This window comes from Rhipicephalus sanguineus, chromosome 2 (assembly GCF_013339695.2).
Source record: "Rhipicephalus sanguineus isolate Rsan-2018 chromosome 2, BIME_Rsan_1.4, whole genome shotgun sequence".
NCBI classification, from domain to species: Eukaryota; Metazoa; Arthropoda; class Arachnida; order Ixodida; family Ixodidae; genus Rhipicephalus; species Rhipicephalus sanguineus.
In genome coordinates, this window is record NC_051177.1 from 69,256,066 (window position 1) to 69,400,244 (window position 144,179).

The 144,179-nt window shown below is 44.1% G+C and overlaps 6 protein-coding genes across 9 annotated transcripts in view; 2 read left to right on the plus strand and 4 right to left on the minus strand.

Moving 5' to 3' along the window:
• Positions 1 to 22,255: 22,255 nt before the first annotated feature.
• Positions 22,256 to 28,098, minus strand: LOC119383136 (uncharacterized). Its single transcript, XM_037651142.2, has 2 exons — positions 27,969 to 28,098; positions 22,256 to 27,207 (listed from the first exon to the last, which is right to left on the minus strand). Exon 2 carries the CDS (start codon positions 27,182 to 27,184, stop codon positions 22,529 to 22,531), a length of 4,656 nt encoding a protein of 1,551 aa, XP_037507070.1. The 5' UTR covers positions 27,185 to 27,207; positions 27,969 to 28,098; the 3' UTR covers positions 22,256 to 22,528.
• A 3,824-nt stretch (positions 28,099 to 31,922) lies between these two features.
• On the minus strand, positions 31,923 to 50,494 carry LOC119383137 (sialin-like). Its single transcript, XM_037651145.2, has 10 exons — positions 50,212 to 50,494; positions 49,872 to 50,074; positions 48,423 to 48,656; positions 46,647 to 46,830; positions 46,123 to 46,256; positions 45,092 to 45,235; positions 44,293 to 44,425; positions 43,317 to 43,472; positions 41,538 to 41,623; positions 31,923 to 38,042 (listed from the first exon to the last, which is right to left on the minus strand). The coding sequence occupies exons 1-10, from the start codon at positions 50,261 to 50,263 to the stop codon at positions 37,821 to 37,823; spliced, it is 1,548 nt and encodes a 515-aa protein (XP_037507073.1). The 5' UTR covers positions 50,264 to 50,494; the 3' UTR covers positions 31,923 to 37,820.
• A 1,249-nt stretch (positions 50,495 to 51,743) lies between these two features.
• Positions 51,744 to 74,659, minus strand: LOC119383138 (sialin). Of its 2 annotated transcripts, none has more exons than XM_049412427.1 (10): positions 74,537 to 74,659; positions 72,651 to 72,859; positions 70,662 to 70,895; positions 67,505 to 67,688; positions 61,401 to 61,534; positions 59,582 to 59,725; positions 58,563 to 58,695; positions 56,944 to 57,099; positions 56,361 to 56,446; positions 51,744 to 55,377 (listed from the first exon to the last, which is right to left on the minus strand). In XM_049412427.1, exons 2-10 carry the CDS (start codon positions 72,831 to 72,833, stop codon positions 55,165 to 55,167), a joined length of 1,467 nt encoding a protein of 488 aa, XP_049268384.1. In that variant the 5' UTR covers positions 72,834 to 72,859; positions 74,537 to 74,659; the 3' UTR covers positions 51,744 to 55,164. The 2 variants fall into 2 exon arrangements, with proteins under 2 accessions (XP_049268384.1, XP_037507074.1); XM_037651146.2 differs by lacking the exon at positions 74,537 to 74,659 and adding an exon at positions 73,227 to 73,618.
• Positions 73,718 to 102,883, plus strand: LOC119383139 (acetylcholinesterase). 3 transcript variants are annotated; one of them, XM_037651147.2, is made up of 12 exons: positions 73,718 to 74,414; positions 77,100 to 77,246; positions 78,658 to 78,808; positions 79,953 to 80,144; positions 82,163 to 82,362; positions 83,658 to 83,838; positions 84,652 to 84,842; positions 85,988 to 86,138; positions 87,513 to 87,675; positions 89,758 to 90,093; positions 97,174 to 97,242; positions 99,003 to 102,883. In XM_037651147.2, the coding sequence occupies exons 1-12, from the start codon at positions 74,019 to 74,021 to the stop codon at positions 99,085 to 99,087; spliced, it is 2,262 nt and encodes a 753-aa protein (XP_037507075.1). In that variant the 5' UTR covers positions 73,718 to 74,018; the 3' UTR covers positions 99,088 to 102,883. The 3 variants fall into 3 exon arrangements, with proteins under 3 accessions (XP_037507075.1, XP_037507077.1, XP_037507076.1); XM_037651148.2 differs by having other exon boundaries at positions 73,719 to 74,414; positions 99,266 to 102,883; XM_037651149.2 differs by lacking the exon at positions 97,174 to 97,242 and having other exon boundaries at positions 99,266 to 102,883.
• A 3,154-nt stretch (positions 102,884 to 106,037) lies between these two features.
• LOC119383141 (proteasome inhibitor PI31 subunit) lies at positions 106,038 to 119,772 on the minus strand. Its single transcript, XM_037651150.2, has 7 exons — positions 119,485 to 119,772; positions 118,019 to 118,171; positions 116,864 to 116,943; positions 115,832 to 116,002; positions 114,344 to 114,493; positions 108,576 to 108,665; positions 106,038 to 106,110 (listed from the first exon to the last, which is right to left on the minus strand). Exons 1-7 carry the CDS (start codon positions 119,704 to 119,706, stop codon positions 106,056 to 106,058), a joined length of 921 nt encoding a protein of 306 aa, XP_037507078.1. The 5' UTR covers positions 119,707 to 119,772; the 3' UTR covers positions 106,038 to 106,055.
• Positions 119,773 to 124,554: 4,782 nt separating this feature from the next.
• Positions 124,555 to 144,179, plus strand: part of LOC119383142 (myelin regulatory factor-like protein) — a 118,756-nt gene continuing 99,131 nt past the window's right edge. Inside the window, exon 1 of the mRNA XM_037651155.2 lies at positions 124,555 to 124,819. Coding sequence (XP_037507083.1) covers positions 124,777 to 124,819 — 43 coding nt within the window. The 5' untranslated portion in view covers positions 124,555 to 124,776. The remainder of the gene's footprint in view (positions 124,820 to 144,179) is intronic.

Sequence of the window (144,179 nt, forward strand, 5' to 3'; positions counted from 1 at the left end):
CGGCGCGTTGACGCGTGTTCCTGTGCTCATGGCAGCAGCGTCTTTCTACCGTGTTAACACGTGCCTACCACGTCGATGCAAGCCATCTCCCCGCAATCAGACGTTTTATGAAACAAGACTGAAACTTGGGGGGCGAGTCCGTCATGAAGTCCCATTAAAGGTGGACGAAGACCCCCGAGAGACGAAGCGGACGATCTCGGCGAAGGAGCTTGGCCTCTATCTATCGTCTGCAAAGCGCTTCTTAAGTCACTTTCGCCGCAGTACTCTGGCGTCATGCAGAAAAGCGTAGTAAGATTAGGAAGGGGCTACTAGTGGACACGGGGCACAACACATCTAGTTCATTAATTACGCACGCGCGCATGCACCGTATATTTACGAGTAAAAGTATGATCGTTGACGTCTAAAAACTTTACTGGCAATCATTCAGAGCTGCTCATGACGTCGCTGCGGCCCGGAGAAACACTAAATCAAAACGCATGCCAACTTTCTTTTATCGCATACTAATTTTCCATGTTTTCTAGTGATATGAATTTCGGATGATACGAATATTTTTGGCAACCCCGCGAGATTCGTATCACCGAGGTTTTACTGTAGAAGCATATATGCGTGAAGACTACTTCGTTAAAAAAAAAGTTGTACATTATATCATGCGGTTTTACGTGCGTGCCAAAAGCACATGATTTAGAGGCACGCTGTGGTTGGTAGGCGTCCAGATTAATTTTGACCATCTAGGGGTTGTTGGACATGCGCATGACTGTAAGTATACACAGATGTTATTGCGTTTGGCCCCATAGAAATGCGGTCGCCATAGCCGGGGATGGAACCGGCGTCCTCTAAGTTCGCGGTGCAACACCTTCCGATGAGCTTACCACGGCGGTTCTTGTTCGTTTTCAAATACAAAATGCGCAGCGATGAAGGCTAAAACAACATTCTCGTTGGACCCAAAAAAAAGTAGATAAAATGAAGATGACGAAGAAGTGGTCGCATTAATTCTACGCTCCCTATACAAATCCATAATTGTTGCTGCGGGCTTTGCGCTGTGACACGCGGTGGCCGCTTGCGTGAACTATGGATGGTGCCGTTAGTCGTGCACTCCGCAGTAGCAGATAAAGCACATCCTGCTTAACAGGAAGCCGTCGTAGAGAGCTTCCTGCTTTTCATTCGACCAGAAACAAAACCTGATTTCGATGTCTACCGTCAACATAACATTGCCTGCGCTCAGGGCTCCGTTCATTGGAGTGGGGGCCCTCACAAGGCGCAAACATATATATATTGTGAGGACGAAGAGCGACATCGGTCCTGTGGCGCGTGGGCAGCTAGATAGAGGCAGTGGAAGAAGAGGACGAGCGAGAATAGAACAGCTGGCCCAGGAACGGGTGCTGTCTCTCTCTCGTTCGTGTATGTGTACATACGTAATTAACGTAATTATGAAGGGTCCGTCTTCGGTTGCCGTAAAATAAATACGAAAAGGGTATACGCCTCTAAAAGCTGTTTATTTGTCGACCTTTCGATCAGAGACCGATCTTCGACTAATAATAATAATATCTGGGGTTTAACGTCCCAAAACCACCATATGATTATGAGAGACGCCGTAGTGGAGGGCTCCGGAAATTTCGACCACCTGGGGTTCTTTAACGTGCACCTAAATCTAAGTACACGGGCCTCGAACATTTTCGCCTCCATCGAAAATGCAGCCGCCGCGGCCGAATCTTCGACAAATAAACAGTTTGTCAAAGGTGTATACCTTATTCCTATATATATATATATATATATATATATATACATATATATATATATATATATATATATATATATATATATATATATATATATATATATATATAACGATTTTTCAGAAATAACTTGGGATGTAAAGGTTTAAAGATATGTGAGCTCAAAGTAAATAACTTTAGTTGACCTACTGGATTGAGAACCTCAGGCACGACAATGCCATATTTTATTTTCACTACTACTTGCCTAAAAAAGTAGGCAAAATACATGCGTCTTTGACATTACAGCAGACTTGTAATGTACAACTAAAAGAAAATGTATTGGTAAACTAAAGAGGCCAACGTGAACCATTACTGATTCACGAGCAGGTAGCTTCATGCTCAGGTGCCTTGTGAAACAGTATGCTGTGCCAAGAACCGTTGTCGAACAGGGTGGTGACACGTGGTTTCTGGGGGCGTTGCCCGTGGTGTTCAGTGTCTCGGTGAATTGCATTCAGCAGTACAACGATACCTGTTTCCTTCTGTTTTGTTGATGCCCCATCAACCAAGTAATCGCGATGAAATCATTATTCGGAAAGTCGCAGAGTATAATTTCCCCGCGCAAAACACTATACTGCCAAAAAAAAAATAATAAACTCCAGCACTTGTCAAATAAGTGCCGCAGTGCTGCAGTTGGACTACCGAGGTGGGGCCGAGCCCCTCCTTAAAAAATGGAGGGGGGCCGGGCCCCCCCGGGCCCCCCCCTTGACTTTAAGCCCTGCCTGCGTCGCGTCAAGAGCAGCTGGGTATACATATCGGAAGTGACTGATGATGGTAAACATGTGCCGAGTTCTGCATATAGAAACTAAAGTTTACACATCGAAGTTGTGTATGGCTAGGCGAAACTAAAGTTCGTCCGTCCTATTTACGCAAAAACTCCTAGCGCGTATGTGCCCACAGAAATTGGGCAAGCCCCACCATACTCACCACACTGGTCCACTGAAAGTGAAGAATTCGTCCGCGGGCAAAAATGCATGTGCCACAGAAGTTAGGCAAATCCCACAACTGACCACTGGTCCACTAAAAATGAGAAAGGGAACGCTCCGGCGGCAAACACCAATTAACATCTTTGGACAGACGTAACCGATAGTTGAGGAAGATTTTAATTAACCGTCGGTATTAACCCAGTGATCAACACCGGGGCCACAGGTTTCAGCTTCGTTGGTTAACCGTCTGTATACGGAGAGCTTGATCGGTGAAGTTTTTTTTTTCTTTTTCAGACTTTATTTAAGGGCTATCCGGCCCTGCAGTCGTTTATGCCATGGACCATTAGAAGTAGTTAACGCAGATGTACAATTCCCAAGCCCTTTTTGTCCTATTTATTTTGAGCAAAATATTGTGTATGTAACGAAAAGTTACATTTTTTTTTCTTTAACACTGTCGAAGACAGGCAAAATCTACATACAGGGAAATGTGTGGGGCATTCTCAAATGTTGCGGCGCTGTCACGTGTGTGAATGTGTTCGATTTAACTCCAGCTTTGACAGGTGTGACTTCAGACCATTTTTTCCTCTGAGGAAAGGTGGATGCACAAGCTTGGCAAACCAGGCATAGCTGAACCAGCCGCTGCATCAACTAAGACAGCAAACCCAACAGCCTTACAAAGCCTGAACACTATTACGTATGATGGGCAATCACAACAACTTCATCACCTTTATTTCTGGCCATTCGTACAAAAAACCATAAAGTGTTATCCCGTTCATGACCGAAAACTGTAGACATCACCCCCTTCCAATGAATTTCGCCACAACACAGTAGCGTAAATCAACGAGTAGCGTTTACAAGAACATTATTTTTGTAAAATATTAGCTGCGTTTCGACAAGGTTATCTATATGCAACGTTGAGAGAGCGCTTTCTTTTAGTAATATCAGCATTTACGGCATTTAGTTGCACCTGCTGCGGTACCCTCGTGGATGGGGCATGACTGCTGACCCGAATGTTGCGGGATCGAATCCCGGCCGGCGCGGCCGCATTTCGATGTAGGCAAAATGCGGCCCGTGTGCTTAGATTCAGGCGCATGTTGAAGTACACCAGGTGGTCGAAACTTCCGGAGCCCTCCTACGGCGTTTCTCATAATCATGTCGTGGTTTGGGACGTAAAACCTCAACAATTACATTAGATTTAGTCGCATCCAGGGTTGCCACTGACTTTCGAGTAAATGTCGCCAAACGACGAGCAAAAAGTTGCCAAAAGTCGCCATTTTATTTACAAATTCCGCCAAAAAAAGTCGCCATTCTAGATATGTGCGGTCTACCTAGTAATAAAAATTTCCACTCACGTATAGCCCCGTAGAATACAGCGGCATCCAAGACACTGAAATTATATTGACGTTTCTCAATGCCAGTCGTATCGCCCGCTTCACCATGGGAGTGCATGGTGCTGCTTCTCCGACTAGCCGCAAGATGTGCGTGGTGGCGTGGCGCAAGGGTGAATGAAACGCTCATGATATCCTTCCATCACTGTCCGCTCGTTTCAAAGGTAAAAGTGTGGTTAACCTTGGGCGAAAACCGCGAAAGCGTTGTTTGTAGACAGCTTTACGTACCCTTATATGAATTAAAAGGATTAAAAGGTTTATTGAAGGTAACACGACATAATTCTTGCAGGAACCGATCATTAGTGAGTCTTACACCTTTGAAGTGTGAACTAATATGATAAAGGACGCCACCGACCCTTTCTTATAGTCACCTATATCTACACGCGTCAATCCGATGCGTTATTAATGATCAGGTAGACAATGTAAAATGTTATATAGCAATTGTTTTGATTGCACACGCTCACCGAGAACAGTGGAAAATGACTCAATAATTAATTTTTATTGCACCAATAGCCGCGTATCCGCCTCTCTTCGCTATTCCAAAACAGTCTTTACGAGCTGAATTGGGGGAACTGAAACAGTGAATAAGTCGCCAAGCTATTCAGAACAGTTGGAGCTTTGGCGGAACAAATAATCGGAACACGCGGCCAACCCGTCGCCTAGCCCTTTCAGAAGCGAAACTTCAGAGAAGCTTCAAGCACCTAAAGCCATCTTATAGTCAAACACTGCCCCCTCGCGGTTCGCAAGGCAGTCCGCTGACTTACATTTTGCTAGAATGTCGCTGGGGGACGTTCCAGTACCTCCCGCATCTAGATGAATTGAGGAGATGCACCCGAGTTACAGGACGGACATACCGAATGACGCGTAATGTGCACATTCAACTCGTGGGTCTAAAACGAAGAAAAATACAGCGAATGTTGCCGCTCATTCGTTGGGAAGACACTGAGCTTAGGATGCATAACTCAGTGGAGGCCTAAGCCGAAAATCGCCAAAAATTCGCCATGTCGCAATTCATAATATCAGGTTGCCACGGGCCTCTCAAATTCGCCAATTTGGCGAAAAGTAGCCACTATTGGCAACCCTGGTCGCATCTTCCCTGCTGCGTTGAAACGGTGTTTTCGCTGTGAGCAAAACCTGACCTATATGACTAGCTCGGGGTTTAGTCATGCATGAACTCTTGAACTCTTGAGAAAACGTCCTTTCATCACACTGAGCAATGTTCGCGGACCGCTGTCATGCTCTCATAAGCAGAGGCGAACATCAGAGCCATTCTCGATATCTTAGTGGACACTCCATAATCTCACGGAGTGCCTATAAGTGATATTGCCCGATTTATGCACTCTGTGTCCTTATTTCTGGCGCCCTGACGCCGCGGCGGTGTTGTCCTTACCATGCTCAAGTTTTCGAAAAGGTACGGATACCCCTAATATACTGATAAAAAGTTAGAAAAGACGTCACTAAATATCAACAGAAAAAACATGCCTGATCCCTCCGTCATAGGAATCGGTATAACACGAAAGTGAAACGTATCTTCACAGTGGTAGTTGAGCGTTTGTCGCTCACCGATATATGAGAGCTTGTACAATGTCTATTGGTGTTTGGCTGCTATAGCACCGTCACACACAAAGAAGGACGCACGAAACGAACGCTCAAGTTTACTCAGGACAAGCGCGGTGAACGCACAAGACGTACAAACCACCCCCATCACGAGATAAGCGCACGCGCACGGGCGACCACGCCCTGTAGAGCAATGTACTGGTGCTATAGGTAAGAGGCGCACACGCATCGCAACGAGCGGGACGACGACCTTTAAAGCGCTCCCCTCGCGCTTTTCGCGCCATCTCGGTGGTGTTAACGAGAACACGCTAAAATGCCACGGAGCTCCGAGTACAGCCAGCGTCGTTAGTGTGCTGAAGAACGCACGCTTTGTGGCCGAGTCGTTTAGCGCCGTGCGCTGTGGAGCGAGGGGTCGTGGGTTCGATTCCAAGCAACGGAACTTTTTCTTCTAGTTTTTTTTTCTTTACGTCATTGTTTGGGTACATTTCGCAACGTCATATCCGTGACGGAAATGCGTCAGTGAAGTCTTGGTGGACCATGGCATAAAACGATTTCGTGTTAGAACAGCTAAACCGTAGAACTGCCTGATGTTGATTGCGAAAACACTATCTGCATGACACATATCAAACGATCTCATATGTATTTATCGTTATTCTTACAACTGTTACTCATGTCAACAAATAGAAATAGAGAGAGGAAGAAGCAGGCCAGCACGAGTCTCCTAAAAGCGACACCACACCCACTTCCTATATATAACGAAACGTATGTACCTATATCTCATAAAATGAAATCACGTGAATGTACACACGTATCTACATATTACATAGAAACACAAATGTTTTTATATGTGACTGCATACCTATACATTCATGTATGTACATACATGGGAGTATGGAGGATTTCAGATGAACCCCCGTGTGTATACATGTGGTAATGATTCCGCTGCTGTTCCTCTCTGCAGGCCACCGGCTCGTCTGGTCCTGTACTTCGACTCACTCACCTACGAGCACATTCGGTCAGTTCCGAAGTACGACGTGAGTGCATACCCCACGTTCTCCGTTCTCGCAAATGCGCCGCCTGGTTACTTTTACATGCCGCCTCACGGCATGCGAGCAACGTCTTGTGGCACAGTCGAAGCGGAAGACCAAATCCGCGACTGAATAGCTCAGGCACGTGGCCGCATGTTCTAATATGGGAAACTCTACATGACAACGCAAGGGATGGGGTTTTAAAGCGAAAGCCTGACATGCCTCATCAAATGCGAAAAAGTGACCGTCAGCGTTAGCGACAACACGAGTGTGCAAAAAATTCTCATGCGATTACGTCATCGTGTGACGTCATCATGGCGTTATACCAAAAGTCGTGACGTCATCATCAGGTCACTAGGACAACAACACATGGCATCGTCGCTTGGTCACAGGTGGGCCGATCCCGAAGGCACGTGAGCCTTGCAATATGCATCCGATCCCCAAGGCAGTGCAAAATCACGCTATAGGTGCAGAAAGCTTTCGGAGCAGAGGGGTCAGGGCAAATGACTGAGAATAAAAAGAAAAATTTGCAGTGGCTTAGCTCGACTGTGCCAGGATATACGTAGCGTTAGCAAAGGTTCAGCTGATTATTCTGAGCTTTCCAGATTGTCTAGGATTAGCTTGATTGTCATGCTTACTGCTGCTCTAATGACACACGCGGTATACGTATTATGTGGCACATGCATACTTATTTTTGCTCAACGTCAGGTTGCTTCTTCATTCTTCGTACGCTGAACCGCTAATTGCCAGGCAACTGCTTCGGGATCCGATGACATAAGCTTCTCGGCTCTTCTGCGCCGTTGAGCAGCATTTGCGCTCTCCTTCTCCATGGCGTTACCCACCTGCAAACGCCAGTCAGAGGCGCTATCAAGCGGCACCAGCGCATTTTCAGACGGCGACTGCATAGCGAAGGGGAATAGCTGCGCGCCGACATGGCTACGACGTCACCCCTCTCGAATGCGCAAAGCAGCAGCGGCGAGCCGCGCGCGCCAGCGCCAGTCTGTCTGCGCGGCTACGACGCCACTCCTCCCGCTCTCCGCCACCAGCAGCGGCGAGCCGCGCGCGGCGGTGGCGGAGAGCGCGTGAGATGCCGGCTCCGCACTGATCCTCGCGCATGCGCAGCATGGCTCATGAGGAACCACGCGAAATCGGCTGCGGCTAGGCAAGTGTAGCGAACGCTACAAAAAAATGTGGCTTTCGCCTTCGAGTCATCTTAGGCGAATGCATAACGGAGCCTGTGAGTTTTGCAATTTGAAGCTCGAGCTAGATGCCTAAGGACAAAAAATAACGCACAGGAGCAAATATTAGCTAGAGATGAGGCACGTGTGCGCTGCAACAAAAGTACGAAAACCTAACCAACACATTCTAATATAGTGCCAAGGTATTTACGTAGTTGAACCTCGTTATAGCGAATATTGATATAACGAATGATCGGTTATAGCGAACTAAAATGCGAACTTTGGTTGGTCCCGCCTCATCTCAATGACACTTATTATTTTTTTAATGAAACCGAAAACGCGAGAGCCGCCGTGACAGCGGTTTTAACGAAAATATTTGTCTCGCGCGACGCTCAAAACTAAAAATGTAGAATATAAAGGAAAATAATTATTAAAAGACGTATTATCTGAAAAAATTTTTGCGGATATACTGGTCATCTCTAGCGCCACAAAAAAAAGTGCATTTGATTGATTGCATAACCGTATGAACCGAAGCTTGAAATGCATACACACATGCAAAACTGAATAATTTCGGGGGAAGGGGCGGGGTTGACCCCTCCCCCTGGCTATGGTGCTACATAAGGTTACCTTATACCCACCTATATGCTACTTGCGTGAGCTCAACTCTCTCTCTCTCTCTCTCTCTCTCTCTCTCTCTCTCTTCTTTTTTTTTTATGTCTCGATGACGCGATGCGATGCAGGCGTGGGCTTGAAGCAAAGCTCGTGGAAAAATGTTTTCAGGTGTATTACCTCCAACTATGTGCCGTTTAGATTAGACAGATGGGTATACGCATACTCTCCTGCGCTCGTTCTTCTGTTTTGTGTTTGTTGCTGTTTAAAAATTTTGCGTTATGCGACCCTGATTATAGCGCATACGAGCGAAGCGTTTCATGCCTGCTATAAGTTCGAACGCTGCGACGCGAGTTTGTGCGCACGACTTAGAACACACGGTGTTGTGCGTACTTTTATCGGTCATGAAAGTAACCCAGGTTGTGACCACTGTCATGTATCAGAGGCACTAGAGCACATATTTTGCGCCAGCCCAACACACGCAGCAGGGGCGTAGCCAGAAATTTTTTTCGGGGGGGGGGGGGGGGGGTTCAGTTATACTTCATGTATGTTCGTGGGTGTGTTTGTATGTGCGCGTGTATATATACGCAAGCAAAACTGAAAATTTTCGGCGGGGGGGGTTGAACACCCCCAACCCCCCCCCCCCCTGGCTACGCCCCTGACACGCAGGTAAGAGCAGCAGGCTTTTGGCGTTTCCTTTAACAGCCGCCGACGCACCTGCACATAATTCTCGAAGTACATTTTTGGGGCATTTATTGGTACCAATCGATATGTGCTACACGAACAGTACGGGACGAGTACAGCTTTCGCGCAAGATTTACGCGGGACGAAATTCAAGAATTTTTGTCTGCGTTAACGATCGGCACACATAACGGTACCACAATTCTTATCACTGCAATCCCCAATGACTGTTTTGCTCTTTTTCCTTATTCAGCATAGAGCAAGGGGTTAGATAGCGCAAATAGATTATCCACTGCCTGACATAAAAAAGTCCCCCGGTCCTCTATGCATTTGCTTAAGACGACTCGAAGGCGAAAGCCCTCTCCTTTTTCTTCTCAGTCAATTGCATTGATGACCCTTCCCCCCTCCGAAAGCTTTGTGCATCCAACGTAGTTTTACATTGCCTCCGGGACCTGAGGCATTGGGAGCTTTTTGCACCTGACATAGCTTTGCAGTGCCTCCGGGATCAGCCCACCTTTAACCGAGCGACGATGTCATGCAGTGATGTCGTTATATGACGTCACGCTATTTGACGCCATGGTGACGTCATGATGGCGTCATACGTTGGCGTCATCGTGTGATTATGTTTTGTATCACTAGTGTTAACGCCGTCGTTCACTTTTCCCGTTTGATGAAGCATCGAAGGCTTTCGCCTTATTAGAACCATCCTTCTTCTACATTCGCAGGAGACTCGGGTGCTCAGCAACCTGGGTGGTATCAGCGGCATGTACCTGGGCCTGTCCTTCTTCGTCCTCTTCCAAGTGCTCGACATTCTGGTCGTTGGGGCGCTGCGGCTCAGGAAAATACTGCACTGGGACGCACGATTGCGCCGCCTGGTCGTGCACGCAAAGCCCCCTTTACAAGGAGACGCCCGCGCCACCTCGTAGAACTAACCGACACTCAACGGCAAAAAGCGTGGCCTCCGCGATCAGCTCCGTTGCGCACTACCGGAGCCGATCGCGGGGGCCACGCAGAGGTGTTCTGAGAATCAATCAGCGCTTTAAAGGGAAACTAAAGAGAAAGGCGATTTTCTCGTAATAGTAAATTACGATTTCACAATTTCGAAAGCACCACTCTTACCGCAAGAAGACGCTTGGTAAGCGAGAAAACGCGCAACAAAGAAGCCACTTTGAAGTTCCCGTCCCAGCTCGCCGTGACGTCATAGATTCTGACGACGTCTGCTAGGTATCGGTAAAAGTTGTTTACATTGTGTTCTAAGGCACCCAAACTCTTAAAATACCGAGTTTCAGTAAATTTCAATGAACCAATATTGCCAAAATACACAAAAAGACAAATTCGTGACGTCACAGTGGCGTTCGCGCGATGAAGCGCTAGCGCGAAATTCAATCATGAATTAACCTAGGATGGCCAAAATAATGACAATATAATTATGAAAGAATAACTTATCTCTCTAAACTGATTTGATGTTTCACTTTAAGAGGCTGCACGCAAACCGCCGACACGATCAAAAAAAGAAAAAAAGAAAAAACTGTGACGATCGACTATACCTGTGGGGCTATTTGTGCGCGCCCTTGTGGCAGCAAATTCCATCTCAGAGAAAAAAGAAACAAGAGAGAAAAATTACAGTTACGTTTCGCTCTGCAAACTCGGGCAATAAGCGAATGGGTGCCATTCCCTTGTGCATTGCCCCTAGAATGTCTCTTTAGCACTGGCGTAGGAGTGGCACTGGCAGGGGGGTCTTAGCAGTTTTACACTGGCGAGGGAAGGGGGTCTCAACCCACCCCCAAAATTTTTCAATTTTGCATGTGCATATATGCACGCACACATATACAAACGACCGCACGGACATACATAAAGTCAGGGCTGGGCAGTATCGCGATACAGGAGTATCGCGATAGTATTTCAGAGATACTTTTGAGTATCTGTATTTCTGTATCGAGATACATTTAGAAAATGTATTTGTATCTCAGTAGTGAAATACATTTACGATTCATCGTTTGTATCACGATACTATGCAGGACACGGTTATCTCGTTACATTTTTTTTAGGGGCGAAGCTCCTTATAGCGGCACCCGTTCGTCCCTCGTAGCGTAGTATGTAACCAGTCTTACGCTTTGACCTGCAAGGTGGTGCCGGTGGGAGATTTTTCCTGTGCATTGTTGAACAATAAAAGATTCGCAGCGTTAGCTAAAAGCCGACTTCTTCTATCTCTCATTCCCATTAGCAGCCATTCTTTACCTCCAAGGTAGTGCCTGGTGAGATTTCTCCTGTGCGTGATTAAACAATAAAAATTTTGTTCAAAACGCCGTTGATTGATGAAATAAACCAACAAAAGACGCCAGATGTTTTGTAAAAGCAAAACGAAAGAACGCCAGATGTTTCTAAAGCAAAACGAAAAGACGCCAGCTGCTTAACGAAAGACGCCAGATGTTTTCTAAGCAATGGTTTTCTAAACAATGAAAATTCACAGCGTACATGTAAAATTAAAGTGCGCTGCAAGTCGTCATAACTCATCGAACCTTTAGTATAAACGCGCCCGATCTCACGTCGGTGATGATGTACTGGGCAGAATCCACGGAAGATTCACGGTTTACCGATGAACCTCCGCAGCTTCGCCCACTCATCATCATTCACTCCGTGGATATGCTGTGATTTTTTTTGGTCGGAAATGAGTTGAGGCGTTTTTGCAACGGGGGGAATGACGGTTTTTTTTTTTTTGTGCCAAGACAAGCAAAGGCGCACCGGCGGTCACCGACAGATAGGGCGGCGATGGTTTCCCCTCAAGCACAGAATGGCCCATGTGGTAAAGCGCGCGACGCCGCAGACGGCAGAATCGCGGAGGCAGTGTTGTCGGCCTCTGCTGAAGAAAGTCGCTGTCTCTCAAGGCCAGTGCAGCACGCCTAATTTTTTTCGGGTGGCAAGCCATTACTTCGCGACCCCCCGCGCGGATACCGCCTTGGAACAGAGGCTTTGCAATGCTTCCCGTCCGTTCAGTTCTCAAAGCGGCGGTACTTCCAAAAGCAGTTCCCGTAGTCACGGCGGAAGTGACTAGAAGATGGCTATCTTTGTTGCGCTTTCAGCCACCTCTCCAACGTCTCGGAGTGCGTTCCTAATTGATTGCAAGCGCGAAACGGTCTTTTGTAGTACCAGACTCCCTCCCCCCCCCCCCCCCCTCCGCAAGACGACGGCTTGCTGAAGTGGGTGCTCGTAGCGTCGGTGGTGGTGACAGCTTTATTGAAGAGTTACCCTTTCGGCCCAGGCGCCAAGTGCTTGCTGCAGTTTCTGATGGGGCGCTCCCTTATGCAGCTGTGCCTGTTTCCACGTCTGTTTAGAGAGATGGCAGGAGCGACTTGGGGGGGCTTAAACCTTCTCACCCCCAAAGAACGCGATTTTAGGAAGTCAAGGTTTGAATTGTGCAGTTTTGACATATCGGGCGCTATTGCGCGTAGGTAATCAGCCGTCTGTCCCGGCGCCGACCGGGTCAGGCGGCTGAGGATTCCGAAAATGGGGACCGACTTCGGCTTCTGGACGGTCAGAACCTACGTGATAGCGGAAGTGTTTCGGCATCTAGATGACATGAGAAGAAATGTCGCCACGATGCAGGGCAATTCGGCTATGAAGGCGGTATTTATTCACTATAACACGAATTTGCGCTCGCCTTCAGCGGTAGACAGACTTTTTTTCTTTCGGGAGTCTTGTGTTGAGGCTGAACCGACGCTGTCTATAAGACAGCCTATTGAGAAGGCTTCTAAGCAAAGCAGATCTTATGCGCAAAATAAATGTATGCTTTTTCTCAATTCACCTGTGTTCATTAGTGATTCTAGTGATTTGCTTAAACTGTGCTATTTCTAGCATAGCTCATTTTGTTGTCACCATGTATATCGATTTCGGTGTCCAATGCTTGTTACTGTTGCTGTGAAATAGTGTATTTTTATTGCAATTGATACTTGTAATTATGTCATTATTACTAATTATGCACTTTGTACGCACCCCGTATTAATAGCGCTGAGGGTACTGTAATAAATAAATAAATGAACTGAAAGTTTCGATGTGCTGCGACACTTAATTACAGCATTATGCTGCAGTAATGAATGTCTTTGCGTACTACGAGCATCCTTGAAATAAAAAAAAAGTATTGCAGTATCTGTATCGCTATAACTGTATTCCGGAATACTTTTTTCGTCTTATTGTGAAAGTATTTCCGAAATATCCCGTTACGTTAAAAGCAAATGTATCTCAGTATCTGTATTTTAGGCTTCCAACTTAAGTATTTCGATATCTGTATTCCGGAATACTTTTCTGAGTATCTCTGCCCAGCCCTGCATAAAGTATGGTTGAACCGAAAAAAATTTCTGGCTACGCTACTGCTCTTTAGATTAACCGCAGGCTGTCCCCATGTTTCGAGTGAGCGCACAGAGCATAGTATATCACTTTCCATGGGCACGTGCACCATCGGCCCCCGAGTGCCGTATTGGTCGCTACTATGGAAAAGCTGCCGAATTTGCCTCAACGGCCGGTATCCGTGGAGATATCGGCCGCCCCGCAACCGATTTCAAAAAGGATAGAAAGTTGGGCGATTTGGATTACGCACGGAGAAAGAAGTATTTGATGAGGAGAATCTAGGCCACGGCAGCGCGCGAGGGCGGCGCGATAGCGTCACGGAGGAAATGTGGTTTTCGCCGCTGCACGATAGGTGACGCTTCCGGCGTGTTGCCATTAGTTGCCATCGTTTACATGCTCTTCTATGGACGCGACGCATAAAAATCGTGATACCGCCTCGTACATTGTAAAATTTCTCAGATTTATGTCTGTAACATCAGTTGGTAGATGTGACAGATATTTTAGCTGCAGTTACTAATAGATACTGCCCGAATTACAGGCCGTACAATGCTTGAAACGAGCTGTTAGTTGTGGCCCCTGAGCAGACGACGTCTGCCGCATGCATGGGCCCCTCGCTCCTCGCTCGCATGTTGTGAGCACGCGTGCGTAGGTGACCTTGGGAGGGAAGTTCCCAATTCGCGCGAGCAAGCTGTCGCGCATTCCTTCGCGATTTGCAGGCTTTCTATCTCTTTAGCGCGCTCAGTGGCTTCCGCGTGCGCAGGCTCGATCGCGCAGACTTCTCGATCTTTGCGCGCGCTTTTCACGCCGCAACAAAGAAAAGCACTTTGCACATTTCCACCAGTGTTCCTTTTGGGATGGGGCGGAAATGTGTCGTGTCGATTCAACTACAACAGTGCGTACGCATCCTGAAAGGAGAAGGTAATTACCTTCAAAGTTCTAGTGACCCGGTGAGGTTGGAAGCGTGGGCTGGTGCCATACCAAGGAAAGATCGAGAGCTCGCGCCTTGCGACTACGTTTGCGAGAAGCACTCCTCGGAGAGCAAGTCCCATCATTCGTTGAGAAAACTCACAGGGTCATTTATGCATTTGGCTAAGACGACTCGAAGGCGAAAGCCTTCTTCTTCTCCTCCTTTTTCTTCAGTCCATGTGTCTGTCATGCCCCATCCCCCTGCAAAAGCACTGTCTGCAATTGCACTGCCTCCGTGATCGGCGCATCGGCCCACCGATCACGGAGGCAGTGCAAAGCGACGTCATGTGATGACGTCATCATATGACGTTGCGTCCTGTGACGCCATCATGACGTCATGTCACAAATTTTGGCGATCTGTGACGTCATGATAACGTCATGTGTGACGTCATCACGTGATGATTTTTTGCATCACTCATGTTGACGCCGCCGACGGTCATTTTTCGCATTTGATGAGGCATCTAAGGCTTTCGCTTTAAAAATTATACCTAAGCTATAGAGCTCACGCTATAAAAAATTATAGGTTGTATTCACGTGACGTCACGTTGGCGGAAGCGATAGCGGAAAGTGCGCCGGCTGTGCTGGCAACCGTGTGACCGCCATTTTGAAGGCCGTCCGTCCCGACCGGTGCATTCACCGTCCGCTGCCTACAAGCGGTATTTGCTTCACATTCCTCTTGTTTTAATTTATTTGGCTCAAAAAGTATTGCATTTACCGGTTGTGAAGCTGCTGCAGCCATGGGCGATGAGCACTCGCTTCGCTTCAGCGTGTACGCCGAGAAATTGGACGCCGATGCGAAACAGCGATACACGGACAAAGTGGCTCTCAGCGGTGGCGTTGACCCACTCATTCTGACCAGCTGTTCTGACGAGCAAGGAATTAAGCCTCATTCGAGATCGCACTGGTACCGAAGGTGGAACTTTCAGACATCAAGGAGTACTTGGTGCACGCTACCAGTTTTGTGACGCATGAACAACTGAAAGCCAAGAAATCTTTGGAAGAGTGAGTTTGCCCAGGAACCCTCGCTGAAAAGTTACGGCGACTGCGTCGTTGTGCGCGCAAAGGTAAGATAATCTTTAGCGTTGAACTTAAATTTCAGCTGTAAGCGGGAAGGGTGAGCGCAACAAACAATTTGATGGCAGTGCGATTCTCTACGAACCTGGTTGAAGCAGCGGTGTTAACAGCGCTTGCGAAGTAATGCATGTAAAAGCACCGCTACGCGGGGTACTTTCGATTGCAGTCGAGTGCGAACGAGACTTAAATTTCGACGTGATTGGCTCACCTGCAGCTTTAATCGATCGCGATGAAAATGTATCTCTAGGGCGTTAAATTATTTAACGAGACCAAGGTTGCAAGTCACCTGTGTTTTGATGCAAATGTACAAAACTCGCAGCCAGAAGTCCACTTCAGCGAGAAAAACAAAAGCGTGTGCGTCTCATTTTAGCTCGCAATGTACCGCGCATGTCAGTATGGACAGTCTAACGTTGAGTACTTTACTGTGTCATGCTTTTCGCAGATGTTTTTGCCAGTGCAGTGCGGCAGAATATGAATGCATTTACTGTGTCAACGCGATTTTTTTTTTCGTGTTTCGTTCGCGGCTTTCCTCCTTTTTTTATACACAGCTGTCAGAATATGAACTCAACTGAGTATCTATTCGCAGGTAAACCACTCTCAGGCGCTTACCACACAGCCTTTGGAGCGCGGCGAAGGCGGCTGAAACATTCGTCACGACGCTTCGCCGAGACCTCCAGAGCACGGCTGCATTGACCGCGAATAACGTTCGGCAACGAATAAAATTTAACCGTTCTTGCGTTCTCACGCGTGTCACTCTCCGATTTTGTGCGATTGCTGCACCTAAATACGGCGCAATTGGGTGGCGGGCGCAAAAAACGGCTTAACTCGCGTATCGCGCAGAGGCACACATGGGGGGCACGGCCTCAGATATGGCGGCACAGAACACCCGGAAGCAGTGCCTTCCCGGCATGCCGTGCGGGTATGCTGCGGGAGAACAGGGTTGCTCGGGGGTGAATACCACCTATAGATTTCGCGTTCTACAAGATATATCACTCGGGTAATTTTCCTCTATGTGACGCCATTTTTCCCGTTAATTTACCGAAAAATTGGTAGCCGGCGAGGACACAAGAAACACACTCACCAGGGTGTAAAGCGCGAATGGCGAATCGGCGCTGAATGGCCTTAAAGCGGCGAGCCTCGTCGGAGAGCGCGACGCGCGCGTTTTTCCTAGTTTTTCCTTCTTCGCTGGCGAACTCTCACGACAGGGGGCGCCTCAGTGCTGTGCCCGATTCCGTGACTTTATTAGGACGCCCGAGCGAGCGCAGTTTCGCCTCCTCAAGAATTCTCGCTCCGTGGGATTACGTTTACGGTTAACAGCACAAAAGGACAGATGAGGCGACCAGACGACACGAGCGCCGTCTTTCAAGTGTACGTTTATTAACCGCGGAGCTGTTTATGCCAGCCATTTTGTAATACGCAAACTATCATCATCATGAACAGGCACGCGTTATACCGTATGTTCGTCCTCTTCTGCTGCGCTCCCAGAACACGTGCGCCGATTTGTCCGGCGTGGGATGCAATAACTCTGATAGGTGAGAAAACGAGTACAGAGATGAGAAAGAGAAATTCTTGGCGAGGCGGGATTCGAACCCGCGTACCTATGATCCGAAGGCGAGCATTGCAACCACTCGGCTATCGAAGCACGCTAGCAGAGCCTAACATATAGCCTTGTATAGTACAGCATATACCAAGGGATGGAAAAGTGAGGGTGAGGAGGAGGGAAAGAAGGGGAGAAAGTAAATTATAGCATAGAAAGAAAGAGAAAGCGAGAACTAGAGTGAAAGAAATTGAAGAAAAACAGAAAGATAAGAGAGAATGAGATAAAAGAGGAAGAGAGAAATAGTGAAAGAAAGGGAAGAAAGATAGCAAGAGCGAGAAACAAAGAAACTTCTATAACGAAGGAAATAGGAATAAACAGAGACAAAGATGATATTGAAAAAATAGAGAGAAGAGAAAAGGAAAGCTGAAGAAAGAAAGAGAAAAATAAAAAGAAACAAAGGAGGCAGCCCAGTTCTGCACTTCCTTCAGGCTTGTCACCACTAGTGAAAGGCTGACTTAATTTTTTTGAAAAGCACATGAAAATAATTATTTCATGTGCTTTTCAATAAATGTGATTCACGGTAAACAATATCTGAAATTGTGTATTTCTGGATTTCTACAAACTGGGTATGCCATAAATCGTTATGTCCAATAATTTTTCCATACAAACAACTGCTCTTAAGAGCACAGGGTAAGCCCCATACGACCCATGCCTTTTTGGCCATTTTGAGGTACCGTTTTCTCAGTGACTATAAGGAATATTTACATAATGCACATATTTTCTTTCAAATTTCCCGCTCTTTCAACTGAAGCAGATTTATTTAAATTTCACTAATATTAGAATTTTGGTTAATTTTTTACCACTAGAACCTCTATTTTTAGTTAATTTGCATCTTTGAAAATTTGCAAAACAAAAAATGTAAAGTGCATAATTTCAATTCTGCTTCAGTAGTTGCATGCATTTATGCAGAATACAAGAAAAAACAATCAATTCATTATTTAGAAATACACAGGAAATAATGGTACCTAAGTAATAAAAAACAAAACATTTTGAGATAATCGAATTTAAGGTTAGAAAACAGCTGAAAACTTTGCCACAAACACCGTTCAACTACTTTATTTAGTGGCTACAAGCTTAGTGATCATTGCCAAAGTCAATTTTCATTTTGGAGCCTCTCGCCTACCTGCCTTGCTTCTTTTGTGAGCTGTTGTGCAGCTGTATCCACAATGTCTCGTCGATTGTGGTAAACTTTTACCTGCAAATTGACTGTATTTTGGCCAGGCTTCAATCCTAATTATTTCAGAATTTTGGCTCATGCGATACTACTATCATTAAACGAAATAACAACATCCAAAGTCGCAATCCTTAAGTCTCTGAAGCCTAAACAAAGACAGCAAAGACTCTGCGACGCAATTCCCATTAGCTAAACACTTGCACTGCACAGTTTGCATGTGTAATTCGGTCTAATTGCATCACAAATAATATTCATGTCCATTAGAGCGTACCCGTTGTCACCTCGCATGTGAAGGACGCTCAAGAGGCTGAGAAGTTCAATGATGAAGAGCTTGCTCATTCAGCGTTCAGCACCTCAGTACATCGCAGCTATTTATTCGCGTTTACAGGAGAACTGTATTGGTTGTCATGAAATTTACACTTGCTGAAGACCATCTTTACCCTCAGCATCTCAACTTATCGACAGGCACGACAGGCACAAGGTGTAATGAAGCTAGAAGCTGAAAGTGTTCGAACAGACGCGCTCCGAAGAACAAGTGCGAATAAAAAGGCGCGCAGCGTCTTCAGACTGCTTTAGATGTTATACCCAACAATTTCCTATACAGAGCTGACTCCAGATCATAGGGCGGCAAATAAATTGTAGCTCACTCAGACTCACTCACAGAATATATTTTCCTCTGATGGCTCCCTCAGACTCACACTAACTTAAATTCTCCTGAACCGGACTCACTCAGACTCAGAGTCACCTAAACTTTTTTTCATCTGAACTCACTCGGACTCACACTCACCAACATCCCAGCCGGACTCACTTTTGCAATTGTGGTGACAATGCCCTTTAGCGCCAATATTTCATATAATCGGCGCTCTACGATATGCCTTTTGATCTTGTACCTTTTCCAGTACGAATTATCAGTTGTTTCAATTCAGTAATGACATTTTTATGAAATACACAACTCACTCGAGATATTCTTATCAAGAACTTCCCGTAAAAGTGTTTGCTGGGGTAGGTCATGGCACCCACCCCACTAACTCACGCCTCAGTGCATTTAGATATGTGTGAATAGACTTGAGTATAAGCGTAAGCCAATATAAAGCTGATAGTAATGCTCATGATGAGTAGATAAGGACCACAGGTCGGCAATAAAAGGTGGAGCTCACTCAAACTCACCCAAGAAATAAATTTTGTGGTTATGGCTCACTCAGACTCAGACTCAACAATATTTTCCTTGACCGGACTCACTCAAACACAGACCCACTAAAAGTTTCGACAACCAGACTCACTTGGACTCAAAACTCCCCAAGATGCAACGAAGGAAAACAGCGCAAATTTTTGGATGAACACAAAAGGGAGACTGACGACGACAGGCGCTCTCTGAAACCTAGGTGCGGTGGTTGCAACAAACTCAAATATAAAGCAGGCATCCACAACCAACAAAGGCATCCACAACCAACTTGCCCAAGCCTTAACCCTACCTCCCCAAGATATTACTCAGCCAGACTCGCTCAGACTCAGGCTCACGGCCCAATCTGAGTCTGAGTGAGTCGACTCATGAATGAGTTTGCCGAGCTATGCTCCAGACAAGCACTTTAGCTTTCATACACGAAGTTTTTTTTTTTTAGAAAAATGGACCGTACGCACAGAGCGCATATGAGGGGCTCGTCCTCGGGCGCGTGTTCATCACTTGCTTTTGGCAAAACTGGTTTTCAGCCAAAACAAAAAACTTTTAAGAAAAGCGCGAATGTGGCAAATATGCACAGAGACATCCATCCCAAATTGCAAAGAAAAAAATTTTTTTTGTTTTAATTTCGCCTTACCCTGCACCCTTAAGTTAATCATTAAAAAGTTAACAAGGTTTTGTTAAGAACTTTAACTTTATAACCACAAAAGTATTTCAGCCTCGACGTAAAGCTCGTGCGCGAAGATGGCAGATGCCTGACTGTCATAACATTTTTATAAAAGATCTGTATTGTCTAAAAAATACACCCTATATGGCATATATGAAGTACGGTATGTATGCATTACGTGCAGTTTACGAAAAAAACACATCATTGACACTTTGTATTGCTTGTTACATGCAAGTTCTTGAAAGGATAATAATCATCCCACATCTATTTCTCACACGTTACCCATAAAACACCTATTCCATCAAATGCAGATTCATTTCTTCGTGGACACTGAGGTATCTATGTACAACCAAGAATCAAGCCTAATTATTTTCACCCACAATTAGCCAACTAACGGAGGCCCATCACAACTATGCCCATTGCATTTCTAGACTCTGCCACACGTGGTATACTTCTGTGGTATTAGGAAACATTGCATATAATCATTGCCTTCCAACACCCTCGAACACTTGCATGAGTAAATATCTACAAAAGCTACGATTAACCTACATAGCTTAAACTGAATTGCACATCAACCTCAAACACCTTTGTTCAATGTCTCTGAAACATTTTGGAACGAGTAATGTACTTTCCACAAACAAGGCACAGAAATTATTTTTTTTTAAAGACCAAGTGCATGCGAAGGCTTCACGAGTGCAGTGTTTACCTTTCCCATCCGTGTTTAACATCCTTCATAATGAGGAAGCACGGTGCAACCGGTCATTTCATGGCATTGCATTTCGTTCCTATTGACCGCATAGAGCCCCTAGTGTGCCCAGTTCTAAAATTTAAAAATGCACGTTAGTAACTACTGTGCCTTGTTAACTGCATCAATATGTACACAGTAACAGGATGAGGGAAAGCACTTTTACGAGTAATGTGCCTGCTTCCTGTCCACTAATCAGCCAATGACAGCTCTCTATGAGCACCTGCACATTTGCTATGGGTGGCTGGCCCACCACTATTGTTCAAGAGGGGAACAAGGGCATTTATAAACAAGTAAACTTGGCATTCTACCTGTGAAATCCACAAGGCGTGCACAACCACAAATGTGGTAGAAGTGCTCACTGCTACATCTTCTATCGACGGAATGTACTTTCTTGTCAGGCCAGAGGGGTGGTGCAAAGGCTCCGAACGATTTACTATTATGCACTAGCCACTGATGCTCAAGAATACAGATTGGAGCAAGTATGCGCACAGCATAACAGCATCATGTGGCAACTGCTCACCGCATTCACTTGCAATATTTTCTGTCATGGGAGCCTGCTTCATATTTGAGTTTGTTGCAACCACCGCACCTAGGTTTCAGAGAACATCACCCCCAAAGGCTTCAGTTAACTACAGTAAGAACAGCAAACTTAACTGCTTACAGACAAGACCTTCATATGCAAACCTCCAGGTATGAAGGCCCACATCGCATGCGTGTGGATGCTAACCAACAGGGCTTGTTGCTGAGCTAGTTGGTTCATAACGTGAGGAAAAAACTGCAATGACGCAAAGACGACAAGGACGAAGCAAAGACACGCGTGTCTGTTCATGTCTTCGCTTCGTCCCCGTCTTCTTTGCGTCATTGCAGTTTTTTCCTCATGCTAACTAGTTTAAAACAGTGTCACACAGTATCCTTGCTACGTAGATATTGCTACTTCACACAAGAGTGCTGTGGGAGGTGGTAGGTGCTGTTGAAAGTTCTTGGTTGGTAAAGCTTCTGTCGGGCTCAAGCAGTTAAATGCCTATAAGCTTTAGGAGAACTTTTTGTTGGGCAAGTTGGTGAACGTTCATAATGATTTTTAAGGCGCAAAGCAGGACAAACCATGGCGCTGGTTTGTGTCCTTTCTTCGTCCAGTCTTTTAGCGCCGTTTTCTACAGTTAATCATGAACCAACCAGCCCAAATGCGCACCTTATTGCAGTAATAAAAGATTACAACACCGAATTCATCCCTCCCACCTTAACCATCAGGCGGTGCCATTGCTCTGCTGCCCTTCTTCCCCCGTTGCACACATCTATGCACTATGCATGCCAGTGTCGTGGAACATTCAGGGCAGACTGCTACTATGACGTTTTCAAAAAGGCAGACAAGGGCTTGTCTTGGATCACAGCCTGACATACAGGTACATTTATTAAAAATGACAATGACTCAAACAATATACAAAACCACAATTAACAGATTTCTATTAAACAATTTCCGCACTTCATTTAGTGCTCAAGAAAGAATAAAAATATAAAAAATGGTAAACATGCACACTCGAAAATCCCCTCAATGGCACCAAAGCAGACTTGGAACAGGCACATCCTGATGAAGAGCATTAAATACATCTTGCACAACAGACACACGTATGTACACAGTGTGCACCATTCACTCCACCAAGAGTGAAGCAGACAGCACGGGTCCTGTAGAAATTGTTTGTGTGGCAGCATCCGGCAATGTTGCCCGCTGAGCAGCCTTACGCCACAGTGGTCGCAGCTTGACAACCAAGAGGAGCGTAGAATCTTCAATGTTGCCCAAAGCACGTGCTGCAACCTTTTTCCCAACGTGAAGCTCCGACCAGTCCCGACTAGTGGTGGCAGCAGGGTCTGCAATAAGGCTGACAGGAACACCTCGGACAGTGGATTCAAGTATTGCAACAGTGGGCGTGACGAGAGCGACAGTCGCAGGTATCGAGTACGCCACATCAGGCCTGTCGCACGTGGCATTGGCGAAAGGCAGGTCTTCATCAAAGCACCACTCCGAGTGAGAACATATATCCGTGTCACTATGTGACACAAGCACATTATCACCTGCTGCAAGGTGGTTACCTTCGGGCTTCACAGACTGCTTTGTCGGTGAGGTGCTTGGAGAGATTTCATAGTCAGTCTCCTGCTCAGACTCATCATCAGCAGACAGATCTGGATCAATATCACTTGAAGCTACTCGGCTGCTGCTACTGCTGCTTTCATCACTATAGGTCGTTTCCACTGCCTGTCTTTTGCGATAAAGCCTGCTACCACTTTGTTGGGCTCCATGCATACTGGAATCTGAGATTGAGCCAGTGCGAAGACGTGAGGCTTTCACCGAGGCAGTCGGCGATGCAGATGTGGCATGCGTCCCATTCTCTTCTGGAACCTTCTGGGTATTGAAATCTTTCACTCTTTTCTCGTCCACCTTTATGTCATCATTGGCAAGTTGGAGTTTAGACTGTTGCAGTTGCCCTTTTGAAGCTGCTGGAAGTGGTTCAATGTCCCAAATTCCAGTTCCAGCCCATGCAGTCAGGCTCTCTTTGGGTGCTTCATGACTGGTAGCAGCATTACTCTGAATGGCCGTAGGTTCAGAAATTGCTGGTGATGTCGCACATGGCACATGATTGTTCTTTTTAGGCAGGATTGCATCAAGCACACTCTGTGGTGCATGATGTGTCATTGATGAAATTCCAGTCAGCCCAAGCACACCTTGTGGACTCTGCTCTTCAGAGTTGGCACACTTGATTGTTTTCTCACACAGCTCAAACGCTTCTGTCATCGGGAAAGGGCGCAAGTCCATAATTCTCCGGTCATATGGCGTATCCCAGTCACAGTCATCGTAACCATCATCAACAATCGTAGTATCAGCACTGTCATCCAATGTGCCTTCCTGAGTAGGCGCATTTCCATTTTGAACTACTTCTTCAGTAGTCAAATTTTTGAAGTTTGGAGATTTCACTTTTTCTGTATCATGGTCAGTCAGTGGTGGAGCTGCCAACTTCACTGGTTCAGAGTCTGAGGCACTGGAGTAGAATATGCAGTCATCACCATTAGTGGACGCATTGTCATCACTTGCAGCATCAGATATGTCCAAGCGATGCTTCCCACCACTGCTAGGGTGAGCTCGTTTGCCCTGCTCACTACCTTCCTTCTCCTCTTCGCCACAAGGTGTACTGCCAGCACTTTTCAATTCTACAATGACCCACTCAGATTCATCATTGTCCTTGACAGCAATGAATTCCACTTCCTGACCAACTATCAGTTCATTGTAATTGGTTGACGTGGCACTAAGGGCATCTCTCTTGAATATAACTTCAGCATAATCATCAGAACTACCAAAGGTAGCTGCAAGCAGTCCACTCTCTCCATCTAAGCTAATAATCCAGCCCATGCCATTGACTGGTGTGCAATTTGTCTTCTCTGGTTTTATACCTGTCCTGGTGCCTCCAGAACCCATGTCCCCATGGTCACCAGAATCACGCTTCCCAGAGCTTTCTTTCTGCTCTTCAATGAGCAGCAAAAGATCGTCACAAATTTCAAACCTGTCCTTGCGCGTGAGCACGGCCTTCAGAACAGTGCTGCTGCTAAAATGATGATCAAACCCTTCGTCTTTTAAGTTTTCGAGGACAGAAAAAAGTGGTGCCTTGCTGTCGGTACACTTCAACAACTCTTTCTCCAACATCTGTGCAATTTCTTCTGTATCCTCGGGCACTGCCGACCTGGGAACAACAATAAAGTGCTCCTTATCTAGAACAAAGAATTCCTCTCTGCGGTGCAGGAACTCCAGCAATGCTTTGATGTCGGGAATGAGACACTGGAACAGTCTTTCAGTGTTACGCCGTAATGTGCCATGAAAGTTTGACACTTCAACAATATCTTCAGCCGCTAACTTCACACAAACTTCAGCCAATGCATCTTCCAGGGCAGAAAGCAGAGAGCTGGCATATTTGAGAGGCCATGACAAAATGGTATTGTCCTTAACTATCTTAAACATGTCAAAGCAATTGCTGACTAAAGAGCAAAGCTTTTCAGTTTTGCTCTTCCCTGGCTGTTTGTTAAGTTCTTGGCTGTACTGGTCTTTGACTATGTTTAGATGCCCAAGGATTGTCGAGAATGGCTTCGGGCTTTTCACCAGTAATGCAGCTGCAACTACACCGACTACCAACCTGAAAGAGCTGGGCATAGTGTCAAGAGGGCACACTTCATCATGAACGTCAGCAACTTCTCCTCCATCAATTTTTGTAAGCCATACAACATTAATTGGCTGCAGCACATAAAAAAAATCATTGTACTTCAAGAAAAAGTTGACAAACTTCTCTTGCGGGTACACATCTTCAAAGTAGTCCTTCACAAATGAAGAAGCCTTTTGAAGGTGCTCTTGCAACATACTTATGGGCACCGGATAGGTGTTCACACGGAGAGATTTGATAAGATCGACAAAATGCTCTAGTGCAGAAGCCTCATGTGTATTTTCTGAGGCACTTTCAAAGTCGTATTCATCCACATCACTGGAATCGCGCTTTGAACACCCACTGCCAGACGAAAGGTAGACATTCTTGTTCTTGGACATGGCAAACTTGGTTGGAGCCTTGAGAAAAAATGACTTGAAGTTATCCTTTGTGTAGACTTTGCACAAGTAGCCTTGCACTTTAGGTGGAGTCAGGGGAAGAAAACTCCAAAGAACTTCCGGAGAGATGGCTTTGACTTGATGGGCCTCCAGAAGCTGCATCAAAGCAACATAAAACTCAACAGCCAATACATTCGGTTGCTTTTTCGCTGTTGTGTCCGTGCTCAAGTCCTTTTCAACAGCAAGACAAATGTTGCCATTTTTGCTCACCCTGAAACGGCTCTGGTAGTGCTGAAAGAATTCCACCACATTCTTGCCATAGCTGTCCGACAGGTAGCCCGTAAGTCTGCGATTGAGACATGATGAAATCTCTAAGGCCGTTTCTGGCTTCACTACGCGCACACCATAGCTGTAGGCTAAGTGAAAGAGATCAGCAAAATATTTCTCAAGCAACTTTTCGACTTGAACGTTCCTTGCATGCAATGCGCCTGCGCTGTCCTCGCAGCCAGAGACCCTTCCTTCCGAGGTGCTACTGGAGGAACTTCCTGCATTGGATGCTCGTTCTTTGGCAGTCGAAGCAAGCTCAACTACCCCCGTTCTTTCAATGCTGAAGTGATCAGGGTGATCCAAGAAAAACTTGTCAAATTTACCGTAAGGGTACTCATCACTGAAGTAGGAAAAGACTATCAGAGGTGCATCAGCTAGGCGCTGCCGCAGCTGGTCAACATGCGTCAACTCATTCTCCTGCATTCGAGTCTTAATCACATCTTCGAAGTACTTGATCGCAGCTGCCTCGGCGTTAATGGGACCGCCGTTGCCATGCGAAGGCTCCCAGGCATCGTCCGAAGACTTCTCCAGATAATCATTTTCTTGGTTTGGCAATGGAGGAAACTCCTCCTCGTCAGACTCTTCATCATCATTTCCATCAAGCGTCTCCGGTGGACTGCTGCCGGTGGTCACTGAAAATGCAGACTTGTGCGCCCTGAAGAAGTCCAGAAAATTAACCTCAGTGTAGTTACTTTTGATGAAATGCTGAACATTGTCGGGAGCCTCACAAACTTGGGCGAACAGAGAGTCCACACTACAACTCTCAAGCTCAATTCCAGGACTGTTGAGAACCTGGCGAAAGAAGCGCACAGCGTCAGCTTCATCCTGCGATATCTCACCATCCAGGCAGCTGGTATCAGATGACCAGTAATTCTGGAAATTGCAGTCATCCAAAGGCCTCGGTGCTTCCCCTAGAAGGTACACGTTGCCAGAGTTTGAAACACCAAATATGTCGGGGTAGGCCTGCAGCAGGCGCCTCATGTCCTTTGCCGGATAGTTCTTGGCCATCAAGGCTTGAACACCAAGTGGTGCTTCCCCAAGACATTTCCGAAGGGCCATCAATGGCACAGGTGAGAAATGGTATGCATTCATGGCCTTCAGCTTGCTTTTAAGGAAATCGACAGCCATCTTCTCAAGCTCGTCGACGCCGTACTTTTTCATGATGTCGGAAGTCAGGTAGACATGTTTAGTTCCTTCAAGTTGAAAAATTTCTGGGAAGCGCTTGAAGAATTCAACCAAGTCACCACCGTAGACACTCTTGATATGCCTCCGTATATTCACCTGTGCGCTTAACAAATAGCTGCCCAGATCGGCAATGCTGACAGGTGACAGTTCAGTCTGCTTTTCCCCTTGGATGACATTGGTGAAGTAAATAAGGCACTGCTTTTCGTTGTTCGACATGGTGAGCGGTTCTTGATCACCACCTTGAAAAAAGAAGCAGGCAGAGGAGGGAGGTGTAAACTTGAGTCGGCAATTGACCAACAGACCGAGAAACACTTCAACTTGTTTCGCTAGGAAAATATTCGAAATGCAAAGCGTGTCATTAGCGTCAACGAAGTGGGAAATTGCACCCACTTCGTTGATGTGGCATAGTACATCTCCCTTTTTTTTTTTTTCTGTCAAGCAAGGCCTCACGCGAACAGCTGCAAAGTTCATTTGTGTTGAACAATGAACCCACTGGGAACAGTAATAACAAACGTTTCTCCTCCAAGAAAAGCTACAGTGTGCCTGCCGTGCGAGACGGTGCAGCGTCATTTCATTCTAGACGACGTGGCGTCATTACAACATTGCTCTAACAATGTTATCATGCGGGCTGTAAACCACGCAACGAATACCTAACATTCCTTAGGTTGTCAGAGTCAATGCTCCGCTGTCACTTCAGAATAGGGAGCCTCACAGTGGAACTTTCACAGGTCAGACCATGGTTTCGGTTCTTCGAACACGACAACGCCTATCACACGTAAACACAACTAGAACAAACACGTTAGTCTGAATGCGGCAGTTTTTTGCACAGGGCATAAAACATATTAGTAATCCATGCTCATCTGTGGTGTTGTTTATGTTGCAGCTGCCGAACGCAGTCGAACATATGAAACGTTCGAAAGCACTAGCGTTGCGTCGCAACATTCTGCTAACACATCTCTACGGCGAAATGCGCAAGATCGGACAGAGCTGAACAACTTACATCGTGGGCTTGGCGTAGCGTGAAATTCCAAAACTTTGAAGTCTCCGCACACGGCTCAGTTTGACGACGATGGCAAGACCGACCTTCGCGCAAACGCTGCGCGATTCACAACATGTTCGAATGTTTCAAAAAAGAATGACAAGCGCCGCTGTTTCTTTCGGTAACCGCCGCACAGTAAGGCGGAGCGCTGCGGGCAGAAGCGATACGGTATAAATGCGCATCTCGGCGACCACGGCCTGTTTTGTTACACATATTACAGTGTTCTATCACATATATATTTGAGCTGCTGAGCCTTGGGCAGCTTTAAGATGCTCGATGAAAAAAAATTTGCATTTTTAGAACGCGTAACCACGGACTTCTAGCCACACGGGGGCGTTTTCGATCGTTATCGAATCATAGAGTTAAAGGAGTACTGACACGAATTCTAAATATTTTTGGATTGTTGCTCTAAATAAACACACTGATGTAGAGAACCCTAAAAGGAGTATTGTGGCGCCTGAGAATGTACCGAATATTTTTAATACCACTATCTTAAAAAGTACTTTCGGTTCCGATATCGAGGGGGCGTGTTTTTGGTGACGTGTCATCGCAGTGTGATGTCAGGGAGAGGCAGCAACTCGAGACGTACTAGCGGCAGATCTGTCATCTGCTTGTGGTGCAAATAAACAACGATGAGTGGATTGTTGTCCAGTGACGCCGACAGTGATTTCAGCAGTTAAGGCTGCGTGTAGGCAAACTCAGTGGAACTGTGTAAACTCGTCGGGACACTGTATACCAAGGAAACGTAAAATGTCCTTTTTGCAATGTCTCAAAATCGTGACAATACTTCTTTATTATACGGACTGTTATAGTCAGTGTATGAGTCTGTTATACTAACTCTATGTCTCGAGCCCGATCTCTCAGGACCAAATCACGATCAAGGAATCTGATCGGGTTGGGCTCTATCTCTATGGAATGTGCCTCGTGGAAGAACGGGCAATTTCAATCGGATTTCACGATCCAAACTAATCCGGATGGAGTTTGATGCAGACATCACTCAAATCTCTATCGAGCCTGATCGCGATTGAAAGTGACCATGTTGCAGCATCGCAGCATCTGATATCCGGATCGAGCCAACAAGGAACGGCCCTAATAGCGATCAAAAGTGCCCATGTGACACCGGCAAGACTGATGCAACAGTACACTTGCACTTTCGATCGAGATTGAGCGGGAAGGGGGGGTATTGGAGATCACATTTCCTGGTCTCGATTAGCTTATCAGCACGAGCTACATGAAGGTGCCAGTAGCGGTTAAATTCCATCCGCATGGGCAACACTTCAATATAATATGGCATGCATGGTACAGCAAGAAACTTGTATTCTTTCACTCCTCCCTCACAAGTTTTTTTGTTTTTGTTCCGTCATTATGCCTCTTAAACCTTTACCACACACACAAAGTGTGCAGAAACAACCCACGTCATCCTACAAAACAAAGCTTGTCCTGGCGTCACCATTGCAAGAGAACAATTAAAAGTTAATATTGATTAAATACAGTTTCAAAACTCAATTCTTCATTCATTTTATAGAAAACTGCTGAGTATTACAATAAAAAACCAAACTGAAATTTTCTTTTACAGAACTTAGCACTAACAGCAATGTGGCATGAATTTTAAAACATTTACCTGCACTTATGTTGGGCTGTTACAGTAGTGCTGCACTTGGTAGGTCGTCTTTAGTTAGCTTTTTTTTTTTAGTACTGTGGTTCAAGAACCAAGCAGGTTGGTGTAGAGCCACATACATTACTTAGAATGACATAACCTTGTTCAACAGTAGGGTATGTCATTAAATATACCCAAACAGAAGCAGTCAAACTGCTTGAGGTAATAGGGTGCCACAGTGAGAAGTTGAATGCAGTGTTGGCAGCCATTTTCCATTTCTTTCTACTTTTTCTTTTTTGCTACATAAACCGCTCTAAGTAAATGTGCTGGTATTCTTATTACAGAAACAAGCCTCAATCACACCCTAGGTAGTGCTTTTTTGTGTCCTTTTAAAGCTTTAAATATAAGCAAGAGGCATGGAGACCTATACAAATGCTTGGAATATCCTGTTTAATATTGGTTAATGTCACAAAGTCCAACACACACATGTTGGTGATATTTTGCCAAGTCAAGCTTCAACCATCACAACCATCTTAGGTGGAGACATCGGCTGACCTTGGCAACGGGGTACCAGTTGCAAGAAGCAGTCTGTGACAAAATAAAAGCATCCCAGTAGTTCCTACTGTAGGGAAGAAGAAGATCATATGCGGCAGTGGGCACGATGACCATCGGAGGTTAAGCCGTGCCTTGCTGGGTGGTTTCGTCGGCCATTTCTGAGGGAGCGGGCAGTCTCCTGTTTCGGAGTTCCAGGTTGAGTACCCAGCACCTCCACCACTCTGGAACGAGGTTTATTGGCGACAAGTAGCACTTGAGAAGCAGACTCACGGACGCCGAAGGCGGGCGGCGAAAACCAACACAAGAATCACAGTCCAAACGCCAACAGCTCGCGCTCGGCTCTTTCAGCTAAGGTCGTGGCCCACTGCCGCATATGATCTTCTTCTTCCCTACACTGCAAACAAAACAGAATGTACAAAATATTCCAGTGTAACAAGACAATCAGCTGATCTCTCTCAAATCAAACAACATATAAAGACCTGTGCACACACACCAAGAGCTCCTCTTACAAATGCTACTCATAATACTCATCAGCCACAACCACCACAAACATGCATATTGTCATAACATATAACAGCAGTGAAACGTACATTTTTTTTTCGTAATAATACAAACAGTGACCTGTACACGAGTCCAGACATTTACACAAACCCTTTCTATTCTGCCAGATTCTGCATACTGTAGCCACAGGCATCATTTTTTTGTCCTGTAAGCAGTGGGAGTTTGTGGTAACCACCAAGCGAACTTTATTTCTACATTACTGTCGTGAAGCCGTTGACAGTGGAATCGTTAACAGGCAACTTCATTAAATTGAAATTTCAGATAAACCCGCTTCGTTATATTGAGGCTGAAAATATGTGGCGTTCGATGGATGTGAGGTAACAAAAACTGAAAAACTTTGTTATATCAAAGTTTGCTATAGTATCAAGGTTTAGCCGTGTAACGCCACCTCCTCACCACTGAGTGCGATTACGAAAGAAAACAGGGAACAATTTTTTACTTGGAAACAAAAAATTGCGTTTTTCTGGGAACATGATCTTTGCGATTTTATAATTATTGAACATGGAAAAAAAGATGCATGAAAAAACAGCACACACCATTTCACTTATCTAGTCCACCAATGTTCATTGACTCACCATCATGAAAAGCTTTTTCAAGTGAATACCTGAAACTGAGTGAACACCATGAAGAATCCACAAATTAATTCTAAGTTCAGAAAGAGTGGACACATGAAGCTTAACTTAGATATTGATACTATACAGTAAACTGCAGCAACTTCGTCAATGTGTGAGGGCTTTATGGACGTTAGAACACTAACACAAGACTGTTGACAAACAACATGTGGCATGTCAATTGCTATGTTACACAAACGCAGTGTTCTTTTCTCACAGATGCAATTTTCTACTCACTTCTGTTGTAAACGCTGTTGTACGAGAGTACAAGACACTGCTCGGACAACCAAAATTAGTCAACAATTTTTTTTTATTTGAACTGCAGTGAACTGTTTATGAGCTACTGCTCCTTCACCAATTTGTATCCTCTGATCTGGCTGCCTGCATTTGGCGAAGATGGTAAATGCAGCAGGGTGACTTATTCTAGGCTTTTATGTCCCACAATCTTCTGCTGCCAACTGCACATGCCAGGTGCCTAAACATTCATCCATCAGTGCAACAGTATTGAAAGTTGGGCTAGTTGGTACGGCAGCATGGTGGTGTAGAGCGCGAGGAACGACGAAGACCGAAAGAACTGAAGGGATGTTTTCTGCTTTTACGTACATGTGTTCTTTCAATAAATTTTTTCAGTTGCGAGTCAGCGCTCGTCCGTGTCCCTTCTGTTCTTTCGGTCTTCGTCGTTCCTCGCGCTGTACACCACCATGCATTCATCCATCATTGCAGTCCAAATTGGTTTCAATACCATACAAAAAAAAACAGTGCATACGTGAATGTGCAGACCGACATGAAAAGCCATTTCACTCCGTCAATCAATCACAGAGTGTTAATGAGCAAAAGCAAGTGAAAGCAAATAAAGATGCACTGCAGCAACAATGCTAACAAAAAAAAAGCAGCTCTTCAGATCTATTTACAGATCACTGCGACAAAGCTACATAAAACACAACTCCACAAAAATAAATGCTATCTTTCCAGATCTTCCTGTCACACTGGTCTCAAGTAATGTGAACATTTACAGAGTGTCCAGTAGTCTAAATATCAGTGCTATCTCACATCAACAGTAATTTATTCTCTCAAAGAAGCAAGAAGCTCTTGAGGAGTCATTGTAGAAGTCATTGGTGTGGCTGAGAATCTTCCCAAAAATTTCACACAACAATAATAAATGCTGGCAGCAGATAAAAACATGTTCTACAATGCCAATTTCCTGAAGCAAACTTGACCCTGCATTTCCAATGGGGGAGGGGGGAGGGGCGAATCCCCCCCCCCATTGAAAATTTAAATTTTGCATGTGTATATATGCTTGCACACATCCAAACACACACCAATATACATAAGTGAATAACCCCGGCCCCCCCCCAAATGTATTTCTGGCTACACCCCTGACCTGCATATAAGAAAGTACATTTTATCATTGTTATCAGATTTTGCACCTTCTGCCCACATTCGCCAAAGTCAGTGTTTATCCTTATGACACAGTGTAAAACTTGGCTGCAGCAACATGAAAAGATGCACAAGAAATAAGAAAGGCTCTAACTTGCAGCGCTGACACATGATGCGGCAGAAACATTAGCGAATGTCAAATATTTGCACAACTAAATATATTCAGAGCCACATGCACAAGCAGTGTTGCATACAAAAGGCCTGTCAACACCCCCGAAATGCAAGCTGACCACAAAGCAGGTTGAATGCATGCAAGTGAACTCGAAGCTTTCCTTCAGTGGTTGTTCAGAATTCAGACATTTCACTACAAGACCGCGACCCACAACATGCCACGACACGCTCAGAATAACTGGTACATTTTTTGTGTTCATTCGCACATATTTGAGAAAGAATGTAAGCATAGCGCAGAATAAGTGGTGCAAGAAAGACATCCCAAACCAACTTCTCTCCAACCTCTCTGATATCGTCAAAAACATTAAAAAAAATAGTAGCCAACCAAACAGGAAACATTGATTATCAGGATCACTAGGCAACATCACAACAAATTATTCATCTAAAACTCTCCCATTTGTTCAGTGAAAATGCACGGCATATAAAAAAAAATAAAATGTTACTAAATATGAAATAAAAAAGTGAACATCCTTCCCAAAATTAAACGCCAAATGCACCAATGGCATCACTGTGTGCATTTTTTCACTGCTTTGGCCATACTTTGGCCATGTTTTAACAGCACAGGAAAAGTGCATAGCTGGACACACAGCAAATTCCTTTACTATTAAATGACCTGTATAACAATTCAGCATTTTTATTTGGCTCAGTGTAAAATAACGCAAGTGAAAGAATACTCTGCTTACGAAATTAGACTAACAATAAAAAAATTCACGGTACATTGTCTTGGCGTACAATCGTTTAACCATACGATGGCTGCTATGCTAAAGTTTGAGTCCAATAGATCTTTCTCAACAAGCAATGGTTGAGCCCCCCAAGGTATCACTGTTACACCATCTTTTCACGTTAACACCATCTTTGGTGTACGATAGCTATGGTCTATATTTACTATTTCATAAATGTACTGTGCTAATCCAGCACAATATTACATTTCCTACATTATTGCTGTTAATACACTACTATACCTCTTGACAACAGAAAATGAAGTTGTTCAGCTTGTTAAACCTGCAGGAAATGTAAAACCCAACTGGAAAAAAAAAAGGATGCTTCCCATATGAATTCAGAGCTAACATTTGTTGGAATTTTGTTATGGTCATCCTATTTCACGTGAAGTGTACGATGAAGGCCATACCCCATAATATGGAGTTGCCATTCTTAGACTGATCCTCACATCGGATTCTCTCCTGTTTCCCTAACCATAGTTTCAACAGTGGAAATCTCATAAACTACTGCAATCTGTTCTATGCGTCACATAAGCTGCCGATTCTTTACCCCAATTTCAATAGATATTTCGGCTACCAGTATTTGCTCTATTATGCCCTCTGCCATTTTCGTATCTATAACTTCGTGCTTGTCAATTTCTGTTACATGACTCAATTTGACCGAACTTAACATAATGTCACAGTTATATTAATTGAATCAGTAATTAAAAGCTTGCTATCAGCTAGAATCACCTATATTTCACAAAGAAGCAAATTATTGTGGAAGGCAAACAAGAACATTAATAAAAAAAGGAAGAGCAGGCAGATGAGGTGACAAGCCAAACTTAGCAAGTGTCCCTACAATTACCTAAAAAAACATTAGGCAATGTGGAAAGGGGTAGGGAAGCATAATGCGATATCTTGTCAATGAGCTAAGAACTGCTCTCATCAGTACAGAGCTGCAGCTTCCGGCAAGTTAGGATGAAATACGTGAAAAGAAAATCATAAAAGGCACAAAAAAAATAAGGAAGGGAGCTTCAGGCTCTTTGTAACTATGCAAATACTGCAATTGACGGAAGATTTGTGAGATGTGCTGACATTCCATGTCCAACGTTTTAGAAATTCTTTCAAGGTTACTTTATGGACTCTTCAATGAAATAGGCTCAGTGGACAGAACATGTAACACAGAGCTTACACACAAAATTTTACTTCACCATCTGATGGAAGCGCCTCAAACAGAACAGAGAGCCATAAAGCAGAAACTTAACTTTACTGCTTTGCCGAGAGCAGTAAACGTCCTTCAATTTGGCTTCTGAGACAGCCTGTTCCTATCACCAGTTGCCACAATGCGACACTATGACTACTCAACGTAACAGCTCCGCTGACAGCAGTAGGCAGTCCCAACTTGCCCTTTACAACAACTTGTTCTTATTGCTTGTTGATTCGAGATGTCACAACGATATGTGTAACCTGGTCCATAGCTTGAAGGCAGGGAAGGTAGGTAACGGCTTCCACCATTCATGATAGTGCCAACGTTCTATTTTAGTGGCTTTTCGTTTTGTTTTGCTTGCTTTTTCTTTTTTTCTCTCCAGAAGGGGCTTCAAACAGCGCATGTAACAGCATATGCCTCACCACAGTAAAACCACATCACTTACAGGACGGTAACTTACACTCACTACTGCTAAACGAACTCTTGGGCCCGCCCTACTGCTCCAACCAAAATACCAGAGCTTACAATCCAAAACGTAAGACCCAGGTTTCAGTGATATTAATATAAGGTTCAAAAAGTTTCCTTATGTTAAAATATATTTATTGCTACTCTTAGGGCATTATGGGTTTTTTTTTTTAGTGAGCATTCAAGGAACGTTTAGACGACCTGTGTGCAGTTACTTAAAGCAATTAGGACGGTTGCATAAATGCTTGCGAAGCCACTTCAGGACAGGCACACATTGGTGTGAGAAGCTGAAAAAATCCATTATGGCCACCACGGTCAAAAGGCAGGCTGGTGCACTTTAAATTGTCTTTCTTTTGCAAAGGTTCTACTAACATGGCAGTGAAAATACACTAGGGTCTGCTAAGTACGGTTGAGTCATCTAACGATCACTTGTAAAGTGATTTTAATTAATAAGACCAACCGTCACAAGCAGACATTTTAAATTGAGGAAAGTATCCTTTATTTTGCTACTGGGATGTGGTGGATTCCACAGACGGACATACAAGATGTGTGAACGTATTCATGCAGATGCTTACATGGTTTGAATTATCTGATGCAGACAAGTAAGTCATAAGAAACTGAATGTGGCAAGTAAATCCTTTCAAGAAATGCTTTATAGTAAAATTTCCACGTTATCAAAGAATAAGCGCTGAAAATCCATGCTATCAGTGTTAAGGAAAGATTTTAGCAAGAATAAACATTGAAAGTTCGCTATGTTTCTGCAATGTCTCTCAAATGCTCCAGAGATTTCCTAGAGCGAACATCATTCAAAATTTGTTCTGGTGAGTCTGCTGCTATCCAGTGCGTAACACTACCCAAAGCGGGCCAGATATCTGCTAAGTCTAACGAAATGTACGCTAAAACAAAAACATTTCTGGTGACGTGCTTATGCTATGTGGTTTACAAAAGGATACTTTGCACAGGAAGGCTGAAAATGAAGCACACCTCAATTTGTAGGACCTACTGCGACAATTTTAAGCACATGCCAACACTGCCAGTGCTCTGTTTTTACAACACCCTCACTTGAACAAGTGCACCACAGATTATCAAAACAACAGCCTTTCTAGCAAGCAACCATGCTGGATAGTCTCCGTACATCATGTGGAAATAAAGGCTCGTAAAGCAGTAACAATGCAGCCATGATGCAGATATAATCATACGTACATAAAATAAATGCTACTTCTGTCAAGAGGAAAGGAAAAAAATTCATGGAGAGTCCCAGTGGTAAAACTGGCACGAAATTTTCTCGCACCATAGACAAGAGTGTGTTTTACCAGCCAACTCACTGTGAGAGTATGCAGTTCTAATGGTTCACCTGAAACAGTTTTATCGAGCAATCACCTCTCGAGCCTCTTGAAATTCTTGCTTTGAGGTTCTGCACAGTCATGTATGAGACTGTTGCTAAAATTCACAATAATGCTGGCCTGATCTGTTTATGGAACACATTACGGAACATCAAGGAACATGTTATACGTCAGGGAACACACACTCGCAACCATGTATCCTTTCATGTTACCACCATTTTGGTGCTTTTTGTTTAACACCGGAGACAAAACTGTCCAGGCTGTAGTCCGAACATTTTGCATGCGCTTCACAGTTTCAAAGTGAGTGATGTGTGGATGACACTATTGCAGACATAGTTTTCATAGCTGCTTCAATCTGTCACCCACTGATATGAGTCACGCGTTGTGTTTTACTAATTCAATGAAGACATGCCAGTTTATCACTGTAACTCATGCCTTTTTTACTGATACAGAGCATGGTAGACTACTGGTTGACCAGCAAAATTTGCCTTATACATCTAGAAATCATTTTTATATTAAAACAACAATAAAACTGTACATTAAACAAGATTTTAAAATGCAAATATAAACAACGTTTCCACGGTACAAAAAAATACAGCAGTGAAAGGCCACACCGGTGGCTGGCAAAGTTCACTGTATCAGTGCACACCATTGGGTCATGTATTCTGTAACTTAATGACTAGTCTGACAGGCATTTAAAATTCATTAAGTGCATAAACGAGCAAATCTAAGAAAATGCATTGGGTATAAAAATACAGGACGTAAAAGTGCTTGCATTACTGTGGTGGCAATAATGGCAAGCTAATAGTTTTTGAGTGAACCTCTGAGAAAAGTAGAAGACACGTGCGATAGCCAAGCTACCTACGAACACTTCAGCAGTAAAAGAGACTTAATAAATGCAGTGAACACATTACTTTGTGCTCTAAAAACCAAACTGGGCTCTTGTGCGCTTAACGAGCAAAGCTTTGAAAGCTCTCCTTAGGAGGAGTTCGAGGAACCAAGTGTCATGTGTGTAAAGAGTGTCCGTTAGTATCACAGTACATTGGCAAGAACACTACTTTCTCTCTTATAAGAGTTGGAGAGAGAGAGAAAAAAAAAGTCTCTGAGCACCAATGAAGCAGGTCGCTGCGCTCATCCACGCTGTGGAGTGCACTGATGAATACTGTCAGTGCCAATCAGATCGCGTAGCCTTCGGGCTCTCTAGTGGATCGTCGTCAAGGAGTTCATCTCCCGCAATGAGCACAGCCCCCTGGTCTCCGAGAGAAGCGACCGGTGCGTGGGCCCACGGTTGCACTTCCGCCGTGCCGAACGTCAGGAACGCCAGGGCTCCCAAGGTGCACATCGCGGCGGAAATGTAAAACACTGCATTCCATCGCTCAATGGTCTCCTGCGATTTGCATAGAAAGAAAGCACCACCATTGTACTGTATTGAACACAGTAAGACGTACGCAGTTCATGTAACGTGCACACAAAGCATGCCTGCCAATTTTTCTGTAGAGAACCACAGGAGAGATGGCAAAGAGTGTCACACAACCATAGGTCGGCAAAAAATGTGGAGCTCACTCAGACTCACTGATGAAATATATTTTGCCCTTAGAGCTCACTCAGACTCAGACTCACCAAAATTTTCCTCAGCTGGGCTCACTTGGACTCAGACTCACTGAAATTTTTCTCAGCCGGACTAACTCGGACTCAAACTCACCAAAATATTACTCGCTCGGACTCACTCAAACTCAGATTCACAAGTATATCCGAGTCTGAGTGAGTCGACTCATGAGTCCGTTAGAGTATAATTGGCTTTTTTTGTCCATGGTCTTAATGCTCCTTTAAGACCAATATCTCGCATATTTGGTGCTCTACTTGGCGCCTTTTAATCTCGAACCTTCAAATATGAGTTATCAGTGGTTGCAATTCAGTAAGGATAGTTTTATTAAAAGTTGTCACTCACACGAGATATTTTCATGAAGAACTTCTCGGAAAAGAGTTTGCGGGGGGGGGGGGGTCAACCTTCACCAACCCCCTCTTCTACGTAACTCACGCCTCTGATTATTAAATATTGAGCTGGCGTATGAACACTAGTGCGTTGAAGTATGTGTGAGTCAGCGGAGTATAAACGAGAGCCACCATAAGGCTGATAGTAATGCTGAAGTTGCGTAGCTAGAAGCATAGGGCGGCAAAGAAGTATAGAGCTCACTAAGACTCACTCAAGAAGCATATTTTGCGCTTAGGGCTCACTCGGACTCAGACTCACTAAAATTTTTCTGATCAGGACTTACTCGAGACTCAAGCTCACCAAAATATTACTCACCCGGACTCACTCAGACTCAGACTCTCGGCTCGATCTGAGTCTGAGTGAGTCGACTCATGAGTGAGTTTGCCGACCTATGCACACAACCCAAGAGCCCAAAACGAGCATGTGATACCCTTTTAACCTGCCATGTTTTCTGAGCTCTAGGTTTGTAACAAAGAAATACAGTTTCAACTAGACCAGCTGTCCATCCTAATGCCTGACAATGGTCCTCGAAACATGATGGGGCCAAGCATTACCCACCAATCTACTATGTTACCATGAAACATACTACTCTTGAATTTTAATTCATATTAGGTGAATAAGATACCCACTAGTACAATGCAGGAGATTTGCTAGCATGTCTAATACGGTGACAAAACCACCTTAATGATACAGCAACACATTTCACATCTTTAAAGGGACCGACAACTGCCCAGAACATGAAATTAAATGACTCTACTGATGTAAAGGTTGTCCATCGCATTGGCTCAAACCAACCCTGTTTTTTTCGTGAGAGGTGGATTTATATTTTTTTTCTTAACTGAAAGTCGCGAAAAATTACCTCTGGCAGCAAAAACATGAACGATCCGATGAACCCGGCCACGTGACCGTTGATTGCTGTACGCGGTCGACGATTTGTCTGTTAGTATTGAAATATTGTTCGTTTCTTTGTATAAAAGGTATTACTCCATAAAATGTACATATAGGCCAGCGTTTGCAGTATGCATTAAAGTGGTGCTGCCGTCGTGTGACGGAATGATCCCATGCTCGTCAGCACGTCTTGAGCAACTTTTCAACGTGCTCATGCAACCGTGCACACAGTTTCCAGGTCGCTAGAATTTTGGAGCGACAGTGTTGCTACATACACTTCGTCTCAGAAATGACGTGCGCTGCTACTCGGCGTGGCCGCGAATATCCGTAGTGACGCTTTTGATGACTTGGCTTGGCTCGTGCATCGAGAGAGTAACGACGCCGGGACAAGCCACCCATGACACAGGCACAGGCAACCTTGGACGTATGCGCACACAACGCGGTACAAATACTGGGAAAGTGTATAATGCCACATCATCTCATTGTAATAGCTTATTATTTGCAAAACTAGTTGAAAGCTATAAATAAAGGTGGTTAAGCATAGTTACAGGAACTCCTGCGAAAGCAGAACGATAGCTTTCACAAATCGCCAGAAGGGCTGGCGGCATCGCTATCAATTCTCAGCATTGCTGGAGGAAAGGTGCATCCGTGTTTAGAGCCTTTCAGATCGAAAAATACTGCTTGTAAAATAACTATGTGCTTTTGGCGTTAACTACTGCAGCTACAAACACTGTGAAGGGTGAGCTTTCTGTCGCGTCGTAAAAAAATGGGTCGAGAAAAATCAGTTGTCGGTCCCTTTAACATCTCTTATCTCTACTTCCAATATCTTACTACTGTAAAATGCCGAGCAAGCGGACCCCCCTGTGGTGAAGGATAATCCGACCAGATTTGGAGGGGGAGGGCGCTTGCTCGGTCCCGGACCGAAATTCAAGATGGTGGTGGGAGAGCCGCTAAAAATAAAAATTCCCCAACCATATTTCTAATGAAAAGCTTTATTTACTTATTGTTTTTATTCCCTCTCGTCACTGTAAAACCATTGAAGCAGCGACCGGTTTGACCATTATACGACCGGCCACATGACAACGGAATTTCGTAAACAACATACGCATTCAGTGTACTCATTCTTGTGGTTCTTTTTACACAAGTGATGCTCGTCTTAAAAAAAAAAGTGCCGCAGGGGAGGAAGGACAGGGGGTGTGTGTGTGTGTGGGGGGGGGGGGGGGCTTGCTCGGTCACTGGCGCTTATTTCAGATCTCCCGAAAAAGGCAAGGTGGCACTTGCTCGGGTGGGGGAGCTTGCTCGGCATTTTACGGTATACTTCTCTCACCACCCCACGCGAACTGTTCCTTTGAAAAAATTTTAGAAAAAGAATATCAGCCAGAAAAATACGAAGAACCACAGGGTTGTTAATGAGTGGTACAACATGGGTAAATTTGAATGCCTGTACGATTAAACAAGCTGTATAATGAAGGATTCCTTTTGTCCCCACTGCTCAACCTCTACAATGAAGTTACCTGTATAATAAAGTATATTGAACATTTCAAACACTTCGCTATAGATGTCTGACTGTATTGTGTCACCAGAGAATTGAATTAACAAAGTTGCTCGGAATAGACACATTTGTCACCAGAAAATAGAATTAACTAAGTTGCTCAGAATAGACACAATTTTTTTAATGATAAAGTGTGGGTTGCTCATGCAGCCAGTGCTTCAAGATTGAAGACGAGATAATGTTTTTCCAATTATAATATGTTGTTATGAAGTAAACAATGTACTATCTAGAGCCTGCTAGAGGGTGCATGACCATTCAGTCATGAGTCACAGTGTCACAATTCTAATAAAAACACCAAATATTTATAATACACACTTTCCAGCACTCATTCATGTCAACAAAAACAGGCACTGCTACATGCACACATGAAAAAAAAAAAAAAGGGACATAACGTGGTACAATGTGGCTGTAAGTGGCTGAAACGTTACTGGAGATGTGTGGCAACTCACATTGTTTTCTGTCAGGTAACCAACCACAAGTGGCGCAAAAATACCGGCAGTATTAGAAATGCAGTTTGTGAGCCCCATGACAGCACCTAATAAGGTAAAAAAGAAAAGACTATTAAAAATGGGCTATTTTTATTCACTCCGTATGCCTATTGCTATTCAAGGTTCCTTGACTCTGACAGCAACATAATAATGTGTTTACAGCCATGCAAGAAATGGGGCATATATGCATGTAAGACCTGTTTAATAAACATCAACCCACCATTATTTTTTAGCATCTATAACAACTATTGAATGACACTAAGAATTCATCAAAATCAGCACACAAGATGTGCAGCCGCAAAAGAAGTTTTTCTGAACAGTATACTATAGACTTGCTTAGTCACTAGACTATACTGCCATGACCACGTCTGTATAATACTGTTCCTGCAGTTGCAGTTGCTACTGCATCAAGCATGAAGTTTTAATTGAAAGACCACTTGCCTTGTCTTTCATCAACTTCCTGAACTGCACCCCCCCCCCACCTCTTTTCTTGCATATTCCAATGCACAATCAACCAGGCACGTAGCCAGGATTTTTTTTCGGGGGGGGGGGGCAAGGCCTAATTGTTCGAAAGAAAGCATTTCCATGGCAAAAATAAAACAAAAGTTGCCCGGGAATATAGAAGGGCGGACGAATTTCGGGGGGGGCCCGGGCCCCCCGGGCCCCCCCCTTGCCTACGTGCCAGCAATCAACGTTATAGACATTACTCAGATTTTCTCAGACGTCATTACTAAGCACTGCCTACGGTCAGAAGAAAGAGTGAAAAGAATGTCGTCAACGATGGTGCAGTTGCAGCATCTAGTGGGAGAGAATGGTACTAGCTGAGCTCGTACTGTGTCCAATCACGCAATGCAATGAAGAATCAGATCAATGCAACGCAGGAAGAATCAGATCCCGTAATGCAATGGAGATGATACGATACTGAGGTAACAGCAAAAGCAAGGAAATGCAAAACATGGTGTGATAATCTGATCATGGCCCGCAAGGCTTCGAGTGCAGTTTTAGTGAAGAAAAGAAATGGTACAGTCCTCGACAATGTAGAAGAAGGAACATTTGGTTGCTGATAATTCCTTTCAAACGAGGCACAGTATCAAAAAAAGTTATTGTTGTGGGAGATTCGATAGCCCCTTAATTGTGCCAACAATTCGACATCATTCACGCTGCAATGACATAGGCAGACGAGAATGCCAAGCAGCACAAACAAACATGTTTTATGAGTTTTCAAAAAACCAAATGTCTTCTTCAATTTTTCACTTGACTAAAAACACCTATGCTGCTTCATTGTCATCACCACTGACGCATACGCATGGTCATGCAGTTGTGACAATATAGTGTAGCAGGGCACGTTCCACAAAAAGAGCCAATGCCAGCTCATATATGTTAATTACATGGATTATGCTATTCCCATTGAAGGAACATCTGTATCAGAATGATAACACTATAGCAACCATACACACAGGATGAAATTACAGTAGACTCTCATTAAACGGTACCTGAAGGGACCAGCAAAATATTTTCCGTTTAACACAAGTTCCATTTACTGAGAGACGAACAGGGGTGCAGAATCCAGGCACGAAACCAATCATATTAGAGGCAGTTGTTTCACTTAAACAGCAGTTCTATTTAAGAGATTTCCATTTACTGAGAGTCTACTGTAGTTCCTTATACAAAAGCAAACTGAGAGATAATTCCACAGCACGATTAAATAATATTCACAGAAAAAAGCAATGTGTCACTTGCCAGCAAAATCCGGTGCAAGGTCGATGGGCAGGACGGCATCACCACCATAGAGAACACCGGCACACGTGTTGGAGAGCAGAAGCATCACATAGGCCACTACCCAATTGCACCGCGCAAACGTCAATCCAATGAGTCCGACACTAACTGCACAAAGGCCTGCAAAGAAGGGAGGATTCACAATTGAAAGAGAAACCGCTAGTTAGGCAGAAGGCTGTACACTCCCTTGATAATTGTGGGGGCAGGCACTGTATTTACAGTAAAACTAGAATTCCGTAACAGTTCTCTCAGTTTAATGCAAGCTAAAGAAAAGTTCACAGAAAGTGACAGAGTGTTAAAGCTAGAGGAAATATAGTACTTTAAACAAGGACTTGATCTTTGGCCGATGGATACGCATTGCTGTTTTATCTTTATGTCTACTGCACAAATATGTTCACACCTTGTCTCGTCGCTTACCAATTTACACCCTCTGCACACATTACGATGTCTACATAACAGCCCGAACATTAAACACATTTTTGGTAGGCACTCAAAACTTTCAATTCGGCTGGACTACAATGTGCCATTGCACTCTGCAATGATCTTCCCAAAGCCCCATCATGCCGATCACCAACCATAACCATTTCATGAACAAATAAACATACATTTTAATACTGTATTACGATTTCACTTCTCTTGCATTGCATACTGAATTAGGCCTGTACTATAATACTTCTATGACATTCCTGTAATTTGTTTTTAGTTCTCTCTACTTGTTGCTCTATCCCACTCCCTCAATGCCTCTTTGGAAGCCCATGATGTACTGTAAATAAATAAACAAACAGTAGCCCTGCCTGTGGCTGGTAGATCATAGCAAGCTTCTTATACGATAATGTAAAAATCATCTCCACCCAAGCTGGTTTACAACAGGAAAGACTTAAAATGCGACGTAGCAGCAATAATTGTGAAACCAAGTGCACAAAAACGGCTGTCAACATACCTGCACACTCAAAGGTCTTTCTTATGGCAGTTACACCGAGGACTTCCTTCTTGCGAAGCTTGTCAGCCAGATAACCACAGAGGATCCCGACAACTGCCTGGCCCAAGTATATGCTGGCATTCATAAAACCATTCTGGAATAAAAAGTTGTTGAACGTGACACACTTTAAAGGGACACTAGAAGTAGAGCTGGACAGATGTATTTATTCATCTAAAAGTCTATTATTCTTTACTGCGTGCCCGTGTACGACTTTGTAGCACAGAAAATTGCCATTGCAGGCCTGCTGCTCCTAAATTTGAACCACCCACACAAAAACGAGCAAGTCGACATAATCCATATGTGCCCTCCATGTCAATATCTTTCTGTGGATGAGCCCTGGCATCACGAGAGACACCACAACCCCAAAATAAATGGCACTGCAGCATTTTTCTGTTTTCAACATCTTCTAGCAGTTCACAATTATGCAAGCCTAATCAATTTATCTATTCAATTCAACACAACCAACGGCCGATTTTTGGGTGCCCTATTTTTACGACACGTCTGACAACGTGAATGCATTTGCAGCAGAGCCACATATAATCTGTAGATCCAACGTACAAGGAGGTCTAAAATTTTGGATGCTGAAACCCTTTGTGCCCCAGTTTTTCTGACTTTTCTGCTGTGATTTCAAGTCTGAAATGACGTTTACCAAGCGCAACCATCATGCTGGAGACACTTTCGATGACAGCATGCAGTGATAAATGTTATATTACTGGCTGGTGCATGTGAAAAACTGAAAGATACGGTTAGTGGCACATACCTTTTGAATGTCGAAGTGCAACACATTGGACAGGTAGCTTGGAAGCTCTGTGAGCAGGGTGTAAAAGCTCCAGCTTGCACAAAATTTGACGAACGCACAAAGCCACACGCCTCTCGATGTCAGTATGCTAAGCCAGGGCACGGGCTGTAATTAAAAGAAAAACATACTTCGTTAGTTGTAATGAGAAAAACTGCCAGCACTGGACCGCGCACACTCGACATAAAGTGCACTGGTGCACTTCGCGCCACAGATGTGCATGGCCACACAGTCACAGTTTACGTCCTTTGGACATGAGGCATAACTATCTTCCACTAGTAGAGTTCTGTGCTGTTCCAACGTAACAATGTTATGGATGTATTAGAAGAATCGTAGAACTATGCACAAGATTACACATCAATCATGCCTGAACCACAGGGAACAATTTTCCTACACATCTGCATCATGGACGCCGGCCAGGGTTTTAGCAGAGGTGTCAGGAGCATTGCAATACCATGTCAACCTAAGTTGACGCCACAGAGGTTGCCCACACTAATTACAAGAGCCAGCCCTCACACGGCAAGTGGCTCACAAAGTAAGCCAAACCCCCCGAAACGTTTCAATTTTGAATGTGTATATATACACCCACACATACAAACACACGCATGTACATACATAAAGGTTGGTGACCCCCCCCAAAAAGAATTTCTGGCTACGCCCATGAATGCTATGGAAATGATACACTCATTAGTAGTAATGACGCAGATACAGTATGTACTTGTCAATCTTGCAAGCAATGTTTTTGCACTTATATCTGGCTCCTGGCATTAAATTCTGCAAAAAAATCAAATTCAGGAATTTTATGTGCCGAAACCAAGATATAATTATGAGGAACAGCGTAGTGAGAGGTATTGGATGAATTAAATTGGAGCCCCATTCTTAGCAAGAATAATTTCAGTCATCACTGCTGCTTTTTCGGGAGAAGTGCGAAAGCTTATACGGGCTTCGTTGCATTACGTGGGTATGTGAGCGTCATAAGCAGTAACTTCACTCACCTTGTGCACAGAGAAGACGGCGTCCCGAGAAGAAATTATATGGTATTTTTCCTCTACCGAAATGAACTTGTGTTTTTCAGGACTGCCAGAGGCGAGAAGGATCCAAAATATGCACCATACAACACCTAAGAGCCCTGGATAGAAAAATAAAACCACGAAGGCAAGTGTGAGGAGTCAACTTCGAATGTGGTGACACCAAGACACATTTATTAGCCAGAAGCTGAGGGCACTTTCATTATTTGTAAAGTGACTTGTTTATCATCAACCAGAAAAATGAGAGCCAATGTAACATTTGCTCAAAACCCAACCAATGAATTACTTGCAAGTGATCGAAATGAAATGCATCATTGTACAAAAAAAAATGCAGAGTACATAGAGTTGATTAATGGAACTTGTGATATTTATAGTACATATCGTAATCTCCCAAAATCAGTCTTTGGGAAGCCTACACTGCCTTCCAGAGAGTCACAAGAAGAAAAAAAAATGTGATGCAAGCTGCATGTACTGCAAAGAGTTGTCTGTACCTGTGAGATAAAAGACAGATGGCCAGCCTCCCGCAAAACCATGCTTGCAGAGGACAGCCGCAAGAGGTAGTGTGACCACAGTACCCATAAGGCTTCCAATGTTGCTCACACCGGCCATCGTACTTCGCTCGTCGATGGGTGACCACCGAGCAAGTAACGCATACATGGACGGGTATGTCACTCCCTGCATGACATTCATACCACCAAAGAAACATAATACATGACATACTTGAAGCAGAAAATTCAAAACGAAAATTTGGAGTGAGAACAAGAATTAAAGCTTTACGAGTACAAAGACCACTTATACATTGAGCAAGCTTTTCACTGCACAGCCTCATTGCAAGTGAAAAGCCTCATACTATATTTGTACAGCCGCAAAAAAAAAAATTGTTTTTTCGTTAACAATATATATTTTACTGGGTAACACAGACGTTCAACAACATTTCAAACAATCATATCACAGACAGCTATGGTGAAACTGGTTTATGCAGTTAAGATGAAGACCTAGGACGAAACGTAATTTTAAAATCATAATCACCATCATCATCGACATCCACAGCATGTCAAAGGCTACGTCGAGTCACAACATACCGTGCCCCTTTTTTTTAGCACATTTTCAATCTACGTATCCTCAAATTACTTGTGGACTACCTGGAGTGGCATATTAGAGGAATGAATTCTACCAGCTGGAGTCACGTACCATGCACTAAACACATCAATACACATGCCTCCACTGTGACCTATTTACTCGCAGAAAAACAAAACCAAACTTTAGGCAGGAGAGAGTGCTAGCGAGCACTCAATCTGTCCTGTCCCAAATCTTTTCAGTTAAGTTTTCTGCACTAGTAAACGTGCCACAGCAATCATCAGTACCAATTAACCCTCTTTGTTAATTACACAAATTAAGCCTGCTAGGTTGAACTCGTTAAGCTAACCTTCGGTGGTGCGAGAAAAATGGAGGAAAGAAAAAAAGGTCACAGTGTGCAAGCAGTGCCCCACTCAGCCAGAGCGTCATATCAAGAATAACCTCTACAACTGCATACTGAGAACGCTCAACACTACCTTTCAGACCTTTTGGTTGCTGTAAATGTCACGGGATGCCTGTGCTTTTTACAGATGCACAATGGATTCAATACTTTTCACAAAGCCTGCACGCCTTCATTAAAGGAGTACTGACACGATTTTGAAGTGCAACAAAACGGACGTTTTTGGTTTCCTTGGCATGTAGTGTTAACGCTCTCCCCACACCGCATCCGGGAAACACGTATAAATATTTAAGTTTGATTTTTAAAGTTTTCATCTCCCAGCATCTGCAAGGCAGCTTCACCGCATGCAGAGCCCTATGACGTTTCAAGTCGGCTCACTTGGTTTGCGAAATTTGGGTCCTGCATGCAGCCTAAATCACAGAAATCGCTGTCAGAGGCACTGGACGACAGTTCACTCATCATGAACCACGTTCGACTGACAGCAAAGGACAGCAGGTGCATATTTCGTGGGTTGCTGTCTGCCCGTGACGTCACGGGCCGACTTGACACGTCACTACGAAGCCGCCCTCTCGAAACCGAACCGAAAGTGCTGGTTGAAAGAAGCGGTATTAAAAATATATGTAATGCATCCCCAGGCACCAAGACACTCTTTTTAGGGTTATCGACACCCGTGCTTTCATTTAGAGCAACAATCCGAAAAATTTTAAAATTCATGTCAGTACTCCTTTAAGCAACTTCCCCTGGCAGCAAGTGGTCACAAAACTGACACGACATGGCAGTTATTGGTTACCTCAGCGATTCCTTCCAGAACTCGAAGAACTAGGAATGCGGCAAAGCTGGCTCTTGCGACTAGGGCTGTGGCAAGCGTGAGGAGAGAAGTGACGCCGATTCCGCCGACAAAGATCCATCCCGGATCTATAACTTCGGAGAGCCAGCCTCCAGGGATTTGTGTCACAATGTACCCATAAAAGAAAGCATTGAGCACATAGCTTTGCGTTTCTTGGTCCCAGAGGAACTCCCCAATCTAAGGGAGAAAGAAGTGACATGAAAAAAAAGTTTATTTTTATTAGCAATGCTGGGGCCCAGTAAACTAAACCTAAAATAAACAAAAGTACAACCAGGAATTTTTATGGAGATGGGAATCAATTTCTCAGTGAATTTAATCTCACATTTTCATATTTATTTATATCTACTAAAGGGACCCAGGTTTGGATATTTTATTTGTGAATTAGCGCAGACACCTGACTGTACGTGAAAATTTTACATGCCGACACATTTCTGCGAGGTTGAAGTCTGGGTCAGTTGGCACATAATGCAGAAAGAATGAACCAGTCAAATGCACTGAAGGACAAAGAAGAGAAGTGGTCACACAGAACTGAATGGTCATTGTGTGCGTTACATGTGTGTTCCAGTCATTGTGATGCCACTTCTCTCCTCTATCCTTCGTCCTTTTGACCTGGTTCATTCTCTCAATATTTCTGAGAGGGTGTCCTCTGCAATACTTGGCCCAGTTTAAATTTGCTTTCACAGCGTTCCGGTGATGCCACTCTACACACAAAAATAGTGACAGGACAACATTCAGGGTATGAGATAATGTGGTAATTTCTAAGCACAGTAATCAAACATAGACAAGAAGCATGCTTCTGCACACAACTGCGAGAAAATGTTTGCAGCAGCATTTTAACTTCTGTCAATTTCCCTATTACCATTCACATTGTTGCTCTTGCTCTCATGAATGGCTCTCACTAACAATTCTGTAGTAAATGCAAATGGGAAATAATTACATGCTTATACCACCTCTCGTACGTATGTCTTCCGATTTTTGTGTAGATGAGGGCTACAGATTCGAAAACTTCCAAGATCTGATTTTACCTTATGATGCAACAAATAATCTTTCTAGGCTTTGTTGTAGTTATGAAATCTCCTGCGCAAAAACAGTCAACCAAACAGAAGCGGCGGACGCACAGGTTCTGATTCATTTAAACTAATTAACTTTGATGCGTACGCTTCGTTCGTACGTAGTTCAGTATTTCATCTAGCATTCAGCGATCGATCCTTCTATGGTAAAATGCGTGAGAGACAGGTTACTAACCACAGAAGCTTAGCTTCTGTTTGGTACTTATTTTGTAACCGAAACATGCACGCACAGACATGTAACACAAGTGCACGAGAACATCATGCTGGGAGAATGAGATTGACAGCGAGAGAGAGAGAGAAAAAAAAGGGGAGAGTTATTTACAGGAATGTCACTTTGATTGGAGAGCGAAGAGCCATTGGCAGGCGAAAGAGGGCATTCAGAAGTCAACACTTTGCTCTGATTCCCCTGCGTGGCTGTGGTGTTGATCATGGCAATGATGGTCACACTGAGATTCACCCGCATGGAGTAAACCAAGAAAATTCCCAAAGAGATCATGAACAGCATGAGATGGCGTACTTGAAGCCCTGCAACAACGAAGTTACGCAACGCATTCAAGCATCATCAGCTGACGAAAACGCAACACAAGGACAGGCAGAGAGCCCAGTAACGCAACCAGTACAGATGAATCAGTCATGCAGAGAAATGAATTTAAAGTGCTCACGTTTGCGTGGTGTGGAAACAGCCACGTTAGGAAAGTCTTCGTGCGATTCCATCGTGATTCGTAGTGTAGCGACGGCCCGAGAACGCAGAAACGATGCTGTTTTACCTTGGGGCTGTTCAACAGTGTTTCCCGGAACAACCGCGCATTTATGCGGCCTTGGACGGTTGTTAAGGTCTCTGCAACAACTCCTGGCGCTATCGCACGAATTCAAAACGCCACAATCCCATACAAACACATCTGCAGCAGACGTTCAGTGGGCGCTGCCGTTCACTGTAGCCGTGGTTTTTATCGCGACGCGTCGGTGGCGCTGGCAGCGCTAAATCGGCTAAATCAGCTGAAGGGATAGAGCGCCAATTTCAAACAGTGATGAACGCGTGTGGAGACGTGTAACTACGGTGGCTAAACAGCAGCTACATATTCGTCTATGGATCCCATAACTGTTAAAATAGTTTACACTTACTACCGAGGACCTATTATTCACCTTTGTAGAAACGAAGGATTAGCCATATGATAACATATTTTTCTGGGTCACATGAGTGTGACCCAGGAAAGTAGTACTGTAGTCGAAATTATCCAGCCTATTAACTTTTTTTAAATAGTTAACGCTCTCACTGTGGTAGCACACTTGAGGCACCGATGCTGAAGTATTATGACACATTATGGGCAACACTTTTAATCCTAGCTCACATACATAATAATTCACTGATGAGTCATACCTTCTTAGCAAATTTCTCGAGCTCAAGTGTTTCATGAAAGCCACACTAGAACTATAACCACTCTGTCATACTGTGACCAATGTTACCATGAACATTTGTTGAATAGCACTGGTGCTTTTTGAATTCAACCAAACTAATTGCAGATAAAGCTATACAACCAGACAGATTGCTTAGCAGAGAACATATGATAAAGTCTCGCATACTAAGATGTATATATAAGCATTCTGCATAAAACATTTCTAACTATAATGCATAGCATATGCAGACCAGGTCGTTAAACACATCGTTAATAGATTTTTCAGAAATACTGTAGTGTGCATTCTAGAGAAAGCACAATCCAAAAATGCCTGGTAAAGTAATTTTTGTTATATGAACACAGTTCTTTCTGTATACACTGCAGAAAATTTGGGGAAAGCCAAGATTATATTTTGTTGCAGATCAATATTTTGCTTTCACGGGTGTGTGAATTATTTAGCTGGTGAAGGCAGGCACAATTACTTTATTCTTTTGTCATTTCCCATATTTACTTAGAGCACTTGAGAGAACCTTCAGAACAGTGCTAGCTTTGTGAAACTATAGGTAACACACATTTCATTTCAAGTTATGCAATGTATGTGGAAATGTGTGTCCCACTTACAACCAAAAAATGATGTTGCCACTGTTGTGTGTAATACAAATACTTTTGCAAGAGTGACCTTACAGGATTCAAGAAGTTTATCTGGCAGATCAGTAGCTTTTCTTCTAAGAAACTTATATATCAGTGCAGTGTTCTGCTGTGCACAAACAAGAGACATGAACAACTTCGTGTGGGCATACACCTTTTATTTATCACAAAATAAGTGTATATGCATGACTGAGAAAGGATGCACGACTGCTGTGTTTCTAAGGTACAGTTCAGTGAAGAAGGAGCTGTAGATGGCAAGGATGGTTTAACAGACACATATAATCAACAATATTTTAATATAAGAAACAAACTTTCACCACAAATGACTTTACAGCAAGGATATAAATGTTCACAGCAAGGTAACGAGGTAGAAAAGAATTCATTTACTATACCAAAAACCAAATGACCATATGCTATGGCTCTGCTTAAGCTTTCCCGTCAATGCATCACTTGAAAGCACCAAACTGTTGTACAGTACCAGTAATTGTTTTTATAATATGCCTATACTGAAAGAAATGTCTGCTTGCCATACTTGTGTTAGCTTCATCGCAACAACTTGCACGTGAATAAAAGAGTCCCAAGCAATTAAATGGAAGCAAGCAAACATGCTCAGCAAAACCTTTTTGCAGCCGAGAATGTGAGCTTGAGATTGTCTGTGCAGTAGTAGCACCTTGAACAAGCCAGAACAGATAAAATTCGGGTTTAATCTCATGCACATTGAAACTTGAATACTACTACTGAAAGTATGGTAACATACTTTCGTTATTATTGCACAGCACAAGGAGATAAAAATATCACAATTTAATATACATAAAAACCTTCATTCAAAACATTGCACGCATGTGGCCGTGAACGTTACGTAAAGTTCTATATAAGTTCTTTACACGTGCAAAACGACCATAAGACTAGTGTTTTCTCATGTGTGAATTGTGCAATAAGCTTAGTTCAAGATGCAAGCTCTCTTTGAGTGCTCGTTTGCAGACTGCATGCTGATATGAGCTCTCCATTTTCAGCCATTATCATTATCTAAAGATGTGGTATCACAGATATATGTGGACACAAGCTATTTGCCTTGTGAGATACAGATCTCCTACTTGACTGATTGACAGTATACAGAGCCACAAGGCAAATCGACACTCTCTAAGATCATTAGTGTAGAAGATGCTCTGGTAAAGTGTGGTAGATGCTGACATGTTGTACAATTAGTGGTAACATTTAAACTATACTAACATCAGCAGTATTAAAAATTACTTCGTTGTAAGTACAGAGTAAGCTTATGATACAAAAGTGCCAATTGAGTATGGTATTAAAATCAAGCTACTTAGCAATGGTAAAGAGTGTGTGACTACACACAATAATATAAATCTTCTCGTGTGTTTTGATAAAAACCATGCTTCTGTCAAAGAATACAGAAGTAAAATGAAAGCATCATAGATACTGGTGTCACACGTTAACAGTTGTGGTTAGCCAACCAGTCATATGATAGTGCTATAGAGTGATTGATGAAACTGATAAAACAAAGCGATGAATGTGCTTTAGTCATGCATAACTCCACCAATTACATATTCAACAGTTGACTGTTCACACTATGTAGTAGTCATATATACAAAATATGAGGTGCAATAAACAATTTTCCTGCAGGAGTTTCATTTTTCATTATGTTCTGGCATGAATTCTAAAGTGAATCACGAACATTTGTCATGGCATGCTCATACTGAGGCCAAATCAGCTATATAGGAAACAGCATTGGCTTTACAAACTGTCTGTGGGACCAAATTTTTATTAATCATAGATGGAATGTGAAAATCACGAAAGTTGAATGGCATATGATGTCTGCTACAGTCTGGACTGGCAATATTGTGCCAGCCACCCCATGAGCTCATGCTAAGATGAACCTGCATTGCTTTCCACTTCGTACAATGACTAGCATACATTTTTGTTTATTTAATCATACGGGCAGGCTGATTGTAAGCCTGCCTGCCTTTAGGCATATGAATGTTTAGTGGCACACCAAAAGACTCATTTCGTGCAGGTAGTCCGATAATGAATGGTAATAAGGACCATGTAAATACTGCATTACTACCTTAAATGTGCGCTAAATTGCAACACACTACATTAAACTCTGTTAGTTTTTCTTTCTGTTTTTTTTTTTTTAAATTCTTACATAAACAGTGTTTGAGGGCTGAGAATTCAACCTAAAAGTATGAGAGCCAGTCAACAGCAAATGAAACAGTTATCAAAGGATTGCACCATACACTTTTGTTTGAAGTGCACTGCTTTGCTTCACTGCCATGGGACGTGTGTCAAACACCACAATGTGGCCAAGCTTTTTTTCTAACTGCAGGAAAATTACCAGGTTCATGACCTCAAGTTTACATTATTATCTGTCCTCACCACTCAAAGCACAGCTTTAATGATGCTGCGTAGCTAGCTATGCAGCATCGTTAAAGCTTTCCTGCAATTCTGCCAATTTGATCGGCTGATCAAATTGGCAAAATCAGAGGGAAGAGATCTGGAACAGCAGCGCTGAAGGATTCCACCATTTTTGTCCACTGCATTAACTAATCATAGATTCTATAGGCTGGTTTATGTAGGAGTGAACATCACAACTTATGATAAAATATAATGCCTTAAATATTTTGCACATGCAGCATGCTACAATAGCTTTCAAAATCCGAACGTTCTCAAACAGAAAAATGACGTCAAAGTTGAGCTAGCTTTAAATACTGAGCAAAACATTGCACACAGAAATCGTTCTACTGTGCCAGGGTACATAAGCTCGAAATTACGGCATACAAAGCTTATGACTCGTGCAATATGTGCATCTGTCAGGCAAAATTCATTTCCCACGTAGTAATCTTTCTCTATCTCATCCTGGATGTGGCCAATAATAGCCATAAAAAATACTTTATAGCACTTAATTCATTGGCCCAGTTACCTCACAGAGTTGTAACCTTAGTAGTATTCCATTCTTCAGTCCTGAAATACTTCCTGAAGAGGAGGTAAAAATATGTGCCTCAAGTACCACATGCATCAATTGAAAAGCCGTATCAGCTGTCATTCCTATTTCATCTTACACTGTCTTCCTCAGAACTCAGCGCTGCTCCATCTACCTCAATCAGTGTAATACTATGTTCACACCATCGTCATTCCTCAATGATCAACAAGTAGAATTCTTTTTGTTCACAATAGATGTCATGGCTGATATGCAGCTTTAAAGCTAGCTATGGCTGATTCTGTCACATCACAGACAATACCATACCATGCTTTTTTTTTTCACATATAAATAAAAATTAATACCATATAGTAATAACTGCTGGGGTTTTACATACCAAAACCACGATACGGATAGTATGAGGCACGCTGTAGTGGGGCACTATGGATCAAAGCTGACCATCTGGGGTACTTCAACGTGCACCTAAATCTAGGCACACGGATGTTCCCTGCATTTCGCCCCCATCAAAATGCGGCTGCCGTGGCTGAGAATCGAACCTGTGCCCTCGAGCTTAGCAGTGTGATACACCACATGCTAAGCTACCAGGGCGGGTGCAGACAATACCACACGTGGACACGTTATGTAGTCCCTGCAGTCTTTGAGACAGAGCTGCTGTCCTCTGCTTCCTCATCAGCGGCGACCAGAAGCGAGCACGAGTCATTGATGGAGCCACATGGCTGACGTGCCCAGGGTTCCACCTCGGCCTTGCCAAAGAGGAGGAATGCCACTGCCCCAAAGACAACCACCCCGGCAGATGTGAAGAAGACCTTGTTCCACTGTTCAATGCTTTCCTGCAGGTTTCATCACGTGATGAATAAGTAGCTTTATATCAAAGGTTGAATTACATGACACGTGTACACAAAGAAACTTCATTTGGAGCTAACAAAGTGTAGGTGTGCCACCTTCCATCCTCCCTACTGAAACATTCTGTATGCCACTCCAATCAATCCGTATGATTTACACATAATTTTAGAGCACATGCGGATTACGAAGAATTTCATTAAATTTACATAACCTTACAGACGTCACATGGAATTGATGGAAATAAGTGCTTATGGAATGTTTCAATTGGGGTATCAGTATGCGCACTCATACACTGGAAACCTCAGCGAATTAGTAGCTGTTCTCAGCGGCGTTTTCCGTAGTGCACAAATGGGTGCTTTTTGGAGAAGAAAAAGTACAGAGAAAACTGATGTCTGACTCAGGTAATTAAAACTACCAGTTATGAGCACAAATAAGCTTATGACGCTTTAATGTATACCTCTGGTGTTCAAATGTAGGGCTATTTTGACTTTGTTCCAGAGTAGCCACCTGAAACTTTGAACAAGCGGTCCTCTCATTCTCCGTTTTCATAAATTCAAGGGTGCCACGTAACACACAACATTACATGTATTATCAGTGCAAGGTGTCATACACAATCCAGTGGAAGTGACAAAACAACAGAACACAGTCTTTTGTAGTGTGAGCTGATTCAAAATGACTGAATAAAAATGTAAACAAAGCAGCGGAAAAAAAGTTTGTACATGTAAAAAAAACTGATCCAAATTAGCCAGTTGAAACAGCAAGTCAAAAGTTTGCTATTGTCTGCAGTTTTATTCACAAAGAAAGTAAGAGCACAGTTTCAAATGGTTGTTAGCAGCAATGAAAACCAAGCTCTAAGATAAAACTGTGTTATAATTAATCGCTGGTATTAGCCAAAGCACATCATTGATTTTCTTCCTTAGAATTTGTACAGAAAATTACTGGTATTGAATATAGATATGCATACACTTACACTGCTTTCCGTGAGGTAGCCAACAACAAGAGGAGTAAATATGCCAGCACTGTTTGAAATACAATTGGCAAAGCCCATAACCGCACCTGAACAATGATAACAGAAAATGCACCATTACACTCCTACATCATATGAGACACAGCCCAACAAATTTTAAGCAACACTGTTCGTCCTGCTCTGCAAATATTCAGATGCAATATTTTATTTGAGGCTTTACAACACTCTTTATTTCTCCCGGCTAATTAGCTAAACATGAAACTAATTCTTGCTTTCTTCTTATCAGATAGTTACATCTATTTACTAACGAACGTGTGCCTGCTAGCATGTTTCAGAAAAGGCACACGAAACAAACTTGAGGTTGCTGTGATATGACATCCAGAGATTCACCTGTCTATTTCACATGCTAGAAGCTGCTTCCTAAGGCAATGACCAGAGTATGTATGATATTTTAAAGCCCATAATGGTAAGAAATTAATAAATCTTCCACTAACTCAGTACAGATTTTTTTTACACACACCAGCCATAACAAAACTAGGACAAAGCAAGAGATCAAGAGATGGAAATGGTATCAGTGCAAGCTTACCAGCATATTGAGCAGCAATATCTACGGGCAGCACGCTTTCACTGCCATATAGTGCACCAGAAGACGAAGAAGCAACTAAGAGCATCGCAAAAGCCAACATCCAGTCGCAGCCCGCAAAAGTGGCACCAACCATGCCTACGGCCTGTCCAAGCAATCCTGAGTGCAAAATAAAAATGCAAACAAGGCTGTCAGAGGCTTGGAACACCAAATTACTACCAAAGCAAAGCTCTCCAGCAGTCAGTGCCTTAATGATTAAGCACTGTAATATATGCTCCAGGCATTAAGCATATTTGCATTCAGGAATCTGACAGCCTAAAATTATGGGTGTGCAAATTGTGAAATTTTTTAATCAAATAGAATACAAATATATAAAAAAAACATGCAGCTCTCTGAATATTGAATCAAATATAGAATATCTTCACTTTCTTGAAGTGATATCAAATACGAAGCTATGCTGCAGGAATGCACTGGCAAGGCTATCCCTCAGGATAATCATTTGGAGTCCGTGATTGCGTCCATAGTTCTGTCTCCTACAAGACATCAATTAGTGTTGTTATCCATTATATGAATGAAAAAAAAAATATTTGACAGCTCTGAACAGTGACTTCTCACATCAAATATGGAATTAGTAACATACATAGGCTATTATATTCATGTATTCAAAATTTAGGATATTTGCACACTTCTACCTAAAGTATATTCACAGGCTAACAACACTTGGAACAATTGTCATTGGCAGTTGCTGCAACATTCATTGACATTGACGGTTTGGCAGTTGTTTTCGGCAGTTGTTTATGGTAGCTGCACTGTCATTGGCAGTTGTTTTTTGCAACTGCCAATGACAGTTGTAAATAGTGTCAGGAACTTATGAGGTATATATATAGTACACAGTGATCAGGCAAACACACAAATGACGCATACACCTGTGTAGACATGCTCACACTCAAACTGGCCTGCATCTCTGAGAAACCTCAGAAGTGCTTTCATTGAACGCAATGCACTATAGCAGTGTTTCTCCATTGAAAAAATTAAGAATGTCAGGCAGTTGTAAGCAAAGATTTATCGAGAATAATTTCACTGACCTATCTCGTGCAACAAATGCCATTTTGCCAACACTTTTATGTGTACATGTGCACAGCTAATAAGATGCACTAAGAAAGAAAGAACTAGACCGATCCGATCACTCCACATACATATTGTTCATAATTGATATGCAAAAAAATGTACAACCTCAGGGCAAGAGGTATTGTGTCAAGGATGCCGATGAGACTAGTGAAGGTGGAAACATGGTACGACAGATAAGAAAAGGGAGGTGCACTATAGTCGAGGTAATTCACTTATACAAGCAGCTCTGCACTCTTAACCTGTCACTGACTACTATAATGTGCTGAGCTGTGCAGTTTTATGCATCAAGCAAAAGCTGTACAGTACATCTAAAATGGGCACACATGCACAGCAAAACTACTCAGTATGCTTCGCCTAAAGATGAGGTCCTTTTTATTTCACAAATGCACAAAGAGGGTGCTATTATGTAATTGCTGCAACACTGCAGCAGGGAACAAGGCAAGTTTGGTAAATACAAGTACTGGCTTAATGTAGCGAAACCTTGAAAAACTTACCGATACTTTGAAAGACTTTCCTCACATTTGTCACTCCGAGAATTTCCTTCTTTCGGAAATAATCAGCCAAGTAGCTGCTGCCAAGGCCCACAAGCAACTGACTCAAGTAGACGCTAGCATTCAGAGATCCATTCTGAAATTTAGAGGTGAAAAAAGGCATCACACGTGTCATCTTACAGTGTAATGCAGAATCCATTAATTACATTACTCGCACCTGTCTTCGTAAGTCTCTTCTTGTCCCTGTGTGTTTGCGCGAGTAAGTGAAGAATGAATTTGTTCCAACTAGGTTGAATTGCAGTTTTGCTGCATTACTGGTACTTGGGAAGGATGTATTAGTACATGAATGCATGAATTACACTAGGGACACTTATGATTGCTGTTTTCATTTCATACTGAGCAACATTGAAGAGGGTATCTCGAAGTTATTTTCAAGAACTTAGCTTCAGCTAGAAAAGGTTAACCATGCGTGAGCCAACTGTCGATTAACTTGCATAAAGATGAAATCAAATGCATTAACAGTTGTCTTCCACGTAGACCCCCACGCGCGCCGAATTGATAGGTTCGCCTATTGCATGGGCATGCGCAGATAAGTTTTCGTGCCTTCTTTCTTTTCGCCATTGTGCGTCTCTTCAGTTGTTAGTCGACGTTTGTGGTGTCCTGAGTTCTTTCTTTTGTCCGTTTTTGCACGCCCTGTCTTTTTTTAGAATGAAAGGTTAACCATGTTATGGGATCACTGTATGAGCACCCAGAAAAATTACTGCAGTTGAAAAATGTGCTTGGGAATTTTATGAGCATAATAACAGCTGATATGCCATGCAGGCAGTGTAAACCACATGGATCAGCTAACATCACAACTGCCACCTGTCTTGCAAGACTGTATGTTAAAGTAATTCAGCAGGTGCAGCAGAATTGTGGCGTACATACTTCAGGAGATATCTGTTCAGTCTGTTTCCATTGAAAACCTGTATATACATAAGTACATAGCAGGTTGTTAAGAAAAGCGGAATAATTGTACGTACACTTCGGATGTTAAAGTGTAGCACGTCAGCTAGGTAGCTGGGCAGTTCGGTAAGCAGTGTGTAGAAGCTCCATGCTCCACAAAACTTTATCAAGGCAATCATCCAGACAGCTCGTGATGTCAGTATGCTCGCCCATGGCACAGGCTAAGGGGGAAAGCAAGCAAAGAAAACAGTGCCATCCAGTATCAACATCCACGCTTTCGAGAAAATTACGCATGAATGCATCTGACATGGCCCCATATTTCCTTACAAGGCAAGGAAAATAATGAGGAGATAAACATGCAGTAAAGAGCGCTTCCTATGAATATTTATAAAAGTAATATGGGCAACTGTTTACATGAATTACGATTTACATGAACAATTAAAAACTATGACACGAGGACCATGCTAGTAGCATGAATGAGTTATAACGTACAGTAAACTGATCGCCCCAAAGGAAATATAACCACGTATAGAAAAGCTGTGTAACCTTTCATACGATTCAATGGAAAATTATCAGCACTTGCTCTTGAGCGTATCAAAAGGACAGATTTTACTGTCTTCAAATCTATGTGGAAAGAAAAAATAAATATAAAATAAAAAAGCAAGAAAAACGATAACTTACTGATGATTCTAATTACTCTGGGCGCTATATGTAAAAGCTGGGAACAATTAAAGGAACACAGAATGGGCATGCAGATGATAAACTAATTTAAATTATGTACTGCAGTGCTTTGAAAGCATCCCAAATCCTGCTTAGCTGTTGTGCTTGCAAGACTACTATTGAGATAAAAAATTAACTCTGCAGATAACATAAACAAAAAAAAAGAGTAGTGCACAGCTGGAGCTGAACCATCACCTTGTGCCCTCGTTTTGGTCACAAATATTTACCTGCAGTACTTACTGCGGCTGCGATGACTCATAAGAGCAGTAGTGTGTGACGAGTACAACAGTGAATGGCAGTTAATTAGAAAATGCAAATGGTTCAAAATCCCAACCTGTGAAGTGTTCTTTTGCAACGTCCAATAAGAAAGAAACAGATATAAAACGTCGCTCTAGTTATTGTGCTGTCAGATATATTAACCAGTATGTTGGGGTGTAAAGCAATACCCTGTCTGCAGCAGCCCTACTTGTTTGCTTTGGAGCAACTGGTACCTTTTATTTTCTTTATAACAGTCAATTTGTAGGTGTGCTGCAGACAGTCAATATATGCATATTGACTGTCTGCAGTATATATCTGCAGCAGTGGTTAGACAGCGGCAAGCAATGGCTAGGGTGCTGACCTTCTGTTTTCGCATTCAAATTTTGTTCATTCTGGAAATTGCATTGCAGCTGAGGACCACCTGGGTTGGTATAAAATCAGATGTTGTTTGTGTTGTACACGTAGCTAGGGGTTCCCTAACTCTTGCCCTAAGAAATAGCAACAAGAAAATATATGGCAGGACCTATAACTGGTCATATCCTCCAGTAAATAAGCATTTTGATTTCTGAAAATACAAGCCCATAACTCAGTAGCTGCACCTGTGTTTGCCCAAAGGAATTCGTCATGTCACTACGCTCAGGTTATACTACTTTTCATCTTAAGCATGTGGCATCAAAGCTTCATACAAGAGGTCAGACCAGAATATGTGCCCCTAAATTTAGCAGAGATAACCGCAGTACAACATGATGACAAATGCATAAGTTAACAAAGACATAGATGTAAACATTAAGACGTTGGTGTTATGCGTGCATGCTATGAAGGTCGGTGGGGCACCATATGTGAAGCGATTTTTATCCATGCAAAGAATGTTCAGAATGCCAGAGCAGCATCAGATACCAGCATAGTAAAATAACTTACCTTGCGCACAGCAAATGTTGCATCACGTGATTCTATTATGTACTTTTTTTCCTCTTCAGAAATGAAGCGATGTTCTTCTGGCATGTCAGATGCGATAAGAACCCAAAATATAAACCACACACAACCAAGGAGACCTGCAAGGACAAAGTGATGCATGTTATATTGTGCATTAGATATATATGGGTTTCTGTCTTTGCATTCTATTGTAATCCAGCAAGACCTTTGTGGAACATAATGCGCACATATTCTATTTTGCTTCTAAATTATATTGAAGGACATAGCTTGCTGCTGTCACTACCACAGAGTGAAACTGCAGTAGACTTTTGGAATACTGCAGCATATATAGACAGCAACGCAAGGAATGCACATGAACACAGTTACAGGGCACTACACTAGGGATGGTAAAATTGATGAACGATTAATCGATTAATCGATTAAAGGTCCACAATTATTCGATTAATCGTCATCGATTTCCGCCTTTTGATTAATCGAATTAATTGATTAAAGCTGTTCGATTAATCGATCATGGCACCCCCCACTCCCGCTGCCAACCTCCGCCCTTGGCCGGAGCGCATGACTTCGAGGCGCGCTATCATGAGACGCAGATGCCGTGCACATCGCCTCTCTTTCACTGCTTTCACTACAGCGCATATTTCTGCGCTAGCAGAACGAGCCCGGAGCTGGCGGAGGCCATACCCCATAGAGAAAGATATGAACTCGCCCTGAACGAACTCCAAGCACTCCCCAATGCTTCAAGCCCGGACAGGAGGCGGCTCCACCCCATAGAGGCAGAAATGAACTTGCCCGCTTCGCTCCGGCTCACAGTCTACCGCTGCTACTACCTTCACCTCCTCTCCCTTAAGCTGGTTGAGTGTCGCCTGAGTATACGTGGGGCTTGCGTCTTGCGTTGCTTGTGTGTTATATTGTGTAATTATTACACATTGGTGGTTATACTGCTACCTTTGGGATGTCATAATGCCGGGCAATCGGAAGAGGAGCGCAGTGTGGTCGTTGTTCACTGAAGATGAGAAAATGAAGACTGCAAGGTGTAATAAATGTGGCAAGCACTTCTCGAAGCCAGCGACGGAGACTCTAAGATATCACCAGCTGCACGCCCATTCTATTCACGTGCCAAAGAGCCATCTCCCAAAGAAAGGTGGTAACGACGAAGCTGAAAGTGTTGAAGAACCCTATCCTGACGATACCAATCCGCCTCTTCAGGTAAGTTATCAGTATCTCACTATTTAGCCAACAGCCATCTCCCGACGTCGGGCCCCCTGTGTCCAGTGTGGGAAAGTGGGAATTTTCGCACACTGGACACAAGAGGCCCGTCGTCGACACTTTCGAAAGCGGGAATTTCCAATCGTCAGCGTGTCTGATAAAAAGATTTGGGTCCATATCAAGCACGAACGATGCCTCTCAAACAAAGAGATATCCGTTTTAAAGCACCCATAAAAAATGTCGATTAATCGATTAATCGATCAAAACTTTCCACAGAAGGCAATTAATCGATTAAAAGCTAAATCGGTTAACGATTAACGATTAATCGATTAAAAATTTTAATGGACCATCCCTACACTACACGTGGTGCTACACATGAACACACATACACAGATTGTGTTCATGTGCCATGCTTGTGTCCTCGTCTATAATATTATTCCAAGATGCCATACCAACAAGCCCACATTGCAACGCTAGTTGCAATGGACTTTCTTCAAGGCAAACTTACAGGAATATTAGAAATTTATTTTATACAGTTTGAACACACAGAAGTACACATTGAATTTACCAAAGGCTAAAAAGGAAAACAAGAATAGAAGCTTGGGTGACTTGGTTTTGGTTCATGACGGCTTTAGTGCACGAATGTAGGAAAAAAGGAGAGAGTAGAAAAAGAGCATGAATAAAGAAGAGAACTCAGTTGCATTCTTGAAGGGAGCCTACCGCACATTGGAACTATGGGCATATGATTGAAAGGAGAAGCAGAAGAAGCTCATTAAATAGTTTGAACAAACTCAGTTGTTGGGACATCCTTACAATTGAATTACAATGATACATAAACACTGCTTGAGAGAGAGAGTCCCCAGCTTTTATTTAGTAGCACATATATTTACAAATGACTCTTTCAACGAATGCGGTTTCTTATCTGAGTGTTAGAGCATTCCCGTTGGTATATAACACCCTTTATATCAGTATAACAACCTTGCCATGCATAACTTCTCATGAACAAACGACATTGCGCTTCTTATCGTGGCAAACAAGCTGCTGCTTCAAAGCCATTGTCCTATTGTATATCTTTCACCTTGTATTGTCTACCAGCTTTGCCGTGTGCGAAGGATACCCTATTTTGTTAGCACTGACACACAAAGAAACTGGTGTTTCCACCCTGTACCCATGCTAATAGCTTGAATGTGTGTCACAAACAGCCTGGATGTGTGTCAGCATGCCACTAGCATACCTCAGTTAAGCACATACTGCAGTCAAAGTATATCTAAGGTGGTCTTAGAGAGTGACCCTTTCGAGAATTCGATCGCTTTTATGAAATTTTAAGAGCCGATACATCAAAGCCAGATACATTATAGCATTACAAATGGCCAACAGAATTCTTGGCACTGCAAAAAGCTAGGCACAGTGCCAAAGACATTGTTACACTGAGGCCCTTGTAATGCCAACTATTGCAATATTTTGTTGCAATAGCTGCCAATGTTTTCTCCCAATGTTTGCTCAGCTGTTACCACATTTTCTAAATGTTTGTTCCTTTTTCATCCAGCTATATATGCATGTGTGCAAGAACTGTAATCATAATGTTATAATGAGAATAGTATGTATAATAATCAGAGACTGGTACCAAATTACTCTCACTCCAATCACACGCATGTTCACTATGTCATCTGTCGCTGTATAGTACATGCATACTCTGAGGTCAGGGTAACATAGACTAAGGGCCACGTTTACCAGTTCGGGCAAGACACAAGAAACAAAGATACACAAAATTAGCACTAGCCTAGAACCAGGGTCCACTAAAAAACTGATATGTAAGATATAGTACACACTTCAACATCCTAAGGCTACACAGTGGGATAGACGCTACAGTGGAAGGCTCCATATTAAGTTTGACATGACTCTTTAACATGTACAGGGGTGGTCAAAAATTCCCAGGCCGCAACGCCCGGCCGAGGAGCGGCAGCTCGCTGCTACCGCGGCGCTGTTATCGCAATTACACCTTGGCGCACGCTGGCGTCGAGCGTGCACATGGAAGGGGGGGGGGGGGGGGATTGCATCCCTCTCCCTTTCTAGCTCTCCATGATAAGAAATCGAGGTATAAACTTGGTTCGTCATGTTTCCTTACTGCTCGCTCTTCGAATACTGTGCAGCGTATAGCCGGGCGACAGTGTTCCGGAAACTGACGCATCATGCTTGCGCCCACATTTCCTTAGACACCGTCTAGCAATCCCATTACCATGGTTTTCGGCTTCCTGGAGAACAATATCGTGCTCTCAGCTTTCCATTGGCACTGCGGGAGCTCTCTCAGACGTCTGCGCAAGCCAATTTGCTGCATACGAACATGGTCGGAGCCCGAAATGCATTCAGAAGAACTTGTGTTGGGGCTAGTTGGAACATCTTAGCGGAATAAGCAGCGCTGCACAGAAGTATACAAATTGAAGATCGAACAGTGAACGAACAGGACGCACCATGTTTATTCCTCGATTTCTTATGAACGAGAGCAAGAAAGGGAGAGGGCTGCACCCTCCCTCCACGCACACGCTCGACGCCAGCGTGCGCCAAGGCGTGATTGCGATAACAGCGCCCCAATAGCAGCGAGCTGCTGCTCCTTGGCCGGGCGTTGCGGCCTGGGAACTTTTGACCGCCCCTGTACCTATATACATAGGCGTGCGCACAGGGGGGGGCAGGGGGGGGCGGCCGTCCCCCCTAGTCACCTAAGGGGGGGGGCGCAAAATCTGATCCATACATTGACCCCACTAGTCACATAAGTGGAGGGGGGGCGCAAAATCTGCCTCGTACATTGACTTAGTAGAGGGGGGGGAGGCTGTGATGAACCTTCGCCCCCCTTGATGGAGAACCCTGCGCACGCCTACGCCTATATATCAAGGTAAATGGGCACCTTTGCATTTCAACCTCACCAAAATGCAACACTAAGAAAATAAAACTATTAAGAAAGCAAGGACAAATATAAACAAGCTTGCATGCCACTCATCCATGCAATGGTCCAGGTAGTAAACTTTGTCACTCGAGCAGTTTTCTCTAGAGCTGTGTGAATAGCAAAATTTTGGGTGCGAAGCGAATTCGAATATTGAAGTGCGAGTACGAATCGAATCGAATCGAATATTTTTCGTATATTTCTCGAATATTTTTCGAATACTTCGAAGCAAAATTACAGAAAAAAAAGTTAGAGAGGATTGCTAAGCATATTCTTATGAGATAGCAACATGAAAGTGTTTGTTTTTGCTAGGTTGATGAAGCACTGGCAGGGTGGTGTTTCATAGTTTCTTATCAAGAATGAGGTAATGCAGATGCAGAGGCCGAATTCTATTTATGTACATGATTTGGTGCAACCAAAGTGTTGCCAACAACACTTTACACGTGATGGGCAAAGATGCCATTTCCTCAGCCTCTCCTCCTCTTTCAACTTCTGTGGAAGCCCAACTGATGTGGTGGACAAGGGTGTGCTTCCTTCAAGTCTGGAGTTCCAAATCTGCCTCGTAGACGTCGATATATAAGAACAGCTGAAATTTTGGATGCTAAAAAGCTTTGGCTTCCGATTTTTCGGACTTCCTACCCAAATCTCAGGTCCAAATCAGCATTAATTGAGCCCCCACCTCTGCCACATCTTTCATCTCCATGTTGGAACCAGCGTTTTCTTGAGTTATTACATTTGCGACCGTAGCAGAGCTTGAAAAGCAGCTTTGCCGCAATACCTCGGTGTAATGAGGTGAAGCATATTAAAAATCTCGGGACGACTTCCAATCGGACGTTGACTGTGTCTTGGCGTAGTCCGACCGTAACGGAGCTTGAAAGACAGCTTTGCCGCAATACCTGGTGTGATGAGGTGAAGCATATTAAAAATCTGAAGGGGTCACTTTCAATCGGACATTGACTGTACTTGTTTTCGGGAAGTTCGAATAGTTCGAATAGTAAAATTCCAGTGCGAATCGAATCGAATAGCAAACACTATTCGAAAAATATTCGAAATTTCGAATATTCGCACGCCCCTAGTTTTCTCTTTCCTTTTTAATGCACAGTACTTGAAGCTTTAATTATGAAAGGAGTACCTTTTGCTATTCAGTTACTTATTCGCACAGGCTATTCCCTTGGTTGTCACAGTTACAACAGTGCACACTAAAGCTAGTCTGCACAGGGATGGAAATTCTTCCAGAATCCACCTACAATGATAGTTGAAGTTATGCAATGGCATTCACACAACACCACGTGACGCCCCATGGCAAAAAAGAGTGTTCCATACTCGCCGCCTTGGCTACAATCGATTCTGGCTAACACTCCCAGAGATTACGTGCTCAGAAATACTCAACGAAGTGGACAGGGAAGCACCTTATTCCGTTGTAGCTCAATTGGTAGAGCATTGGATGCGTAATGTGAAAGTTGTGGCTTCAGATGCCACCGATGGAAATGGTTATTTTTCATTCACTTCAATTCATTTCAATTTACATCACAATTAGTACACAACATTTAACGACAACAATTAACATCCTTTATGCTTTCCCTGGCCTAATTGTCTGTTTGATTCACTTGCTTGTGTGTAACATACAAACGAGCCCCCCGAAGAAAAAGAAATTCCCCTTCTTCGAACCCCCACACATATCATTCAAACCATACAACACCATTGTCCACTTTACAGTTGTTCCCAAGGCAGAATGGTGCATGCTGAAGTACAATAGTACGTACAATTTTGCGGCTTTTTGTAAACTATCGGTATGTTACCAAGAATAGTTTATTGCTAGTATATGCCAGGACATGTATGAGCCAAGATTGTGTCTAAAGCATTCATTCTGATAGTTGTTGCCATGCTCGCTTTACAGTAATGCAATTCCTTATCAATGGCAAAAATGGTCCGTGAATAGAACACTCACCTGTGATATAGAATACCGAAGGCCAGCCACCGGCAAAGCCATATTGGCACAGAACAGCAGAAACAGGTAGTGTTACAGTAGTACCGAGTACACTGCCAAGTGTGCTGATGGCAAGAAGGAAGCTGCGTTCTTGGACAGGTGACCAGCGGGCCATGATGGCAAATATAGATGGAAAGGTCACACCCTGTGGACAGAAGTGTAAGAAGGTCAGCAAACATCGTCAGCAACATGGAAAGGAAGAAAACAAAGCTTCAGAGAACACACAAGTTGAATGCAACACTGTACACGACGGCCGTACGCATGATTGAAAGAATTATTTGTGTGCACTTCATTGTGTCCTTTCAGGCTATACTCACATGTTATTTAAGGTAAGCATAAATCATAAGTCACTCAATCAATCTATTTCTGTAGTGAAAATAATATCTTAAGCTATGAAAAAAACAATAATGAGGAATTAAATCACAGTACATAGAGGATGCATGATTGAGCTCTCAGAGGTAATTAGCTCAGAGTGCTCAATATTGCATTGCATATGCTGCTGCCTAATGTGGCAAGTGATGTGCCTGCAAATAACAAAGGTTGATCAATGGTTCATGTCAATAGAGCAGCGCCACATAGGTCCAAATAAGTAGTAATAAGTATGGCTGCATATTGCCATCATGCAGTTCTGAGATTTGAACACCTCAAGCCTTCATATTCAACTTAATCCCTCTAACTGCATATGAAGTAATGGCATACAAAAGTAGTGCCAACTTAGCTTCCTAATTTCTAAAATCGTGGTACAATAATCCGACAGCTAAGCTCATTAATTGTTCAGAGCTCCCCCATGAACACCTGTTCTTCAGGTGCACTATGAACAGCCCAGCTGTATTCAGGAGTGTTGCTATGGCAACAACACTGAAAACAAATATTTCAGTAATGCATAAAGCTGGTAGCTTCTCTGTAAAGCATGTGTGTACAATGAAATTCTTTTCACCCGTGTCATCCACGTGCCGCCCATTTCGTGATGAAACTGCTAGAAGTGACAGGCACGAGCTCTTGACTCACCACTGTGCAATGTGCACAGAGTTATTTCAATGAAGCTACAAGGCTAAATGAGTCACGTTAACGAATAATTAACAGGAAACTGGCAGGGGAAGGCATTTGTAGGAAGCGGAAGAACAATGAACAAACACTACCATTCCCCTGTTTAATATTCATACTCCTTTTGTGCACTACATCTTAAATGTTCCTTTATTCTTTAAATTCTTTCAGCCAAGTTTTCTATCTTACACAACAAATAAGCACGCCAATGCATAACTTAACCATGCACCCTTTCCAGCCTGGTTCCTCAAACTGCAACACACAATTTTTGCAGCTCTCCCGCACTGTTACTTATTTAGAAGAAGAAAGAAAGAGCTAGAAAGAACATCTTCACATATTCCATGTTAGTTCTTCATATTTCCCCACAGATGCCTCACCTGTGTCGATTACCACTGCACGTCATATAATCATCTCATAATGAGTGGCTATCATTTTAATTTCAATTTCCTATCACAACTTGTTTTAATACCAATGTTATAAGAAGCACCCATGTATATATCACTTTACCCTGGCTCAAGCACGACTCTAAGTACGTTCACGTAATGGTAAAGTGAGATAACTTACACGTAAATATAATAGTAGATATTAATTTTTCAGCATAAATGAAAGAGAAGACATTTATTTGGTTCACCAGCTCACATGTTAGCCAGAAAATATGAGAGGAAGTCACACATCAGAAGTTTATTAAGAATTATTACTGTATGGACCCAATTTGTGCCACAACATGCTTCTATCTTGCAGCTTATTTAAGCTTATAAAGACAACACTGGTGATTATCCTTGGTGATACAATGGTGATAGGCACATATGCTTATGTCCGCTGCTATGAATTTGTGCTATCAAAAATTATCACTTCCTATCGAATCCTCTACTTTTTTAAGAACGTGAGGCAGTTATGGCTGAGACAGCTCACACACAACTTATCTGTAATGATGCAGTCAAGGATTCTGATAAGAAGAATAAAATGTGTCGCATATCTTATCACGTGTCCAACTTTATCGATGTACACGTTCTCCACTTTCATAAGAGTAACAGTACACCAAAGTTCGCACGATAAATAAGGTCCCTGATGATTAAGCCAGGAAGAGATAGTGGTTTCTGCGTCATCAGATAACATTGTCGAACACTCTTCTACTGTCTACTCTACCATGGGTGCTATCACGGTTGACACAAAGGACGAAACATTTTCCAGTGGCACTGCGGCTCGCACCATATACATCTAATTACATTTCAACAGGATGCTCCTAAATAATGCTTACAAAAATAAATATTCCATAATAGTCCGAAATTAGTGCGAGTAGCTATTGTTAATTAGTTTTTCTAGATGCTAGTCAAAATGTATTGTAGTTTCATACCAAAGCCCCACAATATCACCTTTAAAAATGTCATCTTACATAACACTACATAAACCAAATTAAACTGTGACATCGTCATTCTCTCAGTGGATAGACACCAAGTCTTTTTGCCAATTATTAAGAATACTAGTTGTGCGCATTGTTGCTAGAAGAGAAACGAGACTTATGCTCAGTATCTGTATTCCACAGTGCATCCTTCTGATCAACACAACATGCTGCTGGATATTCCACTATTTCCACCTTTTTTTCACGTAAAACAGTTACCCCTGTAACCTATACACCCTTATGCAGACAGTTCAATAAAAAGACTTTAATGTCAGTTAACATTTACGCTGGTGAACTACACATTGGGTAAGAAGTGCAAGCTAAAAATTATGGTCATTTAACCTCTCAACTGTCTATATGTGGAGTTCGTTCGAGCATGTGATAGAAGATTACAAGGTATCATGAAGATGAAAGGCATAAACAGTTGCAGCATCATTAATGCTACAAAGAAGAGACTAATAAAGAAGTGAGCAGTCAGCCTGCTGCCAGAAGCTACAGTTTTACTAGAAACCTTACTACGATTGGTGGAAACGCGGGGTACCAGTAGAGTTGTAGCTTTTGGCAGCACATGCTAATATCGTAACTTTGTAGTCAGTCTCTTCTAGGTAGCGTTGGCGACGCTGTGATGTCTGTTCCTTTTCTTCATCATGCAGGGATTAAATTTCATGCACTTACCTCAGCGATGCCTTCGAGAACTCGAAGGACGATGAATGCACTAAAGCTGGCTCTTGCCACCACTGCAGTGGCAAGGGTCAGTAACGATGTGGCGCCGACACCTGCTGCAAAGATCCATGCGGGATTGATGACCTCTGACAGCCACCCAGCAGGGATTTGCGTTACGATGTACCCATAGAAGAAAGCGTTTAACACATAGCCTTGCATCACAGGGTCCCAGAGAAATTCTCCGTCCTGCGCATATCCAGGAAGCATGTCAGGCTTCATAGGCATGCCAAATGCGGTTAAAAACAGCTTTGCTTGTTGCCGTTCTATATTAGCTGAGTAATGCACAAAAGGTACAAGGAATTGAATCTGTATCTGTTGTAGTGTCCTAGCACATTTTTGCTACAGTATGTGAGAACATAAACCAAAACCCATTTCTGCTAAGTATTAAAAAGATTAATTTAAATGGTGTTTTGATGCTTCTCAGTGTCTCTATGTTGTGCAATCTTTCCATGAATATGTTACATTTGCAATAATATTTTTCATTATATTCTGCCAGAAACTTTCTATAACGGCTGATCCTCTGTGCATGCACTCAACTTTTCTTCATATTATTGCTGTTATGACATGTTAACTTGTTTGTACCAATATGGACTTTATAAAAGAAGGGAATGACACCAAATAATAGGAACTGTGTGAACCTTCGTTTTCAATTGTGTGCATCTGTGTGCAAGTGTGAAAGCACCTAAGCTGTGCGCATTGGTATGTAATTATGTAAGCAACACACTATAAATTCATGCATGCATATTTCATAAGTGCATGGTTCTCAAATGTGAGTGATATTTCTTGGCATACATATGTTAATAAAGTGCTTGCATCAGATAGTAAAAAAAAAACTTAATAAAATCTGAAAATACCAACATAAGAAAACAGGCATTTTCGGATAAATCAAGGCTATTTTGAAATATGCTGGCATTCTTTCGGATTCGTCTAAAATTTGTCCACTTGGTTGAAAGGATTAAAATAGATAGAATAACCTTGGGTATGCTCGAGCGCAGTTCTATAATTACATTGTGATAAGAAATGAGGCAAATATTCACATTTTATTTTTGTAAAACAATATACTATTGTAATTCAAGCTTTTTTACTTCATGGTGAACTAAGAAACCATAATTAATAGACATATGAGACAACCAAATTATGTGTACATTGATCAAGAACACAAAGTTTAAGAGTATACAGCGGCCAGCTGAAACCAGTGCACAACCCAATGCCATGTTATAACTTCTATCACTGCTGTTAATTGACAGAAATTATATTTTATTCTTACACTTCACACTTGTTCAATAAAGATATGTTGTTACATGCATATAATTGTACCTATAGTACCCTGGAGTAAAATACAGTACATTAACTTGATAACAAGTAGTCATTAGAACATTATATGGTTTATTAATTTTTAGTTATTGGTTATTTGCAAATACATCAATGCCAAAGTAAGGTATGTAGTGAGGTTGATCTCTGGCATTTAATGCAATTGTTCATGCTCATCATGATTGAAGTGTATGGGAAGGAGGGGGCATTTAATAGTTTTTTTTAAATATATGTAATTTGGAAACACTATAGATTTATGATTAACTGCCCTGCCTTTTTATGCATTCTCCCTCCTCCATCCTATACTCTGTGAAGAAGAATGCTAGATAAAAGCAGCTCATATGAGAGGTATATATTGCACAGCTGTGATTTACTGTACCTTAATATATACATATAAATCATTACGTGCATGCAGGTCATTATGCCAGTTTGAAATGTACGTGTTGGGGTGCAGAAGCAAAAAGGAAAGATAAGGAAAGAATGCAGTAGAATAGAAGACACAATGCTCAACTATAGTGCTCGGTATGTACACATACATACAATTTACTAATTTATTGCTGAGTGTGTTTTAAAAAAATATGTATGTATATAAGCAAGTAGGTGCAAAATGAATTAAGAAATGAAACGTACATCTGACTCATCACCTCCGTCTATATATGATGCATTCCGGTAAGGAACAGGACAGCTGACGTTTGATGCATGGCTCGAGTTGCCGTTCACAGCTGTGGTATTCACCATGGCAATTATGGTCACACTGAGATTCACCCTCATTGAATACACCAGGAAGATCCCCAGGGAGATCATACAGCTCATTAGGTAACGAACTTGAAGTCGACATGCTGCACGGAGAAATAAGGATGCATCAAATAAGTAAGAAATATTTCAAGCACCAGGTATGTCATGCACAGCAACATGCATGATGTTTCGATTTTTATTGACACCTATAGATATAGGCTTTTAATGAGAAAATGAACCTTATCAACAATTAAGCAATAAAATGTATTAAAAACCTAGTAAAATACATCAAAACGGAACACAACGCGTATATGTTGCAATGTTTTTACCCTGTTAGTAGCGTGAACACATATAATAGAACTTTGAGGGGGAAAAGGCGAAATTCATTCGCGCTATTCACACTTTTGGACAGACTGCGGTACTCCCGAGAACACACCATTATAAACACGTACATATGAATGCAAACCTTACTCTTAGCTTGCTTGGATGTTGAAGTTGCAAGCGCGCTTGTATCCATAATCCACACGAGGTTCTCTCTGACGCCGCACGTGTAACTGAACAGTTCAGCAAATGACTTAATTCCTATGTGTTGTCCGCGTTTCTTTCCACGTTTTCTCGTTGCTCTAGAAAGTTATCTGGCGTATCTTCCTCGAGCAACGCACGCAGCGGTTACGTGGACTTGCGCGTGCTGCTCGATAAGCTGGAGTAGCATGGCACAAAGACGAACGAGGACGAGGCGCCGCTTGGCATTTTTACTTTCGCTTTTTATTTTACTCCGCCAATGATAGTCACGCGCGCTATTACGACATTCAGCAGTTGGAAGCGCTCAACGCGCTCAACCAATGAGAATGTGTCCGCCATGCGCACTTTCATGCAGCGACCGCCGCATACTGCGCGCGCGCGCGCGCGCGCGTTCAGCCGCTTTGCGCATCCTCCCCCAGCCGCGCTGCCGACACTAGTGGCGCCCGTTGGGCAGGTGTGAAACTAAAAGTTGTTTACCGTCCCAAGAGAGGCGACGAGCGGGGCTCAAAGTTCGAAAACTGAAGCGTACGCCAAAGGCGTGGTTCGTTAGATTGTCGCGAGTGCTCGGCATTGGTATGCCTCCGTAGCGTCGGGTACACGGCTATGAATCGGACGGGGCGACTGTGCTACTGAACCGTACGATGCGGCGCTGCGGCGGTGAAGAAGGTGCCGCCGCGCTATTAGTCGCGCTTTTCCTCCTGTTCACGATCGGGCCGACGTGCCACGGGCAGCAGTGGCAGAATGCACCAAACCGGAGGTACCCCGAGCCGTCAGCGACGCCCGGACTTCTTGCCTCGGAACCGAGCCCCGCCAGGTCCTACGCTGTACCGTGCCGACATGAGGCCGTCCGGACTGTACGAGCGGACGGACGACTTTCAAAAGTACAGCGATGGACGGTGCTCGATACGACCGACCACGACGCCAACCATGTACAGGACGGCAAAGACTCCGATCGGTGTTTTTACGGGAAGGATTGTCTACTTGTGCGACCTTCCCGAGTTCACGCGAACCGACCAGAGGCCGGTGTCGCAGGGCGGCATCGACCACTGGAACGACAGGCTGGACTACCCCTCCAGCGCGGTGGCCTACCTAGGCATTCCGTACGCCCAACCGCCACTCGGACACAACAGGTTTAGGGTGAGTCCGTGCAGTGATGTGCGTAAGCTAGGTAGGCGCGCGCTTTTTGCTGGCTGTTAGGAACAGTGGGGCTTGCGCCGCTACCGCAGTGGGCACGGCTGCGGGGTTTGATGATTAATCACGGTGGTGACTTCACGCCGACTTCCGGGGAGGCTCTCGGCGATCGCATGCGTTTACAGCGTGAGGACGCCAAGGTCTCTACCGCTTTGTGGCGGAAACGGCGATCGATTGACGGTGTCCGTGGTGTTTGGAGCGGTGCCCAAACTGACCTACGCCGTTTTGTCCCGATCGCTGGCTAAGAACAGTTGTTCGAGGTCTCGCTATACGCGTGAAGTGCTTGCCGTACGTAATAGCGCCTAAAAAGGGAGAACGTTTACAGCTTTCTTTAAGGAGAGAAACGCAAGAGGCACAACAGCATATGCGCCTTCATTTCAGTAGTAGCGATGGTACCGCGAAGAAACAGTGGTACTGCAATGACCGACCGTGACCCCTGATAAAGTGCGTCTTCCGGCGCGCGACTTCGTTTATGGTCTCTTTATGTTTGAGACTGTCACGGATGAGCAGTTTTCACGAGGCAGTGACTTCATTGGGATTGTTTCGCACACACACACACACACATATATGTATGCTCATTTATTTAGTTATTTATGTGCCTCTTTATTTATTGACTTATTTTCTATGCACTCGCGTATTGTACGTTGTGTGTATGAATATGGTTAATTCATTCTTTTTTTTTTCCTCCGGTTTTAAACCCATGGAACCCTATGGGCTGTGCAGATAAGATGGTAGTATCTGTAATATACTGACTTGATCTGCCTTAAACGAAACAAAAATGCAGTAATAGAAAAGAGAATATTAAATAGTCTCAAAACTCAATCAGTTGCGATACCCATATTTATCAGTGTACCATGGCCACGAAAAACACCCTTCACACAGTGCCGCTGTTTCATCAGATAATACATTCATAGGTACCTGCCAATAGCTATAAGCAATACACATGTGGGATGTTGTGTCTACCGAAGGACGAATCCCAACATAAAAACCATCAACTGTTTATTCGATTAGCAGCAGCACCGGGCGAGCATATATACCGACGCTACGCGTTTCTGAGTAGCGAAACAGTAATCTTCTTCCAAGCTGGCCAGCCTGTTTTTGTAGACACTGCCAGGTGACGCATACCTTGGGTGAAGCTGCGGTGGCGCTGTGTTTTATTGTAATGCAATGCAGCGTGCAGCCGCGTCACACCAGGCTGAATGATAGCGAGACGGAGGCTGCGCGGGAATAGGTGCAGTGTGTGTTGCCACGCACGGATCCGAAGGCATGCGCATTGGTGACAGCCTTTCTGCCCTTGTCAGTGCTGTCTGTTTGAGATACTTACTATGCACAACCAATAATCTCAATCTCATGCAATGAATATTATCAAGTCTGAAGTAATCTCTTCTAGTGCCTCTTCACTTGCATGTTGCCACTACTGGTAGGAAAACTTGTTAAGTAGCATTTAATCATGTCTCAAAAGTGCATTACAGCGTAAATGTGTGCCCTTTCTTTTTTCATTGCTTTACACCTATTTACTGAGCGAGATGCTTTCTCTCATATCTGTGATCATCAGGATAATTTTAAGAGCTTGATCCGCATTTCATCCTATCCCTTCACCAACCCTTGCACATATTTTTGTTTCCATTGAAAGCAGTTAGCTTTGAAGCAGCTCACTACTCATTTCTGTGAAAAATTTATTTGTTTTCATGACACTTTCAAAGCTATCGTAATAACAAATGCCTTCACTAATGCTTGATAATGTTAGCATCAACGAATAAAGCACGGCTGTTATGCAGGATTGAAGTTCAGATTAACATGACATAAAGTAACTGCATGGCATTAATCTAAATTATTGTGCTGATTTTCAGTTAGTGAAGCGGCAAATATTCAGTGCTACAACAGCCCTCCTCGCGCCGGAATCGTATCGTGTGTACAAATGACCGTCATACAGATCTACTTATGAATGGGTTACTAGAAAGGCTGGGTGTAGTTAAACTGCAGTGAGGATATAGTCAAGCTGTATAAAGAGCACAGGAGTAGATAGCTGAGAGTGAAACTTGCTAAGCCATCTGCTTAAATCCACTGTTGTAAAGTAAAGTGTGTAGACAAAGTTACGTGCCGAAAGTTGCATGCAGTCCATAGATTTATACAGCTGCACATAACAAGGTATGGAAGGTACCATCAGCCTACATACCATGGAGGTATACCACATGATTGTGCCTTGTTCCCTTTTTAGGCACAAAGTTCTCTGCTTTGCTTTGGCCGTATATGTGTGGAGCTCACATGGAAAATTTCCCTTGAGGTCTTCTATAAACACATCCTTGCTAGAACAACTGTTTCCCTTTTGTCTGCCTCACCAACAAGAGCTTTCGGTGCACAATGCTGTTTAACTTCTGCCACCCCTGATAGCTGTGCTCTCTCTTGTTTCATGTTCGTTAACTCATGCGTGTCCTGCAAGCTGCTAGCTAATGAAAATAGTGCAACTTTGAAATGCTTTCTGTTCATGCCAGCTAATGTTGAAGTGTTGTGAGTTGTACTGCTTCCCTTATCATAAACTGCACCAAGTACATTTCGTTCGTGGGCAACTTTTATGTTTGCTTGGCTGCTGTGTATGCCATGAGGGTGATGCAGAAGTAATCTAGTCAACAGGAACCTCAGGCTCACGGCCCCTTAGGAAATGTGCAAGCCCTGAACTTCAGGGATTCATGTATACAGCATATTGACTACAAGGGTCAACACATGGGCGTTCCCTCTACCAGTGAAGATTGCCTCTACCTTAATATCTACACACCTAATGTGAGTATGTTTTATGGCCACATACCAAGCTTTCGAAATGGGTAGTTTGATTAGTTGATCAATGCAGTGGGCGGTTCAGTCATGCTGGGTTGTATATCACCTTCCTTTTTTTTTTTTCTGTTACGGTATTTTAACATGTAATATTAAGGGACACTAAAGGCAAATATTAAGTCAACGTTGATTGTTGAAATAACATTCCAGAAACCTCGTAGGTGCTTGTTTCGTGCCAAACAAATGCTTATTTTGAAAGGAAATCACGATTTAGTGGTCTGCACGGCGTTAGCAAACTTCAAATCACCCGCCTGAACGGGCCTTCTGACGTAGCAGTTGCTGTGCACAACGCTGCTCACCTTTACTGCCTGGCCGCCGACGCTACGGTTTCTTGTGCACCAGCGGCCATCAACTTTGCCAAGGCACAGCCACGGGCCACTCCGAAACTGTATAGTTCACTGTAACAGAGCTTAGCTTGGCCAGCAGTAGCAGTAGACTATCAACAGTGTGAAAATAGTGAGAGCTAAGCACACGCAGCAGTACGCGATTCTAAAACTACCACTGAGACGCGCAGCTTGGTGAAAACGGAACTTTTGAACACCTCGCTCCGTTCCCCATGGTAACGCCAAGAGGTTCTTTTTTCAGTGAATCAAACAGAAACGAACAAGCAGCATTTAATTACGTCTTGTGATGCACGGAAGGTCCTTTTTTTATCGCAACCAGTTTGATTATTAGTGGATAATTGTACTCGGGACTCTTGACGTCATTGGGATCATTTCCAAAATGTCCCACTCGTGGCACACATCGTGTCCTACATTTACCTTAATTTCTCGATTAGTAGATCACTGCTGTTGATACTATTGATGTTTTAGACGTTCTCATACATAGACCTTTCACTCTGACATAAATTGTTATTTGCCTTTAGTGTCCCTTTAAAGTGCAGTGCTGTAAGAACCTAATGCCAGTCTACAAAGCATAGCCATGACAATGAGGTAGCTGAAAAACTAAAGCAGGCACCCAATGTAGCACTCATTTGCATTTTCAAGGATGCAGTGTGCATGAAACTTGTCTTAAATTGAGCTTGCAGCTCTATGGTATGAGTGTAAACCCTGTTTCAGCTCTATAGCTCATTTAGAGTTGACTAAAGAATTTCAATACTGCTGTTTCGCTTATGCAGTGTTCACATGCTGCCTGTGGTGTTGTTTACTGACATCACTTAGGCATCTGTTGAAGCATCATTATTTTGTGGGGGACGCTTGATCGTCTTACCTGAGTGCTAATTCCTATCACCTGTCGATCTGACCAAATGAACATTTTAAAAATTAACAGCGTGTGAAATGAGTTATGAAAAAATTTCCCGAGCTAATGCCCGTTTTGCATGCTTGTTTGGCCAACTGATGTGCTCTGTTTTTCTTCCCAGCTGGCTGATGTGAATCGCCGTTTCGCTGTCATGGTGCACATACATGGTGGCGAATTTGATCATGGGTCTGGAAATTTGTTTCCTGGTCACATGCTGGCAGCTTCACAAGAAGTTGTTGTGGTCACTTTTAACTACCGTCTGGGTGCTTTAGGTAAGCAGAATGATGACTAGTCTCTATTGAAATTCCTAGGATGTATCCACTAGGATTGCATCGGGCACTATATGACACATGTCTGTGTGTGTATACTTGGATGGTAGAGGTTTTTTTTTAATCTATCAATGAAGTGGTAGTTTATTGCGATATAAAACACGATAAATATTTGCAGAAAATATTTAGACTGTTGGTCTACATGTATAGTTACCAGTCCAATCTGACGCACACATTTAGTAAGCCGGGTTAATGAGCATGGCAGTAATGAATAGGTTATTCCATACACGTGCGTGAACGTCATAGCAACTCGCTACTTATTGAGCAGCTATGTCGTATACTTGATGTTATGTTTTCGGTCTTCAAAGAGAAAGGGGAGCAGTGATGTGGATCGTGTTTAAGCACTGTGTGATCGTTTGATTGAAAATATTACACGAGGACTCATTCGGTGATACTTGTATGGTTGTTGCCATCAAGAGTGTTACCGTCATTCATGCCATATGCTGGCTTATTCATCTCCGCCGACTGCTGACTCTGTCCATTTATTCCGTGTGACACCACTAGCTCACTACATCTGAAAATTTGTTATGTGCGTATATTTGCAACACTGTATCAACGGTGAGACAGTTACACATTTATTTTATTATAAACTATAATTCATTACATTCATATTCATTATGTTGCTGTCCGACTGTCGCTCATGAAACCCACAACTGGGTCTGACGTGCGCATCTTTCTATCGCTTCTTTTCATTATACTGCTGCGGGTGGCCATCATCGTCAAGTTGTTGTCGGGCCACCTCCACAACATCAGTTTTTCTGTTGCCTTAGGGCACAGAAGACAAAACACTGCCCTTCACCGTCTGTGGCTGTGCGCAGTTGTGAGCTAGGTGCACAGATTTCATGCTTGATAAACTTTGTGCCTTTTTGTGCCCCACAGAGTGATGCCACCTGTGCATGTGCTTTGAACGGCGTAACTGGCAGTACCATAGAGTAGGAGGACAGCATTTAGTGCATCACAATGAAGTTGTTCTTTAGAAGATGGCAGGTGTCCACAGTGAGAGTACATTTCCTTCGAAGTAAACGAGTTTAGAGCTGGATAAATTGGTAAAGCCTGGCCTTTTTTCTTTTCCTTCTTTCTTTACCAGGGTTTCTAGCAACTGGGGACAATGCTTCACCTGGCAACTACGGTCTCCTGGATCAAGCAGCCGCCATCCAGTGGGTGCGAGACTACATTGCAGGCTTCTCCGGAGACCCATCTCGTATCACCCTGTTTGGTCCCGGTGCCGGAGCTGCCAGTGCTGGCCTCCACTTCATCCATCAGATGAACAAGCGCAACTGTGAGTGACTGCTGAGAATGCGAACGTGAGCACGAGCCACATTGGCCTAATGTTGCCACGTTGGTAGGGGCAGCGCCAGGATTATTTTCTTGGGTGGCACGGAGTGTGATCACCATTTTTATTGGGAGTACACTCAAACCTCATTATAACAAAGTTGCATCTTACACAAAAATAACTTCGTTATATCCGAAAATTCGTTATAAACGTATATTCCTAACACTGTATGTATTGCAAGACTATTTCTCATTTACTTCGTTATAACCGATATTTCGTTATATCCGTGTTCGCTATATTGAGGTTTCAGTGTAGCAGGATGGCTGTCTATGACTGAGTTCGACAGGAGGGAAGAAGTTACGCTTCACCTTGATGGCAGTGAGCGAGAGATAAGTTACTATTAAATCTCGAACTGTCCACTTTTGCTATGAAGGATTGTCACTTTTTAAAGTAACTTTCATGTTGTCTAGTGCTTGTGTAATGCTTCGACTCTTGTTATTATCATGTCTTAGCATTATCCTTGACTTAGTTTTCGCATTAAATTTTCACTTCTTTAGTTTTTTATGCACACTGAGCATTTTGCCTGATGGCAGGGAAGTGCTCAACGGTATCTGGCACTTTGTCAGGCGTTTATTTACATTGGCCTCAGTGTCCTTGACAATTTTTATGAAATTGTGCGAATAAATGTTTGTCATTGTCACTATAGCAAGTGTGAGAAGGTTGTATATTCTCCAGCAAAAGTTTCCGGGACACAAAATTTTTGAAAGATCTATATTTCCATACCGTAGGGTTGCAAGCTGAATTCAAGACAAGTTTCATGCACCCTGTGTCCTTGGAATACAGAATGAGTGCTACATTGAGTGCCTGCTTTACTTTTTCACCTACTTCACTGTTATGGGTATGCTTTGTAGACAAGCATTCACATTTGCAGTAGAGCCCACATCCGGTAAACTTTTGCTGGAGGATGTACAGATGGAGGTGATGGCAACGTCACAAGAGCATGGCATTCTTAAGCTGGTTTTGTGTGGCGCAAGGAGAGACTGGCTGGTGCAGCCAGCAGAAATCAGTGTCAGTTACCTGTGGAGAAATCATTTGTCGAAAATTGAAATTGAAAATACATTTGCATGGCAAAGGCAAGTATGAAACAGAGTTATAGCCATGTTGCTATACAGCTGCATTCTACCAGAGCTGCAAGTTAAGTTCCCATCTGTAGATGAAGAAAATGGCTTCGGTTTTTGGTGGACACCTCAACCATGCCGCAAGGAAAGGAACATCCGTGCACGTAACGAGTTTTCAAACTATCCTAGGATGCCTACCGCAAGTACAGTTGCGAAGTGCCCACTACGCCATAATTCTTCCTTTTGCGAATGGGCAAAGTACCCTCTACATATCCGTAAGGCAACACATGCAATTGATTGCACCACTGCACACTTTGTTGATGCCGTTGCTGCTAATGATGATTAATTATGCCTGTGCGTTTGTAATTGGTGGGGCTTTAAACCAGCCACTCGTGCAGTTCACATGTTTTGATGCCTGGCGTGATTCTACGCCGCTGCGTTAAGGAGATTCCTTGGATAACATTCTTTTAGGGTTTCTTTCACGAAACAATTTCAGGTACGGGAATGGCTTTGTGGTAGAAGCTTGCTACGCTGAAGTCCTGGGTTAGATTCCCACTTGAGCCGAAGATTTTTATTATTTATTTATTTATTTGCATCCATCTCCAGTCTTCGCTCATGGACAACGTTGATTTTTTGCTCGCAACCAATGACACTGAAATTTCTGCGAAACAAACTCTTTAACACTATCGCGTTAATACAGCACTGTGAATTAGACAGCAAACAAGGGTAGTCGATATTCGTGATGTAAGGAGGTACAGACAAAGAAAAACTGCTGAGGCCTAGCACCCCATTTTCTACAATGTACGCAGTAGCCAGAAGGTGCCAAGTGTTAATAGGGTGCGATAATACACATGCGATAACATTGAAAACATCATACCTTGGTTGACCTTGTTCCAACGTGTGCAGTGGCCTTCCAACGGGTGATTACCGCTGGTGGATCTCCGTTGGCCGAGTGGGCCTTGGACCAGGACCCGATACGCATGCGCAACATGAGCTGGCTGTATGGCGAGAAGGTGGGTTGCTATGCTGACAGCACCTGGCGCCTAGTGGACTGCCTGCGCAGCAAGGGGAACAGCAGCTCCGAATTCACTTTGGCCACTGTTGAGGTGCGTACCGTTGTTGGAGCACAGCGGTGGTCCAGTTTTGCTGCACATTTGGCACTTGTGCGCAGTTTGTTCTTTCTCTGTCGGCGTGGTAGGTCCGATTCAAGCCACATAAGATTTTGTTGACTATTTTATGAGTTTTCTTGTTCTCTTGTTTTGTGGGTGAGCAACATCAAGTGGTTTCTTCACATTCAAACGAGAAAAAAAAAAGAAAGAAAGAGAGACACTGAAGTATATTGTCTATCATTCTGCAAATTAAGCAATTCTCTCTGCAGAAAACTTTATCTGTTCGCAGTTGTTGTGACAACACTGTTGTAGTGGAAAGTGTGATGAAATAGGCCTGCTAGTAGTTCTTATTTTTCCTGAATTCGTTTTCATTTTCTCTTGCATAAGTTGTGCTTGTTACATACCTAGTGAAAGGGTGATCTTTTCTTTGTATGGGACTCTTACTTAAACAGCACAAACAACTTTTAAAATCCTGCTGTACTTTATCTTCATCAATCAATCTTAATTAACACCATGCTAGTTATTTCATTACTTTCTATGCTCTTTATAAACAAGCCTCAGCGCAGCTTCAGGTTGATATAACCTGTTGTGCTTACAACCAAGCATACTGAAGAGCTATGAAACTAATGTGCCCATACTGCTATGTCATTTGTTACATTTGTTATATAGGTATTGGTTATCGAACATGTTTGAAATGATACAAACTTTCATTAGAAAGATTCTATAAAGTGCAATTCATTAGGCATCTTAACCTCAAACTCGCTACATTTAGCTTACGGTGACCTTGCATTGCAATGTCAGCTTCTACAGCCTAGACCTTGCTGCTTGATTTGCCACCCATGCTAATCACTTTTTCACTGCACACAGAACCCTCCCATGATTGCATAACAAGTCCGTACAACACATCTGCAAAGCTAAGGTTTCTAAGGCAGAACAGAGGCAGACCACTTGTGCATATTCGTTAAAAATGTGGAAAGTTCACCAGTTCTGTTGAGGTTTGCTGTCGTTAGCAATTTCCTGATATGTCAATTGTTTGAAAGTAGCAGCAGGGTTACAGTCGAGGCACTTTAACAAAGCATACGGGGTCTTCAAAATATTTCGTTTATACAGGTCACTTCATTGTAGATGTCGCGCGCTACAGGGCTTGTGATATAGCAGGGACATAAGGAATCATTCGGTATACAGGTCAATTAGTTTTAGAGGTGCTCATTGCAGCGCCACTTCAAGTGTACTGTCAATGTGAGCCTCAGCGCGGGCTTTGAAAGTTCCTGGTGATTTCCAATTGCGTGCAGCCAACTGTGGGACGCCTGCCCTGGGGGCCTGTCCTTGACCGTCACACACGTTCGGACAGTATTGTGTCCGTGTCCCCAGAAGACTACCTTCGAGACCTCGCACCTGAAGAGGCCCATCTGTTTCTCAACCAGGTCGCATACATGACTGGCGTCACACGTGACGAGGCATCCTACATCGTCAGTGAGTGGCGTTCATCATACCAAAGCCATCCATAGTGTTGCGGTGAAAAGAACGAGGAAGCTGGCCCCAGATTAGAGGAAGACGAAGCCTCTTACTGCCGCTTGGGCACCAGCTATATTTATCGTAAAAACACCATCTCTGTACTCGTGTGCCTGTTTTTCATGGTGCAACATTTTGGTGGAGGTGCTGGGTAGTCTCAGTCTATGGTAGCGGCCCAAATGTTTATCCATTGCTATTGTTTGTGTTGTAAGTTATTGTGGTTTCGTAACCAAGAGGTATTAGTATATGCACCTGTAAATATGCTGCCTGTAAAATTATTTTATAATTCAACCCTGATACTAAGCACACTTTGTGAAAACATGTAAAACAGGCTGGGTGAGGCTAGGCCGAGGAAAATTCATAGTTGGTATCACCTTGGTTGTACCTGTGCATTCTCACCAGAGAAGTTGAACGATGAGGACATCATTCTCAGCCTTTCTGACTATAGTTAAGTATAGTCTGTTATACACACATATTAAGGCAAACTGAAAGAGAATTAAGTAGTAATAAATGAGCGTGCACCTTAGGGATTAAGTTAGCAGTGCAGCAACATTTTGCAATGTGTTTAATAAAAAGCTTTATCATAGGCTCCATGTTTTCTCTAAAACCGTGCAAAAATCAGACATAGGCAGGTGTCAGAATAAGTAGCGTGCATTCTAAGCTCATTTCTCTCTTCACATTTTGATTAATTGGTGTTTTCAGGGATGATGAGTGTGCGTAAAGCTTACATCTTCGAAGAAGGGTGTAATCTAATTACACGCTACAAACTTGCAGAACGAGACAGAGAACTCAGGAGCAACCGCTACGTGATGACGCCAGACTCATTTCGAATGTACCTGAAACGTTACGCCCGCCAGTTCAACTACACGCTCAACGAGGAAGCTGCCATCAGTGCCTTAGCCTTCATGTACACTCCGTGGAGTGATCAGGACAATCAAACACTTCTGATGAGGGGATATGTTGATGTAAGTATGCTGTTTCTCCGTACGGCTTGTGTCATGAAGATATTGCCGCAAGCTGTCATGGTGTAGCATGCAAAGCTCAGTTGTGGCTATCACATCTTTAATAAGTGAAGACTTGGATGATAGGATAACGGTATGTACTAGATTGTGGTATTATCAATGCAGTGGCAGTGTGTCACGGATAATCCACTGTCAGCCAGCTATACCATCACGTTAAGAATAGGAAGAAATATTTTTTTTTTAGAGAAAAGGAGAGACCAGCTGTTTCCAAATGCCTATAATATAAGAAATCATTCCTTACATTTTTCGACACAGATTTGTGGAGAACTGTTGCTTTGGTCTCGTAAGAAGAAGAGTATGGTATGGAGTTCCAGAGTGAGACTTATCAGGCACTTACACCAGGTGTAACGGTTATTATTAATGTAAGCAGGAGGACCAGTGTCGAGCTGTCCTAGCATAGAGAAAGCTCAAAGAACACAGCCACACTGAGACACGGGTCTCCATTTTCCTCACTTCAGGGGCCAAACGCCACTGGTGCCGCTCGTGCTTTCCTCGTCATTATACATTGTTTTGAAATTGGCCAATCTGAAGTAATATCTCTTCATCTTAACACATTGACCATAAGCGCATACACTGCCAGCACATAAGGAACTATGTATTGGAGTGCAGGGCATAGGCATATGAAGTAGGCGTGTCTGTTGCCTCTGCAGTCCTGAATCCTGTATCTGGCAGACTCTGCCCTTACTGGCAGAAAACCAACAAAAGCTTAAACATGCACAATTACTTCCATTGGTGTTTAAGTGTGAAGAATGAGAACTACAGTCCACTTGGAGCACGAACATGACAAAACACAGTGAGACTGACTTGAACCTCTTTAGTGACGTTGACGGATGGCACAGAGTCAGCTGCATATAGGGGAAGTGGCCTAATTAGTACTCGATAGTTCATGGCATCTGATGTACAACATAGAATCGAGAAAACTCAGTTGTTGAAAGGATTATTAGGTGTCATGTAAGACGCATCTACTTCGTGAAGTAGAACCAACATAGTAGTTAAACCAGTGCTTGAATACCAATGAAATGTTTCCTCTAAGTGATCTACCAGTACATGCAGTGTGACAGAATGTGTGCATGTGCCGTCTCTTGCAGATGCTCTCAGACTCTTACTTTGTGGCCCCTCATGACAAGATGATGAAGCTATTGCTCAACAAAGGTTTTCGTGTCTATGCTTACGTGGTGAACTACACTCTCGAGAGCTACCCCAGGTTGCAATATGGTGGACGCCTGTATCACTGGGACGGTGAGAATCAGACTCCGATTGCTTTGATTCACTTTTTCTTTGCTTCTCAGCACTATGCATTACATGCTTGAAGGGACAGCATGCTTTTGAATAACTCGTAGCCATGCAGGTTTTCGACTTGGGAATTTGTGGACAGGGACCAGGAAACGTGATTATTCCCGTAACAGGGCTGTAACATATGCACTATTTAACTATCTGTTGTGCTGTTGTTATATAAATGAATTGCATAAATGAAAACAGGCAATTTTGTAACTCACACTTGGTCACAAAATGCTTGCCAATGAAAGGGACGTCCCACTCACATGATAACAGATAGATTTCAGCATAGAAAAATTATGAAGTGCGCGCAGTCCACCTGCTAATGGTACATTTTTCTTTATTCATGACATATGCCTGCATTTCCCGAAGGAATGATGCATTGAGGTGGGGGGAAGGCTATTTTTTGTATAAAATGCATTTTCATTCACGCTTGCACACTTGACAGACAACTCCACATGATAATACTTTTTACAAAAGAGAAATTGGCGAACAGGCTCATCCTGGTGTGGTATTCCCTAATTTGGAACATGTGATCAGTTTGTTCAGATATGTAATTCGGCAGCTGGAAATGCTTATCATTAATTATCCCACTTTTCTTATATACATATAGGCCTAGCGTAAAAAAGCTTTAGCCTTAATTTTCTTCTACGATACGATGGCTCTTTTCGGTTTAGTTTGGTAGTTTGGTTTTCAATTTTTATTGCTGTTCATCTACTGTGCCAACCATACCTCTTCAGGACAAACGTGGCTGCTCTATTCTGGATCCTTTCTATTTTTTTTTTTTTTTCAGCTAGACGCTTTCATGCACTTTCCCAAAGGGAACAGGCATATTCCAAAATTGGCCTAATGCGTGTACCACATACGTCGTATTTCTGAGGGGCAAACTTGCTGATTGTAAATTTCTTTTTATGTAGTTCACAATGTTGCCAGCTTTAGAAACCATGCAATTCACTTGTGAATTTAAGCTGTAATTGAATTCAAGGTGGCATTGAGAAGAATGCCAAAAAAGAATGCCACTGGGAATATTTTTCTTGTGAATTTTATGCAGAAATTGTAGGGTGCTTCTCCTCAAAGCCACTGCTATTATTGTGGAATATTTAATTCTCACCTCTCCACTTCTTCTGTCACAAGGCCCAAAGGGGGTAGTTGTGATGAAAACGCAGCAGTCTCCTTGACCCTTCAGACCGATAGAAGTGTCATGTCTTGTAGCAGTGGTGACATAATTAATTAGACTCATTGTGAAATTGATCTACAAGGATGCATAGTGAAGCATCATCACCTATTTTTATGCATAGTTCTGTGCATGTTCTGATGAGTGCGTAATTTGGCTTGCAGAGATACCGCACAGTATGGTTGACCTGATGGTGTCCGGTGCACCCTTCTTGGACCCAAAGTTTTATCCTGAGAACCTGGAACTGAACGGTGTCCTCTGGAGTGAGGGAGACCGAAACATGAGCCAGCTCTTTATGCAGGCTTGGGCGAACTTTGCCAAAACTGGGTGAGTCAGTGCAAATTTGTCTAGAAAGAAAAAATTATTGGAATTAAATATTCCATATAACAGCGCACTTTGTGTTCCAATGACATATGCTCTGCTGTGGCATTCAAGATTTACGAATCAAACTGTGAGAGACCAAGTGAACAGACGTGTTGCACAGAGCGTTGAGAATGAGAGGTGTCGCTGCTCGACGCATGCCGTGACGGCAATGACTTAAAGGGACACTAAAGGCAAATATTAAGTCGACGTTGATTGTTGAAATAGCTGTCCAGAAACCTCGTAGTGCTACTTTTATGCCAAGGAAGTGCTTATTTTGAAATAAAATCACGTTTTTAGTGGTCCGCATCGCGTAGCGCGCTTCAAATCTCCCGCCTGAAAATACGACTTTCATACGTCACTGCTGCCGTGCCCAATGTTGCCCGCTTTTACTGCGCGGCCGCCGACACTAGTAGCAGCAGAGCGGAAGTAGCGGGACCCAAAGTAGCAACAACGGCCATCGAAGCTTGCCGCAGTCCCGCCGTCCCGCAGCGAGCACACACGCAGAGGTTTTGACTGTTCAGCACACTGGCGCAATGGCATGACACTAAGCCACATCGAGCGTAAGGGTTCATTCCGCGGCACCCAGTGAAAAGACACACCGGTTTCCTTGCTGCAGCACTGGCGTTGGCATCATTCGGGCATCCGGCAATATCACATGCATGCGGCATTTTGTCGAACTTTCGGTCAGAGCGACTTTCACGAGCGCGCAAAACACACGCGGCAGTACGCGATCCCGAAACTACCACTGAGACGCGACCGCGTGAGCGAAGCAGGGCGCCGGGCGAGGCGCAGTTCGGCGAAAACGGAACCTTTGAACCACGCGCGCCGTTCCCCATATGGCAACGCTACGGAGGTTCTTTTTTCCATGAATCAAGCGGAAACGAACAAACAGCATTTTATTACGTCTTTGATGCTCGGAAGGTTCTTTTTTACTGCTGCTAGTTTGATTACTAGTGATTTATTGTAGGCCGACTTCCATACGTCATGGGGATCACTTCGAAAATGTCCCACCCGTGGCGCTCATCATGTGATACATTTAGCTTAATTTCTCGGTAAGTAGGGCACTGCTGTTGATAATATTGCCGTTTTAGAAGTTGTCATACATTGGGCTTTCACTCTGACATAAATTGTTATTTGCCTTTAGTGTCCCTTTAACGCTCCGTGATCCTGTTCGGCGCAACTATGAAATAAGTTTGTTTAATTTCTAAAGTTGTCTTATGAAAAAAGGAAAAAGGGTACTCCCCTAAGTAAAAATGGGCTCAGAAGATGGCAGTAGTATGTAGATAAACATGACACGCTTCCTTTCCCTAATATGTATACTGTATATGAACCACTTAGCGAGAGTAGCAATATAGACTTGTTGGTTTTAAGCATCGGGAACGCCTTAGTTGCAGCGCGGTGTGTCTGTGTGTTATGTTCGTGTTTCAACTTGGGTGTTCTTAAACTACTTAGGTTCTGATAACTCACTGTTTCAAAGTGCATCCAGCGACAGAAGTAAAAGACCCCAAATTATTTGAAATGCCAGCTTGCAGTCATGTCGCTTCTTCTTTTATTGTTCTTTTAGAAGTATAAGGCTCCTAACAGGTCACATATCTTCCGTGTTTCTTACAGCTGCCTTATTGTTAGAATGAGAACTGAAACCGATGTTTATCTTGTTCATAATGCATCTTGGAATGAGACAGCAACAAGACCCACCATTCATTTGGTTAGTTTTAGCATAGCGTTTCCCTTTCTAGATACACTGGCACTGCCGATGTTGCTGTTGCTATTATTTTACATGAACTTAATTTACCGTATTTTCACAATTCTAATGTGTCCTCGATTTTAACTACAGGTGATTTTACATTCGAAAAATTGAAAGAAAAACTTCATGCCAATTTCACTATAGTACCCGACTGTAATGTGTACACAAATTTGAGGGCTAGATTTAGCGAAAAGAAGTGTGTGTTAGAATTGTGGAAATACAGTAATTCTTACGCGGGTGCTAGCTCATTCAAGGTTGCACATTGGAGTGTAGTTTAAATGTTGCTCTCACTCCCGCTGCAGAGACCCTACGGGGGGCACCTCTCTGTTTGGCACCATCCGCTGGGATCCCGCCACGCGGGCTCTGCTACAGTACCTGTGCATCAACGGCACGTACTACGAGGCGTTCAACTCCTCCAGCTTTATGCTGCGCGACTACCGCCAGAAGGAGAGCCAGTTCTGGAACGCCTACCTGCCCGAGCTAGCCCTGCGTCCCGCACCGACGTGGCCACCCTGGGATGAGCCGCTGCGGCAGGAGAACCGGCTGGTCACCGCCTCCCTGTGGGGCGTCACGGCCGTCGCCATCCTCCTGCTCATAGTGGCAGTGGCTGCATGCTGCTGCTACTGCAAGGCTGCCAGGTACGGCCAGGCCTGACGCATCAGACGTCCTACAATCCAGCCACTCGGTCCTTCCTCTCCTCTGCACGTGGGCAGCCCCAGCATGCCACCTCACTGCCACGAATTGCCTTGCTTCTTGTCTCACCTGTCCTCGTTTTGTGCTAGTTGTGGGGTGTGTGCTGTGCTTTGTAAAGCAGCATGTGTTTGTGGACGTCCTTTGCGATACCTTGTTGTTGACCTAGCTGGTGTTTGCTGAATGAATGGCATGTTTATTGCTCAAGAGGCGCAGAGGCATAGAAACATAATTGATACAGACGGCAACTTCCAAATGTTTTTTGTGAAATGGCAGACTGATTAGTGTAGTACACAGAAGTACTTGCCACTCACAGGACCTTCAGTGAATTGACTTCGATCACAACAATCATTGCATAACGGGACATCCAGTTGTGTTATACAGTATAACCTCGTTACAACGGATCTGTTTACAACAGACATTCTGATACTACATACCAATTTGTGGCGTTATGCCGACCTCCATATTTGTTCCATTGATTGAGCTTCGTTTACAATGGATTCTGGTACAACGGACATGCGGATATAATTGACGAAAATGTCAGGCCAGCAAGGTGGTCAGGACTCCTTTACAGCAGACTTTTCTACCACGGACATCCCAAATGCAATAACTTCTTACTTAAAACATCGCTTAGCATACTTTCGGGACGGTAACAGCGCGTCGCGGATATCGACGTACCGATTTAAGAACGAAGGCCGCCGATCTCCGGTCTGTCAATGATAAGCTATGCCTAGCTGTAGCGACAAAAGATTGGCGCGCAGCATGCTTGGTGTTGTGTTTTGGGACACTTGACGCGCGAAATTGCTAGCCACTGCCACCGCTTCTCCGAGCGGTCGCTGTGCGGCGAGCTTGGCCGGGGGGTCTGCTGCCGATGCGCAAAATGCCCATCCACGGTTCTGAAGAGCCAGTCGGCAATGTGATTCATTGCTTGCGACGAAGGACATTGTGGCTTCTTTGCTTTCACATGTCCGCTAGCGCAATGTTCCTGCCCGCAAAGTTCGGATTCGTCTCGTACATCGGCACCGTGAGCAGAGTTAGGCCTAGCCACGACATCGAGTAGAAAGCTCGGATGCGATGTGCGTGGCCGCGATGCTCGATGTTTCAAAGTACATCATGCTCGATTGCGAGTACAAAGAGTTGTCCCGCGGTAGTCTTCGTTATAAGCTCCGAAGTGCTGATAAGCAGAACCTCTAATAGAGGGTCCAACGAGTCAACGCTATTAGAGTCGCACGTCCGCGATGTTCACAACGCGTGCAGCACGCTATCATAATCGGATGATTGAGCTTCCGCTTGCAGCTGCCAAACTAAAGCGTAATTATATTCTAAATTATCTTCGACCCGTAAACACAGAACGAGTGCGAACGCGTCACTAAGTAGCTTAATTTTCGACAGCCATGACCTCACGACGCACAAGCAGCAAACGATGTTCCCGAAGCGAGCATCGGACCAATAGCGAGGTGTGCTGGGTGCTGGAGCAACACGGCAGAAGGAGCCAATCGGAGGCCTCGAATTGAACTTGAAACACGTGCTTTTTGTACGCTTGTTACTGAATGGAGGAACTAGCTGAAACGGAGAACTGGAACACGGAGAAATGCTCTTCATGATGAGCCCAAAAGGGTGACGCCTGGTTGCGCCGTTGCCGAGCTATAATTTTGAAAAAACGCTGTTTTTTTGTTTGTTTCTTTTTTTGCTAGTTCCGCAATTTTTACCAAGTCAGCAGACACAAAAAATTTTTTATGGCACTTCTGCGTAGTTTTCAGTGACAATATTTTGGAATCAGATAGAAAAAGGGCTACAGAAACTGAAAATGCAATTTTCCAAAAATGTTTCCCCATTAAGAATAAATACGTTCTTTAACCATGTTTGCGACTTGTAATTCTCTCCGGTTATAACGGACCCATTCAGTGTTTGCATAAAAGTCTGTTGTAACAGTACTTGCATTTTGCATACTCTCTTTACAACAGACCAAAATCCTCTTCACTATAGAGGTCTGTTGTAATGAGGTTATACTGTATTGAGACAACTGATCGTCCCACTGGGTGATTGTGGTGGTGAGTTGATACCCACTTATTTTCATAATCAGTATGTGGCTGCTACATGAGCACAACTGCATCACGAGTGAAACAGTTGCAAGTTGCCTCCTGTGTTCTCATGCATACTGCTATGCTTTCGTTCTGATCCTTTTAGTGGTAAGTGTGTGTCCTTCAGCCCATGCAGTAGCTTTCTTGTGTTTGTTGATATTGTGTAGTTGCTTTGGACAAGAATAATCTCATAAATGCTGCGTTGAGACGAACTTTTTCAACACATCGAATCTTTTCAAACCAGGCCAGATATGTGTGTGTGTAGTTTAAGGTTGTAACATGCACAAGCCAAGTGAATGCACAGCGAAAAAGTACAAAGTACCAGCCTTACTAATCATTTCCTCATGTGTCATGTTCACATCATCCTTTGGTGCTCTTCAAGGTAGAACAGCTTGTCAACTTGTGTACAATGACATTAACACACTTGAAAACCAATATCGAAAACACAATATGAGTGTTTTCAGAGTCTGGTGACCTCTTTCATTCTACTTTGTTTAATGCCCATTAGGGTGATAGCCAGGTATCTGCAGTGATGACAGGGCTGCCTCATTTTAGCACATGATGAACAATGAAAAAATTTACTCATAGAGTATGAGAAAGAATGTGTCATTCTGTCCCTACTGATTGGCTTCACTAGCATGGTGCATGTTGATTCGCCAAGCATGAAATTGCGCAGAAAAACACTCGCACTAGCGGTAAACATAACTACGCAGCACCTGAAGAAATGATATAAATTTTCTAAATAACAGCTTAATAAATATCTGACCTCAGAACTGTGGGCCAGGCTGGAAATGGGCATAGTTAATTGCTTTGCTAAGGCCTGGCCTATCTAGAGGCACTGCCATGTGCTCTAGACAGCACAGTCTACAGATACAACCTCGTCATAATGTTGAGTGCATTTACGACGTTTAACACTGCCATAGACCTCATTTTTGTAGTTTTTGTGCAAAAATTTAGAGTTTGCATAGTCACCATAATTTTGTGCATAAGAAGGTCCAGAGTTAAGTAAAGATTAGGGATGGGCGAATATTCGGGGGTTTCGAATATTCGAACGAATAATACAGTATTCGAATTCGCTTCAATGCGAATTTATATTATTCGAAATTTCGAAGTATTCGAAACATACATGTTTGACCGCACATAACCCCCTGTAAAGGTGGTTTCACTGCAGCGTCGGGTTGCTGTACTGTGAAACCACCCTGCCAGGGGAAATCTGCACTGTCGCGAAGCCGCACTTCAAGGTTAAGTGTACATATTTTTTAAAATTTAGCAGCGTGTTATATGGGCTTATATGCGCTAAGTATAGTAATTTTTAACTTGTAACGTATTGTACCACTTATAACTCGCACCCCACTGCTATTCGAGTTTTGATACCATTCAAGGTTTCTTCCACTTCATTTGAAACCAAAAAGTGACATTCACTCATACCTGGTTCCAGTTCTTAAAAATATTGTGCAAGGGTCAAGAAGAAAATGCTAAATTTTTCTTAATAATATCTGGTGAGTACTATTCGAACTATTCGATTCGAAATTATTCGACCAAATCACTATTCGCTTCGGATTCGCTTCGAACCTCAAATTCACTATTCGCCCATCCCTAGTAAAGATTTATGTGTTCCCCTTATATAGGGCACTGTTTGCCATCCGTAGTCTGCTATAAATACTCACGAGATTAACACAGCTGGGCTAGCACTTAATTCAGGTATCTTATAGCCTGTAGGTGTCTCAGTACAAATTTCTGTATATACAGTATTAGTATTACTTTTGCTGTTAGTCTCTCATAATCATATCGTGGTTTTGGGACGTTAAACCCCAGATATTATTGTTACTTTTGCTGTTCAGAAAGGGTATGTACCACAATTACAAGGAGAAGGTAGCACAAGGTTTTACCAAGTTTTCGATCTCTGCTCTCTCAACAAACGATATAGCTTAACTGTTGCTCTTGCTCTGTTCAATAGATTTAGTTTATCCTATGAGCAAACATTTTTTAAAGCAAAATATATTGTCATCACATTGAAAAAGGAAAAAGAGACTCGTCAGTACTGCTTGTGTTTGTTCATCTCTCTGTGCTTCACTGTATGTGACAAGCCTTGCAAGTTTGTGCATGAATTGCTTTTGTCAAAAGAAACCGAGTCATTAGAACCATGAATGTGTATGTGTACTGCAGTTGTTTACGGTAGCTTTGTTTCTTTTGACAAGTGTTGTGTCATTGTTCATACCATGAAATGCTTGGAATTAATGTCACAACCATCCCACATTGCATGTGCAGCTTTCTACCCTTTGTAATGTTTCTCAAATGATTGGCTTTCCATTCAGGACTGCACATAGTAGCACACATAGTGTTGTGGTTATGTTTTGTATCCGATGATGTGGGCTTTTTCTGTGTGAAGCTTCATTGTATTCAGGCAGCATGGATTCCAATGCACTCGCTGAGCAAATTATGTCTTCACTTAGTCTGGGGAACCGTTGCAGCAAATGGAGCTGACAAATTAGAGCACACCAACAGAAAACCATTATGTAGTACTTTGAAAATGGTGATGGTGCTTAGCATTGAGCAAGTTGCATGAACATATGCACCCACTGCATGTACTCGTCGATGGCATGTGGCAATGACTTTGGCAGTGAGTTCCCCAAAGTGGCAGGTGAAACAAATCGTTAACTTTGCGTGGTGAGGTGTGAACATGAAATCAGAAATGCACTTACTGGTATGAGAGAATAAATTAGCAATGTCAGAATGCTGGCACATGCACACAGGTTCATATTTACGTGTGCTTGCTGCACATATTTTTTTTTTATAATTGGCTATATATACCAGTAGCAGGCACTGTTTGCATCATGTCTGTCATGATGCTTCACGTATATATGCCAAAAAAGTTATCAAAGTCTAAACAACTTATTTTCACTTGCAGCACTAATTAAAATGACTTCACAGTTTTGTTGCTACAAAGATATGCACTGTGCGTGCATTGACTTGAGGATTTATCGTCAATATATACTTTAGAGGAGGGGGGGGGTCGTGCAATTAAAGCCATATTGGTTATTTACTTTTTACTTGCCAAATTACATTAAATTGGTGCACATGTTTGTGGCACGCTCATATCAACAGAAAATATCTATTATACCTTTTAAAGTGCAAGAGCTAAAACTCTCATGCCGTCCTCGATTTTTAATATTGTTAAGACAAAAATTGCTAGTTCTTTTTTCTCATCACAAGGTTCACTAAGACCTACCTTCCATTGACTGTTATTAAGCTGTGAAATACAGAAACTAAAGCTTTGCCATGTGGAATATCACGTTAGTAATATTTGTTAAACGTCAATTACAAAAATTGTAAAGGGCAACATTGACAATTATTTAATGTCTGTTAGCAAAATTTGTTTTGTATATTGTTTTATAATAACATACTACAAATGGCACTACTGAGAGCTGCAGAGTTTTTCTATGAATAATTTCCTATAGTTGGCCTAGTTGCTCCGAACCTTTCTTCCGAAACAAATGGCTTCTGCAGGTTGCCTATGCTTGACAATGTTGCCTGTCAAGTTTGATGTTCAGCAGTGTTGATAGCAGCATTTAACAGCACTGCCCTGTAATACCAACAACATGTAGAGCTATTGTTACCATTCAATTCGCTTGCTGGACTAAATGTATACTGTTTGACAAAAACTAGGCTTGTGCGAATAGTAAGTTTTAGGTCCGAAGTGAATTCGAAGCGAATAGTGATTTGGTTGAATAATTTCGAATCGAATTCGAATAGTGTATATCACATATCATAAAGAAAAATGGCCATATTTGTCATGACCTAACTAACCTGCACAATATTATTTTTTTATTGAAACAAGGCATGTGCAAATGTCATTCTTTCTGGTTCAAAGGAAGTGGAAGCAACTTTGAATAGTAGCAGGATTTGACTTTTGGTACAATGCAAGTGATAGCCTGTAAAATATGTTACGTTTTAAAACTTACTATACTTAGAGCATATAAGCTGGTATAACGAGCTTTTAAACTTAAAAAATGATGAATCAATGTGAGGGCAATATGTTCTATGTTCATTGAACCTTGAGATGGGGCTTCGCAGCAGTGCGGATTTTTCCTGGAAATGTGTATTCTCGGTAGAGCATCCCTCCACTGCAGTGAAACCACCTTTACGGGGGGGGGGGGGGATTACATGCGGACTAATATAAACCTATTCATAATATCGAAGCGAATTCGAATACTGTAATATTCGTTAGAATATTGAAGTGCTCGAATATTCGCACAAGCCTAACAAAAACATAACTTGCACTATTTCTCTGAAAAAGTAGAAGAGAAATCACCAGATTTGTTTTTTAATACTTGTAGCCAAAAAGCCAGCATCAGTATTGAGTTCCACATTATGTTAATGCATACTAAAGACACTATTCTAGTGGCAATGGAGGATCGGCAGAAGGATTAGCGACAGTAACTGCACAAGGTATGGAAGCTGGAAAATAAAGTACAGCCGTCAGCATGCTGAACATGAACACTCCGCAACGTGGCCTGGTTGGTTTGACTGATACCAGCTGCGAAGTGCTGGGTGCTGTTGCCGAAATAATACCTCGGTGTGCTTGAATAGTATGTCGGCATGTATTGTTAAGATCTAGGCAACAGAGCCCAAAGCTACGCGGAACTTGCGTCAGTCAAACCTTTTCAGGCCACGCTGCGGAGCGTTCATCTTAAGCGCGCTGACGGCTGTACATGTCCCGTTCCAATTATTGACAGTGAAATTTAAGAAGTGTAACTAAAAAATTTTAAATTGCTTGCTTGGTACTTTGTCATGAAAGAAATGCGTGCCTAGAAGAAAAACTATACAGTATCTTTACAAACTTTGGCTGTTTTTCTTTGCCTTTGAAATCCCAGTTATGGGGCCAGAATAAATATAAACGGCAAGTAAGCAAAATGTTCACTCCTTATGGCATTATTCTCGAAACAGCCGTCATCTGGTTGACGAAGATGATATTCCGCACGCCTCAATGCATTCCCTGACGGAGAGTACCTCTAGGTGAGTGTCCCCCATTTTAACCTTAGGACGTGCCACGATACTCCAACAGAAATGCCACAATTGCATGAATGGGTGTGCTGCACGCTCTATTTATGCATCCATGTGCTAGTGTCTGTTTGCATTCTGTATCAGTGAACGATACTCGTTCATGCATCCCTTGTCCAAGCATGCCTCTGATTGCACACGTTTGCTTGCTTCGCGCACGCAGACTCATCGCAATGTTCAGTGATGCGGCTGCCCCATGGAATGAAAACATGAACAATGTAGCTTTTTTTTTGTATAGGCTTGCCATCTTTATAATGGTTTGTCGGCACAAAAACTTCAGTTGTGGCACAAAGATGTTTAACAAGCTCTTCATTGCTTAAAAGAAATGCTTACGTAACCATTATTACACTTTGTTTACAGAGCCATAAGTATCGCTTATTTCATAGTACTATTGTGTCACTACCTGTCAAATTTCTCTTTAACAGTACGGTACTCGACCTGACAAAACAGTGCATGATTCTAACTGGCAGAAAGTACTAAGAGGATCTCCAATATTTTATAACCTTATTTAATTTTTCTATGTTAAGTGCTTAGAGTCGCAAGATGACAATAAATTTTTCCACTGGTACAATGTATTACCGATCTAAGAAAAGCTCAATCTATCTCAGAGAGTGAACATACAGCATCCTCTAAACTACTGCAGTGGAAAAAAAAAAACCTTGTTAAGGCTCATTGCATGTATTTGTCACTCAAAAGAGCATGGCATGCAAAAGGCATGAATGGTGCATGCCTTCTCTTGTCTTCACACTGCAGTTCATTTCAGTGCAGTGATCGTGATGTTATACAGTCAATGCTCTTTACAATAGTTTCTCACGAATCAGCATGTATTTGGACCTGCACTATCAAAAACAGGTTTCGAGGACACTTCAAGAAGAGCGTGCCTTCGAAAAATCAGTTTAAAACTACCATTTTTAGCTTTAATAAAAGAACGAAGCTGTGATAAAGGCTCAAAATTGCTGTGACTTTTCTGTGCGTTTTAGCTCGTTTCAGCCAACACCAAGTATCAGGCTAGAATGCAGCAGTTCAGGCTCGTCTCTTCATCTTATCCCTTATAACAAATCTCCCTCATGTGGTTTTGTAAATACAGGTGATAAATTTTCCTGTCACAAAAGAATTTTCCATTCAATGCATTATTCACTAGAGCATCGCACAAGCATACAAAATAAATATCCTCACCCGAAACTGCCTGCATGCTTATAACATTTAACATTGCGAACATAGGATAAATAAGTTCATCGTTGTAGATATGAGTTGCACCTTGTTTTGTGTTGCCAGGCACAAGTATTTTCTGTTCAAATGAGATACAAACACAGCTTGCATTTGTGCAGCAAAAAGTACAAAGAGGAATAGGACAGAGATAGACCACTCAGCACTGGCATGTGTCCCAGTTTTATTATCGCATCTGGTCGATCTGCATCATGTTGCCGTTTTCATCCTTACTGTCTGATGCTAATGCCTCATTTGAAATGTTTGCTCCAAACGTTTCTACTTTAGCCCCTAGGCGATTGTAACAGCTTATGCTCAAAATGAAGTACTTCGCCAACAACACGTGGCCTTGTTTCATCTGAAGCCGGCTGTATTTAGATCTCCAATAAAGAGCATGGACTGTACTTAAAAGAAACGTGTGCTTGCCAGGACTACTTCACCTCCTTGCATGCATAAAAAAAGTTATGGCGCAGCTTAGCATTTCGAGACATATTTTACACCTTTTTCAGCATAAGAAGAATGGAGTTCAAAAACAAATATGCCTCGCCCGAAGATCAAGGAGAGCTAAGGTCTCTCAAGAACACCAGTGTGTGAAAGCTGCCAGCACAGGAGTAGCAGCGCGCCCTTGTATACTATCAAAGTCCCTGTGCCTTGTGCTAGTGGCAAGCGGGGCAGTCAAAGTCAGTTGTCGGAAGAGAGCGCTTTGTCAGTTCCTTTGTGCCGGTCATTTTGAAAGCCTTCTCGGCTGACTGACACTTTCATCCGAACACAGCCAAGTGAAGCTGCCACCCCAGCCGAGAGCAGCTGTCGGAAGGGGCCGTTGACGCATACCACTCTGCAAGAACCGCCCGTGGCACCAACATGTGAGGTCACAAATATCACACGACGTCCAGAACTTTATGAATGGTGCTTCTACATATAATACTTTACAAAAAAGAAGTGACTGCTCAGCCTGCATTGAACACTCTAGTGTCGTAGGTTGATTCTTCAGCTGTCCTGAACTAGCAACTCCATCACTTGTCAACATACATGCAACTGCATGTGAACATGCGAGATATCACCATTCAACATCAGCGGAGCTGTTAATTTCCCAGCATTAGTTTCATACGTATAAACATTGGTCACACATAAGCCACATATGCTGAGCCACTTATTGCAAACATATTGGTTCTGCGATTGTAGCTACATGTGCTAGGACACCAATGCGGCAGTTTGGGCACATTGGTAATCCATTTTGAAGAAAACTTAAAGCACACAGAAAACGCGGATGAAAAAAGGCACACTTATACACACACACAGGCGCTACATCAGCTTTGTGTGTTTTAGCAGCGAAAAACACTTCTAGAGAATCATGCTTGCTCCTCTCAACACCCTTCACAAATTTGTCTAAATTGAGATAAATTTGTGCTTTTCAACCGCCTCAATCTAGACAAATTGGTGAAGAGTATTGAGAGGAGCAAGCAGGATTCTGTTTTTTGCTGCTTAAATACACAAAGTTGATGTAGCGCCTGTGTGTGTGTATATGCGTGCCTTTTATTGTCTTGTGTTTTCCATGCGCTTTTAGTTTTCTTCAAAATGTGCTAGGACCACTCTCTTTGAACAAGTAGGGCTGTGGTGCCTAGGATAAGGTGGTGTGGCTTCAACTTTGAACACAAAGGAAGCCATATGATCAGGAAGTCATTTCTCTATGATCTCCAAGTTGAAAGTCACAAGGAAGCCAGCTATGTATTTGTACACCTGTAGCTTTTGTGAACATTTTGTGCAGTGTTTTCATTTTATAGGAATTGAATACTGTATGTGAATTGACATTCCATTGCAGTGCATGTGAGCACTGTCATACTTAGCAAATCAGAACCATCTCGTACTGCAGAGTTAATAGCCACTAGCATGTGCTCTGTTATGTTTGCGCTGTTACCAAATTGAGGACTTGGGAAGAAAAAAAAGTGTACAAGTCTGCATCAACCTCCATATGCAGCTTGTTTAGTGCTGACACTTGGAAGCCGCATCTCTTTCAAGCTGTCATAAATGCAGCATTCACTTATGTACAAATGAACTGTTATGTGGGATCCAAATGAGAGGAGTGTGTGCAGTGTGTTTCATGAAGAGCTTCATACTATTTTCTGTGTTCATTCACTGCCAATGATCAAACCTGTGTATGTGTGCTGTAATAACCACTGGATGCAAATCATCAGCGAATGCTGTTGTGAACTCCCACAAACTTCAACGTCAAAGTTCACACGAGCAAGTGGGCTTGTCAGTGAAGCATGCCTGTGAGAACAAAAATACAAGCTTACCAATCATGTACTTCATATCACTGCACCTGAGTGATTATCCTAGTAGCATTTCCAGCCACGTGAGGCTGACGGTGCCTGACAGCAGTCGAACTGCTTATAATTACTGAGAAGGAGCTGTGCATGCCATTTTGGTTTAGTCTCCGTATAATATAGTTTGCTTAGCTGATTTCAAGTACGTTACCATGAAATGTTCTGTGTACTGCTTGAGATTTTTCACATTCCTTACTCTAAAATATAAAGGGCACGAGAAAGCCACCATATATACTCTTCAGGCACCTGTTGTGTCAGTTTGAAATCTAATCCTCACTGATTTGATGGTTCACTAAGCATTATAAAAAATAATTGCACCAGCAAAACAAATTAATGTCCTTGAATGTTCCATAGCATCCACAATGTGTTCTTCGTAACTGAAAACTCAGCTCATTTGGTTACTGGATGTAGAAATACTTTGCCAATCATAAGGTGAAGAAGTCGTTCATTATGAACTGCCTTAATTGCTCTAATATACTGCCTTCAACATATTCTGCAGAGCAGAAATGTTTTCTCTTGGCCCTCGTTTTAATCAAACGTTAATTTATTCTGCTCATCCATTTGACAGCAAAGTCAAAGTGCATCGATTTCATTCTGCTGTAAGCCAAGGGCTGTAATAATTTGCAGATAATTTGCAGATGTTCTGTATGTGCAGCTTTTTGCACCTAGCAGTTGGTCCTTTCTTTTTTTTTAGTGTGATATGCTTGTATCATTGCTGGCAGCTTTGTTTACATCTGTACATGGAGTGCCATGTTTTCCTTAATTTTTTTAATTGCAGATTTACATCTGTAGAGGTCTCATTTTCAGAAGTTGTGTCTTGCTTGAGGTCTCGTGTATGTGCAAGTGTCAAATTATTTGCTTGTACAATGTTGTGTTAAATACTAAAAAACTTGCATCACGTGAGATGCTTCATGTATCTAGTGGCCCTCTACAATACTTATGCATATAGTAGTTGGAACACATGCACTGTATTTTGTGTACTCTGCATCAGCTAAATATTTTTCTTAATTGCTTACCACTTGAACTTGAGTAATTAAGATTGTGTTGTATGAGTTAGCACTATAGAGTTACATAAGAATTCACTGGATAAACATCCAAGAAGGGGAGCCCTTATAAAAAAAAAATTCAAGATGACTAATGCTTCCCCGTGAAAGTTAGTTTTTCAAAGCAGTGCACAGGCACTTGTTTTGTCTGTTGCAGTATGGTATCGTGTCGATTCAAAACGTCTGACTGACACGTTTAATGCATTGAAGTTCGAACACTCTATGACATGGATAGCATGAGAATCCGTCCTATGTATTTTACGGTTTTCAGCCTTTGGCACCATAAATATTTCACATACTTCAAGCAACAAAGTTTCTTATAATTGACTGTTCAATATTACTGACAGTAATTTTATGTTCACATCCAATTCGCTACTGCTACTTTTCACGCAAAGCCAAGTGAAGTCCTGAATGTCAAAGTGCTCACAAAATGTAAAAAGAGTTATTGGCTCACTCCTTGCTAGAATGTTCCAAGAACGTGGTGAAGTGCTCGAGTAAATTTTGGTCTCTGGTTGCTTTTCGTGATCAAACAATGAATTTTTGTTTCTGCTGAGCCATTTCTTTTTGTCATCGTAGGAAGTGCTTAACTTCCTGCCAGGACAGTCTGTGCAGTATTTAGCGTTTTAAACTTTTATTGTTGACTGTGAACGCCCTGTAATACCGGTGATGTAGATGGCAAGCTACATAAAGCAGCCTGTCAACACTCGTACAGGAAGTTGTCACACACCACGTAAAAAAAAAAAAAAAGTCTTCGGAGTCCTACCACACCGTCCTACCACTTTTTGTATAGCCATCTGTGGCAAATCCGTCCATTGGCTAGTGTTGTGCACGCTTCTCCACATTGTTAGTACTATTGACCAATTCTACAAACTTTTTATATGAACTTTATATTTACTGTTTACATTTTACACACAAACTTGCTTGCCTCATCACTTGTACAGCACATAGGTGCAATCGGTGTGACCTGGCTTTACATTGTCACTGTGCCCTTCAATAAATACATTTTTTGCAGTACTTTCTTTCCTGTCTTCCTCTCAAAAACAAAAAATATTTCAATTGCATTCATTTATTCATTTTTTTTTACTATACACGGCATTGCCAATGAGCCGGGACAAAAGGAGGTGGTTTGCCTCCTGACGTGGTCCTGCTCACGCTGGGTGTAACAGCAGCAGTGCTTCCTTAGGTATACTAGTCACAATGTACAATCAAAGCAGTGGTTAGTTTTGCCAGATAACTAATTAAATTATCCAATTTTCGATTGCACAATAGCAAGTACGAATATTCAGCACAGCTGAGCATAACGTAGTAGTTGCAACAAGTAAGTGCGGAAAAATGCAAAATGAATCAACAGATAAGGGCAGACGAATCATCACTTAAACATATAAGTATGGGAGACTAAAATATCCTAAATTTTGAAAAGTGATGGCATTTTCAGTTTATGTTTTCTAGAATTAGCGCATGTTCATGCCAGTTGAATTGGTCAAATTTGATGAGCTTCATTACTTTAGCAACAGTTTCTACAGTAAATTCTGCTAGGCAGGCTTTAGAGATGGCCCGGGCCATCTAAGAGGCCCAACATGTCTTCATCATAGGTATAGTCTATTATAGTTTGCTAGACCACTTCTACACTTTGTGGCCAAGGCATTATGCAGCTAAACATGACAGTGCATGTTTGATTTTTGGCCACGGCAGCCATATTTTGATGGGATAAAATGCATGTTCACTCATACTGGTCGAGGACCCTGGGTGGCTAAAATTTTGTCTGAAGTCCGGCATGCCTTGCGACTATGCATATTGTGCTTTTGGATCAAAGCCCTAGCATTCAATTTTTATATTGCTGTAGATCATACTGAGTGTTTGCATTATCCCAGTTGCTGAAAAGGAAACTTCGTTTAGAGCGTGGGCAATCCAATTCATTCTCTCCAATGTGTGCTGCCAGGCTTTCAAGTCAACATCCATCTGCCACAACAAACAGTTCATAGAGAACACGTGCACTTGTCATGCAGCATGAAAAGGACATGCAGAATGCAAGGCGACTTAGCAGAAACTAGAGTACATTGTCACTGTTTATGACAGATGCACACTGAAGTGCTTATCCCACTTTTTCCAGCTTGAATTGCCCACAAACTAAATAACCGATGCACATTTTTAAGACCACATTTCCAAAACGCACGCCGAGACTACACTAGCACTCGGTGATAGTGTGCTGAAGTGTGCACGTTAGCACTTCACTCTTCAGTTCGAATGTGGTGTTATCTGAACTTTCCAGCCCCCTTTGTAGTTTGCATTAATGAGGTTCCACTATGCAGCAACAAGCAGAAAGTTTTCACCTAACCATGCAGTTTTACAGCGAAAGCTGTTGTGAGATCACAAGGGCCGTTTTTGGCGCCGTAGTTGTCCGCCATCGCCGCCGATGTCCGTAACCACTATCGCGCGAAATAAGAAAAAATATCCAGGATGGAACGAAGTTCGAACCTGGGCCCTCTGCGTGGGAGTCCAATATTCTACCTCAGAGCCATACCGGTGCTTGTATGGGGTCTCTTGCAAAAAGACCCTATACTGACTTCATGTCGGGAAGGAACCACATTAACATATGTAATGTAGTGTGGTAGAAGAGTAAAATAACAACCAGGCGTCACGCAACACGAATTCTGTAACCAGGCATCACACAATGCGAATTGCGCAACAAGTGGGTTGTTGAATGCTTCCAACCCATTACAAAGGGATCTGCCATAATTCTTCACCGTCATCAGCCACAGCATCAACAAAGTGCACATAATGTCTTACAGGTGTTTAGCAGGTACCACGGTTCTCCGCAGAGAGGAAAAATTGCATAGTGGCTGCTTACCGTAGGTTTCCGTGGAATAGCACATGGTGTAGTACAAGGCAATTGGAAGTAACATTAACTAAACTGCGATGCAGAATACCGTCACTAAACTTTTATTTGCACAGGCCTGGTTTCGTTCCTTCCCCTCAATGTAATTATTGTAATTGAGCAGAAACAATACAGCACTACTTGACAGATTATCGCAGATAGGAAAACATAAGGCAAAGATTTCTAAAACGAACTTTTCAAAAACTTGGCCATGAGCTTTCCACATTGGCATTACTCTCCCTGGGGGCATCGGCACTGGGGCAATGCAACAGGGGCATATATGATGCCACTTTCAGTTATATAAAAGAAACAAAGAGACTACCATGTTAAAATTATAAGTAGATATATATAATTTCATTCCCTTAATTAAATTTCTGTATTTATTTATTTAATTCTATTATTTAACACTCGTTTAACTAACATTTCATATATAAAAAAAAGAAATGCCACTAACATTTTTGCTTTACCATAAATGATCTTTTTCGCATATTCCTTTTATTTAACTTTTTCACAAATTCTACTACTGCATGCTTCGTGGCTGATCCTCCGTAGTGGGTTGAGCTATTCTATATAGGAACCAACCAACCAACCCACCAACCCTACTCCACAAAAATTATGGTGATTTATAGCAAAGGGGGTTCCTCGCAAGTGCACTTCTATTGGTTGCCAAGGAAGCCCATAAGGTCTCCATCATCAATTTCCTCAGGGTCTCTATAAAGTTATCGTTAACGTATGTTATAAAACGTGGTGGGAGAGTTAAATAACGACCGGGCATCACACAATGCGAATTGCGTAACTAGTGGGTGGTTTAAAGCTTCCAACCCATTACAAAGGGCTCAGCCATAATTCTTCGTCGTCATCAGCCATCGCATCAACAAACAGCACATAATGCCTTACAGATCGTACCTCGCTTCTTCGCAGAATGACGAATGTTGTGGTGGGTGCTTCCCAACTTTACAAAAATTATGATTTGTGGCGTAGTGGGTACGTTGCTAATGTACTTGCATTAGTAGCCACAAGAGAGTTTATAAGGGCCTCTAGAAATGCCACTCTACCAGCTTTCGCTGCGACTGTGCTGCGCTTTCCGTGCAGGCCTGGCGTTTTTGTATAGTATTTGCAGGCAACTGCTGCGACGATAGAGGACCTCTCTATATGAATGAGGATGGGTTAAAAATATTCTATAGATGCCCTCCCATAACGGCCCTTTAAGATATACTAAATGATGTGTTTCAGTACCGTTTCAGTGACAGTAACAAGGAAACAATACAAAATCAAGAAAGGTTATAGAAAGAATTGTTTATTAAAAATATTACAATCAGCTCAGCTGAACATGTCGTCGTAATCTGGCGGCGGCGGGAGGTGATCCGGATTTGGGCTGCAAGATAAAACAAGAAACGCACATTCGTAGTAATATTGCCATTGTGCCCAGTAAGACCCTCATAAATGGTGCATTTTTCATTTCTTTTTTTTTTTCATGTTACTCAAGACCACTGCTTTCACAGATCCGCCCCCCCCCCCCCCCCATTCTAAGAAATGTTATAACCAGAAAAGTGCTATGTTCAATTAAAGGGGCCCAACAACACTTTTTCAGCATGGTCAGAAAACGCTGCCGATCGGTAGTCGAGACTCCTGAGAACATGCAAGCCAAACATTATAATGCAGCACGCTGTCAGCTAAATATCGCTCTTCCTTCTCTCTACAAATGATGCCACATACAGTCAAACCCACTTATAACGATCCCAGATATAATGGTTTATCGGTTATAACGACCATATTTCGGTGCACTTATGATTTTCCTATGCTACCCATTGAAGTTGCATCCACATATAGCGAACATTTTTCAAAGCCTCCTACTTTTGCAACGAACACTTCAGACACGGTCGCAGTAAAAATATGGCATATACGAAGCGAAAAAAAGTTAAAGCAGGCCTTCTAAAGCATGAGAGGCACGCACGAGCGCGCGCCCCACTCCAGTTTACTCGTGACAAGGATAACCTAGATCGGTGAGCACCGCATGCTGATTTCGGACACTGCGAGCGAGGTCGCTCACTTTCCAGGCATTTCTTCAGTCTTTCCGTCTTTTGTCTTTCCGGTAACAGCAGAGACCGGCCGATCAATGATTACGACTTCCGCACGATTACGGCGATGCCTTCCCAGATAAGCATCCGAATAAGAGAGCGAAGGCGATGCGGCGGCCGGCGATGAACGTGCCATTATGACTTATCGCCGACAACCTTATCACAGTCATCTGCAGCTATTGACTCGGCTGCACGTGTGGTGTACACTGTTCGGATTCACAGCGGTACAAGCAGTACAAGCGCGCAATGCTGCCGCTCACAAGTTCACCGCCGCCGCACCATACGAGATAAAGTGCGCGTCGCTTCGTAGAAACGAAAGTAGCTCCCTGGTGTTGAGCAGCATGGACACCGAGAAACGTCTGTGCACTTACAGCGAGCGTATGCTGCGTGTTTTATTAGGCGACAACTCAAGCGCACTGCGCCTGTCGTGCAGGACCATCAGAGCATCGCGGTGACATAGAGTGTGCATTGCTCGCAAAATGCTAGTCTTCGCCACGTTAAACGAACAGGCTACTCACCGCACCCGTGCACGGTCTGAAGTGAAGCGGGCACAAACAGCGCACAAATGCATGTAATACAGCAAGTGGCCCGGCAACGATGGCGTGAGCCAAGTAGGTGACGCGCTGCATGCAACAGCCAGGGACGTGGCGGTACCGCGGTTCAGTGAAATGATGTCAATTCACTCCAAAAGAGGTTTAATTCACTCTTGCACGCAGCGGGCGTCGCTTCACAACGCGAAAATGCCTAACTTCTCACCGGATGGGCTGTTAGCACTTTTCAATGAAAATGTGCAGAAAAAAAAAAACGCGGCTTGGCCGCCAAGTGCATGTTTTTGAGGACGAGTCCATTTACAACAAACTACCGATACAATGACCAGTTTTTGCGGCACTTTCGAGTTCGTTATAAACGGGTTTGACTGTACTCAAATGAACACGCCATATACCCAAATTCACTGCCATTGGCTCATTTGAGCATTGTGGGCTGCATAGTTACTGCGCCCTCAGCAGGAGGCCGCCATGTGCTCGCGTGCTCGCTCGTGATCTCACTGAAGGTTAACCGCGCGTTCAAAGAAAAAGAAAATGAAGAAAGCAAGCAAGCTCATGACGTGCGCACGACGTATCTTCTTTGCCCCGTGCCATCCCTCCCTGTTTAGCTTCCAGTGCATTCGTCGCGATGAGAGAAGACAGAAAGCAATTACAGCCTGCGACAATCTCCGTAGCTCCGCTCGTACTGGACGGATTCTAAACATTTTTGAGCGGTTGATCCGAGAGGCAATAAACTCCTTTAGTGAAGCCATTCGATGGTTACTTGTAAAAGTGTTGCAGGGTCCCTTTAAGTCTTTGAAATGTAATTTTTAGATAGCCTGGGAACATCTGCATTTCATTTCATGAACATTCTGTTCAAAATTTGCAGTACACAATCATAAAAGCAGGACATATTACACAATGGCCACATTATCCAATGTTAACTGCATGATAAATTACACCGCATTGCATATAAAGAGCATTAAGCTTTAACTACTAGTGTCATTGACATTAGTGATAGCAGACTGCTTACTACACCAAATCTAGCCAACTGTACACAATGTGACAAAAGAAACTGGGTTGAAGTAAGCCTTACCTCATACAGTTCGTGAAAGCTCCTACAGTCTTTCACAGTTCAATATCTACTCTACTTTTTCAAAACACTTAATGCCGCAATGGAACGAAAGAAGACAAGGTAAAACCTAACGGATGAAATTCTAATGACTTGAAGCGCTTACCCGGCAAACCGACTTCCGGGTGCACCCGGCGGCATGTCAGGTCGTGGTGGCCCAAATGGGTCAAACCTGGCGCCAGGTGGGATGGATCCCCTGCAGAAAAGGTGGGAGAGAGGCAGAGTGTTGGTGCTGCATCAAATGACACATTGGTTTGTATGCACAGAGCTTCATTGATCTATTAGTACAGCAATGCAAAGGGCAAACAATGAATTAATCTAAGATTATTGGCTAGCCCTTAGAGGAACCTTGCAACATTTGTTCTGAGGCAAGAAATGGCTTAGTCTCTATGAGAACTGACTGACAGAGGCACGAAATTCTTCTGCAATTCAAATCGCCCACAATGAGTGCACATTATAATGCAGGCTTGCTACTGATGTTGCATGCGAAGCACTGATAGGTTATCACAAGTTGTTCTTAGGCTAGATCTGATTATCTGTACAAGAAGTGCAGTACATCGTAGCACAGTCACTGGCACCCATGTGTGTTACATAGATATGCAGTGGCTATCACTCAGTGCAGTGGATATCAGTCACTGTTTTAAGTTATGTCACATTACGCTGCCTGCTTTTTTGTTCATTTAGAGGCATGCACAAGGCTGCGCTGCAATCTCGAAACAATCACGCATGATGCAGTGCGCAGATGCAGGATTATTAGCAGAAAAATTTTCGAATGTTGGTCAGGCTGTTCCACATTCTACAAGTCCAACTTGAAGAGACCCACCAAGAAGTCTAAACCACCAAAATCTGAAATGGCAGAATTGCCAAAGAATATGGGACTTTATCTTACAACTGGCTCAAAATAAACTTAAAAAAGAGTAGGAGAAGTGTACTACATGATCGGATTGTCATTTTCCAAGATAAGGTAAATTTTGTGCAACTAGAGTAAAATCTCGTTAATTCGACCCCCGTTAATTCGGAATTTCGGTTAATTCGGACGCGGCGTCTGGTCCCGTCCAAAATTTGCATTGTTCTACGACTGCAAACTCTCATTAATTCGGACAGATTCGACCGTGCTTCGGTTAATTCGAACTCCCCACCGAGATCGGGTCGTGACAGGGAAGCAGTAGCAGATTACACTGCGGCCACTCTTCGGATTATTTCGGACTCGCAGCCAATATCGCACCTCAACAACTTCAGGATCGGATCGTGGCCTCCGAGATTCGAATGAGTTTCGCATCTCAGAGGCAAAAAAAAAAAAAAAATGAAACGCACACACATGGCGCTGGTTTACAACCGAAATGAAAGGCATCGCATTGCTACCGTCATCAGCAACGGGCGAACGACCGATCTGCCTTTACTTTTTTGTTCTTCTGCGTCTGACACGTTTACGTTGCGGTTGAGTGTTTTTTCTCCTGTAGCGTGCTGTTGCTTTTAAATTTTATTTTTCTTTGTGAGTGGTCGTGCCGTCCGCAGCCTTATTGTTCTTGTTTTTAAAAGTTTGCGGTTTTTTTTTTAGTTTTTATCACCGTGGTTTCTCGTGTGCGTGTCGCCACCGCGCAAGCGACGCCAGGGATGGTGTCAATGGCGTCTCCTGCCCCAGCCCCAGCAGCGAAGAGGGCGAAGTATGAAGCGAAGGTTTTGGCTACGAAAGTGCAAGTATTGAAGGCGTTGCAAGCGGGAGCATCACGAAAAGAAGTGATGGAGAAGTTCAGCATAAAGAAAAGCACACTGAGCAGTTACGTCAAGAATGAAGCACAGATCCTGCAAGCTTATGACGGCGACATGTTTGGTGACAAGAGAAAGAGGCTCAGAACGGCAGCACACCCCAAACTTGAAGCGCTGTTGCGCTGGATTGCCGTCTCGCGCGATGCGCAGTTACCCGTGAGTGGGCCCCTCATCTGCGCACAAGCCGAGAAATTTGCGCAGACCATGAACATCAACTCCTTCAATGCGTCGGAAGGGTGGTTTGACTGCTTCAAGAAGCGACACGGGCTGGTGTTCCGCAACGTGTGTGGGGAAAAAGGTGCTGTCGACGAGAGTGTTGCGCGCGACTGGCGGTCTGGACTCTCCGCACGCCTCTCCACGTATGAGCCGTGTAACATTTTCAACGCCGACGAGACAGTGCTGTTTTTCAAGGCTCTGCCCGATAAGACAACCGCGTTTAAAGGGGACCCGTGCGTCGGCGGGAAACGCAGTAATGAGCGGGTGACGGTTCTTTTGGCTGCGAACATGACCGGCACAGAGCAGCTTCCGCTGCTGGTCATCGGAAAGGCTGTGAAGCCAAGATGTTTTAAGAACATCAAGCAGCTGCCTGTCGACTACCGCTATAATCGAAAGGTTTGGATGACCGCCGAAATATTTCAAGCCTGGCTGCGTCAGCTAGACCGCTGCTTTGCAGCCAAGGCTCGGAAGGTGCCGTTCGTGCTCGACAACTGCAGTGCGCACACGAAGGTGTCTGGGCTCGACAATATTGAACTTCTGTTCCTGCCTCCAAACACAACGGCTTCCCTTCAGCTGATGGACCAGGGAACCATACAGTTCGTGAAAAGCCGCTATCGACGGCAGGTGCTTGAGCGAATGTTGCTCTGCATGGTGGCAGGCAAGCCGTGTGAGGTAAGCCTGCTTAGTGCAATTCACATGCTCACGTACGTGTGGAATAACACGCCGCCTGAAGTAGTCACCAACTGCTTTAGGCATAGCGGCTTCGTGGTCGACGCTGCTGACCCGGATGCAGCCGATGCTGCAATGGCCGACCCGGATGTGGCCGAAGAGCAAGACGGGTGATATGTGAACATCATGCCAGCCGATGTGCCCCTGTGCGATTACTTCGCAATAGACAGTGATGTTGCCGTTGCCGGCAAAGTGACTGACGGCGATATCGGTGTCGAGGTGTTGGATGGTGAAGGGGAATCGGCTGACGAGGACCCGAGCGAATCAGACGAACGTCCACGCCACACAATGACGGAGCCTGCACACGCGTTGGCCGTTTTGGAGGACATCTGCATGATTTCCTCAGACAGTGTGCGTGGACTGAGCCACCTACAGGAACTTCGCAAAATTGTGATTTCCTCGCAGATTTCCTCCGCGAAGCAGACCGCAATCACAGACTTCTTTAAGAAATAAAAGTCTGTTGTCGGAAACGTTTTTGTAGTGTTTTGATTGTACTCCCGATAATTCGGACCATCGGTTAATTCAGACTTTCTCTCCGGTCCCGTGAAGTCCGAATTAACGGGGTTTTACTGTACCACTGTGTACAAGCGTAGTCTATGATGCATGTCTACAAACGAAAGCACCCTTAACAATGCCAAGCAAACTGCTTTATCACACTGCTGGAAAATGCCTCGCCTGTCAATTCGTCCAGCGCCAGTCATGCGAAATAAGGTGGAGAGCAAAGTATCTATGAAGGGGATCGTCCGGGGATACGGTTCATGTCTATCAACACCTTGCTGCAAGTTTTCATTATGCTATTCGTCTTCACGCTTTTCACACGGTACCAGTGATTAGAGACACAACACAGTTCACCTACTTTATCAAAGGGATCGATTGACTGCAAAAACAAAGCTAGTAGGGCTAGTCGTGGGGAAGCGTCAAAACCTGTGCTGTTCACATCGATTGTCAGAAAGAAAGAATGGCTTCTTCATGAAGTTTCTGCTATTATCCAGAGTCCTGACGTGGCAGCACATGGGAATGCCTGCTTGCTTAATACCTCGCTTGACATCTGCACGCAAGTTGCTCACATGGCTAATAATAATAATATCTGGGGTTTAACATCCCAAAACCACGGTATGATGAGAGACGCTGTAGTGGAGGGCTCCAGAAATTTCAACCACCTGGGGTTCTTTAACATGCACGTAAATCTAAGTACACGGGCCTCAAACATTATTGCCTCCATTGAAAATGCAGCCGCCGCGACACATGGCTACCAAAACAATCTCAAGGTGTAGCAGCTATGATACTGCACCATACTCGAAATATAACAATGCGTCTTCGTTAACAAGGACAAGGCTGAACACCAGGCAAGGACAAGCGCCAACTTTTAAATAGATATCCTTAATTAAAAGATATACTACTGCCATTTATTTGCGTTCTACAGCATACATACTATACCTCTTGTTTGCAATGAACATATCCAGTTGGAACTGGGCACTTATCCTTGTCTATTCTTCAGTTTTGTCCTTGTTCAAGAGGTTGTGCCATGATACTTATATCTGCAATACACTACAGCTGGCCAAGCCATTTGCATGACTGAAAGACTCAAACTGTTGCTAGTTTGGTTGTATGCATTATTCCCTGCACGTCATTCGAGAAAGCCTTTTCGCAATTGTGAAGCCAACTTTCCTGCAAGGTAGTTTCCCTAACTACCGTATGTTGCCGATTATAAGTCGACCCCCCAACTTGCAACCCCTTCTAGGGAAAAAAAGTTGACTCCGAACACAGCCTCATGCTGCGGCCATACCTCACCAATAAATTTTTTCAGAAGGGGGAGTGATGCAAAGAAACATTTATTTGCCTGTAAAACATTGCTTACGACTCCTCGTCGCTTGAGAGAAGGACGCAGTCACGGTCACTGCCATCATGCAAGCCACTGCTGCTGCTCACCGTCAGAAGGGGTGCCGGTGGTACTGAAATGCCGCACGTGGAAAACGCCGCGCGGACATCATAGTAGCAAACACTCAAGCTCTTGCTTTTCTGGTCGTGAATCCAATCTCAAACCGCCTCAACGGCAGGGTATCGTCCAGACTTGGGTCCGCGAAAAGAACGGCGTGAAGCAGCGCATGCGAAGATCTTGGTCCTTTGTATTCTCCATTCCCTCACGCACATTTGCGACACATCGAACTTGCGCCCTGCTTCAACGTTGTTTTCCGACTCTGCGTAGAGGATTGCTTGCCGCTTGAAAGTAGCACTGTACTGTTGCCGAGTGAAATGCAGAAATGGCGAACAGGCGTGAGCGGCGTGAGTGCAAAAAGACACGAAGACACTTGTGGGCGCATGTGACTGGTCATGTGGTTTAGTTCCTCGCGAAGTGTTGTTGCCAGCCCACACAGCGCTGCCAGCTTTTCTGTGGAACACCAATGGTTTGTCAACGAATCGTTTCTATTGTATGAAAACAAAACTCCAGGGTGCATCGCAAGATAAATTCCTCTTTTTTTCATAGAGCATCGTTCGCCCTCTATCAAAGGTTTGAAATGCTGCTTTCGAGACCTAGTTTCCCAAGCAGTTCGCATTAATGCCGCGCGGCGATTTTTAAACGCGCTCCATAGTTTCGCCACTTTCGCCTGGCGTGGTTTCGCTATAGTTTCGCGATCGTCGTGGTAGATCGCAAAAATGTCCGGCTTCGGAAGTGGCGCGCGCGTGCTGGGAGATAGCAGTTGCCGCGACTCCGCTGCCTCTGTGGCTGACGTTATCGATGCGTCGAATAGCAGGGAATCCGAGGACGATGACCTTTCGTCAGACCTCACAGATAAGTCGACTTTACGATTCCATGCATAGGTAGACTCCGATTATAGGTCGACCCCCAAACTCTGGAAGGTCATTTTAGGAAAAAAAACGTTGACTTATAATCGGCAATATACGGTAATAGTGGCACAGTCATTGTTGCAAACAGCGTGAACAAGCACAGTTTGCTTGTAGTTATGACGTTGAAATTTAGATGTGGTTCTGGTAGGGAAACCATGCACAAGAGGCAGGTCCCAGCTTGTTTTAGCTAGTGCATAGTTTTAAAATGAACTGTTTCTAGTGCTGCCCATTAGCTGGGCAAACGTAGAGAGAGATAAAAGCACTCGCGACAAAACGATCTATAGTATTAACACTGAGAGGCTGTTGTCCCTTCACCTGGGAATGCCGGGGATGCCGACACCAGGGTCCGAGTGGTGCGGCCGGGGCAGCTGTCGGGGGTCCATGAGCATGCCACCGCCAGGCGGCCCCTGATAGAAGGGGTTCAAATCCCGCTGGCCAACCCGTGGAACTTCCTGCAGCGGGGACCTGGAACACACACAACCCAACTCTTTCCAGCTGCTGCTTGCCTCTGCCACGCTTATGCATATTTTGCTCACGTACACAACCTTGGCAAAGAGTGTTTGCTCACCGCCCAAATAAGCACAAAGTGTGATACCGCAATGTCTTAACAACAACAACAAAAAAAAGCAGGGACACACAAACCTTATATGAAATCCTGCTGCAATCAATAGCTAGCAAAGCAGTAAACTATGGCATTGAGCGCCATAAGCTATAGTTCACACCGATGTTTCCAGTGAAAGGCGCTGCAGTTTGTTGAGAGCCACATGTATTCTTCAATATTCTACTAGTATGTACTCTGTTTCCCTCAATGCAGTTATGAAAGGTACTTATTATGCCCAGAATAAGCTAATATAGTAGAGTCCACTTATAAGAATGTTCAAGTGCCACAAAAATTTCATTATTATAACCGATAATTGTTATAAACTAGTTGTATGAAGAAAAAAAATAGGGGGATGGCAGACTATTGGAAGGAAGCTATAATATTGGATGGGATTTGCCAACGCTTATACATAATAAGCAAGACACAGAAGAATACACTCCACTGCCAATTTTTCGGGCATACTTGAATATTCACATGCTTTTGCGACACCGCCACATGCCCCATAGAGTCAATGTATAAAAACATAGAAAATTTCGGGGCCGAGACTCTTTGAATTCCGATTTTTCCAACTTTTTGCTAAAAGTGTAGGTCAGAAACTGCATTAGCTGAAGCCACTACCACTGCCGCGTTGATCATCTCGCAGGCTCATGCCAGTGCTTTCATGAGTCGATCCATTTGGGGCCATAGCGAATTCCAAATGTCAGCTTTGCCACAATGCTTTGTTAGATGCAAGTATGAAGAGGACTGTGCTGATTTCTGCAATTCAGTGACAATGAGTTTGAGTGGACATAAGTATCAAGGTGACTGTTGCCAAGTGCACGTGGAGAAGTATTCGTGTGAGTGAGTGCCGGCGAGTGAAATACGATAAGTCTATGAATGTGGGCGAGCCATGGTGAGCATGCGCAAGGGCGTGGGTGAATGCTGGCAAGTATGAATGCCCTTAAACTCATCTATAACTAAATAATATCTCATGAAAACACTGGTGGGTGATACACGAGAGTATCTAGCTTTCCTGCCAACCTATTCAGAAGTACATTTAATATTTAAAAGAGGAGAATTTTGGGCCAGGTGGCGATGCATATTTGTTCAAGTGAAGCGCCACTGACGGGACTTGTCTAATCAATAGCGCTTCACTTTAACAAACATTCGATATGTAAAGAAAGCTTTCTTCAGCACTATGTGTAACATGAAGCGAGGCTCACCACTCGATGCCAGGCTGCCTGCTGGGGATGTGCAGGGGATTGTTCTCCTGGGACACCATGCGTGAAGCCTCACGTGACGACGAGGCCTGGGTGGCACTGCCTATCGACTCCAGCGCAGAGACCACCTCCGCATTCAGCTTGGACATCAGCTCATCCAGGTTCTTGTACGTCCTGTCTCAATATAACAGGAGGCTTTGTCACGTACAGCATGAATTTGTCAAATTTTATGTCCCAAAACCATGATATAGTAACGAGATGCCGTTATGAAAGGCTCCGGAAATTTCGACCACCTGGGGTTCTTCAACATGCACCTAAACCTAAGTGCGTGGGCCTCTAGCATTTCGCCTCCATGGAAATGCGGCCACCGCAGCCGGGATTCGATCCCGCGACCTTCGGGTCAGCAGACGAGCATTGTAACCACTAGACCACCATGGCGGGTTGTCATGTACACCAGCCACTCCCTAATCGCTATACGTGCTGCTTGCTTAAAACTGCACAGCATGGCTTATGCTGATGAGTGAAACGGAAGGCAACCAATCACAGACATTTGTGTGTCTCCATTAAGGCCCCCCTACTCGTATACCTCAAACTTTTAATAAACACAAAAAAGGAAAATGCTTTCACTTGTATTAGGGGAGTACCTTTCCACCATGTCAGAATAAACACTACTACTCTCAAATGGAGTAGCCACTTAGAAAACCAGAAAACGTGCAAAAAGAAAATACAGGTGGTGATAACACCTTGGAGTTCCCGCACTGACTCACTACGATGTCAGATTTCAACAAGGTCTGCTAGTACCAACAGAATACTTAATCAGTAAAAATTAGTACATTGTGCTCTAATGGAACCATAGAACTAAAGGGCCCCTAAACCACCTCCAATATTTTTTTTCTAACATTTCAAGTAAGCATGCACACTGAGGTCAGAATGCAGTCACAATCAACAACGCCGAATACAGCTCAGACATTCAAAAGAGGCATGTGGGCACGCACTGGTACGCAAGACAACAACTAAACTTTGCATTGCACCTACCTGGACAGCTCTTTGAACTCGCCGCTTGTATACGTGTTCATGGTGAGATTGGTTGAAGCTGTCCTCTCCTTGCGGACATTCTGACAAAGTATGGGAACAATGTAAACATTTGTGGCAGTGTTGCCCAAGAGAAGGTAAATAGCAACAGGACTACAAACAGGCAACCCAGTGAAGTGTGCATTTTATAACACAATTTTCTGCACGAGCAGTTATTCATTGCAATAGCTTCTCATGCTGTGTCCCTGCTTCAGATAACGTAAGTACTAACACTGTTTAAATCCCACGCTACTCAAGTGAATGTATGATAATGCTGTCGCATATTTTATGGCCTTGAAATGTTTTATCACATTCAAGCAATTCTTAAAGCTGCACAGCTAATAATGCTGAGATGTAAATAAAGCTTCTTTTAGAACAAAGATTTGCCACAACACCATGCTAAGCTTATATAATGAAGAACACTGTCACTGACAGCACAAGAAGTCCTACAGTCCCTTATGAATTTACCTAGGATGACTGGAAGGCGAAAGCCATGTTGTTCTTCCTTTTTTTTTCATTTCGTTCTCAGTCAATTGCATTGATCTCCCCCCCCCCCCCCCCCCCCCCCCGCCTCCTCAAAAGCTTTCTGAACCTAATTGGCCCACCTTTGACCAAGCGACAATGTCATATGACGATGCCGTCATATGATGTCACGCTATGTTACATAGCGAAGCCTGATCTGTGACGTCATCACATGATGATTACACAGCAAAGTGTAAACAATGCACACTCAAGCACAGTTTTAGTGTATTTGCATAGTGTGTCAAAAGACAAGTTAAACTGGTACTAATGACTATATGGCCTATGACCCACTTTCTGATATAGGAAAATTCAATGCATGCTTTTGGACACAATGGTGGCAATGTCACCACAACTAGAGCCAGAGATGACAGAGGAATGGGTCCAATCTACACAATCACCCGACAACTGGTGGATAACCCGCCAGACCTTCGTATATTTGTGTTAGGCAAACGCTCAAGGGATTCACCTAAAGCATCGGCTTCCGAATAATTTAGACTAGAGGAGAGGATTGCACCCTCTTCCAAGATTGAATAAAGATGTGTTCTCATTTGCCTGCATGTTGATTTGTCAAAGCTGCATACACAAATGTGCACTTACCAACACGTTCACCAGCAAGAAGCCTCCCGAAGGGATCACCTTGAGCACGTAGCGATCGGAGCCCTGTATGGAGGCATAGCGCAGTGTATACAGAGACTGGTTGTCATTCCAGCCGTCAGGCAGCAGCTCTGTGCCATGTGAGCCTTGAGTCCACTGCAACAGCATAGAATATAATGGTAAAAGGAATCATCGGGTTTAGTGTCCTAAAACAACTCATAGGCTGCAAAAGACACCAGCTGAGTGGTCCATAACGCGCATCCGAAGCATTATTGCATATGAGTATTTTTTCCCTCCGCCCCAATCGGAATATGGACAGAAATCTATCCTGTGACCTTGTCGAGCAGCATGATGCCACTGAAACATATCGGCAGGTGGATAGATGGAAATACTTTTCGCGATACAGAATGAGCCTGCAGCAGAATGAGCCTGGCTGCCGCACTGTGGGCTCTCTGGACGGTCCAGATTTGGTCCCCATAGTCTGGGCTTTGTAGTGAGATATTCCAATATGACTGGTCTGCTTGATCTGTGCCTCGTAATGAGGAGAATACCTAGAGAATGTGTTCTAAGTTGGCTGAATCGCCGCACTGAGGGCAGGTATTGGTTTTAAGAAAAAATAAAGTGTTCAGTGAACTTTCACGAATATACAGCACCACCAGCATGAAACATTTTCAACCAACAGAAACTTCGGTCACGGACACAATAGAGTTCAGCCTGTTTGTTTCCTGTCAGCATTCTCTGTGCACTGTTTTCGCGTGTGGAATTACGTAGCATGCAGAGAACGATGAGCATCTATATGGAGTTACAAGGGCCACGTCTGGCCAATGTGAGCTCATCCTCTAGCAGGGTAGTAGATCGAGTTTCACGCGTGTCTGAAATCGGCAAGAGCTAGCAACGAGATCAATCGCCGAACGTGACATTCTCGGCGCTGCAAATCTGTGCACCAACTTAACACTCTGCAGTCCGCAACAACATAACTGATTGATTCAGACGGTTGTACTTCGACAGCGATCAAGCCCGATCGGGATTGAATTTTTTGTTCTCGACTGGCTCAATCGCTGCCTGTCGAGAAAATCGCTGGTAAAGTGGGCGCTTGGACGAAGTGGAACGACTGCTACTTAAAACAGCCCGAGAGACCAAAGACCTGTAACAGGACACGTACAAAGCGCTGGTGTCTCTGCCCTTGTACTGGTCTCTACTTGCGCTGTTCTTAATTCCGAAATTCGATCCGGGTAGGGCTGCAATAGTCGAAAATGGCCGTGTCAGTGACAACACCGGCAAGAAACGCGGACTTTCACTGCTCATAAACCCGATTTGCGATTGGATCCGCCCCTTGGTGGACGCGTCAAGACCTTAAGTACTGCGCAGCCTGCACAAACTACAAGACACTAGGTGCTGACAACAATGCAGTACTCGGATGAAAGCAAAAAAATGGACGCGCAGTGACGATGACGAGACGCTTCGCTTACCTTCTCGCCTGTGCCGTGACAGCGCTTGCCGCTTCTCGCTAGCAGGTAGTGAATGAGCAGCACGAGCGCATCGCTCTTGGACTTCAGGGTGTCCTTGCATGACTTGAACAGTAGCTCGAGGCCAAAGTATTTGTCAGCGCAGGACACAGAGTGTGAATTCTCGTCGGGGTTCGGCATCGCGATTCGGTGCTTCGGCTTGTGCGCCGTTCCCTGTTGCGGCATCAGCAGCGCCTCCCGCGTCGGCGATGGACGCCCTTTCTGCTAAAGAAACAGCCCGCGGTGTGGAATGACCCAACGGCTCTGACAGCTCTGACCACGAGATGCACGAGATCACGAGCACTGCGATAGCGAAGAAGATTGCGTACATCCTTGCGCTATTAATTTTACAAAGCTGTACTGCAACTCAGAGGAACAAAAACCGAAACTATCTTTCAGCGCAATCTTTCGCGCGCAACTTGAGCGCAAGTGTCCTCTCTTTGGACGCGCAAATTTTAACGAGTACGATACGATAGTTGAAGTAGCCCGTAAAATCTTTAAAAAACCACAGAAGGTTTTATTCTTGGGGCCTATTTTGGGACCTATATATAACTGAGACGCTATATTTAACACTTTATACATGGATCGAGTTGTGGAATAAAATTCTTCAAAACAACGCGACAGCGGTATACTAGACGCATTCTTGTTTGTTTTAATTTTCGCTGCATGCCTTAATAGCTGTTAAGGAGACACTGAATATATATGAACGTTATAACATCACTGATTCAATTGAACGCGGCTAGACACAGCAAGCGCGTTCGGCGTGCGCTTTTCTCCAAAAAAACAAGTGAACGTGCAAATAAGAATTGCGCTCTAACTTTTCGCCATCACTTTACGATAAAGCCTGATCGATTTCTAAAAATTTTTTTCAATGCCCAGACACACTTTTTGGGCGGCAACTCTTACAAACCTTGTTAATGCTTGTTGGTGGGCTAGTTGGTTTGGTAGCATTGTAACGAAAAAACAGCGCAAGAAGACAGGTACGGAAGGGGCACACACACACTACTTACAAACCGCAACCGCCGGTGGCATTGCGTTTGCTGTAGCCGAGCGTACGCGGCCTCAGCTTCATCCTCATATGCGTGAATAAAAGTACCACCTTATGGTTTAGGACCCTGGAAGGACTGCAAGGCCTGCCTCGACTGGTCTGAATACACATGGCGTGATCAAGATATGATGTGGTTCGATTTAAGCAAAGTGAAGAAAGGCGAGCACAACTAGAACAAGCTATAAGAATGGGCAATTACTGGATTACAACTAATTAAGTACTAAAATCTAAAAAAATCCAGCCGGTAGCTGCCGTGCATCTGCGAAGAAATGAACACGCAGAAAAATAAAAAGAAATAATAAAATTATCGGAACTAAGGGCGGGCTCAGCGTGGTGTCTGTGCTTATACAGTGTCTCATTTTAAAAATTCTACTTTTCATTAGTGAGTTGGACAGAATGCTAACTCATGCGCCAGTGACATAATATAGGGGAGCTATAAATTACGTATACACCAAATCACTTTAGGCTGCTAAAGTACTCATTCGGATCTTTTTAGTTTCTTTAGGATTTCGATAACACTGGATTATAAGGGAAAAAAATTAATGTTCTTTCAAGCAAAGGTGCCTTTATTTTTTTTATCTTAAATTTCCTTGCTTGACACGCGAGCATTTTCTCACGGTTAAAAAAATGTTTTTCTTTGTTATACGAGGGTAAGCTGTTAAAAGCTCACATTATGCTTGTTTTTAGTGCTCAATTAATTTAGTATCCCCCTTTGACGCACGTGCATTTAAAACCGTGATTTGTTACACGCAATCACAGGGACTGGCGGAGCGTTGATCAACGCTGGGGTTTTACGTGCCAATTAAACCCCGATATGATTATGAGATACAGCGTATAGTGGCCTACTGGGGGACTCAGAATTAATTTTGACCAGTCGGATTTTTTTCACGTGCACCTAAATGAAAGAACCCGTGTGGCAATCAAAAATCTTTAGTTCCTTTTTTTTACAGAACAAGAATTCCTCCGACCTATGAGCATAGGCTTCCGGGAAGGCGTGTGCGCATATTCGAAACTTTCGACTAGGCAATGCAGCGTTGCCCTATTGGATTCAATAACTTCGAACGGAATAGTCACTGCATTCGCAAATATGGGAATTTACTTTCTAATAGCTTGCACATTTTTCGAAGCGTGAAATCCACAAGACGAACTATAAAAGTGGAGAAAATCAGCGGCAAATTCAATGCCGGCAAGCATGACAGGCATGAAAAAGCAGTTGCTCAAGAAGCCATACATTTTCCGGCATGTGCATTGTTGCGTCTCTCTGCGCGTGACTTCTTGGTAGCCCGCCCGCGCTTCGCTTTCAAAAGGACGTCATTTAAAGATAATCTGAAAGGAGGACACCGGCTTGCAAATCTCGCAAGGCTAGATCCGCCGGCAACCTCCTTTTCTTCTTACACGAATGAACTAATTATTTATTTCCAACGCTTCATTTGCGCTTCTGATAAACAACAGTTTATAACGTGCAATCTAGTGGCGGAAACGTATCCTTTGTGACTTTACTGGGACAATCACATGATGGGTTTACAGGATAGGTTAAAACGACTGCGCCTCAGGCGAAAGTTATACCATATGCGATTGCATTTGCGTCTAGCACTATTTTCCTGTTTGAAGGGCTCTCGAAAATTGCCTTTAGCGCATCCATGCACCGTACCAAAGGCAAGAGCCGTGCGCTTTTTACGTCACGAGCATCATCGTGGATCAACAGGAGGTGGTCACTGCGAACGGACGAAAAAAAAAATGCATTCTGTCCCTTTTTGTGCTAACCGGCGTTCGCAGTAAAATCAAATTCTGTCCCCAACTTTTACGGCAATTAATTAAAAAATAATCTATGCATGATTTCGTAAAGTTAGCTTCGCCGCACTAAAGGTATGCTATGTAATGAAGCTTACACATTGTATTGTGGTCTGTTTACGTCTTCACTGCATAACTATTCGTGATGCAGTGAAGACGCAGCGGAGGAGGCAAGATTCACCCTCATCAAAGCGTCACGAAACTTTGCTTCATGCTTTATAGTTTATTTAACCTAACTTCTAGCCGATCTGGGTGCACTACTACGGTAGTGTCGTTGCCAGACTGCCTTTCAGTACGAACCCAATGACTGATCCGTTTCTAAGCTCGTGAGCGCTGACTCAACGAAACTTCACGTCGGTTTAGTGTCAGTTGTGCTACAGCAGCGGGCAGTTATTGCATACTTTACTCATGCGGTGTGGACATGCACTATTGGACAAATTAATGCCTATCTCCTCAACACATAGGTAGTCATAACTGTTGAGAAATTCAACACATATGAGTGTGCAAGAACGTTAACATATGTGTTGAGAAATTCTTTCTGCCCACAAGCGCTGTTTGTAAGTATGCGTGAGTTTGATGCGGGTGCGTATGTGTGCCCTTACTGCTGATCGCCAGCCAACCCCCACCCCTCCATGGCCTCTGCCCAATTTGTAAAATGATGCTGGTGGCGATTTTCGGGCCAGGGAAAATCCAAAATGACATGAAAACCACGTTCAAAGAAAATGTTGGCACTCAGAACGGCAGAACTGCCGACAGATTCATATGTTACGCGGCACGTACAATCTCCGAACACGTCCTAAAAGGACGAGCCCGAGAAGGAATGAATATAACACTACACTAGCATTTGGAATTCACGCGTGAATATGCACAGATTCAACGTTCACGCTGATAAAAATGGTGGAGCAGTAGAGATGTACCTTTTCAATTCGTCATGGATTCTGTGTCAACAACAGCTCGTGGACTCGCTTGTACCTGATCCCCGTGAGCTTTTCTTTTTCTACGATATAATGATGTGTCTGCGACATTCAGTAGCCTTGAACATAATGGGTGATTATCAGCTGCACAGAGAAAGAGAGTGAGACAGTAATTAAAGACAAAAATGTTGATCAGCATCGAGCCTGGCTGACTATATAGTGGCAGGGAAGTGCGGATGAGAGGGCAAGATGGTAAAATGAGGTGTTCACGAGAGTCGCCGACATGACAGTTTTCAGCGCTTTGCCACAGCACCTGCATAGATCAGATTATCTTCAATGTATAGAAAAAAGAAAAATTAGGACACCTACGCACTAGTGGTACCAAGACTGTGGAAGCAGCGGAGCTGGTGCCGTTGCCCTCCTCCTTTTCCTCCTTCTTATCCTCACTTACCCTTCCCACCCTTTACTATACTATACTATACTATACTATACTATACTATACTATACTATACTATACTATACTATACTATACTATACTATACTATACTATACTATACTATACATGGCTATACTTGCGTTCCCTTTTTTCTATCTTTTTTCTTTCTTCCCTTTAATTCTCTCTCTCTCTGTACTCGCTCTGGCGCCCATCAGAGTTATTGCATCCCACGCCGGACAAATCGACGCACGTGTTCTGGGAGCCAATCAGAAGAGGAAGAAGAGGACGAAGAGAGCGCGTGCCGGTTCATGATGATGACAGTTTTCAGGTCACGCCAAGCACGCGTCAAAACGAGAAGCTTAACAGCTACGTTGTAAAAATCGAGTAAGAACGCACAGAGAAGCCGTTGAGCAAGACGGTTGCTCGCAAAAGTAGTAATCGTGCTTTGCAATGACCAGAACTTGCGACGATATTCGTTTTCTCGCGCGCTTAATGAAGCCCTTGAAATGAATCGCGGTATTACTATATTTCGCGCGATTCAGATGGTGGTCAGCTAAGAATTGCCTTATTCTGGACTACTTCGTCTTGCTAACTGGCTTTAAGCCATTGTGCCTTATGACAGCCACCAACTTGCAGCGAAGTTCTCCAGCGGTAACGGTGAGCAGGTACACCTTGCCAGGAAGACCCCCGCGTGCACTGCTTTCGCCCCGTCCCTTTCTCGCGGGCCGTCCCACGTCGGAAGGAGCGAGAGTGATCACGTGACTCCCCCGTTCACCCTCCCCTCGACGAACCGCTTCTTCCTCCTCGGCCAACAGCGGCCGCTCGGCGAAGCGGCAGCGGCCGTAGCGGCGTTCAGCCAGCGCCGAGCAGCCAGCGCTGCGCAAGTGACAGTGAACATGGTGCCTCGCCGTTCGCGACGCTTTTGTGTGGCCAGCTAGCGGTGCCTTCCGACGTGTTTCGAGTGTGCGTGCACCAGTGACCATGGTGGGTTCCTGATCGACGTCGTAACCCGGAGTTACCACACCGGTGCCGCTCAATCGGTCCCCGAAAACACAACGACGCGCGTCATGGATGTGGTCGGCGAGGACCAAGCGCTGCAGGCGGTCTTGGGTAAGTTCGCCTCCGTCGCCTCTCCTCCTCCTGCTCGCCCTTTCGCGCTTTCTCTCTCTCACATCTGTGGCGCAGAGCGGAGCCTGCCTACCTGTTGCATGTTGTTATTGCACTCTCTTGGCGGCGGGACCTCTCGATTTCCGGGGGGAAAGGAAGAGAAAAAACGCGTGTCCCCCCCCCCCCCCTTAGCTTTGCAGTTTTTTGCTTCGATTCCTCCGCTCTCGCGAAAATGTTGGTTCCTTGTTGGGTCGCGCACGCGCGCGCTTCGGTGAATCGACGACCGTTTCGGAAAAGTTTCGCGCATCCTTTTAAGCGCTCGCGTTTGTTTATCGAGTTCCGGCGCGCGGCCTCGGAGTTTCGGACTTGCGCTTTGACCCGGCCTCACGGCTTCACGGAATTACGTTTTTCGGTCACACCATTCCATCCCTGCCTTTCGTCCAAGGTTGGGTCGCGCGCGTCCTAGGGCATGTCGGCAGCCCGTGCCTGCGACCGCTGCTTGCCGGACGTCTACGTCAGCCGGTCGGTGCGGCTGGTTAGGCCTAAGCGCCCGCTCGGCCCTTCATGGCCCAACATTCACGGTCATTCACATTCCGTTGCGAGAGGGGGGCCACCGCTAGCTGTTGCCGCCGCCTCCGGCGTGCTTCGCCGCCTGATCCTTTAAAAACTCGAAGGCGTTTAATTCCTTTAGCGTGCTAGTTTTGCACGCGGGAGGTCCTGCCGTGCCGATAAAGCAGCGATCGCATGTCGTACAGCTTGGTTTACGTGAACGTGCCCGGACTGCAGCTTACAACATGTCGGCTTCGAGTACAGTTTGAATGAAACTTGCCTATATAGCGGCCAGTCGGCCGCTATTGAGCTGTCGTTTATTACAAACATGTGCAGAGGCCAGCGCCGTAATAATACCAAACACAATCATACCGCATGTCAAGTCCTTGTGCTTTAAAATTCAAGCATGAACAGAAGCTTGTAGGCTGCATGCATGCTAACGCGAAGTATCAGTTGCGGACGGTGACAGCGTCCACAGCCACGCGCCCGACCGCTCTAGACAAGTGTGATTCAGACTGCACACCTTCGCTAACTGTCATTCGGCAGTGGCTCGGATAACGTTATCATTGATACCGATGTGCGTTCATTCAGCACAGTGTAAGGTTAACGCGCTCTAATAATTGCGCCCTTGGGACGAATGGAAACAACGCGCCGATGAGAGATGCGCGCGGAGATCCGCGCAATGGAATCGCGTCGTATACGATCTGTTTACAGCGCATTCTTTGCCGTTGTATCACGCCTCCGGAGCTCGGTTGCTTTGTTGTTGCGCGCACAGCGCGCGACTCGTTGCGCAACGAAACTCATGCGCCGAAGCAACGTGACATCTTACATCCTGCAACAACAAGATGATAAACGCCGTAGGAGATCCAGAGACAGGAAGTTTTGTTTTATGCGGGGAACTTCGTAATTAAGCAGTCATGACGTCGCCCTCCTGGTTCATTCATGCGGGAGAACATTCGTAACGCGTTTGTTCAGACTTCCTGTATAAGCAGGCACCGTGAACTTGCTTTTTTACTGCACTGTGCAACTTGATACCTTTTATAAGCAACATTGTCACGCTTTCTTTGCTATGGCGCATTGTTTATACGCTTTCCAGCGTCCGGATAAACACACACACACGCGCACATACACATTTTTTAAATATTTCTTTAAGTGACTGAACATCACTCTTGCCAAGTATATAATTTTAGAAATAATTTCTTTCAATACAGTCTTATCGTAAGGTGTAACGTACTTACGATGACGTGACCGAATTGTGCCGGTTGACAAATGTCAAAAGGAAAATGCTGCTATATGGGAATAATAATATATGGGGTTTAACGTCCCAAAACCACCATATGAATATGAGAGACGCCGTAGTGGAGGGCTCCGGAAGTGTCGACCACCTGGGGTTCCTTAACGTGCACCTAAATCTAAGTACACGGGCCTCAAACATTTTCGCCTCCATCGAAAATGCAGCCGCCGCGGCCGGGATTCGATCCCGCGACCTGCGGGTCAGCAGTCGAGCGCCATAACCACTAGACCACCGTGGCGGGGCGCTATAGGGGGATCAAGGTTGGCAATCGCCCGAGTGAAAATAACACATTAATCAAATATGATGAAAATCATGAATTGAAATAGAGTTTTAAAAAATACGGGATTTTTGTTCTTCGCGCGTAAACGAATTCAAGATGGTTCATGTGATTAATATCTTGAAGAATGCTCAGAGAATTTATGGAGTTAGATTTTTTAAACTTAATCTTTTTTTTTGCCGAATTATTGTGGTCAAGCAGATCTTATTATGGATAAACGTATTGCCCGCAATATATGCAGGATAATTGTAGTCAGTATACCTCCCCCTTTCGCGAAATGTTGTCTCCGTTTGAACGACTATGTCCGTGATGATTGCCACTGTATCTGTAAATGTGTATCACCGACCGTACTCATCGATGTATCCGATTAAACACCTTCCTCGAACTCACGAGACGTGGCTGCAAGCGCGCAGAAATGTTCACATTGAAAACATCCGCTTTCATGTGAGTAGCTTGGTCATGTCGTTTATACCGAGACGTGCGCATATTACGTTAACCGCTAATGTACGTAATATCCGACAGACTTTTTGTTTTATTTTCACGTGAAAGTACTAATACAGTATTTGTGGGGTTTAACGTCCCAAAACCACGATATCATAACGAAGGACGCCGAGGGCTCCAGAAATTTCGGCCAGCTGGGGTTCTTTAACGTGCACCTGAATCCAAGTACACGGGCCTCAAGTATTTTCGCCTCCATCGAAAAGACGGCCGCCGCTGCCGGGATTCAATCCCGCGACCTTCGGGTCAGAAGTCGAGCGCCATAACCACTAGACCACCGGGGCGGGTACGGGAAAGTACGTTCGATGTAATCGGTGTGTGAATCCAATTTCAACGCTGGTTTCACCGTGGCCTAGCGTCGACGTCCACGTGTCTTCTCACGCGTCATTACACATAGCGAAGGGAAGAAACGATTCTGAGGATGAGACATCGGCTACGTTTTGTAGATAGCTCCTGTACGGAGAGTGGCTACACGTCATTTGGCTGCGCGGTCATTTGAGCTTTCAAAGCGAGACGCAGCCAGCTCCCAACCCGCCTCTCCCCGTCTACCCGCTTATAACGAACACCCATTTCCTCGTTCATTTGTGTACCTACATTCGCGCTTCGCATAACCGAAAGGTAATCACGCGAAACTCTTTGGATTAATGCGAACTCGTGAAGGAAGCTAGCGTCGAATTGCGTCCTTGCCTGAGCACGCGTGCGCTATACGTGTCGTTTCAGGCACGGCGCACATACTTTGGCAGCGTTCTGTAGGGAGTATCGATATTCCGGATTTAGTATTTGCTGATAAGAAATTATAGAGCGAAGGAAACACAGACGCACACAGACGCTCACGCACACGACGCGTCTCGATCTCTGGAAGGTGCCTCGGGCTCATCTGGCTCATCGAAAGCGCCGATTCCGGCGCGCCAGCGCGCAAGGAGGCGAGCGGCCGCAGAAATTTTATGACCGCCATGTTTCTCTCTGACTGCGATTTGTCGCGGCCATGCCGCTTGCTGCAGTCCACCAGCAGGATGTGTGTGTATAAAAAAAGCGGCGGCCGCCCATAGGAAGAACAACCGTCCGGTTCGGCTCTCCGTGACGTCAGCGACCGCGTGGGAGAGGAGGAAAGAGAGAGTTCGCAAGAGCGAGAAAGAGAGAAAGCCTAGAAAACAAGTGTAGTTTTTAGGGTGAGAGCGAAAGAAAGTCGTAATAGGGGGGGGGGGGGGCCCTCGCCCACACCTCCACGGTGGTCAGGCCGGGTTTGTTTCGCAAGGGGTTTGCAACGCGCCCGACGGGGAAAAATAATTCATGCACCTCGCGTATACACCACGCCGATCGTCGATGTGATGTAGCAGCTTTTTTTTTTTCTTTTTTTTATGCCCGCCAGGCTGCAAAATTGTATGATAGCCCTCTCTTATATATGTGTGTGATTGGTGCAACGTGTGGAACACGACTCGTTTCGGGCGTATAAAAAGGGGGCGTCAAAGTTTTCAATTGTGTCCTCTCGTGCATTTCTTTTAAAAATAGGGGTCGACTGCCATGACCCCGCGGATCACGCCTCTTTCGTTGACCCGCCGTTGATAGCTGCCAGAACGATTCCGCGATGATAAGCTTGCGCTTCTTTGCGTCGCGCCGGTTGTGTACGCCATTTTTATCGAGGCTGAGATGACGTCAGCGTGTGCCTCCTATGTAAGGCATACATGCTGCCAATGGTTGTGAATCACAGCGTCTTCTATAGGTGGTGTGTGTTGCTTTAGCGCGCGATAATGTTCCCTCCGTTTTCTGCAATTATTGCACGCGAGGGTCTGCTTACGAATGCTTGTTTTTTTCTTTTTCAGCTTTTCTCCGTCGTTTTCGTAATTCTTTACCGACTACGTGGCTTCGATTAACTACTCTGAAGGTTTGAGGGCCCAGGTGCTCAGACAGCAAGGGACGAGGCGTGGATAAGGAGAGGACGTTTATACACACGGTTGAGACACAAAGAAACACCTCAAATTAGAACTTTAGCGTTAGCATAGCGTCCAGAGCGTTCACCTAACGAGTGAACGTGGTCAAAAAGCAACATCTTTTGCAATTAGGCCCGCGGTGTGCGCCTGCTGCACACGTGTAGTAGTTTAGTGGTTGCGCTGAACTGCTGCGTCTGCTGCGGTGGTGATGTTTGTGGCACGATGATGGTAATGATGCTTCAGGCGGGTTAACCTGGCTTGACCTCGACGCCTTTGCGTAACCGAGGGTCGCTCGACCTCGCCATTGTACCTTGGAAATTCATTCCTGGCTGATTTCGTTCTACTCAATCTATGTTACGCGGCCGCCGTGTTTCGTTCTTCCACCGCGAGCCCTATTCCTTACAAAAATATATTTAGGCAGTCTATAGACACTCTAGAAATGGGTTTAGATAGTCTATGGACTGTCTAAATAAATCTTTGTAACAGCATTGGATTCACTGTTTCGTGTTTGTTATCGTCTATCAAACGTTGTTCCAGCGGTGTTATACATTCTCTTCGTCGTTCTACGCATCCGTGTTAGCGTTCTCACTATTATAGTAGAGGCAGGGTCCTTCAGTTATAGAAGGGTCATTCCACGCCAAACGTCCCAGACATTGCGCTCGACCCTCTCCAATTGTATTGTAAAAAATTGTGGACGTTCATATCAGTGCACTATTTGCCCTCGGAAAGTATTTTTTGGAAAAAAAATTTTTTTTGTCTATTAGAGTGATTTGAATTTTGCCGTAGTGGGTGAAACATAGGTTGCGAAAAAATACTCTAAAAACAGGGGCGTAGCCAGAAATTTTTTTTTTTTTTTTGGGGGGGGGGTTCAACCATACTTTATGTATGTTCGTGCGTGCGTTTGCATGTGTGCGTGTATATATACGCAAACAAAACTGAAAAATTTCGGGGGGGGGGGGGGTTTAACCCCCCCAACCCCCCCTTGGCTACGCCCCTGTCTAAAAAATACAATACTTTGCGTAACACCTTAAATATCTGCTGTTTACTTGAAAATGAGTGGCACTATCTTATTATCACCCATTGACGACCACTACTTTGTCTCACGATGTGCTTTGTGGTGAAGCAATGCTGCAGTTCTGCGCCCATTTTGATTATGTTTTAAAAATTCTACGAATATTACAGACAAAATAGGACTATATCACATGGCCGGATAGTTGGCAGTAAGCGTGTCAAAAAAGTATTGAAGTCGATGACCGAGTAGTTTCGAAGTGGAAGGGGCGCAAACATTGAAAAATGTGTGAAATGCTCCACGTTCAGGCACATGTAGAGTGGTGATGCAGTCCAAGTAAAAATGCACGCTTGGTCTCGTTGGGAAGAGTAAACAAAGGAGATTTATTTGTGAAAGTTTCATCAGAGTGTTTTTTGTTTTTGGGGAGAAACAAAAATTTATGTTGAGCGTTTGCGGCGTGCCTGGGCGCGGGCCCGTAAGTCCGCTTCACTGCGCCGCCACTGTTCCTTGGGGCAACGGAAGTATGCAGCGCCCACGCGGGTGGCACGATCGTGTGCTGCTGTGAGTTTTCACGTTGCTGAAAACTTGCAAACAGTGTATATGGCTGGCAGAATGTTTCTAAAGGGCACTAAAGGCTGCCGGTTAGTAGTCGGATCAGAGCACGATTTCACTGCCACGTCACTGCATGCACACGTACGACAGGCGCAGAGCTTGGGTTGTGTTTTCGATCTCTGCGGAGGTTGCAGTTCTTACTTCCGTTGCCGACGTATGGTCTTCGCCACTTGAAATGCCTGTGTTGCTGAGTAGGTGGTGAGCCAGGCATTAAGAGTGGTCAGTGATGATGGCACGAAAAGGTGAAACGTGCGCGTACCTTTGAGGGAGATTGTAGACTCAAACCTTGCTGAGAGCTCAACTTTCTGCCATGCTGCATGCGATGCTTTCATATTAGTAATCGTCTTGCGATTACTAAGCGAAGGCGATAGACATTTAAAAACTCGAAGCCGCCTTAAAGGCGGCTTCGTCCTTTTGTATATTTATCGCTTTCGGTTTCCGTTGTACAGGCTCTCCGTCTAAAATATGACACGATAGCAGTATACTCACCATTCGCAATGTTTATCTTACTCGCTGCCAAGGGATGCGGCCGAAAGACGAATCTTCGAGTGCCGCATGCTCGCTCGGCGACGCGATCACAGGAGCAAAGTTCACCTCTGCCGAAGATCCGAGCGTAAGAATACGTAGCACCATTCGGCTCCGAGGCACGAATGGCGCGAGTCACGTTCAAGCGAGCTGCCCATAAAAAAGAATTATAAGTGTATTCCCGGTGCCTGTTAGCCACTTTTATTATATAATAATATATTTTAAACGAACCATCACTCGTTCTCCCTGAAACTTCGTCGGCGGCACTGCGGAAAGCCGAAGAATGCGTGTCGAAACGCGAAAACTCACAGCAGCACACGATCGTGCCACCCACGTGGTCGCTGCATACTTCCGTTGCCCCAAGGAACAGTGGCGGCGCAGTGAAGCGGACTTACGGGCCCGCGCCCAGGCATGCCGCGAACGCTCAACATAAATTTTTGTTTCTCGCCAAAAACAAAAAAAACACTCCGACGAAACTTTCACAAATAAATCTCCTTTGTTTACTCTTCCCAAGAAGACCAAGCGTGCATTTTTACTTGGACTGCATCACCACTCTACATGTGCCTGAACGTGGAGCATTTCACACATTTTTCAATGTTTGCGCCCCTTCTACTTCGAAACTGCTCGGTCATCGACTTCAATACTTTTTTGACACGCTTACTGCTAACTATCCAGCCATGTGATATAGTCCTATTTTGTCTGTAATATTCGTAGAATTTTTAAAAAATAATCAAAATGGGCGCAGAACTGCAGCATTGCTTCACCACAAAGCACATCGTGAGACAAAGTAGTGGTCGTCAATGGGTGATAATAAGATAGTGCCATTCCTTTTCAAGTAAACAGCAGATATTTAAGGCGTTCCGTAAAGTATTGTATTTTTTAGAGTATTTTTTCGCAACCTATGTTTCACCCACTACGGCAAAATTCAAATCACTGTAACAGACAAGAAAATTTTTTTTTTCCAAAAAATACTTTCCGAGGCCAAATAGTGCACTGATATGAACGTCCACAATTTTTTACAATACAATTGGAGAGGGTCGAGCGCAATGTCTGGGACGTTTGGCGTGGAATGACCCAGAAATGTTTTAAAGAACCCTGGTAGAAGCGTTGATAACTATAATCTCTGAGGTGATGTCTTGACAAATACCGGCCGTGTTTTACGATCGACGCTATTATGGTCTCGGTTTCTCCTGTGCGACAGACAGCGCCCCGTAACGAAGCCAGTGCACAAAACGACAGCACTGGCTACTTTGCTGTGTGAAGATACAACGCGCGCGCCAAGTGTCCAAGGAAGTAAAGAAACGTTCAGTATGATGTCAAATGTTTTAGGAGAAGGGCGCGATTGCCATAGCAGCCGTTGCATATTTAGTTTTCCGTGCGCGCTGTCATGTGTTGTAAGGGTTTGAGGGAGTGGCAGGAAGGCCTTCTGCATGCAGACACCCGAATGGGACGCCACAGGGATGTCGCAGAGTCGGATTCCCGCAAGGGTTGCATAAAATAGCGCCACATCCTTGTTCAAGAACCACTTTGGTGGTCAAGTGGTTAGAGCCATAGAGTTTCCTACAATACTTACTAGAGGGAACTCTGGCGCTAGTGTCTATGGGAGCCGCAACGCATGACGCTTCAGCCAGCATGGGAATGATGGGTAGTACACAAATTTGTCTAAACTTCGTACTTTCGGCTCCGTTTGGCTCCGCGTCGGCTGCATCCGCTTTGTCGAAAAACAAAGTTCAGCAAAAGTCAGCAGTTTCACTTCGCCACTTTAACTTCATTAGGCTCAGCAATTCAAACCTGGTCACGAAGTTCACAACGGTCCATTCTTTTATCCGAAACGAACGCCAAAACACAGCAATAAACAAAGCCACAAGTACCCACAAGTACGTTTGAAGCCGCAAGCACGAAGACTAGGCAAATTTGTGTACTACCCATCATTCCCATGGTAGCTGAACGATCGCAGCGCCAGAGTCCCCTCTAGTTAATTTTAGGAAACTCTATGGTTAGAGCATCCGCTTCCAATGCTGGAAGCACCGGGTTCGACTCCCGTGCCGCCGGGCACCAACTGGGTTTTTCTAATGGGAAGAGAAATACTTTCCCCGGCCTGGCGCTCGGTGTTGTGGGTATCTTATAATCTCGAGTAAGTGGCATCTCCTTTCAGCTCTCTTCTTTCATTCCCCTCCGTCCTCATCCTCGCAACGACGCTGCGCCGTACTTCCTTATGTGTTGCAGAAATAAGCGTGTTTCTTGTCTGTAAACAACAACAACAACAACTACTACTACTACTGCTGCTGCTGCTGCTGCTGCTGCTACTACTACTACTACTACTACTGCGATTGCTAGTGGGAGAAAAATAAACACAGTTCTATTCGCGAGTCACCTTTCTACATAAAGAAGAGAAAAGCCTAATTGTACAGTGAGACGAGGCCTGCTAAGCCAGACAGAATGCATTGCAAGAACTATAACACGCATCGACGCCGCCGTGAACTTCCCGCTCCAACTCACAGTGACGTCATTGACTTTGACGACCCGCCTTGGAGTCATCACGATTTTGACGGCTTACCGTGACTTCCTTACGACGCCGACGCAGTTCAATTTCGCGTCGGTAAAGACCGGACAACGGTGCTTTGCCAAGGAGTCGAACGAAAAAAATTGGGATATGCTGAGCACTTTCTAGGAATGTTTAGGCGAAAGCTTAGTTGGACCTTCTGTTGATCTGTTGTTGAACTTTCTGCTCATTGAACTTTCTGTTTAGTACACGCGCAGCTGGCGCTCTCATTTCTATTTTTGGACCATTTGTTTTGGAACTTACACGACCTCGAAACACAGGCATTTAAGGCTTTCGCCTTAATAAGTGTTCAAGTTTTGTTTACTTCGCCCACGACGGCTGAAATGCGAGAAGACTCACTTCTTTCGTAACTTGCGAATGTTAGGTCTTTTAAAAGTTCTTAAGCATCCAGAACGTCCGCGGCACTGACAAAGTACTTGCTATGTTCTGCGTCAACTTAAGAATGCAGAACAAGTTGCGGCCACAAAGCTCACTGAACCCGTCCCGTCTGCCTCGGCATTCCAAAACAGTTTCCAAAGACCTTGGCGTCGCGGAAATGAGTGAGCGTTATTTACAGCCGCACCTACACAATTTCTGAGTAGGGACAGTTGTAAACACAACTGTGTTGTTAGGCGGTCGTATACTGTTCGAATTTGAGTTTGTCTCGAATTTAATTTGTGTATACATAAATTGTTTACTATACAAAGTAGACGCTTACCGAACATATTTGTTAAGGGGTCCCCAACGAATGTTAACAATGAAAAAAATGCAACTTGTATAGCAGCCGCGCTTGTTACTGCGTGATTACTATTATAGTCGGCCTACGCTCTTTGTACGAAGGCTGGCTAATATAGGCAGCCAAGAGCTACAACGTACTTTTTTTTCATTATGCTCGAAGCCACGAGAGCTAACGCTTTTCTTTTTTTCGTGTGTCCAAACGCCGAATGGGATCTATTGTCACTGAAACCGAGGATATAAAATATTCTATCATACTTTATAGACTTCCTCAAATCTCTTTTCACGGGGTAGTGTAACACGCTAGAGCTAAATCTAGAATGTACAAGAATAATGCCTGTTCGAGTATACACTATAGTTAAATTCATCTGGCCTTCCTGCCATGAAGGTTAATCTCTCGCTCGATTACAAAAATGTCCACAAACCTAAATTTCATTTGTTTTTTTTTTTCCTGAAACAGGAAGAAATGCTGAGGTTGAGATGTCACGATGAGTCTTACAACCATAGGCGTGCGCACAGGGGGGGGGGGGGAGGGCAGGGGGGCGTCACCAAAGAGGGGGGGGGGGGGCAAAATTGACATTGACCCTTCTAGTCACCTAAGAGGGGGGGGGGGGGCGAAATCTGCCCCATACATTGACTCAGTAGGGTGGGGGGGCGCTGCGATGAACCTTTGCCCCCCCTCCCCCCTGATGGGGAACCCCTGCGCACGCCTATGCTTACAACGTTATACTGTTTCGAACGAAAAGGCGCGATAATCGATGTTGTTCAAGTAAAGCAGCCGTGTACGCTTTCAAAATTATCTTGTTTCCGCCTCCACGTAGTTGTTGGTTTGAGACGATGCGAAGTAAATAGCAGGCAAAAAAGAAAAAGAAAGAGAATAGGAGATCAGGGCCGCGTATTCACAAAAGATGTCTTACGCTAAAGCTGTTCGTGAGAGAAAGCTTCAATGAACCCTGACTCAAGATATATAATTAGAGATACCGTGCGGTCAGTGTTGAAGATCACTTAGGAATTGGAAGCTTTGCGTATTCGGCCTCAGGTTGTTTAATGCTGTAAAATGGACGCAGAAATAAATGCTGCATTATGCTTGAATAGTGTACTAAAAAAATAGCAACACGCCCGGTGTTGCTTCCAAATAAACGTGTACGAAAATGTAGGGCCCTGTTCACGAAAGAGAGAGAGGGAAATGAAGGAGCGATACGGAGGTTAACTGGGCGTTGTGTGGTTTGCTACCCTACACCGCGTGAGAAGGAGAACGAGAGGGTAAGAGAGAGAGAGAGAAACACGTTTATGAATCGTCTCTGGACTTTTACACCTTTGACCACTTGTTGCTCTCGGGATGCCCTGCAGAACGTACACAGGCAAAACAACAACAACAACAACAACAAATCTACGGGTAGCACAAAGCCGTGTGCGAGATGTCCATTTAGAGGATTGACGTGCACTCCCACAAAGGAAGTACTCCTCCGTCGTTTTTGCAGGAGTATCTTCTTTTTTATGTATGTTCGCATATCCTCGCAATCGAAGTTGTTTTATTCTAATTGGGCACACTAGCAGTGTAAAACGCTAGTATGCCCACACTATGGCGTCATCATGAAGTCACATATCACCAAAATTCGCGACGTCATCACGACGTCACTATGGCACCACATAACCTGACTTCACATGGTGACGTCATCGCATGCTATCGTCGCTTGGTCAAAGGTGGGCCGATTCCGGGGGCACTGCAATACCACTTGAGGTGCATGAAGCTTGCAATGCCTCTGATCCCGGAGGCAATGCAAAACAAAATGACGTTGGTTGCGGAAAGCTTTCGAGTAGAGGGGAGATCGACGCAATCGGCCGAGAAAAATGAAGAAGAATATGAATTTCGCCTTCGAGTTGTCTTAGACAAATGCATTAAGGTCCGTGGGACTTTTCCATCGAAGGTGTACCCTATAAACCAAGTTTTGTAATGTTGTCGTTAATGCAGGTCAGGCGGGAACGTGCGTCGAGTGTTCAGTGCGCGAAGCAGGTTTCTCGCAGTTCTCAGAAATATGGAACCTGCGATGCGTAAGCGAGAAGGGACTGGCCCTGGTGGCGTCTTGTACTAGCTGTCTGCGACGACTCGTCGGGTCATCGAGCCAGCTCGGCGAGTATGTTACTGGGCAGAAGCATTGCAGCGTGCACGCATGCTCTACGCATAATCAGAGTGAAGAGCAAAGAAAAGATAAAGCGTATGGCTGTTTTATTTAAACATCAAGGCACGCGAACGCATAACCAGCTGCATACTTGAACATGATTATATTCCGGAAACTGCGGCCATTCGAGAACATACTTAGTGCTAAAACAGCGCGACCTTCTAAATTTTACGTGTGTGCCAACAGTGACCACTGCAGAGATGTTACAAAGACTGACACAACTGATACAAGTCTATGAAAGTACTCTCTTCACGCTCCGTCGTGAGTGAGTGAGTGAGTGAGTGAGTGAGTGAGTGAGTGAGTGAGTGAGTGAGTGAGTGAGTGAGTGAGTGAGTGAGTGAGTGAGTGAGTGAGTGAGTGAGTGAGTGAGTGAGTGAGTGAGTGAGTGAGTGAGTGAGTGAGTGAGTGAGTGAGTGAGTGAGTGAGTGAGTGAGTGAGTGAGTGAGTGAGTGAGTGAGTGAGTGAGTGAGTGAGTGAGTGAGTGAGTGAGTGAGTGAGTGAGTGAGTGAGTGAGTGAGTGAGTGAGTGAGTGAGTGAGTGAGTGAGTGAGTGAGTGAGTGAGTGAGTGAGTGAGTGAGGTGAGTGAGTGAGTGAGTGAGTGAGTGAGTGAGTGAGTGAGTGAGTGAGTGAGTGAGTGAGTGAGTGAGTGAGTGAGTGAGTGAGTGAGTGAGTGAGTGAGTGAGTGAGTGAGTGAGTGAGTGAGTGAGTGAGTGAGTGAGTGAGTGAGTGAGTGAGCGAGCGAGCGAGCGAGCGAGCGAGCGAAACATTAATTCATTTGAAATGCCATGTGGCTCATAGAAAAGGGACGGGGAGGGGTATTACAGGTGATAAACAAGGATTCTTACAGATGAAATGAACCAGATGATACTCCTATACTCCTTGAGATATGCAATTTCTTCCTGATCACTGCACTTTAACCAGATTTGACTATTTCTTTCTTTCTTTCTTTCTTCTTTCTTTCTTTCTTTCTTTCTTTCTTTCTTTCTTTCTTTCTTTCTTTCTTTCTTTCTTTCTTTCTTTCTTTCTTTCTTTCTTTCTTTCTTTCTTTCTTTCTTTTGTTTCTTTTATTTATTTTAATATGCATAAGAACTGCTCGTCCTCAACTATAAGTTTCTTTTTCTAAGCCACTGACAAATTCGCTTGCTTTAGAAGCACGATAAACACGGGAACGAAGCAGAGATACATACAGTACGGGCGCTGCGTCTCTGCTTCGTTCCCGTGTTTTTCGCGCTTCTTAAGCATGAAGCGATCCAAACTAGGCCAAATAGCTGCGTCGCTTCATATACGCTCTGTATACACGCTTCATACACGCTCAGCCCGCTATCGGTTCATGAACACATTTTATTTCGTACGCATAAGTCGTCACTTCTTGCAATCCAGACATATGTCGGTATTGTCGTTTACGATTATGGACCTTCGGTGGACACCTTTTCGCAGTGTCACATAACAAGGGTGTTATCTCAACGCGGGAACTGTTCGCATTTACCAGTGGGTGCTACGTGTCCATACTGTTCTGTTCCAGTGATGCAAGCAGATGTGTATACCATCTTATGTGGACATGCCAAGGGTTACGGTCGGAACGCTCCCGTCACCTCCTGCAAGCCGGCCTTCGCTACAGTGAGACAAGCAGTTATGACCGATGGATACACGACAACAGATTACACAAGACACTGTTTCACTTTATATATACACAACAACGGCCTAACGGCGCACATTTAATGCACATACACACAAAATATTATGCCTTGAGGGCAAGTCTATATCGCAATAACAAAAATATAATAAGATGTATGTATGTGTTTCACTTTATATATACACAACACCTGCCTAACGGCGCACATTTAATGCACATACACACAAAATATTATGCCTTAAGGGCAAGTCTATGTCGCAATAACAAAAAATCACAGCATATCCACGGAGTGAATGATGATGAGTGGGCGAAGCTGCGGAAGTTCATCCGTAAACCGTGAATCTTCCGTGAATTCTGCCCAGTACATCATCACCGACGTGAGATCGGGCGCGTTTATACTAAAGGTTCGATGAGTTATGACGACTTGCAGCTCACTTTAATTTTACATGTACGCTGTGAATTTTCATTGTTTAGAAAACCATTGCTTTAGAAAACATCTGGCGTCTTTCGTTAAGCAGCTGGCGTCTTTTCGTTTTGCTTTAGAAACATCTGGCGTTCTTTCGTTTTGCTTTTACAAAACATCTGGCGTCTTTCGTTGGTTTATTTCATCAATCAACGGTGTTTTGAACAAAATTTTTATTGTTTAATCACGCACAGGAGAAATCTCACCAGGCACTACCTTGGAGGTAAACAATGGCTGCTAATGGGAATGAGCGACAGAAGAAGTCGGCTTTTAGCTAACACTTACACTTCTACTTCTACTAACGTTTCCTACTGGAACATGCCAATGGCTGCTAATGGGGAATGAGAGACAGAAGAATTCGGCTTTTAGTTAACGCGCACGCTGCGAATTTTTTATTGTTCAACAACGCACAGGAAAAATCTCCCACCGGCACCACCTTGGAGGTCAAAGCGTAAGACTTGTTACGCACTACGACTACTACGACTAAGACTACGAGGGACGAACGGGTGCCGCCTTAAGGAGCTTCGCCCCTAAAATATAATAAGATGTATGTGTTGTACTGGGCATGCCGCACCTGCGGTGTAAGAAGGAGCTCCCATTGGCACACCTGCGCAATTCTCTTAGGCAGTTCGCTGCGTTTGTTAGGCTATCAGTTCAAGTTCACGGCTATACTTGGACTGAGATCACCGCCCACGTATACGTGCGTGAACAGCCTGACCAAAAAAAAAATAAAGTTTAATTCTCTCTCTCGCTCTATGAACTTAAGTTGTTGCTTTTCTCTATCCAGGTAATGTTATATACAATAAATCTTACGCCGTTGACATACGTAATAAACAAATAATAAAATGTTATCCGAGTTGAAATTGAAGACTGACGATGGACACCACGAAGCTGGTTGTTGATTCAGCGACAGCCCCTAATGAGCTTCAAGAGCCGACCGTTCCTCAGAAGATAAGAATAATGCGCAGCGGCATTAAATCAGTGTCGTGTTGGTGAACTGAAAGAAGTAATCGTGATCCATATATATATTTTTTAATTACTTTGGACACACGGGAAGGCTCGTAAATCTTGGCTTTCTGGGAGAAAAATGACGCACTCAACACCGTATCGATTATTTTTTTTTTCTTTTATGACCGTATCAATGAAGCCTTCGCTGCTGCCCGCGAAGTACGTAGTTTGGACACGTCCGCAGACGGCGACCACTGTTCGTTTCAACAAGACCGGCACAAAGCAGTCTATAGCACCGATCCCGTCTGCTAGCCAAGAAAAAAATGAATGCGGAACGTAAAGGAAGGTGGCTGTTGTCGTGAGCTTCGCTTTTTGCCCCTGCCCCGTCGATATTTAGCGTCGGTTTTAATGTTACAGTATAAACGACCCGACATGAAAGGCAACTGTCCTGTTTATGGGCACGTGGATTTGTTTGTTAATACCGGAAGTTTGATTTTCACGCAGGGTTGGTATGCTTTAGCTTAAAATTTCGCTAATTTTAGCGAGTGTTTATCGCCGAACGGCGATTTTACCTTGTGTTTGTGTATGTATGCGTGCGTGCGTGCGTGCGTGCGTGCGTGCGTGCGTGTGTGTGTGTGTATTTGTGTGTGTGTATTTGTGTGTGTGTGTGTGTGTGTGTGTGTGTGTGTGTGTGTGTGTGTGTGTGTGTGTGTGTGTGTGTGTGTGTGTGTGTGTGTGTGTGTGTGTGTGTGTGTGTGTGTGTGTGTTGCAGTTACCTGTAATATGCTGGTTCGGTAAAAAAGGAATGAAACAGACAAAAAAGACATTGGTTGAAAAAGTGCAGTATTCAAGAGGAACTTATATATCTCAAAAAGTACAAAGGGTAACTTATAGCCAGAGTTTCAATAATGGATAGTCCATGAACAAATAAAACATGAAGAGCTTGTAACTTCGGGCGAGTCATGATCATTATCAGTTGGCTACCTGTTGCAAAAACTGAATATTTTGAGCGGAGACTTGCCTTCTTTGTCCCTTCTCCCGCCTCCCCCAAACCCCAAAGGGAAACAAAAAAAAGAAAGATCATTTACGGGCACTCTTGAAAAAAAAATGCATGAGATATGCTTTAGGGAGTGGTTTGCGGGTAACTTCGCTCATGCGGAGTTCTTGAGTGTAAGGAGAAATACCGGATATATGAACGTCTTTGAATTACACTCCCGCTGGAACGGGGGAATGCGTATAATCTTGTGCTCAGCAACGCCGTGGCTGCCGATCTAGTGCTGATTTATAGCCACCTCGACAAGCTTACGTGTGTCAGTCGAATCAAAACGTCCAATAGTGATCGATTGAAAGATGAGGCTTAAATGGGAGACCCGCCTGCATAGGCGTACGCAAGGTTCTCCATTAGAGTTGGCAAAGTTTCACCGCAGCTCCGCCCCCCATCCCCGCCCCCCCCCCCGTCTTTCCTATCCCCTCCCTCTGAGGCCTTTACGATCAGAACGTAGTGCAGAGACGAGGCATATCAGCAGGGGCGTAACCAGAATTTTTTTTCGGGGGGGGGGGGGTGCAACCATACTGCATGCATGTTCCTTCGTGCGTTTGTATGTGTGCGTGTATATATACGCAAGCAAAACTGAAAAATTTCAGGGGGCGGGTGGGGGTTTGAACCCCCCTGATCAGGCGGAGGAGGCGTCCTCCTTCTGCCCCCCTGCCCCTGTGGGTCGAGGAAAAAAAAAGCTCGCTTAACCATGCGAGCCCTCTTGCACACTACAAAGCTAATAAATGCCCTTACGCGAGGATGCGTGTACGCATCTCATTCAGCGCGAGGACTCGTCAGGCTGTTATTTGTGCGGTGTCTGAGACATGGAGTGTTTACGTGTTGCCTGTTTGCCACTCAACCGTGCGCGGAAAACGCTGGCCATTTAGATAGCGCGCCAAGCGGCAGCAGGCCGTTGTGTGTAGAAATGTCACTACGCCCTTGGCTGGGAGACATCGCATAAAAAAAAAGAAAAAAAAAATCGGCAGATTCCACGCGTTGTGGGAATCGGTTTCATGCGAAGCAGTCAGCGAGTACTTCTAGGCTGTATTTTATGGCCTTGAGCCAAGCGCTATGAGGTGGATCGACGTATTTTTGTAATTGTAGTAGGTGTGCACATCGTGGGCTTACCAGGCACGTCTAAAACACTGGCGTTTAAACGGTAACTTATGGTGCGACGTAACGTCAGCCCTCACGTTAGAGTACATACGTCAGTATTATCGAAACTAAGTGAACTTACGGTGCAATCACTTGAATATCATACGCAACTTTCGTTAATGTATTCCTACGGGGTCGGCCAATGCTTCAATATAGCTTGCTGAATCATAGGAATACAAATGTACTGTTTATTAGAGTGCCACAAAAGCGGAGTCAACACTGGAACCACAGGCGTTAATCTGATATGACACCTGTATCATAGGTGTACATATGTAGCGTTTATTGCTTTGTTATAAAATTAAATAGCCAGCACCAGAACCATAATTGACGTTGAATCGACATTACGCCTGCATAGAGTGTTTTTCCAAAGCACTTTCTAGACCTGGCGTGGCTCTGTGGTAGAATACCTGACTGCCACGCAGAATGCTTGTGTTCGATTCCTGCTGGGACCGTAATTTTTAATCTTTGCATTCTTCGGGTCAACGCTGCCGATGTCGGTTTTTCTTAACGCTCTCGAAATTAATTACCAATGTCTGTTCTCACCGTTCCTGGGAAGATATAAACTGTCACTCACCTGTGGCGCATACCGGTACACCATGGCACGTGGTGAACGGGTATGTGCCACAAGTGTCTGGAGGCAATTGTTTGACGACGTACCTGACAGGATTTTCACGTCATTCATGTCATGACCCGACAGTCATATTTGTCAAATCCTCTTACCCTCTCATGACAATTTTGGTCTACACCAAGTTAAGGAGACGATCATGAGAGCACCCAGACGTAGGCGGTAAGATAGATAGATAGATAGATAGATAGATAGATAGATAGATAGATAGATAGATAGATAGATAGATAGATAGATAGATAGATAGATAGATAGATAGATAGAGAAACGCTCAAAGTGCCAAAGTGTTTCTAAGAAATGCTTCGCATTTAAAAGCTATCCATGCTTACATTCCATACCGTACACGGACTCTTCGGATATGATCATTCAGACCGCCGCGCCCCATTGCATGCCTTCTAGAGGTGTGCACGGGCTCCGGGTAGCCCGAAAGCCCGACCCGGCCCGCGGGCCGGGCTCGGGCGGGCCGACGTATTTTCAACTCGGGCCCGGGCCGGGCTCGGGCTACTTGGAGTTTTATCGGGCCGGGCTCGGGCCCGGTGCAAAGCCCGACTCAAGCCCGAAACATAGAGAATGAGCAGGAATTGTTTTCGAGCACGCATAGGGCGCCTTTTCCGCGACCGCCCTTTACCGCTTTTCCTTTCCATTCGCTACTTTAAACAAAAGGGGAGCAGGTAAAGCACTGCCTCTGTTGCACTCCGACAAACAGAGAAGTAACATAACCTGAGCTAATGACGGCGCCACGCGACTGTTCGCGTTAGATTTAAGGCCAAATCCTATATGAGTGAAAATGCACGCGACAGTGACGAGCGATCCGACGTAGATCGCCTTCGTGCAAGCTGACACTTGCATGGGCAAAAGCGCCGCACTTCGTTGAAGCCTAAATCGTTGGACTGCTTGCTGTTTTTGCACGACAATTTGTAATCTGTGTAATCATATTTGATATGCTCAATAAAATGCCAAATTAGCGGAAAACGATGTTTCTTTTTCGCAGCGAACCTTGAAAAAGCCGGGCCGGGCCGGGCCGGGCCGGGCCGGGCCGGGCCCGGGATTGTGTTTTCGTACGTCGGGCCGGGCCGGGCGGGCTCGCAGCCCTTTGCCGTCGGGCTCGGGCGGGCCTTCGACAAAGTCAGCGGGCCCGGGCCGGGCTCGGGCTCGGAAATACGGCCCGTGCACAGCTCTAATGCCTTCATATTCACTCCTCGTGTAAAATCTCCCCATCCCCTGTAAACAGATTATAGACGGCTGCATAACACTTATTGCATCACGCCAATCGCTCTTCGCTTTCTCTGGCAAATTATACTCTCCTGCCTCGGTTGAGGCCGTAACAAATCACGTTTATCCGGGATTAGTACGC

Excerpts from the sequence above, each read along its gene's own strand:
- LOC119383136 (XM_037651142.2), bottom strand. The coding sequence starts at position 27,184 with ATGTCGAACAACGAAAAGCAGTGCCTTATTTACTTCACCAATGTCATC.
- LOC119383137 (XM_037651145.2), bottom strand. The coding sequence starts at position 50,263 with ATGGAATCGCACGAAGACTTTCCTAACGTGGCTGTTTCCACACCACGC. Across the intron at positions 44,426-45,091 it reads TGCACTTCGACATTCAAAAG|AATGGTTTTATGAATGCCAG; the intron begins GTATGTGCCACT and ends TTTTTATTCCAG. Across the intron at positions 41,624-43,316 it reads CCTTGCACCGGATTTTGCTG|GTGCTGTCATGGGGCTCACA; the intron begins GCAAGTGACACA and ends TTACCTTATTAG.
- LOC119383138 (XM_037651146.2), bottom strand. The coding sequence starts at position 73,272 with ATGGATACAAGCGCGCTTGCAACTTCAACATCCAAGCAAGCTAAGA. Across the intron at positions 67,689-70,661 it reads TTCTCGAAGGCATCGCTGAG|GGTGTGACCTTTCCATCTAT; the intron begins GTAAGTGCATGA and ends TTCTGTCCACAG. Across the intron at positions 56,447-56,943 it reads TATTGCTGCTCAATATGCTG|GTGCGGTTATGGGCTTTGCC; the intron begins GTAAGCTTGCAC and ends ATCATTGTTCAG.
- LOC119383139 (XM_037651147.2), top strand. The coding sequence starts at position 74,019 with ATGCACCAAACCGGAGGTACCCCGAGCCGTCAGCGACGCCCGGACTTC. Across the intron at positions 77,247-78,657 it reads TTAATATCTACACACCTAAT|CTGGCTGATGTGAATCGCCG; the intron begins GTGAGTATGTTT and ends TTTTCTTCCCAG. Across the intron at positions 78,809-79,952 it reads CTACCGTCTGGGTGCTTTAG|GGTTTCTAGCAACTGGGGAC; the intron begins GTAAGCAGAATG and ends TTTCTTTACCAG.
- LOC119383141 (XM_037651150.2), bottom strand. The coding sequence starts at position 119,706 with ATGCCGCAACAGGGAACGGCGCACAAGCCGAAGCACCGAATCGCGATG. Across the intron at positions 116,944-118,018 it reads TCTTGCTGGTGAACGTGTTG|AATGTCCGCAAGGAGAGGAC; the intron begins GTAAGTGCACAT and ends ATACTTTGTCAG. Across the intron at positions 108,666-114,343 it reads GGCATCCCCGGCATTCCCAG|GGGATCCATCCCACCTGGCG; the intron begins GTGAAGGGACAA and ends CCTTTTCTGCAG.